Source organism: Pagrus pagrus (assembly GCF_965226575.1).
Source record: "Pagrus pagrus genome assembly, chromosome: 4".
In the NCBI taxonomy this organism is placed as follows: Eukaryota; Metazoa; Chordata; class Actinopteri; order Spariformes; family Sparidae; genus Pagrus; species Pagrus pagrus.
The window spans coordinates 21343264-21475910 of NC_140188.1; the positions used below are offsets into that span (position 1 = coordinate 21343264).

The 132647-nt window shown below is 41.5% G+C and overlaps 1 protein-coding gene across 1 annotated transcript; it reads right to left on the reverse strand.

The window, feature by feature from the left end:
- Positions 1 to 59323: 59323 nt before the first annotated feature.
- Positions 59324 to 117059, reverse strand: zbbx (zinc finger, B-box domain containing). The gene is made up of 21 exons (XM_084350112.1): positions 116867 to 117059; positions 114318 to 114462; positions 113712 to 113825; positions 105269 to 105359; positions 104612 to 104663; positions 103873 to 103982; positions 100133 to 100228; positions 91013 to 91258; positions 89040 to 89265; positions 86963 to 87116; positions 82900 to 83000; positions 78339 to 78460; positions 78119 to 78177; positions 77345 to 77547; positions 75959 to 76759; positions 72702 to 72886; positions 70360 to 70528; positions 66907 to 67071; positions 64376 to 64615; positions 64109 to 64187; positions 59324 to 59674 (listed from the first exon to the last, which is right to left on the reverse strand). The coding sequence occupies exons 2-21, from the start codon at positions 114380 to 114382 to the stop codon at positions 59596 to 59598; spliced, it is 3357 nt and encodes a 1118-aa protein (XP_084206238.1). The 5' UTR covers positions 114383 to 114462; positions 116867 to 117059; the 3' UTR covers positions 59324 to 59595.
- Positions 117060 to 132647: the final 15588 nt, after the last annotated feature.

Consider the following 132647-nt stretch of genomic DNA (forward strand, 5'->3'; position numbering starts at 1 on the left):
CTTTCTAAATATAGACCAGTAATTCCAAAAGTGTGGGTGGCGGCCCCCTGGTGGGCTGTGAAGGTAATGCAAGTAGGCTGTGAGGTCATTAACAATAAATAAACAATTTTAAATATTTACATTTAAAAAAAAGTCATCAGAACTGATAAAAGTTAAGTTAAGTTGTATGTTTTTTCTTCATGTATCCAACCTATTTTTATGCAGTGTCTGGCATCACAGGAAACTATTCTAACAGTAGGGAAACATTTTTTGACTACGACAGACTTTGGCAATCGGAACGTATCTTATATCCCGTCTACTATGGGGAATTGTGGTGACAGATATGGATGAATTACTTGTTTGTACTGCATTGCCTTGGGCCCCTGTACACGCAGAATTGTTCCTTTTGTCAAATGGAGAAAAACAAAATAGGGAAATACTTCATCTTAGTCTTGTGTGTTGATCAGAGTTGAGATTAAAATTTGGAAGGAGTCCTCCTAAAGGTCAGTTTTCAGCTACCTAAAATGTGGTTACGTGTGCATGAAAGGCCAAAACATGGAAAAGGTGACGTTTTAAGAAATATCTGTGGGCACATCGACAGAGCCAGGTGATCAAGACATTCAACTTTAGCTCCACTTAGAGCGACAGATTGAAATTAAACTCCTCCGACAATAATGTTTAGTCATTTAGAGAGCCTTAACCTTTCTTCGACTCTTTGACTTTGGAATCATTTGAGAAATATGAATGGACAAGACGGACGCTTCCTCTCCAATTATTGTTTCCTTGATATACAAGCTGGAAGACAGTTTTGACAATTTTTACTGCACACACACGAGGCCAGTCATTTCCATGACAGTAATGGCTTTCTACGAGCCAGATGACATGACCAAGATGCATCACGACGCACCCTCACAGTCAATACTGAACCTCGCTACCTCGCCTCTCTGTGTTATGTAATCCTGCCATTCGCCAAATCCATTTCAATCGACATACATTGTGATCTATTCATATTGCTATACAGTCAGCAGCTCAGGAAGTAATAGATATCCGGACGCAGGTGTCACGGCTCGGTGTAGTTCAACCTGGGTTTGGCTCTGAGGAAACGTCGTCTACCCCGCCACGTCCCAAAATAGGACTGCGACTGCTATCATCCCCAAGAGACCAGTGAAACCTATCAAAGCATATCAGAGTTAAAATGCTTCAAGTGTCCAAACTGTTTAATATCTAGGCAGGGCGTCAGTAGGCCATGCCAACAGTGCCTCTCAGCCGAGCCAGAATGGTGGAGATGAGAGATGGTGCAAGACTGCAGTTTCACTAAATGATTGAATTTTGAAGGCAGAGTGGTGACACTGTGGAGAGGGATGGCGCCGGTACAGCATCAGTCACAGCGCAGATGACAGAGTGGACGCTTGGTAAACAGCTAGACAGGGGCGGAGGAGTGGGGGACATATTGTCGGGAGAGAGGAAGGTGCAGAGGGGAGTCAAGGGGGGAGATGGATCGAGTAGAGAGGGAGGAAATCTAAAATCAGGGAATGCAGGGTGAAACTAGTGGGTGAAGAGAGTTTGGAGAAAGAAAGGATGATGAAGAAGTCACCAGAAGAAAGCAATGAAGTGAGGGAAATTGGTTGGGAGGATAAAAGGACAGAGAGCAAAGAGTAAGAACACATTCGGGCACCGAGCAGTGCGTTTGTCACAGTCTCAGTCGTCACGATCTCGCTCAAGTATGAATGTAAGTGTGGCCGTGGTGGAATGGGAGTAGAGACAAGCAGCTTGTCCCGAAAGTTGCAGTTGAGGCAAATGTAATATTGATGCACTCAGGGCATCTGGGGACATGCGAGCACAGTTTACTCCAGGAGAGAGGAAGTGGAGAATTCAACCACAGTTCTCACTACAGTTACTTGTCAGTTACTTTTTTCAGTGAAAGTTCAGTCCGAAAGACTTCATGCTCGGGCCTTTAGTTTATTTCTCACACCATCCAGTCATCCACTGCTCACACATACTCACAGCTGTCATTATCTGGGGCTGTCACATCTATCCAATTGCGCAGAGACACGCCTGCGCTGTTAGCCAATCATCTTGCTGCTGTTTTATACATGATTCTCTCTCTGCCTTAACATCATTCATGCTGCCGTTCTGGGTGCCCCCTCTACCTCCTCGTTACCAGTCTTCGCAGATTCACCAGCTTCGTCATCTCCATCAGCCTTTCAGTCTCAGAAGAGTCATCAGCCACCGCCACCACAACAGGGATTTTCTTGTTGCTGCTCAGGGGAGATGCCCCTCGATCACGAAATCTCCCTGTAGAGTGTAAGCACCAAGGACTGTCTGTCAAGACTCAATTATCACATCATCTGCTGTAGTAAACATCTTCTTTGCTTCACTCACTTGTCTCTCCTGGTTGAAATGGTGGAAAGATGCAAATTTCCTTAAGCAAATTTGGCATCAGGGGTGGATTTAGACATTTTGGGGCAAACACAGGCAGGGGGCCCTCCACATCCTTTGCGCTCCCCCTTTTTCAATCCTTATTAAGACCCAGTTGTAACGTTTTCTCTTCAAGTCACGGAGAGTGAATGCGGCACTTTCGGTATCGTCTCCAGTCGAAGCAGCAGCACCGCTAACGTTACCTGGGCTGGCACTGGCAGCAGTGGGCAGCACCTGCTTCATGCTGCTGTGTAGTAATGTTGTCATCAGTCGCGGCCACCGTGAATAAGGCAGTCACCTTTGGTAGTTTTGCCACAAACTTTCTGTTTTCCTCCTGCTTCCTCCGTTTTTCTGCGCCACTGGGGAAACTTGGCTTCATTGTCTTTTGTGCACCCCGCCAAGGAGTTTGTTTTGCTAGGGTCTTCCTGAATTATTTCCTCGAGACACTTCTTATGGATGAAGTATTGTGATGCCATTTTAGCGCATGGAGTTTTAGAAAACCTTCATAAATTAATAATTAATTATTAATAATAATTATTATTCATAATAATAATAATTTATAAATCTTATGTTTATTTGGTGTTTTATAAGGCCCTTGGTAGTATTTAGGTTGCTGACCTTTGCCTAATGGTAAGTCCACCTCTGTTTGTCATCCTCCTATGCTCCTATTGAGCGTCTAAATTTCCATGGCAACATAGCAAACTCAATCTGCTGATGAGGAGTTATATTAAAACTCAGAAACAAGTAGAAACCTGAGTTTAAAATATAACATGCTTCACCAGCGGAGGAACTTACCAGTTAACTTCAAATAGATTTTTGGATGAGGTTACTCTACTTCGTTTTTTCTATTTCCTTCTTTCCTTCATTTCCATCACACATTGTTTCCTTCCTCCTCCTCCCCTTGTTTTCCCCTTCAGCCCCGACTCTCAGCGTGCACCTACTGCTGTCGCGTCGGCACTGTACAACAACCTGACATCGCTTATACACAGTCATCCAAGCAGAGAAAATCCTATTGCCTCCTCAAGCGTTTGTCCCACAGCGCTCCACACTGTAGATAGCAGCAAACACAGATAGCAGCAATCTGCTGAAAGCCCACGGTTCCCCCCTCTACCTCTCTAATCCACAATCTGTCAATAAAAGGTTGATGTCTGACAAGATGTGGAGGAGAGAAATAGGAAGCCCATTGAAATGTTGCAAAGGTTTGATGTGCGATGTCAGGTACTCCCCTCCTTAAACATGACACCCTCTTCAGGCTCGGACTGCTGAGCGGAGAAATGCAATCTCTTATCTTGTCACTCTTATTGCAGAGAGAAGGGGGGGCTTGTCTAGAAAAAAGAAAGAGGGGCTGACAGAGAGGGAAAGAAGGAAAAGTCTAAAAATGGTGTGCTACGAGAGGAGAGAGATGCAAAGGTAAGGAGTAGGGATGAGTACTGGAGTGAATTTGGATGTCAGGATTTCGATGTATAGCGGAATATGTTTTATTGAATTATATTTTTTGGACAGGATGCAGTGATGTATCTGCTTTCTGTGAATATCTGCACAGATCCATACAGCATTCGTCCAGCGTCCAGTCAGACATCACTCGATCTAATGCTGCAGGTAAAATGGTGACCAGCAGGCATAAGAGTGATGTTTGGAAGTATTTAAACAAATTAGATGAATTACATGAATGAGTATGCGATGTAACGTTAAACATCTGAGACAGAATACAGGCAATCCCTCATCACCTCATCTGCTAACAGTGTTGGCACATTATTGATCCATGGAGAAGGTTAGCCAGCTCATCATAAAAATTGTGACTGGTGATATACTCCCATCAAGCTTTGTGGAAGGAGAAGGCTTCCTCAAGGCTAATCTCTACAATCTGTGCAGCCCAGAAACTATCAACGACACATTACAAGATCACACACTCGAGATATGACACAGCCATGAGAGGTCGAAATCAGGCCAAGTTATTTGTGTGCTGATTCATAGCGACCAAACAAGGATGAAAAAGAAAAGATTTTGGGTGCGAGGATAGTTAGGATGTGCAGTGTCTGCTCTCATTGGCTGTAGCTCGTTCTTGGTGCCCCAACCCATCGGCGACTTAACCATAAGCTGCTAGATAGCCAACAGGCATTGGCGACGTCTCGGCGAGCTCCTGGACTACGTTTTAGAAAACCGATGGCCGAACCAGCATGAGCTTTGTGATGACGTGATCTCCACCGTCAGCGAGTGGAGAACAGGGCTACAATCCCAAACCCCTCTACCTGCATTTTCACTTAGGTGTTGATTTTTGGACCCAATTCTTACATTTTCTCATGATTACAATTGTTTATATATCATTATGAAGTAAATGTTGATTGCACAAGGTAATGACTATAGAATAATGACACCATCTGCGTTTAGATTGGTTCCATAAAAGCTCACATTCATGATGCAATTTTGTCTGCCACAGGCACACAATCTTCTGGGAAAATTAAGGCTGACTGGAGATCCAGCCAGGCTGGCAGCCTGGCACGATTCCTGTCTGCTTTCATGTCTCCATTTTGGATTAAATGAATTAATAAACTCATGTTTTGTCCTGTGTTGTTGGTATTCGCGACAGAGGAAAAAAGAAACGATCCAGTTGTCTTTGCGACAATGGCGCCATCAATTATACCACTTGATAACACAAGGTGGGGCAGAAGTTGTCTGTTTCCAGGTTAAAATGCCCATCCCTGGTAAGGAGGATGGTGACGACAGGAGAGATGGAGTAGAGGAAGTAAAGAGGAGGGGTTTTTTTGTTAATACGTCAGAAGCCACAATCCCATTCTACACAGTTCAGAGTGAAAATCTAGAGTACTGGAGCAGAGAGAGATGGGAGGAAGGAGAGATTTATATAATATAGAAGGAGGAGAGGGGGATGGAGAGGAGGTGCAGTTTTGGAGACGGAGGCGAAAGCATTGAATGGAGGGCGATATGGACTGAGACGGGTAAGGAATGGAGGAAGAGAAAAGCGAGAGCTCGATGCACACAGATTTTTTCACCCTGGCTATCTTGTAGTGAGAGCTCCTCATCACAGGCGAGACCAGGCCTGCATCGTGTACAAAAAAGATAACACAGCAAATTTAATCCCAAACTGTGCTGTATCTCATAACTCATAATGTGCTACACACATTTAGCCGGTATCAGAGCGAGCCTGGCTGCTGCCGCTCCAGGTCTAGATCCAAAATGGGAAACAGGCAAGAAAAGCAATATGTTTTAATGAGCCCGGGTACCACAGAGAGACTAAATTTCTCTGAGTCCCAGGCTGAAAATATATATATAGCAGCCCTTGCTAACAGCCCTCGCCTGACACTTGTATTACACGGAGGCCTGAAAATGAATGTGCTAAACAAACACACACACACACACACGCACATACCCCATGTTACTGCCTTCTTAGTATTTCAATGGTGGGAAGCTGAGCTAACCGCAGCGTGAACAGAAAGCCCTTGGCAGGCCGCTCAGAATGATGTAGGGCCTTGTAATGAATTTGATTTCATCCTGCCATTTCAGGCAATAAACATACAAGCTTAAGATGCATGGGGTCGTAAATTTTCACCGACTCCCTCTTTTCAGCCGGGTGTGTGAATATTGGTTAGTGAGTGGCGTGACATCCACACAGGAGAAAGGTTGGACAAGAGGATTGTGTACGCATTTTTTTTTTTTTGTGTGCGGCGGGCTGCTAAGTGATGGGGTTTTGCTGCAGCACATGTCCTTCAAGGATACACAGGTTTTACCATATATCAATACGAGGCAATAAATATTTAATGATGTAAATATTGCCAACACTGGCAGCTGCACACCTTCTAAAAACTTTCAAACAACAGTTAAAGTGCCTTGGGAGCAGAATATTTCGGTAAAAGAAAAATCCTCAAGGCTGAATACAAGATTCTTGCTGTGCCGTGATACTGAAATTAAATTCTTTCTTTGTGAATAGGAGATTGGTGTGTAGGCATTATTAGTAAAGTGAAAAGGAGGATAAAAGACGAGGAAGTGGAGGAAGTAGTGTGTGAAGAAAAGTGGATTAATGGTGTCACCCATTAGAACAGATAAGTAAAGGGAGAGGAATGGAAGGTGTGTGTGTGTGTGTGTGTGTGTGTGTGTGTGTGTGTGTGTGTGTGTGTGTGTGTGTGTGTGTGTGTGTGTGTGTGTGTGTGTGTGTGCGCGCGCGCGTGCGGACATATTGAGCAGAGGCACCACGGCTCATCAATTATGAAATTAGCAGCACTATACTTGGTACACTTTACAGTTTAGGAGGATTCTCCAATCAAATTCAAGCATCTACGTCAAATAAAAAAAGGACTTTTTTATGCAGCATTTTATAACAGTGGTGGAAATTCCAGCTTCCATAAATAATTCACATGCAGCAGTTGCACTGAGCCTGACTGTTATGACTCCAATTCAAAAGAACTGCATATTAGTCTCACTGCACTGCACACATTCCTTTCTATTATAGTGAATAACCATAAAACAAAAGCCAAACCTAAATGGCTGCTGATCTCCGGTCTTGTTTCACTCTGCAGAATTTGAAATCACTTAGCAGGCATATTATAACCACTATTACATAAAAGCCCAGATGCTGTGTTGTATCTTTTCTGGTTTAGACGAGAGTAAACACGAGCAAAGTACCAACCAGAAATAAGCAGGGTATATTAAAAACAAGCCGAAAAAGGATGCCGAGGTTTGTGCAGATGAAAGGGTGATGCTTTAAAATCAATTGGAGGAAACGATAAAAAACATGATGCTTCACACAGATCTACCTACAAATTTCAAAATGGTGTGCGCAAACTGCCTGTTGTTGATTGATTGCTTTTAATGCAATGAAAATACTGTAAATACACACATTTAGGGTAGAGCATGCACGTGTAGCCTATCAGAAAAACAGCTGTATTCTCTACTTGTACAATGTAGTGTGACGTATATCCACTTTACAAACCGCGTGTCCTTTTTGTCTTCCTGTGCCAACTCTACAGTCTACGTCTACAGTGCTTTTTCATCCGCAACTTAGTTAAACTTTTCCCTTTTCACAGTTCATTTTGTATATATTGTTAATAGTTTACTGTCCGTTTTTGTGTATAGTGTCTTTAACATTTTCGATAGATAAATAACCCTTAGGGACGCTGGCTAGCCACATGCTTACGTTAGGTCGCTATGGCTTTTTTTTTACACAGGGTGCATGGGAGAGCTGTAAGTGACTGATGTACATTGTCTTGTGAAAGTGGTCAGTAAAGCCCCGACCTCATTGCTGGATGAGGGATTTAAATTGTATTTGCCCAGCTGTATCTGCAGTTACGAAAGCCTTTCTTTATTTCAGCAGCCAGCTAGGCTAGCTGAGAAGCTAACCTCGCCAGTTAAAAACCCCTATGTGATTTTCAAAATGATCAAAAATGCTAAAAGCACTGTATATACATACAACAAAAGTCTGAACTGTGACGAGTGAAGTATTTTAACAAGGTTAAGGATAAAAAAGCACTCAGATATCTTTAGATGTAGACTAAGCGGATATACATCACTACATTGTGTATTTTCACTGAAGGCTTCTTTCTTTAGCTCAACCTCTAAGTATCACTTACAGCTCCAGCCTTAAACTGTCTGGAACACTGAGTTCAATGACGCAGAGGCTAATGTGAGTTTTCCTCAGAAACAAGTGTATTAATGTGTGTTTATCTCCTTGTAATTGTCAATGAGTGGCAATGTGCATGTGGATTTGTAAGCCTCTCTGTGCTGTGTGTGTCCTCGTGTGTGTCTTTGTCATCGCTAATGTGTTTTAATTTGCGTCAGCCTGAGGCCCCTCTCTCTCTGGCTTTAAATGGCTGTCTTTTTAGTCCTTTAATGCTTCGCCTTGTGTCCGTTCACTTACATGCAATCACACACACAAACATGAAAGGGTTGCTGGCACTGACCGCATAATCAGATCTGGATGGAAAGACGTCAACAAATTAGCTATCACACATCAGCATAGAACCTCGAATATGCACATTCCCATGCTGAAACGCTCCTACAGATACTTATACATTCAAAATTACAAATCACCCACCCAGACAGAGCAAGCTAAGCCCAAAAGGAACTTGACTGTGTAATTTTGGCTGAATAGCAGAAAGCCTCTATGATATAATGGCCACAATCCGGCTGAAGGCTGTTTCATTTCAGTATCAAAGTGGCTGTAATGAAGGCTGAATGACACTGGGGAAGGGCACAATAGCTCAGATATTGCTTCTAATTAATGTAGCTGATGTTAGAAACATGAATTAGATCTTTTTCGAGCTGAGCAATAGATGTAATTAAGTCTAGTCAGTGCTACATACTGCATTTCTTCCCCTTTTTACCTTCCTCTTTTGCATATTTTTGTTTTGTGCCATCTCTCCTATTTCTCTGTCGTCTGTCCTCACCTATCACCCCACTCTTACATGCAAATATTACTATCCGTCTTTGTTGTTGTGAAGATTTTAATATTCCACTCATCTGCTTCAGTCTGTGCCTCCGTCTGACTGTCTGCATGCCTCTCTAACGATGATCCTAACTACCTGCCGGTCTGTCTGTCTGCCCCGTCTTTGCTCCCAGTGAGGATGTCAGTCTGTCCATCTCTCTCCCTCTAGCCTTTAGAAAATAAAAGCTGAGCCTTTTTGACACCAGCAGGATTACCTGAGCAGACGCGATTCTCTCACCTTTGTTCTCTGCTGTGCCAACACATCACATTTACATTCCAAAGGAGGTGGAAGAAGCCCTCTGACTGGTGAACCGGGGTGTGCGTAAACCAATTGAGCGTCCGACACAAATTAATGATGCCTGGCCGGACCACGATTCGAAATCGGAGAGCGACCGTGGTCAGGAGGCTAGTCCACACTCCTGCATATGAATTCATAGTGCGTGAGTTTCTGCCAATCATTCTCTGGTTTAAGTTGTTTTTGGAGAAGGTGATAAACATTTGACATATAATAATCTCTGATCAATAAATAAGTAAATGGTAGATCAATTGCATTTATACAGCAGTTTCTGATCTAAACAAGACAAAGCACTTTATATAACTTACTGTACACACAAACACAGCCATGACAGCCGAGCTGCTGTATGAGGTGCTGCCCTGCCTACTGTCTTGCTCAAGGACACTTCGATATGTGAACTACAGTAACAACCCAACAATTTACAACCTGCTCGACCACCTGAGCCATAGATACCCCAAAGTTGTTGTTTTTTTCTTTTTTCCTGTACAAAAAGGGTATTGGTCTTGAAAGAAGTGTGGAAGTCATGTGAAGGTAGTGGGAGCAGTATTTTATTCTTTTAAAAAGCCTTGAATACTGTACTCAATAAACTGAAGCATCTTATTTTTTTCAGTAGGCTGGATTTTACATGCTTTAGTGCTTAAAAACACATCAGTTTTCTCAACAGTGTTCCTCCTCAGGTTGAAACACTGTTTTAGCTCCTGTCTCTTTAAGACCACCCTTTTGATTACCCAGTCTGCTCTGATTGGTCAGCTCACACACGACTGACCCAGAACCACTGACAAGAAGACCAAAGCAGCTGTGCTAAATTAACTCCTTATGTGCCAAACTAGCCGCTAGGCGTACATTATGCAAATGTGTGACATGGTGATGATGGTGTGATGTCACAAAGTCACTAAATTAAAGGCAAGGCTACTGACGAGGCATTCACAAGCAGTGTTTTCTGTGGGAGAGAGGAACTTCTGTTGGTGTGACCATTTAACTTTTCAATACAGAAAAGGGATGTAGGAAATGAAAAAAAACTGAAAAGGCACCTTTAGGTCCCCTTTAATATTAATTATGTGAAATTCCACAAGGAACACCTTATTATTGGGCCCTTTGCTCCTCTATATGACATATGAATGATTATATATGAGATTGGGTGCCACGTGAATGCATATACTGGAGCATCATAATTTATGTAACAGCAGAAACTCCTCATCATGCTAAGAAGTTGATAACTAGGCAGCTGCTCTGTGTCACCCCATGGCTGCAGGATAACTGCAAAACAACAAAACAATTTCAATGTGTTTTTTACATAACAGAAAAGTGCATACAGTCAATACTGACCCAAAAGGAAATCGAGAAAGTAAGTAAATTTAAATATACAGGTGTCATGTATGATTCTCAACTCAAGTTTGATGCCCAAAGAAGCTTAAATATATATGCATGCCATGATTTTATCACATATCACAACATATGTCCTACTGAGTGATCATCACCAGTAGCCTTATAATGTTATTATAAATCTCAATTTTTCATGAAAACATCAGCCGTCAAAATGTCTTCCTATACTGGCTGAATGGGACACACCATTTTTTATTGTATTTTAGTGGAATTTCTTTTTTTCATGAATATTTTGAAGAAAAGTCACCATTTTTCATGAAAACATCAACCAGTTTTTTCAATAGCTTCCAGGTCATTTCACCCATTGACTCAAAATCAATGCCAAAATGTTGTATTATCATAATACTTGAAAAATATAATTTAAGTGATTTAAATCACAATCAGAAAAAAAGTTTAATTTTCATGTTTCAGTTCATTTTCTTATTGGGTGGGACTGCTCAAGTCATCCCAGAGCTCCCTAAACACATTGATAATTAGCCATATGTGGCATCTACCGAACTGTACATAGTCTGGCAAAAGGAGGCTAATTGGAGAGGCAAAGAATGTATCTAAGTGATTAGTAACGGGTATATACATGTTGGTTGGGTAATTAGCATTTCCATCATCATCGACACACAGTGTGCAATAGTGAACAAATAGGGCATTTACGCAGAAGGCCAAGAAAAGAAGGAAGTCATTTGATGCTGTTGATTCACATCATAATTGGATCATTATTACAGTTCATACCTTCAATTATTTGTTTCCTGCCAGGGATGCTAGTTTGTATGTACAGTATGGCTGCAGGGCTAAAGTCGTATACTCCAGTAAAAACCGATTCAATATTTTATTAAGCAATTGTGTATCTCGCTTGTGTTTAATGCATGAGCACAGCCTGGTTTGAAATCACATCCTGCTTAGTGAAAGAGCTGCTGGCTCCCAGGTGTCCTCCCACTTTTACACCAACACAGAAAAGCTCAGTGTTGAGGTCATTTTGATAGATGGCATAAATCATTTCTTTGATTAAAATGAAAACAGCGTATTTATTCACCTGGCAAGACATGACATGAACAATCACAACAGCAATGTTCTGAGAATTGACAGCGTAAAAGACCAACTTGTTTAAACCACATCATAAAATATGACAGCCTCACTGTGCAACACTGACTGTGAAAATATGGATGGTAGATGCATTTCTGTTGAACCCACACAAACATGAAACACAACTTTGACCCAGATATGTCAATTAATGATCACAAGACTGTATAAAAGTGAAATATATCAAATTAAATTGAAACTGATAAACAGATAAGTTTACACAGTAATACAAGATACAAATGACTCCTGAGACAACTGAGTGAAATTATTCTATTATTTTGACAAAGATGGCACATTCAGAAGAATATACTTTTACCTTTAAGTGATTTAAGGCAATTTCCCAACAACTCCTTTTACTGGTTTAGAAACATGACACAAAAATGGAAAATCTTCCCTCACTTTCTTACATTACAACTCTGCACTATATGGACAGACATATAGCCTGATATCTTTCCCAGCAGAAACATTGATTTATTTTCATGTTATTGTCAAAGCATCGACCCGCATGCTGTTTAAGTCCTTTAACCTGTAGGGAGCCATTTCTGTGTTTTTTTCGGTCAACCATATCATATCAGACCACAGTGTTACTAGCATACTAATTTGCAAGCTAAGATACAACCATGAAAGGAGTATTTGTTATGCAGTTTTACTTGATTGGGTAGTGTTCGTCATTAACCTTTCTACGTCAGAGATAGGGACTCGAGTTTGCGACTTGGACTCAAGTCGCACTTAAGTTGCACATTCAGTGACTTGAGACTTGATTTGGACTTGCGCATCAACAGCATGCGAGTGGTCAGAATTTCTTCACTAATTTAATCACTGAAAAATGTTAAGCATGAAAGGGCTGTGCTATCCAGCCAATAAGCAAATCACTAATAATTGATGCTGTATCGTAGGAAAGTAAACTGCAGTGTCTTTTTACATTTTAAATTGGTATAATTGTAAGTGACTTGAACCAATGCTGCTACACACGTTTAGTACAGTGTGCTACTTACATGTAAACCTAGAACTGATGGCAAGCAAAAAAATCTTAGAGAAACGCATGGTTTTAATGGGTTTTATTCCAAAACACAAACATTTTTCGGGAATAAAAGTCAGCTGATGTTCACTGTTAAACAACACAGACAATTGTATCCACAAAAATGTTCTGTCCTGTAAGAAAAGGACTTAAGATAGCCACGAATTCAATGATATTTCATGAATAGTTTTATGTTCATTCAAGGAATCGTTTTTGTCACACAAAGAAAGGTGCCTTTTTTTTTTTTTTTAGATATCTCATTTTGAACAAAACTGCTTAAGTGTTTTGCATTTACCTAATGTAGCTGTGTATTTATGTTGCAAAGCAAAATGCAGTTATTAATTTTAAAGGAAAGCTTTCATTGTGTGTGTTTTTCATATTGCCTTGCAAAAGCCTGTTTAAAGTGATCATATACCAAACAACTAATCAGTGCTGATAATACTCTATGCTAATAGATAAAGGAGTGATGATAATACAGTACGTGCTTTGAATTTCTTAGATATAACTATGCAGTGTTCTATGCAGACCGAATGGCATGCAACACTCATTACAACCATAAGAGATTGAGACTTGACTTGGACTTGCAAAATCTTTTCAACGTAAGTTTAAATTATCAATAAAGTGTCCACAAAACAGTTAAAAAACAAACAATTAGATATACCTATTCCGTTATTATCTATATTTGTGAATGCTATTAATGACAGCAGTGTTACAGCAGTGTTTCAGTATATTGTGAAATGTGATATACACTTTAATTCAATTGCTACAATGCAGGGATGATGAAACTGTGCTGTCAGACATCAGAGGGTGGATATCAGACCCAGCCCAACATTTGAAAAATGAAGGCGAAGGGGGTGCTATCAAGTAGAAATTGGAGAAGGTGCTGATGGTGTTTGTGAGAGGAGGAGGAAAAAGTCATGATGTATGCAAGCTGTGAGTCTGCTGTTTCACAAGCTCGTTTTTTTAACGAATAAAAAAATAAAGGCACGAAATGTCAACAAAGAACATATTCTTACATCTATTTTCCTTATTAAACAGGAGCATGCAGCTATCCAGTTGCCTCCATATACCACTTAGATATACCATGATGTAGATGACTGAGAATCTTCACCAGCATGCTTCTGAATTCAAGTTTTACTGAGCTAAGATGACCTTGATTGCCTTGTTAACCTACTGTAGAACACGCTTCATTCAGACTTGACAGACATAAAGGAAAACACCAAAACCATCTTAGTTTGTCTTTCCACAATCACCTCTGGTTCAGTCAAAATAAATCCTTAAAGGTCAACTTACTGGATGTAGACTGTTGGTATAAAGTATTTCATTGGGCACATAGTCCCCCATTCCTTACGCATGTAGATGCTGAAACTGGCAAGTAACTCTAACACTTACCTGGGATTTAACTATTTTAATGCCAGGGCTCGCCTCCCCACATCCAAACCAAGTTTTCCCTGATACTGGGGCCCTGTCGCTGCATCCTGGGTGAAGTGACGATTGTGATTGGTTTAAAGTGATGCAAAGAAGCCAGAGCGTTTTTTTCCCTCATACCAGACTATGAATTGGTGCAGCCAGACCTCTCTCCAGCACTGACACAGTGCTTTGGAAGTAGATCAGGCTCTGCAAACTATCATTTAACCAACAGCTGGTGGTTATTTAGTAGCTTTATCTAGCTTACTGTAGTCTGTAGATGTTAACATACCCATATCTCGCAAAGTCCGTGAAAAGTTGACGTTTCACAGCGTTGCCAGGTCCAAAAACTGAAGACACAACCCCAAAAAACAAACATGCGTTACATGTTCAGTGCAGCCAAAGCACAAGAGGTGAATGAAGGGAGGTCACTTAGAGAAACACACCGACACAAGGTGACTTTAGGAAAGTGGATGTCACATCCAGACCTACAGCAAGGAATTGGCAATCATCAGTGGGCCACGGCAAAGAATTATGGGATAGAAAATGCTGGCCCTAAGGGAGGTATGTTAGGCTGATGGATAGAGAGAGAGAGGGAGAGGGAGACAGGCCGACTTGCAGCACAGTCGTCAGTAAAGTGTGAATGACACTGCAGACAGCTGTGAAGAGCCAGATAAGAACGAAGCGAGGGAATGAAAACGGATGGAAACTGACGGAGAGAGGAAGAAAGTGACAGAGTTTGATAGAAAGGGTATCATAAAGAAGTAGATGGAGTGAGATTAGAAAATACGAGAGGAGACAGAGCGATGAGGAGAAAGACAATTGGGGCCGTAAAGTGGTGTGTGTGTGTGTGTGTGTGTGCGTATGTGTGTTATATTGACAAAATGTCTTCACAAGCATGGAAGGATGAAGAAAATATGCCAAAGCAGGAACAGTTTGTCAACTCTGACTGCCTTAAAGGATTATGTTGGGTTAGGGCCAGTGTTGAGTTTAGGTTGGAGTCAAAGTTAAGACTTGTTTTGAGAATGAATTTTAATTTTAATATCAGCAGTAAGAAAAGCAAAGTACCTGAACCTCTGAATCAAACCAAATCTGATTTGAACCTGTCCATTCTTCTCCTCCAGTCATCATTGTGATCGAGGGATAAAGTGAATCCATGTTCCATCGGCTCGATAAGAGAGACGTGATGATGAATCATTGAGGATTACTCAGATGTGAAATATAAGTTACTGTCCTGCCGGTAAATGGGGGGTAAAGAGGAACACTTTCAGTTCTTATTATGCAGGCGGGGGGCTAAGCCATCACAAGTGAGACAGATGAGTGTTGAAAGAAAGAATGAAATGGACTGAGTGGAGAGATAAGTGCAGAGAGATAGAGGTTACTCTTTTTAATCTTCTCTCCCTCATTTCATGGTCTTGGCTCTCTGTTTCTCTCCGTCTTGGCTTTGCAATAAGATGGTTTCCAGTCGCGCTGCCGTTTTTTTTTTATTTCTTTCCCCCAACAGACGATGGGATTCATTTATGAAACGCATGCAGAAACAGATTCAAACTTTGGGTACAAATACACGAGGAACATGCATTTGCAGGTTAAAATAAAGCAGTCTGGAGCATCTGTGAGCCAACACACATAAATCCATGTTATTATGCCTTATTATTAAATCTCTTATTATTATTATTATTATTGAGGTTCCAGGGGTAATAGGTTTGAACTCAAGACTGAAAATTGCAGCCCTAAGATATATGATTATTATAAATATATGATTATATATGATTTTAGAGAGAAAGAGGGCAACAGGTGTGTGAGTGTGTGTGTGTGTGTGTGTGTGTGTGTGTGTGTGTGTGTGTGTGTGTGTGTGTGTGTGTGTGTGTGAGAGAGAGAGAGAGAGAGAGAGAGAAGAAAATGTTAATAATAACAAAACTGATGGTCAAGCCAGGTCATTTTTCAGAGGCTGCATCTACTGTAATGCAAAGAGGTGTGTGATCTATGACTAATGCAATGATCACGATTATAATTCCTGGCCACACATACAGTGAAGACAAATAACGGAAATCCTGTAGAAAAGAAAAACGTGACCATCTCCCTGTGTGTGTGTGTGTGTGTGTGTGTGTGTGTGTGTGTGTGTGTGTGTGTGTGTGTGTCATGCTTCTTGACAGCTCGAGCAGCCTCTGGCCTTTTGGCTGACCACTGCAATCTGACCTCAGTGGCAGTTAATCAAAGTCATGTGTAAGCTACCATTTATCATGGTTTGGACACACTCACACTCACACACACACACACATGCACACGCACACATTATTCCACATGGATTGCATCCGCCACGTCATACGCATGAAAAGGCCAGACCCCGCGTCACACTAAGGAGATGCGTTACGTGAAGGTTTGGGCTCCATGTGAGTCGAGTCAGCACGTCTGTGTGTACGTGTTCCGATCCCATGACCAGCGTAAAAGTTGGCAGTGTATGTTTTTAGACCACAGATGTTGAAACTTTCCATCTCTTTATGTTAATAACTTTACGTTTCTTTAGGTTTTCTATTTTATGTATGACAATGATATGCTTGTGCTCTGGTTAGGTTAAGGCACAAAAACACTTGGTTAGGGTTGGGAGATGACAATGTTTTGGCATAAAAGAGGTGTTTTGGCAGCCACAAACACGGATGGAACTTCCTTTTTCTTTTTCTTTGTTTTTTGTTTCCACCAACACGGGTGGAAATTGTCCCAAGGTCGTCTTAAAACTATCCAGCAGTTTCCCGCTTACAACTGTTAAAACCCAGTCTTGAACAGCGGTCACTGGTCTGGTAGCCTTCTCGCCTGTGACACCACCACAAGTTCTCCACCTCCCAATATGAACTATGAAATGCAAATGTGAATGTCTAAGTGGTTTGCCAAACTGCCAACATTTGATCCTGTCGACTGGGTCCATGCTTTTGTTGCTCAGTTGTTGTAATCTAATCAACACAAACATATAGGGCAGTATGTAAAGTTTTACAGGAATAGGAGAAGATATTCTGACTTGTACTCCTTGTCTAATTGTCAATATGTGGTTGGCTGTGTCCTTGTTTGTGGTTTAGTTTGGAGGGTGGAACTGACAGCTCGTTGATAAGGGTGTCCACCTGGGTATGCTGCTCTCAGGACACAAGCTGAAACATCGTCTCACTTTCTTCTTCTGTGCCAATTGTCTTTGTTCAGTCTTTATTGTTCTTTTGTTTTTTTACATCCACAACAACCACACTCTGCATTCCACTTATACAGACACTGCTGAAATTAATGACTTGCCTTTAGTTACACCTTATTTTCAATTTTGTGTTCCATTCATTTCATTAAAACACATTATTTGGTATTTATGTAAGTTTATGTCTGGTCTGCCTCCTTTATGTCAACTGAAAAGGTACACCATTTAGTTTTTGCACTCCCAGAAAGTTGAAGGACTTTCAAGAGACAGATTGAAAAAAAAAATAGTTGAAAATCAATGCAGGCCAAGATTTCTTGACTTTTAGTCCCCAGTCAGCTTCAAAAGCACTGAATCCTACATTTCTCATCACGCAGCTCAATAGGTCTTTCATTAGACCTTCACAGAGGGGTAACTACACACGTCTCCGAGCCCAAAGTGAATTAAGTTTGATGACATCATACAGGTATTTTGACAGACTTCAGTCAATCACATTTACAACTTTTACCCCTACACCTTGTTTTTGAGTGCCCACTTACCCCTCAGAGCATAGTTACAAGGGATAGTAGTCTCAATCTCCCCTTACGATATGGGACAACCCTTTAAGACCCTCAGACATCATCTGTAGTCGTTGATAGTGTTTATGTAAACAGATTTCAAATATGCCTTCTTCAACTGGGGTGATTTCTTTTGAGTTACCATAGCGGTCTTGGTATTATCACAATGCCATGTGCTATGTATCTGATTCACAACTTTATGACATCAATCAAGCCATCAAATTACAAAGAACGCTGCTTCGGTACTGCTCACTTGCATAAACAGTGCTTTTGGGGCTAACATTAGCAACCCATGCTCCGTGCCATCGAACGGGGGATGCAACATTTAAATATGTCAAAATGCTGCACTGTCATGCACAAATCAGCAATAACAATGTAGCATTAGCTCGCTACCTATTTAGCTATCAAGACATCAGCAAAACAGTAGTGATTGTTTTATGCTTGTTACAAAGAAAAGGACAATAATACCAATGAGAATCGGGACACCCTACCCCTAGGCATTAACATGCTAAATGTGGGGGTAGGGGTCTGTACTGGGATTGGGCCAATGCTCCCATCAGACCCACAGGAAAAAAAAAATATATAAATATAATATACAACTGTATTGTTAGTAACTAAACTGATGTTCATGTATAAAATTGGTGGAGTAGCCCTCTCTTTATTGACTCCCTGCCTGTTAAACTGATGGCTGCATTTACAGGGGATGAGAGGAGCTCTTGTAATTATATTACTGAAGTCCACCTCAACTCCACCTGCTCTCACCGCATTCTTCTTATTAAGAACACTTTCTAATCATCGTGCTTCAGCCTCCTTCCAGTTTGTGCAACACTGTGCCAGGTTGAAGCTTAAGCCTCTGGTCATCGAAATTGCAAAAATTGGTTGGTCACACCCACTAAGCTCGCAACTCAGGTTTTGTGCTCGCAACGGCACTTAAATCCAGCTTCATTACATACTTGCGGATACAGCACATAGACACATACGCAGACACATACCGACACACACATTTACTTGCTCTCTTTAATCAGTGCTAAGCTATATTAGCAGAGTACCAGCTTTTCTTGCCTAAGGGCAAACTCTCTCTATTGACTGGCTCTAATTTAGACAGAAACCCCCAATGTCTTTTAAACAACTTGAGGTAAAAGAGACTGTGAGGCAAAGAGAATGAGACAAGTGAAACAGAAAGAGCGGATGTAAAGCTGCAGAGAAAAAGAAAGGAGAGGGGGAAGGAAGCGATAGGTGAGAAAGAGGAAGAAGAAAAGGGAGTTAATGATGCTTTCATTTTGTTTAAATTTTATTACTAAAACGAATAAAATGAAGTGGTAAGTTATGCAGCTGCTGAATTGTACTTGCAGAGACGGGAGGCATTATATTAAAAAGGTCAATTGATATACAACAAATTAAACAATGAATCTTTCAGAGTTTAATAAAGCTGGAAACAATCTAGAGATTTTGTCACATTAGTTGCTGATGTTATTTTCATACTTTCAATCCAAGTTTTGGTTTCAGCTTAAATGGCTTTCAGAGTCATTTTTGAGTCGAGCCAATGAACCCACAAAAAACAGTTAAAACAAACTGCACGGAAAGGCACTGCATTCATTATGACATTTCTGCTCCTCGTATCATTCTTTCTTGATTTTTCTGGTGGAACTTTAGCTTGAAGTGTTGAACACAGACCACAAGAGGATGTAGCTACACAATGCAGACGTCACCTGCTGAACCTACACTATAAAACAATGTTCAAAAACTTCAAAAATATGTTCAAAAAATATTGAACTCCTATGTTGTGTCCTGTAATGCACTGAAATGCTACTTTCTAGGCGATTTTCGATTATTTTTATTAATAATGAGATATTTTGACTCACACAAGAATTTGAGTTTTTGCACTGCATGTTGGGGTTCTGTGACCAGACAAAGGTCCAGTCCCAATACGCCCCTTGCTGCTATCACTTAGCCCTACCCCTCTGATTTGCACTGTCACGTCTAGGGGTAGAGTGTCCTGATTCTCATTTGGATAGAGGGGTACGCTTTAAAGCGAGGGTAATAACAACTGAGCAAGTTAGCTTGCTAAAGTTACATTGTTATTGCTGATTTGTGCATGACGCTCCCACATTTCGACGTATTTCAACTTTGCATCCAAACTTTGACGGCATGGAGCACGAGTTGCTAATGTTAGCATATAAAGCACCGCTAATGTTAGCAGGCGGTAACGAAGCAGTGTTCTTTGTAACATGAAGCTTGATTGATGTCATAAAGTAGTGAACGAATTGCAAGCGTCCATGCTTTTCTATCTATCTATCTATCTATCTATCTATCTATCTACAGTATCTATCTATCTATCTATCTATCTATCTACAGTATCTATCTATCTATCTATCTATCTATCTATCTATCTACAGTATCTATCTATCTATCTATCTATCAGATAAATGGCAAATGGCACTGTGATAATTACAGGACTTCCAGGAGAACTGACCACAGCGGAAGACGCCATGTGGGATATGGGCCAAAGCAGTTTGGAGTGGTAGAGCAGGAAGAGAAAGCATGATATGAAAACTGAGCAATGGTGCTGCATCAACCTAGTGAGGTTCTGCAAAGAATTGACTCAACCCTGTTATAGTCAGCCCAGGCAGTGCTGGGCTGAACGCCCAGAGTCATTTCCCATAGACTGTAAAACATTTACTGTCCTGACAGTGGGGTTCTCCCATTTGTATGCTTCATATTTTCTCCTTTATTCCCTCCTCTTTATTCTTTTACCAGCCTTTTTCCTCAGTCTTTATGCATCCCCTCATGCGCCTTCTCCCCATACTATCTTTTTCCCTTTCTCTCCCTCTCTCTGTCTAAATGTTTAGGAGAGTTGTTGTCCACTGATAAATGTATTAGATTTCACCGATCCCCATCTCTTCCTCTCTCTGTCTCTGTGTCTCTCCCAGCAGGAGAAGAGGGGCACTCTTCTTAATCAAAGCGCCTGCCCCAGAGCTAACCCAGCGCACTACAAAGTCTCATCATCATCATCGTCCATGGGAACCGATCAATAATTCAGCATGCTGCCCAATGCTTCACCATGCACACAGATATTTCTCCTCAGTCTTGTACAGTCGGAGAGCTCTTATACATGGGAAATGGAGCTATCCACTGAAGACCAATAACAAGGAGAAAATGGCAAATACAAGCCTATAATCCCCAGTTAGTGCGCAATAGTTCTAGCCCTAAGGCTTTAGGGGCTTGCAGAAGTAGTGTACTTTGTAGAGCAGCATTTGAAATGCAGACACAGTAATCGAGGGGATTTAAAAGAGCAATGGAGCAATCACAAAGGTTCTCCCCCACGGGGCACTAAGGATAATATGGGGGCATATCAAAATACTGTGAAGTGATTTCTTCCTCTTCTTGTTTTTCCTCGCCTTTGTCCCTGTTTTTTTTTTTTCTGGTCAGTGAAAGCCTCATATCTCTAAAAGACAATTTGTGTTATACTTTGACGCAGCCTTTGCTCTCTAGCAGAGCTGTTAAGTCTTGAGCACTCAACTTTGAACCTCCAAACAATGAAATTTGCATTTACATACTCAGTCAATCAGGATGAGTCCATTTATCTCTGTGAGTACAGGTCTTGTATAGGCTGTACTGCTAATCCCACACTTCATCCGCTTTTCTTAAGTGAAGGAACACAACAGAAAAACCCTGAGAGCTTTACCTAGAGACAATGTCAGATTCTGCCCCTTCTCACCACGGCTTGATCATTGCAGCTGCCAACAGTCAAGGTCCACTGCTTCTGACGATGATGATGATGGCGTAGACATGTTTCTGGGCAGGGAACAGGGGGCTCAGCTCTGTCCGCTCTTATCCTTTTTCTCTCCTGTCCTTATTAATGAGGCAGAACTTCTTGGAGGCTCTGCTGCTGGACAAACTGTATACGTCGTCTTATGGGACATCTTGACGTCAGGGGTAGCTTCTTTGAAAGAAAGACCCTTTGACCCGTCCTACTGTTGAGGGCTGCGGAAAAAATATGGTGTTGAGACAGGAAAAGGCTCTGTGCAATTGACATTCGGAGACTGCAAAGCACAGGGGCTGACATGATGTCCACAGGGATGTTGACATGGGCCCTGTTCAGACCTGGTATTAACATCCGTCCTGAGTGATCCAATCACAAGTAGACAGCTCTCAGTCTGTCGGTTCACACATGCCATAGGAATGCATCTCAACATGTGTCTCGAGTGACAGACACATTTTAGACACAAAAGTGGAAAAACTGGCAGAGCGATGCTGCAACAAACACTTTTTACGGAGAAAAAACAACTTCATGTATTGCACTTAATTCCAAATTTAGAAGAAGGTACACATTATTTAAAATGTAGACATTTTGCAACGTTTTTTAAGTTTCTGAAATCAGACAGTGTTGAATCCGTCCTTCAGCTTGGCCGAGGACACGTGCATACACACTGCTGGAATAACGTGGCCAAATGAGGAGTGATGGGATCTCAAATGCATCCTCGTCTTGGGGGCATTCAAACCCTTATGTGTAGCTGTCCACGTTTGATCAGATCACACAGGAATAAGGTAACACCAGGTCTGAACAGGGCCATGAAGTATCCACAAGTGGAAGTGGATCTGCTTGCCTCTAGGCGTGACACCCATTGTTGTTCTCTCTATCACCCAACAAATCCACCAAAGAGAGCTGGTGCAGTGATTTGCATCCTCGGGGCCTACTCCCAACTGTTAGGGAGTGCCGTCACAGGTTAAGAGCACAGCGAGAGCAAAGACCGGCCTGGAGCAGCCTCTCAAGGCTCTATCCTGATGAGGGACAGCAGGTCCAGTCTACTGTTGACCTCAGGCATCCTTTATTCCTAAGTACATCAAGAGATTTTTAGGTCTGGTTTAGCTGATTGCCTTTTGTGCTCCTAGCCTCAGGGATGCAAGGGAGGTGGAGTGGCCTTGTTTGCAGCCTTGAATTGTAACAGAGTTGAAAGTTAAAAATGTAAGAAAGAATGTTTTGCAAAGTGGAGCTCAGAAACCCTTACAGAGAGAAATCTCTGCATATTGTAAAAGCAGTGGAGAGGATTCAAGATGCATTTTGTCAATGGCAGGTGCATATGTCAAGGTAATATGTAGTGCACCATAAGATCACTCGATCACTTGATCCTTGAATCAACCAACCTCGATGAGTCTCCTCATTAAAAGCATAGCTCGTGACGTGCGACACTGATGAAATACGGAGGCAAGACCGTGTCAACACCAACACAACAACTTTTCATCATAGACATCTTAAATGCGACACTAAAGGGAAAGGATCAGCAGAGAGTGCTTTAAAGAGTGCATTCTGCGGAAAACACATAATTTGGAAAAACAAATGAGCAAAAAACTGTCTGGGATTTTTGAAGCAGCGCAAGGGAAGAGGAGTTGAGCTGCCCTAAACAGCTCAGTACTTTCTGTCATGCAACACTTCTCAGTCTGATCTAAAGTGCGATAAATATCGTCTGAAGTCTTGCCACACCTTTATCTGGAGGATGTGTTCAGCATTAAAGAGAATCGCAAAAACAAAAAAATCTATGGCTACGTACTTCTGTTTGAGCAAAATTCAGTTTTTATTTTTCATTTTGATTTAATTTGGATTTTTCTATAATCCTGCGGTGTCATCAATTATTGGGGTCGCACTGCCCCCCACAGGCCGGGGATGAAGCTACACATGACAGACTGGAGAACAGGGAAGCTACTTTCTGAACCTTTTGGGTATGATACAGAGGTATTTTTTTCAAGAGCATAAACTGTCCTTCAACTCTCTCTTTGCTGTGTCTCTCACTGCCTGCGTCTCAAACGCATGCCCATAAGACACGTGCACACGCCCGCACGCACACACATACACACACATGGGCCAAATTACTGTGCAACACGCATAGGCACGCTCAGAAACACCCCACACACAGGCACAAAAGAAGACACAAACACACTTAAACTCTCAATTCAGCAGGGACACATACCTCTGATATGATAAATGGAGTATGTGTTCCTCATCACAGTCACAAGCACAAGGATACACACACACACCCTCACAGCTGGACAGTGAGGAAAGTGTCAGGGGACCTAATTACGAACAGGGATGAGGGAGAGTACGAGGTGTAACATGAGGGTGAGGGAAGGGACAGCACAGACGTTGATGGAGTCAGAGGATGAATACAAAGGAAGTGATCCTCAGAAGAGATGTCATTTTTAAAACTCACCAAATGTCCATTTTTAAAGGGATGTCTACCCACAGCATCGCCTTTCAGTATGAGAACCTATGAGCTGTTGTATAGATAGATAGAGCTACATAATAGGAAAATACATGTATGTGACACATATGTACAGCATTTGCCATTGCTACTGTTACAAGTGAGTGAAAAAAGTAATCAAATTACTCATCATATGTTTCCCATCGAAAAATAATTGATGCCACTTTTTTACCTCCAGTATTCACTTACAGTATACAGTATTTTTTTTGCCATAAACAGCTAGCTTAATGTTAGCCCTGGGAACACACAGCGCTACAGAGGCAATTTTGAGGCCACAATCTCAGCACTCCCTTCAACTATGAACGAAACCAATACTGTAGACTCAATTGTGGCTAACATTATCAACCAGATATGAACACATACACTTTGAAATTACCCTGGGGAGTACATTTCTTGTTATCAATTCTGATTTTTTGGTAGAAGCTGAGCACGTCCTCCACCCTGTTAATGTCAGCCCTTGTGCCAATCTAACATATAGCCTGCTTGACCAGTCTCTCCAATGAACACAGAGAGACCACAGATACAATCCTTTTCGATGGCTCTTTGGTGGGAATGAAAGGAACCTAGTCATACATGGTTGGAGTCTTTTTTTTTTTTAATCATTTTACCCAAATTTCAGAACCGACACATGGTTTGTTACACAGAATCATCTGAGAAGTCGATCCCGGTAACTAACACTTGGTAGATGACTGCACAAACCATCTGTTTATCACCGTCCTTCAGTGCAGAACAGATCAACAAGTCATATGACGTGGTAAATGAAAAAAGCCTTGAGTGCTGTTATCTGCTCTTCTTTCAATGAAGAAATACTCATCAGTTCTGATATAACTGATGCTATAGCAGCATCTTTGCTAACCTCTTCAGAGGTTGCCACTGTTGTTTTGTTTATATTTTTGACATTGATCTTCATTTGTTAACAATGCAGACACACAAACATCGACATTAGGTCTGACAAAACTATCACAGTAATTTAATGCTGCTAAACCTAGTCCACACCACTGAAATGAATTTACTGTTTGTTAGCAGGAGTTTTAATCAGTACAGCAAATACCTCCGCCAAGGCCATACAGTCCCCTTCTAAATTCAGCCATAGATACCAACTGCCTTAATATTTTTCGACCAGATCCATGCGTTATTCACCAAGAAATTAACAAAAAAGGAGAAAAAATTCCTGCATCTGTCCCTTTATCCGGTTTCACACCAAAAGTTGATGGAGTCTTTTCTGGGCTTTGACCTGTCTTCCAACCAAGTTGAATACAATTCTGTCCAGTAGTTTTTGTGTAATCCTAGTGACAGACCAACCAATCAACCACAGGACACGGATGAAGACATAAAAAAAAAAGAAGAAAGAAAAAAAAAAGAACAGTGAGCTGATGTTTTAAATGGCTCTTGGAGAGGAACGGAGTCACAAGATCCGGATCCGTTCAAAGATCACTAACTGACAGTAAGACATCAAACAAGCTGATTTGCTAATTATTAGCCGTAATTCGTATCTCAAATCCTAATCACTTCCAGTGACATCACTCCTCACTGAAAAGTAATCGCACTCCTGTTGAGAAACATGGTATCATGTTACTGTCCAACACTGATGATGCCTAAAAATAGCATGTATCCACATGCTGCATTTGCATTTATAGCATGATCACTGTCTTGGGGCTCTGTGGGATTCATATTCAAAGACAACAGTTGTGTCTTCTTCTTTTGTAGTTTTCTCCCGAACAACAGCCCTTTTAATTGCCAACATCCAAACGCCTCTGTGAAGTTTATTGGAAAGAAGGAAATAAAGTTTAAATATGGGTTGGTGCCTTTTCTGTTATTGCAGTTCTGTGCACAACTCACAGCATGTTGAAGCAGAATGGAAAAAGTACTTAAATTTAGAGACTATCGCTCATGAGGAAGCTTCCTCGGCAGTCAGTGCTGATGCATTTACATGTGAGAAGGATGGAGAAAGTCCTACCAGTTTGAGTGTTATCACACTCCTTTTTACCTCAAAGCTCAAAGTATTTGTCCATCCACTCCACATAGCTACATAAAACTTCCTAATCCACCTGAATTCACCTGGACAGTCTACTTCACTGAGAGCAGGTGTTCCTACGTGGCTATTTTTCTTGCACCCGCTGTGTATTTTTCAGCATATCTGAGATTCTGTATGCAGGCTTATTATTCCAAACAAACCAACTCAGGTGAGCTTGTATCCCACACCACCACAGGCTCTGGCGCTGCTGATGCGCACACACACACGCATGCAGACACACACACACACACACACACACACACACACACACACACACACACACACACACTACCTCAAACAAATAGACTGTAATGCTGTTACCGCAGGCCCAAATATTGCCAGCTCACACAGCTGATGAAATATTCTCTGTTTACTCTCCTCCAAATGTCCTGCTAAATCCTGCGTGTGTGTTTGTGTGTAGAAAAGTGGATCCTGAAATAACACAACGTAGCGAAGGCCGCTACCCAGGGCAGAACAACATTTAGACTAACCCATACACAAACAAACACACACAGAGGGGAGACCATAACATGATTAATATGATCTTCCGTGCTATTGGCAGTTTCCCCCGTAAATATAAAACCAAGGACGCATTGCCTCATTGAAACCCAGGCTTGACTGATATTTCATGTTATTCCAGAATAATGCATCAAGGATACCGTCTCCTTCAAGTTTGCCAAGCACCTCAGGTCCAATCTAAATCAGAAGGTTTTTTTTTTAGAAAACTCTCTTTGAATGTGCTGAAAATGTGTAAAAGTCTCCTGATATGTATTTGAGAAAGCCATCGTTCATGTTCCATTATGCCAACTGCAGTTTCTTTATATAGAGAGAAACTTCAGGTGGCATAATGGAGCATTACATATAACATTGTAAAAGAAGCAGCTGTATGTATCAGAATTAAAATGTATTTAAAAAATGTATTATTATTATTACAGTATTGGTTTTCTGTGATTCATTTATCTTGTCTTCAACAATGGAACCAATCAGATTATCCCAAAAACTAAGCCTGCCAACCTTGTAGACAAACTAACCCCAGCAAATAATGTCATTGAAGGGACATGAATGCATCAGGGAGTGGACCTTACTGTACGTGCAAATTTCAGAAATTGGGTCTCATGCTGAGACTTATTAGCTCTTATTGTTGTTCTATACTTGAGAAATGTCTATACTGGAGCTTGCTATATTAAAAAATCAAATGAGAACCTCTGATTGATAGTTATATATTAGGTAATACTATTTCTTGATGTCTGAGGACACATTTCTGTTTATGAACTTGCATCAATTAGAGGCTGAACCAAGAGAGGAAAGGCCAGAAACCACAAGGAGCGATTTACTGAAATGATAATGATGCTCTTGGCAAATTAAGACAAAGCTAAAATAGATGGTGATTAACAGCTGAGTTCAGCTTTTTTTTTTACATTGTCTGACAATGCAGCAGTCCTAAAGTAGTGACAGTCCTGTTTTCGAATGATACAAGGCAGTGGCAGACTCAGGATGTTTGAGGGGCAGGGCACCAGCGCACAGAAAGTCATGGATGCACCTCTGTAATAAAACACATGAGATCTATTCACTATTTAACCATTTATTTCACACACATTAATCATGTTTTGCCCGCTGGAAGGGGACCTTACAGGGGACTTGTTCTATCTACCATAGGCGGCATCCAAGAGGGTACTTTCACAGCATTTTTTCAATCACAGGGGCACCAAGTGATATAAGGTAGGACTTGCTGGAAGGAGCTGTCAGCATTGCTAAAATTGCGCATTGTGCGAAATGCTAACATCAGCATGCTAACATGCCCATAATGCCAATTCTAAACTGATACCTAGGAGGTATAATGTTTAACTTACAATGTTCACCAGTGTGCTAACATGCTAATTAGCACTGTGAAAAACGTACGGTTGAGGAGAATGTCAATATTTTGTTCATTAAAACAGTGATTAAAGATTCTTACTGAGAGTGACATGAATGCACACAGTAAGTTTCATTGCAGTAAAATCAACAGCTGTTGAACCAATTCTCTTAAAACTACAAACGTCCGCCAAACGGTGAGGCCTGAGGTAAAGTTAGAGGATCAGTAACGTCACAACTTCTTGGAGGCTTCGATGCTTGCACAGCATATTATGTCAATCCGTCAAATTTTTTGAGATACGTCAGTCTGGACTGGTGGACCGACCAGTTGACAGGCCTTCAATTCCAACCCTGGAGCTACGCTGCTAGCGTGGCTAAAAATAGCAATGGGAAGGACCCGTTTTACCCATTACTGGAAAATTGCAAGCGCAATTATCAACCGACGACAATTATCATCCACTTACATTGAAGATATTGTCCCTCATCACGTTTCAATGAATGTGAGGATATTAGCTGAGAGATGTAGGATACCTCACAGGAATAAAACAACAATAAAGCTGACTCTAATGATCAAAAGCACAGCATTAGACTGCTGATGCAAATGGTAAGAAAAAGCCAGTTGGCGAATATAAATTTCTTGCCTTGGTTTCTAATTTCCTTTTCAATTTACCTGTTTATATTGCAACCTACTGTCTGCATTATCTGATCTTCCTGCTGAGTGATTTTGAAATGATTACTTGAAATGCTTCTAATACGGGCGCCTCATTACCAATTACCAAAGTTATTGCAGCTTTGTGAGTTTCCTGAATGGGATTCTTCAACCAAAGCAGGAAATGTGTCTGTAAACATGAAATTGGACTTTAATGATTTCAATTCCTCTGTGTTTTATCTGCATGAAACGTATCTTATTCTGAATACATTTACTACGTAGGTCTCTGTGAAGTTTTTCGAGGATGCTGCAGTTTTCGTCTCTGCTTCGTAGCATCCGGTACCGACTTGTTTTTAAATGAGCATGTGACAAAACTGAAGTTAAAAACAGTTGTCGAGCCAGACGTGGCCATAGAGTTAAAAGCCTGTGATGATGTTGGGTGTTAAGACTTCGAGGCCATTGAATGGTTCATGGACCGGGTAGGATGCTGATAGTGATCCTGATGCCATATTCCAACTCGTTTGTTTCCAGACCCATCAAGACTTCTCAGTTGAGAAATGACAGAGGCGGGGAGGCATTAGGAATCGATTCATGCACACTCGCACGCACGCGTACGCACATACACGGGCTCTCGCTGAAACCTCCTGCACAAACTCTTGCTCCCTCACACTCTGTGGGAATCAGTCAGCAAAGCCCATTGCTTTGACAGCAGACATATGAGCCGCAGACGCAGAGTGTGCCGGCTTATCAACCATTTAGCAGCCGATGACCTGTGGAGGGAATGGCCCTATTATGATAAAGTGTGTGAACCCTGCACATTCAATTACAGGTCAGAGGGCAGCGCGTACATCAGCATGCAGCATCCATCACCACTGCTATTGATCAGCCTGCGATAAGAGTGTATGTTGTGTGCGTGCATGTGTGTGTGCGGAGGGCATGTATGTGTGTTAATAAGTCTGTGATGGGGCGGGCATGCTGTCGGAGGCGGTGAGGGGTTGTGCTGCTTTAGTGGGCAGCATAATTCAACTTGAAAGGCACATTTTTTTTTCAGGCCTAACTTAAGCAAAAGCAAAAGAGGGGGAAAAAAAGGTTAAATGAAAGCAAATCTGGCACAAATGAAAGCAGCGAAACAGCACAATTAGATTTGGGAGAGACGGCCGGTGGCAGCCATTGTCGTGAGTGACCCGCCTGTGTTTTTAATTTCTGTAATCCGATTCAGGTCAGTCTGCGGTTGTCATCTTGGTTTTACGTGATTGCTTTTGTTTCGCCCCCAACTTCACTCAAGCTTCATTTCCTTGATCTGACCTGCACATACTTTTGTTATTTGTCTTTCCATGTCACATCATTCAGTTTTATCAGTGCAAATAAGCATCTAAATTGAACAATATCATCTGCGGCGACCCAGCTCTGGTGGAAAAGTCTGTAAAAGCCTGCAGGGAGCCAACATTCACTGGACAAACCGCACGCAGAACTTCAGTACTACACTGTAATACCAGAACAGTACATATCATTATAGTTGCAGCCCTGCACTACATCTTTACATATATGTTTCAATAGTTAATTCTCAGGTCTCAGGACCGTGATGCCTTTGAGCAATACTCTTTGCTCCATCCTATGCACGGCTTAGATATTTTACGTCAAATGTCTGATGTAATATGCATGTTAAAATTCTACTGAGCGCTGCTTTCACGTCATTCCCGCTCTCTTCATATCTGACAGCTGCACATCTTCAATTCAATTTCTCTCCAGAGTCATCCTCAAGTAATGAAAATCAGAGCCAAGCGTGGTGATAGCGTCTCCCCTTTTTGCGTGCCCACTAATCTCTTAGTGATCAGTCTACTGTCACACTGGCCTGCACATTATTATATGTGATCGATTTCATATTGTAAGCCACAATAGAGTTTTCAGCTCATTTACCGGTTATTGATCCCCTATTGTTATGAAGGTCGGGGATCCCAATTGCCCATCAGGCACTAATGAAGAAGTTACATAACTGCCTGACATCTCTTCGTCGCTGTAGAACAATTATTCAGCACACTTTACTTCACTCAGAGCCTTCGGTGGTGGAAGTTTTCATGTGCCGACAGTGAACTGAGTGAATCTGCCCTCAGATGTCCCGCACATATCAAATGGGGGCTCCGACATTTCATTAAGTCAGGCTGTTTCTGCAAGCTAAGATCTAAAGTTGCTCTTTAACTGGTATCTTTTTGCTGTGCTTTTGTTTTTGTCCATCACACAGGCATAAGCAAACCGTCTAAGCTCAGTACATCAATGAGCTGACAACTTGTGGCAAGCTCTCAAAGAGTACGAGCATCAACGAGGGCTTCGCTTGGAGAGCTAATCCAACCTTAAGAAACACATGGATGACCATTAAATCTAAATCCAAATGAAAAATATCAGAAGCTTATTGCATACGTTGGATGTTGAGGTGGTGGAGGAAGATGCAGCAGCAAACCCCATTGTCACGAGCCATCGGAGTAAAGTGACATTCACAAGAGCTCCGTGAGCGTCCGTCCATTTTCTCTTTACTGTTTTGTTTACCTTCATCCGGCATTTTGTTCACCATTGCACACCATTTCATTCAACAATAAACTATTGAAAAGAGAAAATAATGCTCCCAAAGTTAATGACCCTGCTAGTGGTCCTTCAGCAAACTAACAGTTAATTTGTTAGCTTCACTCGGCGCAAGGAGGCAACCGCAAGTAACTAATTTACAGGTGAACAAACTGAAAACAACTGGATGGAGGAGGGTGCGATAGAGAGGGAGATGTTGTTGAGAAGCGCTTATAAGTGCATATGTATGGATTTTGTCCATGTGGCAGTGAGCCCGTCAGCAGTTTTCCACATCGGCGAACTCCCTCTCCCGCTTCATAGCATGTGAATACGTCACTTCCAGCGACACGAAGGCTCGGACATTTCCTGCCTCATCAGCCCCCGTCCTCTCTCGATCACTGTCTCCCTCTCATTAAAAAGCACTCGCACTCAGCACGTTTGCATAAATACATAAATTCATGGCTCGCGAGATGTGAGGCTCTCAACATATCGCTGCTCTTCTAGACACGCACGCACACATAAACTCACATGTGCTTAAAATCTTCAAGGTTTAGTCCGAGGCATTCCTTCCAGGGAAAAAATATCAATACAAGTTGCGGTTTTCTCCTGATGTCAAGTCCCTCCCGCTCACTCTCCTCCGTGGCAATCAGTTCCAAAACGATGGTTGAGGAATCGCACATGCAGACATGTCTTTGGGTAGTGCAGAGCCAATCAATTTGCCAATGAATGCCGAGATGCAGAATCAGTGCGGATGAGGAGAAGCTAAAGAACGGAGGTGGTGTATTGCCAGAGGTTTGAAGTGATATGAAATGGAGTCAGAAAAAGCAGAAGAGGCGAGGAGCACGGTGTGTTTGAGCGATCGCTTTTGAGCCCATGTGCGTGTGTTTGTATGTACGTTTTTTTTGCACAGCGGCATCGCCTTAGCTCAGTAGCACTGGAGCATGCATTGTGATCAATAGCACTTCAGCCGGAGAGCAAATCAATGGAGGCTGCGCTGTAATGGAATGCATGGTCAAGGGAGACTGGATGGGTGAGCGGAGAGATAGAGAGCAAACACAAAAAGATGTGAATGTAGGCCAAGAGAGACCGAAGAGAGGTGGGAAAATGTAAAAAAAAATAAATTAAAAAAAGAACGAGGGGATAAAAAATATATTAGCTGAATTAAAGTAGAAAAAAACAGCAGAAAATAGAAGAATGTGTGCTCGTAGCAGCAGGTAAAAGGAGTAAATTTAGGCTTGATGAAAAAAAAAACAAAGACATTTATCAGCGTAGGCAAATTTCTGCATAATTGCGCTGCCTTAGTAAGCTTGTTCAAACCCCCTGTGATGCTTAAGAAAAGCAATACTGGGAAATTGGCTCCAATGAGAGGAAAATTAACGATAAAGAGAGGCAAAAACAGAGAAGAAACAAAGAAAGAAAACAGCATGGAGAGCTGGTACAGTCTGTTACGGGTCCGTGATTATTTGCATATAATAGAAATGTGTGTGTGTGTTTGTACAACCACATCCTCACTCTCAGGTACTTGGCTCAGCTGACCTGTGAACACAGCTGACAGCAATATGGTGCAGACATGACTCCTGCCCTCTCCATTATTGGAGTTTATTTGGGGTCTGGTGAACTTCAATAGACGCTGCCTTTATTTCCACAGGGACTTTAACGGCAGTTTCACTATTACAACAGCAGTAGGACAATGTGCTGTATTTTAAATTAATTAAACACCAGAGCGCTCTTACAGCCAACTTGTGTTTTCAAGTTTAATTGTACCGAGCAGGTTGTGAAGAAACCCATTGTGTGCGCTCTTCAAAAGACTTTCTAAGATAAATACAGGTACAGTCGCACAGCCCCACTTACAATGCAAATGTAGCAGAAGTGAAGTGACAGGCACTGATGTCTTGGAGACGTTGAGTAAGTGCAGATTATGTCGTATTGCTCAGTCTTGCTCACTAAAGTACGGTTACGGAAAACCCTCCTGCCACTCAAAACCACTCTCACACTTTGCTGACTAACTGCGTCTGACATCTTAACCAGCTGGGCGAAAACATGTCAAATGGCAGGCACAAGGCACAGAAAGCCTGGCTGGCCTGCAGCGTGTCTGTGTGTGCAGCGGTGGAGTAAACGACGCAGATCTTTTACTAATGTAAAAGTACAACTACGATGTAAAAAGAGACACCCCACCAGAAGTTAAAGTGCAGCTTTTAAAATTCAGCTCAAAGCTGCACTAATCAATATTTTATACACAATGTAAAAATGGTGACAAACTCGCAGAGAATTATCGCCCCACTCTACAGCTCTGCGGAGCGTTTTAGCTTCATTCATCTCATTTTGGTTTTACGACCCGCCACTTCACTGTGTGGCCACGGAGCTCTTCACCCCAGGCTACCCTCAACAGAAAAACGTCCATGTGGGTTAACTGTGCAAGCAGCTTATTACCACCCATATTTATGTTTATTGTTCAGCTGCAACCTCTAGTCTTAATTATGACGGGAGCAAAGGAGGAAGTCAGGTGACGCAGTATGAAGGGCGACAAAGACTGCATATAGACGAGGCTGGGGTGTCCCATGTGAAATCAAAAGTCAAAGCTCACATAGTTTTGCTGACAACACACTTAACTTACTGTATGTAACATGCATAATGTAAAAATAAGTTGTGTACGTACTTAATTTTACCCAAACCATTAACCCTTTAACTACATGAAGAGGAAGATCCAGTACGACGGCAGTCTGGTGACCACAGGGCACAATTGGAAGCAAGGTTGAGCGGCTCCATCCAACTCTTAGACCTTGATTCCACCGGTCACGTCTCTGTGTGAGACGTTTTGTTCTGTCCTCCATGCAGCTTCATACTCCACTGGGAGCGTTTCAGTGGCGGAGCGCAATGCTTGCCTGATGTTATTGAGTTGCTCAGATCAGGCTTGTTTTGTCACCTTTCCTTGATTTTGTGCTTCTACCTTGGGTGAGTATGCTACATAGTTAAATATTTAACTAGGTTGTGCACTAGGTCCGAGTCTGCGCAGGGTGTTTTATTTTGAAAACTGACCAGCGGTGCCCAGTGGAATCTGGGGGTTAGCTAACAGGTTAAGGTGATGATATGTTGATGTGTTTACAGCTTGTTGTGCTTCCCCCAAGTGGCTAAAAAATCAATTAAGGTAGGTTTAAGGAAAAACTATTGAAGTATCAACCATATGTACTAAAAGCACAAAAAGCAAAAGCACACATTGTTGATTAATTTACTGCTTAGTAGTAATAAAGAGATCTTATTTCATAGGGCGATCATATGTGTGTAAAATCTATAAAGTTAACAGTAACTACAGCAGATAAGTGTGTGTGTGTGTGTGTGTGTGTGTGTGTGTGTGTGTGTGTGTGTGTGTGTGTGTGCCTTCACCCACATAAAACCCACACAACTGGTGGAAGATAAACAGTCAGAAATAAAACAACACAACAATAAGTCACCGAAGTTAAAGAGCTTCCCCTTTATGGAACTGAACTAAAGTGTCTCAGACTGCATTAAACACTTATTATTTGTTTGCTGATAGATGGCTCTGTGTGTGTGTGTGTGTGTGTGTGTGTGTGTGTGTGTGTGTGTGTGTGTGTGTGTGTGCGTGTGTGTGTGCATGTGCGTGTGTGTGTGTGTAGCGGGAGAGAGTGGCGGCTTAATGGGGATTGATAATAATGCGTTTGTGAGTGTTTTTTGATGAGCTAGGAGATGAGAGGGTATCTCTCTCAGCTGCATACATATTAATAACAGTTGGGTTGTTTGGAGGGAATACTACTGCTCCACTATCACAGCTCGCATGCATGAATGCACACACACGCACGCGCGCACACATACGAGCGTGCACACACGGACACATACAAGGCCGAGCGCAGACGTAGAGTATTTGGTTCTTTTCTGTCTCTAGGACTCTCTCTTACACATGCATCCACCCTAGGATGCATAAACACAGCCAGGCTGGTACTTTCCCCCTCTCTCTCTCTCTCTCTCACACACACACACACACACACACATTTGGATATGCTCTCTCTGGGTCTGATAAACTTGCTTATGACAGCTAATAACTCCCCTATTCCCTCTGGTCTTAATTAGGGCCAGTTATTACAGAGTGTTTGATGCTCTCTCTCTCTCTTTCTCTGGCTCTTTTTCTCTCTCTCTCTTTCCTCTCTCCTTTTTTTCTCCCTCTCCCTCCTTCTCACACTGTTGCACAGCTTGATTCCTGCGTGTTGTCGAGAGTGAAATGCGGAGAGGAAGGGGGGAGGACGACTTCGAAAAACTTCTATCTGCCTCGCTGTTGGGGGTCCGTGCAACCAGTCTGCGCCCCACACACGCATACAAACACACACATAATTACTATTCCCTGCCTCTTCCTATTTTGCATTTAGGTGTCTTGGCTGCATTAAATTTGAAGTTTCACTTTTGGCAGTTGAAAGTTGAGAGCGGTATGATAGATGGAGGGTAGAAAGAGGGCATGAACCAGACTCAAACCCTCAACACGACTGATGTCAAGCACGCTTCTTCCTTCTCCAAAAACTTTTTTTCAGGAGGGTGTTTTGCCTCATTGACATTCATAAATGTTTTCAAATTATACAGCCCACTTTCAAAGTGTTTCACAGGCCCAGGGTCATAAAAGCTGTCTAAACACACAAAGGATGTGATTACCTTTAATTAAAACTATTTCAAATGGCTAAAGTTAGTAATGGAGATGCTGTGGCACATGCCTCATCCTAATTAACCAAGTAATTCTAAAAAATGGGTGAAATAATGCAAGTGATAGTCAACATGTTTACTCCTTAATAATGAGGTTTCTTATGCAGGATGCCACACTTTGGATTCACGTTACTATTATTAATATTCACCAGATAATTATTATTAAATCGCCTTGATAATACTAATTTAAAGGAGACATGTTGTGCTCATTTTGAGGTTTATCATTTTATTTTGGGTTAACACTGGAATAGGTTTACAAGCTTTAGTGCTCTGAGCCAGCACCGCTAACAACACCAAAGAAGCTGTGCTGAATGAATTCTTACGTGCCAAACTAGCCGCTTGGCATAAGTTATGCAAATGTGTGACATGGTGACATAGCCTGATGTCACAAAGTTATGGAGTTAAAGGGGGGACTACTGACGTGGCGTTTCAGGAGAAGTGTTTTCTGTGGGAGAGGGGAGCTTCTGTTGGTGCTGACTTTGGGCTTTTTAACTTTCGAGACCTTTTACATGCACAAGAAAAAAAAACACTGAAGAAAAGAGAAATAACAAAAAAGCATAACAGGTCTCTTACAAAATAAATAGAAAATAAATAGATAAGAGCTTTTTTCTGGGTTCCCCTATATCCACATATTGATATTTGATAAACAAACAAAACAACTTAAATGCCACATTATACTCATTGTTTGGTAAGGTATATATTTTAGCTTATTGATTTATATAATCTAATTATTTCTTATTTTCTTATTTCAGTATTCATACGCAATTGGTTAGCCATGTACTAATAAGAAAAGTAAAGCATGTAAAAATGAATAAATCAAATATATAAACACTGAAATAAAGTTTTAGACTGGAAATTCTTTTAGATGTTTAAAATGTATGTAAAACATAAAGTGGCCCGTTCTTTTCCCCTCTGTTTGGGCCCCCTAAAATGGCAATGAGGCCCCAGGCCTGTGCCCAGAATGTCTATGCCAAGATCCTGCCCAGCTACTGGTGTCTTGTCCTAAAATGAGATATCCACAACACTATCTTTTTTAATATACTGACAGTATATCTCTAGTGTCATCCAAGGATAGTTATTGAATTACATTCGAGTGAAAAATGTTTTTGCTGTTTGAAAAAAAAAAAAATCGAAAAGGTAACGAAAAAGAAATAAAAAATTCATAATTTTCTTTTCAAATGATAAAAATCTGGTAAAAAATGTTTTACATGGGGCATTTTTATGAGGCTTAGGTTTTTTCCTCTTCCCTCTCCAGAAGTCTCCAACTTGTTTTTTTTATCGATACCACTCAATATTTGATGCAATGCCCCCAGTGTATGGCACATTAAAAAAAAAAAAAAAACAGAATACAGAAGAAAGAAAAGGGATGAAAATCTTAAGGCGCAAGGAAAAAGTACTCAGGACAAGGTTTTGAATCATTGGTGGTTTGATTTGATGGGCGAGTGACCTCATGTATTATGCAGAAATTATCTCTGGTCCCAACATGATGTCATGATCTGAGAGAGGAGCATGTAGTGAGACTCTACACATCAAATATTCATCACACTCACAGACATATTCACACACATCTTACAGCATGTTAATTGGCTGTTTTGATTGCAGTGGTCTTGAGTTGGACAGATGACTCAGATTCCAATACACAGCTGAACATCAATTACTAAAATAGTTACTTTCTTATGCCTTTTGTCACCAGGGCTATAACCTTTAAGGCCAAGCCCAGTAGCCAAATGTATCTAAAAGTCATGTACGCATCCAAATTAAGCACGGAATAAAACATACAAAGGGAATAGATAACACACTTTGAATCTTGGTTAGCCACGTTGCGTCAATATCTGAATGAAAGGATAATGAATCCGCTGAAGAGTGTACGCGTCTCTCAGTCTCAAATTGTCTGAGACATGCTTGAGAAAGACAGCTACCTTGAGAAAATTGTTGAAGTTTTCTTTTTCTCCTCAAAATAACTTAATGACCTTCGCTCAAGTGTCCTCACCCTTTATTTTTTAAAGGTGGTTCAGCCGCTCGTCTTTAGACACTTTGTTGATCTTTCTCTTTGAAAAGCTTTGCTGGAATACAGGAGAACTTTTGTTTCATTTCTTTCAGTCCAACTTGTGCCTATTTTTATGATGGATGAAGCATGCACTCCTCAGTTTTTAATAAGTCCGAATGGCTTCACAGTCCACCCAGCAAACTTCATCCAAGAGTGCAACCTGTCTGCTAACTCAGTGAACGTACAAATTTGAGTCATGTTTATCTGAGCTGACAAGGAAGCTCGGCTCTCTAAAGCTTTGGTAGGAGAAAGTAAAATCTATACAGTACTCAAGGCTGCCACGTTTGCCAATCCAGTGGTTTTAATTATTTCAGGTTAAAGTTAAAAGTGTCAATTAGAGTGTCAGGGGATATCATTAGTGCTCGCTCAGTCTTTTCCGTAGTTGCAGGGTAAATTGAATGTGTTGTAATTGCATGCCATGGCAGTCGATGGGGTTGTGAGCTGTGATCCAGACTGATCATGGCACAGTAGGTAATAGAAAACGTTAAAGGATAAGTTCACCGAAAAGGGAAATTCAAACTTTTTGATCTACATGGAGGTTGAAAGTTTTGTAGTCGACAAAACACAAAGAAAAACACATAAAATGGCTCCATAGAGCTCATCAAGCATGATCCAAGTCTCCAGAAGCCATCAGACGAAACACAAGTGCAGAAAGGGAACTGCTAATCAAGGAAAAAACACTAGGAACTGGGCAGGGCTAACAAGGCAGATGAAAGAGAGCTGTGGATGGAAAATAGGCTGGGGAGGAACACTGGTGAGCAGGGAAAAGGGCGGGAAAAGAGAAGAAGACAGGAAGTGGAAAGTAACACATGACACGAGAGGATATAATCTACATATCTATCTACGTATCTGCTTTGTTATGGAAAATATGACAACATTTTTATCACTTGTACAGGTCCGTAAATTTCATGGTAAGAAGGTGTTAATTAACAAGTTACGTATTTAAAATTTCTTTCCAACTAGATTCTGTCTAACTTCCCCTCACCAGTCCACTAAACTGAAGTCGGTTGTTGCAGCTTAATTTCCAAATGGTTTCTGCCCAGCTTCACAGGTTTGTAAATCAAAGTACATTTTCTAACCACTTACATTTTCACATCACATTTTAAATAATATTGGACTCATTTTGGATGCATTTTGAGGTAATTATTGTATGTTCCTTGGTAATAACCACCTACTCACCATAACATGTCTGTACCTGTAAAATGGAGTGAGTGAAAATATGAAGAAAATATCTGCATATTTTATCCAAATGGCTGAAGCGGCAGGCTACACAGGCCGTAGGGAAGTAATTACAGCTAATACTCGTATCGCCATGCTCTCATGTTGAAACTGCCCATATGTTTTAAAGAATCAATGCACACTATACTTTATAGGCAGTGGAAAGGTAATTATGGTAATACTTAAGGTAATTATCCTTTCCAGCCGATTGGCACAACCTTTCCCAGAGAGATTAAGCATCATGATGGCCGAGTAGCTGGAGCACACTCACTGATCCCCTGTCTTATAAATGGGAACCACCACCAATCAGTCCACAGGCACTGTCATCCACCTCCGAGTAACATTGAGGTCTGAGCCTTCACCATACGTTCAACGTAGGGTGTGTCAGTCAGGTGAGGTTCAGGTGTTCCTCAGTGTTCCCTCCACCTCCCGAAAATATCCTCAGTCCAGTACCCAGTTTGTCAGTGTTCTGTGTTTTTCTGTGCATACAACTTGTTGTGTAACAGTTTTATTTGCACAGTGATCATAATAACGCAGTAATCTATTGGTGAGGCGTATGATAAGCTGTCATTGTTTGGGTTTAATATAAGACACGTGCTGCTCGGTTAGTCTAATAGATGGAGTGTGACCTTATGGTACAGTACTGTATGCTAATCGCCATAAACATTAATTCACAGTACTTTCACTCAGCACTGGGCGACTGTCTGTTACCATAACTTTCACTGACAGCAAACACACACACACACAACCTCACGCTCATGAATCTCTCACAGACTTAAGCTTGGATGGCTCATTGACTTGCCATTAAAAGAAAGAGCATTCATTAGTTAGGGTGTTCTTCCTAAAAGGACGCCGGCTGTGCATATTTATGTGTGTGTGCGTGTGTGTATCAGAGTGTGTTGTCTCAGACGTATGCATCTAACCCACTCAACTGGTCCTCAGCACAACACGCACCCACTAAGGCGTATTCATTAGCAGGAGGGGTGCCATTCCCTGGCACTTGGAAACCCAGCGGAGCGTTCACGGCTGTGGCTGGATGTAGAAAATCAAAACATATTGGGAGAGATTCAGACGAACAAAATGGAAGAATGCAAGCGGAACATTAAAGAGCATCCCAGAACAGAGCGTTAGCAGGAGACAATCAGCTCCGGTCAGGGACAAACAGGATCAGAAACGAATTCAGGCAGAAAGCTGAGACATTTTCCAGGCTAGAAATTTTACAACAGGAAGGACGAATAATGACAGAAATTATGTTCAGTGGCTTGGACATAATAACATGGTAAGTAGGCTTCCATGCAAAGGAGTGATCCTCTTTCACGGCTTGTGCTGTCAGATTTGAGAACTGTGGACATCAGTCATCAGTTTCATATGTATTGTCTTGTAGTAGCTGAAATATATTTAAATGAGTCTCGCCTGTTTTTCATGATGAAGAAACAAAAGCACCACCAAATGAAAATACTGTAAAAAAAAAGTTTTGACAAATCTGACTTGGGACTCTAGGATATGGAAGTGCCCGGTAATCAGGCTGAATTCCCATTTCATTGTGCGTCTTTTAGTCAGCCTGACATTGTCTTGTCGTATGATTTCTCGTTGGTGAATATTTGATTTTACACTAACCAATCATAGGAGCAGCTCACAGATTTTTTTCAGTGAGCTCCCCCCTCAAGCGTAGTAGTATAACGAGCAAGAAAGTCCAAGTCTGAGGGGTGGTCGGGTGGGTCTTAGGAATGACTTTTCAGCAAAATTAGACAGCTGCATATTTGAATAGTGTTCAGAAAAATAGGTGCCAGACACAAAGGGCTAGATAAAGAAAGAAAAAATACATTAACAATCACAAAACAAGGTTACTGTGATGGCACTGAAGATCAGGATTGGCCAAGAGGACGGTATTTTCAATGCATCACTGTGACTTTTGTTCAGAAGCACTTTATCATGACGATAAGTGGATCATAGCAGTGGCAGATGTTATAGCATGAGTACCGGCATGTGCTACCGATGTGAATGATGATCAGGTTACATTAAATATGAAAAATCCATATTGTGACGCTAATGTTGTTATACAGACACCTGTGCCATGTTGATGCTTCACTTGAGTCGATGTCAAGATGTGCTTTCGGGCTAACATGCTTTCATTCTCAGTGATTTGATTGTTGTGACACGATCACCCCAGCATTGAATTATCATAGGCCGGAGGAGCAATGCCACTGAGTTCCTCTGAGGTGCAGCCAACTTTATACTGATGTCATATTGAATGCTACAGACAATTATTAATAGATTAGAGGCAATTACTAATAAAAAGGCTGGAAACAGTAAGGAAAAGGAAAGATTTATATCATTAGCTAGCCACCTATGTGACATCCATCGATCTGAGCAATAACACGCAATGATGTTGCTATTTTTTCTGCAACGTTTTGGAGGAAAATGAAATTCCCCGTTAACGGATTCACAACCATGTTGACACACAACAACATGCAGTCAAATCTTTCTAGAGCACTTGTCCTGAACATGTTGGGCGATTAGTTTTGAGATAATTAAAAGGCAGTTTGACACTAAGCTACTGGAGCTATTGTGAGTAATGAAGTGGTAACAGCCAGTGGTTAAACATATACTTGTACTGTGTGTCTACACAAACAAAAACATTATAAATGCACAGCCCTACCATTTCACACACAAGCACAGGGGGACAGAGTAAAACTCAACAAACCTTGAAAGATATGAAAGGTAATATTGCCTTGAACATGAAGAACATGACTTCAAACTACAAGACAAAAGGCTTCTTCACACAAAACACTCTTAATGTGAAAATTAAAGTGCCTCTCCTTTTCACAAACCAGTTCTCAGGTCATCCTGACACTGCCACAAATTGTTAGGTAGAAGACTTTGGCTGTTTGATCATGACTTGTACCTAGCAATGCCGACAACTAACAGTGACAATGTTTAGTATAGAACAGATTGACCAGGTGAATGCAGGTGGGTCCCTTTTTGTTCTACAATTGAATCGACTTTGATAATTAAGGGGAGGTGTGGGTAAAAGTAAAAGGAGACAGGATAAATACGGATTAAGGCTACAAAGACATGGATTGTGCACAAGTCAGTATTAGGGAAAGGGTTCAGAAAAATGTTCACATCAATATCAAGTCCCTCCATCTGGGCATGTAGCCAGCGTTACAGCTGCAGAAATCACTGCACTTTAACAGAGTGTCTGGCCTAAACAACAAACAGCGCTTATTGTTTTGGCCTCATAACTGGAAAGATGTACATGTACAGTATATACGCGTCTACCTTGTGTAAGTGTGCACAAACCTTTTATTCATTTATTTCACCTGAAGAGTCAATGCATATTTTTTTTACTATAGGTTACAGATACATTGTATGGCTAAAAGTCAGTGGACACCCCTACAAATGATTAATTCACCTTCATCGCTAACAAAGGCATAATATCCAGCATGCGCCATGAAATCTCCATACACAAACATCTCAAATCTAGAATGGTTTGTATGTTGTGCTCAGTGCCTTGAACACGGCACAGTCATAGGTTGCCACTTTTGCCACAACTTTCCCAACATGATCTGCTCAGTTAAACTGTAGATGCTATGATAGCGAAGCAGAAGCACCAAGGACAAACAACAGCTCAGCCACCAATTGGTAGACCACGCAAACTCACAGAGCAGGACCAACAAGTGCTGAAGTGTATAAAAGGTAAAAATCATAACTGAGTATTTGAGGAATTTGAACACTGATCTGGAGCCAGACTTTCTCATCAAACATCAGATTCTGAACTCACAAATGTTTGGTGTCGTTCCATCAAGTTTAATTGAAGCAAGTATAATTCTCCACTATTTACGACTTTAGTCTTTCAAGGCAACCCGATCTCAGCGGGGACCGGTGCTCGAAAAAAATCTAAGCTCAACTCGCACATGAGTTGTAGCACCTAGTGACTTCTTGATGCAGTAATTTACCCACTCATACATATCACTCACACCAGATAAAAGAAGTCTGTGTTTCTCCATATATGATTGAAATGTAGCGTGATGCAGTAGCATCCCCAAGAAACCGGGGTTGAGCCGGTTGAAAGAATAAATGTTCCTTATCACATGCTGCCGTGCATGTCATCCATCTCATTATCGTTTGCGTTTTCTCTGGGTTTGAGCTCGCTCCTTCTCCAAATGGGCTCCATGCTGAGCAGGTGGATGGGCCTCGGGAATCTGCTCTTAAAACGCTATCAGAGTGCTCCTTGAGTATTCCTGCTGCAGCCTCTATAATTCTCCACTCATAAGAGGCGGGTAAGGGTATAAAAACTTAACCTCAGAAATAGAAGTTGTCGGATGACTTGCATGTTTGGGGAAATTTTTATTTCACAGATTACAGATAAAACAGGTTTGCTCCCTTATTTGCTCCCTTGCAGAGCATTAGATGAAAAGATCAATTCCAGTCTCACGTCTGTGCATTAGCTATGGCTCCAGAGCTAGGAGCTGATTAGCTTAGCTAAGCATATAAAACTGCAAGCAGGGGCAAAAAAAGCTAGCCTGGCTCCGACCAGAACCTCTTAGTCTCAACAATTAACACATTTTTTTTCTTGTTGGTTTAATCTGTAAACCAACAGAAATATTAAAAAGACAAGTTGGTATTTTATGTGGAGCTCTGTGCTGTTAGTGTTTAGATATGAGAGTGGTATCAAGCTTCTTCTATAACTTTCAGCAAGAAAGTGAGGCATATTTCTTGAAGAACACAGATGACCTATGGAGCAATTTGCACATTGGTAACTAACAATGGTAGCTAATATGCTACCAAGTGCGTATGGTCTGTCTGAGGTCAGCTGCAAATATTTCAGTTTCTTACTCGAGGCATATTCTGGACCAAAACAAAAGGGAAGGAGCAGGTGAATGGCTTGCCGGTTGACTCACATATGTGCACAGAGCTATGTGAAAGTAAGACTTCACTGTCATCAAGCATCAGCCCACCGTGATGTCATCCACTGGTTTTTGGACAACCATTTGGAAACCTAGAGTTTGGCGTTATGGCCATCGCCATCTTCTTTTTTGAAGGCAGGAAGTGATCTTATTTGGATGAGACGGTGGAGCTGGGGAGGACCTGAGGACACACTTGTCACTCACAAAGTTGCCACTCTGCTTTTTGGTCTATATTACTCTAAATGTCATAATTTACTAAATGAACATCATGCTGTGTTGTAAAAGACTTGAAACTGGCAATTAAGACCATGAACTCATTAGGAAACTGTTTACTGAGGTAATAAATCAAGTGAGAAGATTAGATAATTTTCCTCATAAGCTTACATGCAATCAGATGTCATTCATGAAGTTAGTTGAGTTGCCTCCTGCTGGCCATTAAGAAGAATGCAGGTTTAAAGCACTTCTACATTGGCTTTGCTTTTCAGACCTGGAAGCTCTGTCCATGTTTTATACAGTCAATAACTGATATTCAAAAGGTGTCGATAACTCATTATTACATATTAAAAGCTGTGCAATCGGAGGAGTGACAATTAAGTGTTAAAAAGTCTTCTGATTCTCAACTTGAGGTATGTTGTCATTATCCAGCTAGCCTTGCTGTAGCTCCTGCAGCTCATCTAACAACCCCCGAGAGCATTATTTCTTGTTCCCTCTGCTTTTAGCAACAGCGTGCAAGCACATTTTACCTTGCCAATTTGGCCAGGGACTCTGAAGCCTGCGGAGCGCATCGTTTTGAACACACAGCATTCAGCAAGGCATTAATCCCTATTGATGGGTTTCTGTGTATGTGTGTGTGCGCATATAGTACATATGAGGACAGTTTGACCTTTGTAATTGTGGTGTGGGGGAGATGGATGAGCGGATGAATAATAGATAGAGAGCAAATCGAAGATGTGCCAGCAATCATGTGTTCAGAAATGACCTATTCCCCGACTACGCACACACAAGACCCCTCGTGCGGTGTTCAGATGAGGAGGATGTGATCACCATGCTTTCTTTCCTTGCCTGTCCTCTTTGTCCCCGCTCATTCCCAGTATATGAGTTTCAATCATGCCAGCGTTTCAATTTGTTTAGTATCATTCTGTCATCCCTAGGAGGTAGATGCACCACTATGTCTCTTCCTGCTCTAATCCCCCCAATGGGTTGTGCAGTTCATCTCCTTGTAAATTTAGATCAAGAATTCTATCCTCTCCCTTTGTGCATTAGCAAATCCGCAGGCAAAGTGGGTTACTGTGGGCACCAACGGAAAAGTTTACTTCAAATGTACCATTGCATGAACCTGTCCGCTGCTCTCTATGCTGGGTGACTCACAGCACGCCTGTGGAAAAAGAAACAATTCATCCATAACATGCACTCTAAATGAACCTGTCTCTCTGAGCACAAACATTTCCCCTCTTTTGATGACACTAAATGGGCAAATGAGACGACTGCGGGGACAAGAACTGTCAGGGAAAAAAATGGCACCAGAGAGGATACGCTCACATTTGAAGGCACGAGAAATCTTTCTTTCATCTCATTTTGGATAAAAAAAAAAAAAATTACAGTAATGCTGGACTTCTAAATAGATGACATCATAGCTCATCGCCTTGGTTACTCGTTTGCCCCGTTTCCATGGAGTCTCATGGGGTAGCGGTTTCAAAAGCAGATTTGATTTGTCGCTGCGGCTGCTTCCCTCTGTGCCGCTAATTAGCAGTCTCATGGCTTCCCTCAGGTCTGTAGTGAAGTTGGTGGGACAACAGGCTTTCATGCTGAAATACACACACAGAAACAAAGCATGCACGCAAAAACACAAACACACACGTTCTCCACCAGTGTGCTGCTGGTGTGTGTGTGTGGCGTTGTCAGCGGGACAGCTACACTTCTGTGCTTTCATCGTACGGGTTCAACTTGAACACATCTCACTCCCTCTCTGTAGTTTGTGTGTGGTGTTTTTCTCCCTTTGTGTGGCATCACTTCCACCCCCGCCCCCACTCTGCCTTGTGCATGGTGCACATGAGAGGATTTTAGATTTAAGAACGGATTTTAAAAACATGGGGGAGCACAGACACTACGACAGATTGAACTGATTTTTTGTACGTCAGTCGCAAGAACACACACAATGGACGATCAGTGAAGTAGTAGGACCATAAACTTGGTACAAAACGATTTCAGAGTAATAATTCCACACTTGGGATCTCAGAGAATCTCACGTGATCAAATGTGACTGACATGGAGGCGTGGTGTTGTTGACATTGAGACATTGAACAAGCACTCAAACTGTTGCCATTGTTGGCAGGAGGGCGAGGTATCAGTATAAAATACCTTTAAGGTAACGACTGAAATAACCTTGTATCAAGTGGTATCAAGACTTCTGTGGGAAGTCCAGCATTCAATCCCTTTTTATTCCAAGATCTAGAGAAATCTGACAATGTTTTTACTGCAGTTGCTGTAGTTTCTGTTCAGAGGAACAGGACGTGTTAAACAGTCACCTTCAGTTTAAGTTTAAGTTTAAGTTTAGAGTAAATAAAGTACTGCACTGAGTGCAGTTTGGAGGGTACATCGGTGTACATCTTATCAAACAGAGATGAAAGCAATGATCTGTATCAGCCGATTCTGCTTTAGGCAATTGGTGATCAGCCCCAAGAATCCTGATTGGAGCACCTTTATATTCCATCATTGTTTCACACGAAAGGATTTCAAGTTAATCTTGCTATCAGGAATCAATCATTATTTATATTAACTTTCCAAAATCAAGGAGACTCTGATCCAGTCGGTAAGATGTTACGTTGGTAAACCTGTCACACCTGACGATCATGTGGGCAGATAATCTCTTCAAACCAGCCTTGAATCAGTGTACTATGATTGCTGTGAGGGCATATCGGACCCAAAATCTGCCCAATTATGCTTTGGTGTGGATCCAGCATTAATGATGTATTCAGAGAAACCAGATAACACAGAGAAAAAAGCAGGAAGACAGTCAACTCCCATTGCAAATGAACTGAAACTGAATATCGCACAATAATGAAATCCTGGAAAATAAAAGTCACGCTCCCTTCCACAGCTTTACTCTGTATGATAGCCGCAACCTGCTTTTCTTCATCTGCCTGTATTTCCCATGTAACCCGCCTTCTCTCTCTCACAACTCCCTGTTCACCTTCCTCTTTCCATCACTCTCCTCTTCGCTGCCTCTTCTGTACTCTGATTCTCTTTGTATCCACCTGAGGACTGAATAGGTAAATAGCTTTAACCCCAGAGCGTCTTTTTTCCCCCTTCTTATTCTACTGTGGGCTAAATTAAATCATATTACAGTACTCTGGTGACAGAAACCTGTGCAGTATGTGTAGGTAACATTAATAAGCGTTGGGAAATATGTGTACGATGCAGTCATGTGTGAATGCTGCACTGAGGCTCAAGTTTTGTAATCAATACACACACTTGCTGGAATACTTGGCATTTTAAGGAGCATAACATAAATATAAAAATATGCTGTAATACAGTTTCTATAAGTTTCACACTTTGGGAAATGTACTCACTAGTATTCACTTTCCTTTCCTTTCCAAAATTAACTAAGATAAATACTAATTTTATATCTGTACGGTAAACATCTTCTTGGTTTAGCTTAGCAGGAAAGAAAAAAGCAGGAGGAGGGGAGCGCTCTGTTTGCGAAGGACACAAAATCCATCTGGGGTGGCAGAATATTTTTTCGCCTGGCGCAGTCACTTCGTCAAGTCTTTTTTGTCAGTGGAGATTTCAGGGAGTGACTGCAAAGCCATTGGGCCTCTTAAAAACCCAACTGATCAGTTAACTTAGCTTTTTTAACTTAGCTTTTACTTCCAGCAACTAACCAGTTGAGTCAGCAGGTGTAAGGTAAGGCCTTTAACATAGTGAATAAATGAACATTAGCAGGTCTTATAAGCTAGATAAACTGTAGTACTTTACCGTGTTACTAATAACATGAATGAAGCTCAAGCTTTCACAAACTGACTGCAGAATTGTAGTTTTCACACTGTGGGCAGGTGCCAAGTCCTGCTGGAAAAGGAAATCAGCACCTCCATACTGTATGGAGATGCTGATTTCCTTTTTCCAGCAGGACTAATCTGGTTGGCTGCGCTTGATTGGCCAGTATTGTCTAGAGGAAGATGAGAGACACCAGACCCAACAACACAGAAGAGCTGAAGGCCGCTATCAAAGCAACCTGGGCTTCCATAACACCTCAGCAGCGCCACAGGCTGATCGCCTCAATGCCACGGCGCATTGATGCAGTAATTCGTGCAAAAAGAACCCCAACTAAGTATTGAGTTTATAAATGAACATACTTTTCAGAAGGTCAACATTTCTGTGTTATAAATCCTTTTTTTGATTTTCTTATGTAATTTTCCAATATTTTGATATGCTGGATTTTTTTTTCATGAGCTGTAAGTCATAATGATCCAAATTAAAGCAAGAAAAGGCTTGAAACATTTCACTTTATGTGTAATAAATGTAGAATATATGAAAGTTTCACTCTTTAAATTAAATTACGGGAAAAAATGAACTTTTCCGTGATACTCTAGTGCGCCTGCATGTCAAGAATATCACGCACATTATAACCCTATGTCTGTTAAGTGCTCTTAAATGCCAAGTGTATCTTAAATATGTAAGATCCTCCTCTGATACCTTCATTAGCATCCATTAGTGTCAGTTCGATGCAGCGGTGGATCTCCGTGTCCGACATTAAAGGCAGAGCTCAATCTAACAAACAAGATCTCAGAAGCTTTTTTTCCCCCTCTGATGCACTGCCTTGCATCATGCCCTCCTTCAAACCAGTGTTTATAAGGATCATATAAAAAATAAACTGCCATTCTCTGAGGTCGTACATGATGAAAGATATCATTGTCAGATGTGATGGGATTCATATTCCGAATCAATAAGTGCTTATACATCACGGCTCAACAGCTTCCAACGCTTGAAAATCTGTATTCTGCAGGCGGTGCATTCAAGGCCCTGACTTTTTTTTTTTTTGTCAAACGGAAAGAAATTGGGAAGGTTATGTGAGGGGAGAGTGGTGTGAGTCTGAGGTGAAATTTGAAATGCAGTTTAAGACATGGGAGTGGGAGAGAAAATTGGGGATGGGAGATGTTAAAAAGAAGGCGGAGAGCGGCATAATTTTGAGCCGGCGAGAGATAATGTTCACAGGTTGTACAAACATATGGATGGGGGCCAGACAAAGGGGCTAAGAGAAAGCGAGATCCGGAGAGGCGGACAGACAGACGGTATGAGATATACAGCAGGTTAGGGAGATAATAAAGACGTGAGAAAAAGTGAGACAGCGAAAAGGACGGAGGCAAGGAGAGGGATGTTTATCCTCCCCATGATCATGTAGCCGTCTGTCTCTCATTTAGCCCAAGGTTCTGATTAAGTCGTTTGTGTTTAAAGAGGAGGAAGCCTCTAATTCCCCTCCTTTCATCTAATTTAATTATGTGCTGACATTCTCCCTTTCTTCCTTAGAAGGATAAAAGCAGCTTAAGCTTTTATGTGGAGCTTTAATGACAGCGGCGAGGAAACTTTACTCGCTGATTGCTTAGCCTTAAGTGTGTTTAGCCTTAACACAGTTGTATATGCGCTCTCGCAGACACACACCCCGTATTCCACGGGGTTGTCCCGATTAGGCACACAGCAGCTTGCACACAGGTTTTCACGCACCTACGCACACACACACACACACACACACACACACACACACTTACACATACACGGGGGAAACACTGGAAGTCTTTTAATGTTTAACTAGAATTCAGCCAGGGAGCCAGAAACATAGTGCTCTTCTGTTTAACATGGAGCTGTGTTGCTGCCTTCAGGTGCATTCTCACTGTTATGTTTTGAAGTTTTGCCATGTTTGCCCAACAGGAATCAGGCTTTCTGGGGCTTCTCTGTGATGTGTTTGCATGTTTTTCATGTGCTTTTATGGATTTCTTCCCGCAGTCTACAAAAATTGAGGTTAAGTAAATTGAAAAGTGCAAATTACAGAGAGATGTGAGTGCTTTTATATGGCTGCGTGTTAGAAGCGTGGATATTTGATAATTCTGGAAAAAACCCTGAATACGTTCAATTACACTTTTTTCTCACTTTCTCCAACATTTGTGCACGACATAATATGTCATGGTTAAAGGAGACATGCATTTTTATTTCAGGCGTCTACTTGAAAAGGTTTAAATGCTTGTATGTTTAGGAAACACATTATTACTCTCATACTGTCCATTCACCCTCTGTCTGAAACATTTTGAAGCCCCGTGTTCCTTAAGGCGCCCCTCCCAAAAACACTTCTCTGATTGGTCAGCATTCACTCCTCTGTCAACTATGCTGGTGTTTTTAGCACATACAGGTAAGGAGACACTGCATTGGCTGCTCCGGCTCGTTGCTGTGATAGGTCAACGTGTCCGCTATATTGGACAGGGAAAGTCTGGCTTGTAAAAAAAAAGCAAGTGATCAGGGCAGCTGCTGCTTTTATGGATAAAAAGTACTATAATGCTTCCATTTTTTAACCTATTTCAATGAGTCGGTCTTACACTCAAGGGTTTTTGATCTACGTGGTGTAGGAAAAAAGTTTTGTCTGTAGATTCTTAAAATCTCCATAATTAGGCTGCGAGACGGAAATGTTTTAAGGGGCTCTGCGGGACTTTTGGGTCATAATGGAAGCGGGTCGTTAGCCTATGATAATGGACTCCATTTCTAAACTAACGTTAGCTACTGTTGCTCGCAGAGCAGAGAGAAGCACTGGGACAAGGCACTTGAAAACGTGCACAAAGTCACATCCTTTGGACTGTCGCATAAAATCCAACCCAAGTCCTTCACAAATAAATCAACAGTCCAGCAGCTTTAAACAATGTAACCAAATCATCCCCAAGGCTTGTATAGTGAACCAAGAGAGACAGGGAAGGTCTCATTTTTCATGTCACATTAAAATCTGCTCACATATGGCCAACAAGAAAAGTGACTTATGTATGTAAAGTGCAACAAATTGTTACATTGAGCATCTTTAATAAGGAATTGTTAAACCCATTTATGTCAATCATGATTTTTTTCCACATAGCTGCACTGTTGTCCATCAGGTAAATTAGCACACTGCACTAACACACACACATACTGGTGTGGATCCCGGAGCAAGACAGGCTTTGTAGAACAAGTATTAAAAAGCAACATGAAAAAATTGTTACCGGCATTCAATCTATTCATCGTTATTTAGCCCAGCAACATGCTTACGCCTAATTCAACAAAACCTACAAACCTGACCTACAAAATAAACCTAAAACATGTCACAACTTACAGCTTCCATGGTGGAAGTCAGTCACAGACGGACAGTATCGATAAAGTCATCCTGAAATAAAAGCCTGTCTCAAATACTCTTTTCACTGGAGGTAAATTTTATAAAAAATCCCCGGCCACTCAACAGTCCAGCCAATCTCACATACAAAAACACTGCAGTTTTTTCAGAGTGCACCCTGCCTCTCACCCAGTACATACTGGGAGAGACCCCAGGTGCAGGATAAGTGCTTTAAAAGGGTTTAGGGAGAAAAACATTTCAGTCAGCTCACTATGGAGTTGACATGGAGAGATAAGCTTTGTAAGCTTTTTATAATGCTGCACAGCCGAAAATTAAAAACTTGAATAAATGCTGTGCAGCGCTTTCCCAGTCGGATCCGATATATATCTTAGATCTTCAGTTCTACACATGTGGAAGAGTTAATACTTGTTCTGGTGTGGGGCACATTGATCAGCTGTCTTATTTGCTGTTGTTTCCTGAAAAGTTTACTTAAGTCTAGGTAAGTAGACAAGGAAAACATAATCTAACTATCCCCGAGATCCAAGATAATTAGGACGACAAAGAATTTATGTCTAAACACGTAAACTGGCTAAGCACATACACACACGCACATTCACAGGGAGCTTCTTTAATACCATGTTCACACTTCACAAAAAATAATCATCCCATCCCCATCAAAAAGTAAGCTTAGAGAAATTCATCAAACTACTGTAGAGCATCGGTTTACAGCCCTCAGCAAGAAATGTATTGTAAGAATCAGCTGTGTAAACAACGCTACACGGGTGGGGCCCCGCCAAATCAGCAGAAATATCTTTAATTAGGATGAGGGGTACAGTCACACAGACAAACAAACAAGCCATTAATCACCTCATTGGCAGTCTTATGCACACATATTTTCAAGAGGCAGACTAGGTGTGTCTGTGTGCGCGAGGACAAAGTCGGAAAGACGAAAGAGCAACGTGAGAGGAACTTTGATAAAGAGGGCTGAATTACAGAAAAAGAACACATTTAACAAGGCCGCGAACAAGAGATGGATAATGAGACGGACCGTAAAAAGGCAGAGTGTTAGAACGACAAAGACGAGGGAGAGAGACAGCGAAGGGGAGGGCGGGTAAAATAATGAACAAAAGTGCGAGAGAGAAATGTACAAATGTAACGTATAGCGTCTTAATGGAAGACATGGTTTGGTATCAAGCTGCTGCATTCGTTCATATTTTATATAGGCCAGCAGTCATCATCATCATGAGGAAAGTTAATGAACCCCTTTGGCTTAGGAGCAGGATCCCTATCCGTCTAAATGGAACATTATGCTCCCTATAGCACTCACTCACACGTACTCTGTTTCTGTCGCTGTAACACACTCAGAGTGAAACACACTTTCATGCATATACGCTCCAATATTCTGTATTTAAAATGTGAAGAAAAAGAATACAAGACTTCATAGTTACACAAGCAGCAGGCCAACGTTTTGGAGGTAACTAACAACACCAGACAGGTAGATTAATGTGTGCCTCGGTGACCACTGACAGCTCTACAAATACAAATTTACAGTAGAAAGTGGGTAAAACAACTTTAAATTATTATATTAATGTGGTTGCTGAAGAACAGACTGAAAGGCGGATGTCACGCACAGCCTTGAAATTATATCCGGGGTGTAATGTCTGTAAATTTGAGTGAAATACAGACTTTGCTTGTCTCCTGTGAATGCGCAGCACGAAACACAGACATGGGGTAGTAATTTCTAAATTACACGAGGTCCCCTGGTAATACTAGTCTCATGTGAATACGGCTTAAGAGGAGGCAACATGTGAATACAGCTCCATTCAGATGGTATTAATGTTACAGTGGAGGTTGGGAATTAATGTTCACTGTGCTCGTCTGCTATTTAATTCATTGTGAATCACAGGATAACATCTGTAACAGAAGTGAACAGTCTGCAGGACAAACCAAAAGCCTCTACAGGGGAGACGAGCGAGACAAAGATACTTGATGATAGATGAGTTGAGTTTGAGTCAAAAAACATCGCTCTTCTCTGAGTCATAATTCAGTCAAAGCTCACAGACACAAAGACATAAAATACATCGATATCAATCAGTGTGACTAACACTGCACCGGTTCAGCGGTGAATACTTCTGTGTTGTCAGACAGCAGCATTATGTCGGCCTTCAAACCGAACTATATCTTACTGTGGGCTTGTTAATATGAAGCCATAACATTGTTAGGGAAGGTTGATAAGTTAAGCTTTAGATCAACACAATTATTATTACAGAGAAACTGAATATGTGAGCTGTGTATATTTTTCTGCCTGCTTTCTGTGTTCACTGTGTTTCCCGTGTCTTCATGGTTTGTCCTCTATTTTTGTATTTCTTAGATTCTCCTTGTTGCCAGCTTTTTCTGTTTTCTTGTTTGCATTTTATATTTTGTACTTGAGCTTTGTTGCTGAAGCGCACTTTTTTCAACCTGTCTGCTGCTGTGTTTCTTGCGTCTGGGTCCCTTTTTGACTCCGGCAAGATCAAGGTCTTTATGACCGGAGGCGGCGATGCTCATTTGTACACAGGGGGCGCCAGAATCACCACAAAATGAAAATCCTTGAAGCTGCTTTAAGAATCATAAAATGTAGCTTTCTTCAGTGTCAAAAGTAACTTTACTGATAGTTGTCTGTACGTCACTACTAATTGCTGATCCAACATACTTTTAAAGTTTTTGCCAAATGTAAACAAATAGAAGCCTAAAAACACATACAGTACTGTAGGTCTGTAGTTCGGTGTTAGCATGGTTTCATCTGTTAGGTTAGCAAAAATTTTTTTGACTTATCCAAGTTTCACACGTCAAATTTCACATTGAGCATTCTGAAGATCGCAAAATCCTCTTTTTTTTAACGTATATATAATTGAACCAAAGATACCACGCTGTACAGAGGAGAGGGACTAATAGTCTGATGGGACGAGAACAGGGGATGCCTAACGAGGAGCTCTAACAGGTGTTTCTCATTAAATCCAGAATATCTAGTGCAGAGAGAGAAAGAGAGGGAGTGTGAAGAGCGACGAGGAGAGAGGCAGCAAACGATGAGCTGATATATTCCCGTGTTATTCATTAGTGTCTTACAGTCTGCTGATGCTAATGATTCACTGTCCATAAGATTCCCCATCCTTAACGCAAACACACACACTAACACACACGCAGAAAAACAAGCTCGACAAACACATACTATTTCACCCTCTACCTATCCCTCTCCTCTCGTCCGCTCTCTGGCCTTCTGGAAGACAGGTTTGTCTTTTAATCTCGGCTGCCTCAGCTTTTTTCTTATTTCGCCTCATATTCCCTTTTTGAAATTCTGCTGCTGCCTCTTTTTACGGTTCACTCTTGCTTAATGTTGTTCCTGCCATCTGTGCGTGAAGTGTGCGTGCGCCTGCAGGTGTTGGTCAAAGGTAGAACAGACTGTAATTGGTGAAGCAACAGGTTACCACGATCGTGTCGTCAAGGGAGGAAGAGAAGCTGTGAGCAACTAAAAGCACATATAAGTACACACACACACACCTACTTCCTATGTTTTCTCCCAAAAGCCAGACGCTTTTTTTTACATCCAGCCTTTACCTGTCCTAATTAACCAGCTGGACTGATCCCTCACCTCGGGAACTGCTCCGATTAACCCTCAACCCACCAAACTTGCCTTCCTTCCCCCAAACCCCTTCACCTGCCTCACCCTTCCCTCACCCACCACCTGCAGCACTTCGCTGCACATGGATGCCTCCGCTCCATTTACCACGAAACTGGCCAGCGCCGGAGCCCACGTGCAAAGAGGTGTAGGAGGAGGAGGAGGATGGGGAGGAGGAGGATGGGGGGCTCTCATTAAACACTTTGAGCCCCGACAGAATCAATTACAGTGATGTATCGATTTGTCAGCGGGTCCTGGGGGCTTAGCCGGGGGACCAGGACCTGCTGCCGAACAGGGAGGGAGCCGGGGACAAATGGAAGGATTGAAGGAGGGAGGAAAGGACAGCAGCGGAGGAAGACATAAGGAAAGGAGAGGTGGAAACAGGAAGGGAGTGTTCGCAAGGAAGGGAAGAAAGTGTGGAGGTCTAAAAAAAGTGAAGTTAAAAAGGAAGGGTTGAAGGAAAGGGGAGAAAACGCGTGGAAAATAAATGTCCTTGTCAAACTCGATGGCATCCTCCCCTCCTTGTGCTGCCCCATTTCTTTCATGTCCTTTGTTCACTTTTCTTCAATTTCTTTTCTCCAACTCCTCCACCTCTCTGTTCATTGTACTTTCTCACTTCATCTCCCTCTCCCTCTTCCCCTCCATTATAACTTCCTCCACCTGAACTTTCTGTCCAGGGCATACTGTACTACTTCCCTCTCCAGCGTATGGGGTCATTCAAGTGCAGACGAGGCTATAACCTTGGAAGCAATATCCAGCCCGCAACTCAGTTGAAGCAGGGTGGTCTGTAACATGTGAGGACGCTGCAGGGGGGATGGTAAGGGACACATAATAATACTGTGTGTCCAAGAAACGGGGATTTGTGTTTATCAAAATAAGAGTAATATGGAATCCTTTGGGCTCTAGAGTAATAAAACGGTATAGCTGGCTTGAGACAATTTAATCCATCTATCCATCTATACTATAGGATAACTGAGCTTGTGCTTGCGGCGCATATATGTGGGGTTCACACACGCACAAACAAGATATCCCATTATTATCTCTCGCTATTTGCCAAAGACATCCCACACCTGTGTTACACTTTGCTGCTATTCAGAGCCGGGGAATAATAGGATAGACACATACAGCAGCCCGCATCGGCTAAGTAGCTACAAGGCTTTTTATGTTTCACAGATGACAGACAACACGTATTCTCCTTCTCCTGTAATGAGGCGGCAGGGCTCCAACAGACAACATGGGAGGTGATTAGATGGCACATCCAGGGCAAATATGCCTCCAACCTGACAACCACAGAGAGACAGAAGCAAGTCATTCATACAACGGTGTAGATGGTGTTCTTGAAGAGGCAAACAGGTGCAATACAAATAGACTGAATGGGTATGCTTCAGTCCTGGTATGTTGTCAGGGTCAAGGGTCCCTTCATGTATGTATGAACATACACTGACATAATACGAGTATTGAGTGATCCATTGAACAGAGAGATTCAATAGCCTCTGTCATCATAATATCACGTATTCCTTATCTTTAATACAGATCCGGGTGTTTCATGGCTTTTCAAAGTCCGTCCGAATTACTGTTTGTCTGCTAGAGAATACCGGCTCTATGTACCACAGGTCCTGTGAGAAAAAATGTAAACGGAGACTTTTTGTCATATTTTTTTGTTTCATTAGGGCACCATTAGATAGTCGAAGCTGTTGGTTCTCCATCTACGTAGGTGGAGAGCTTGTTTCCATATAACCAACCAAGTCTTACATAAAGAAGCAGCATGTATTTAGGCAGAGCAGAGAAGAACCACACACTCTGTACAACAAAAACAACAAAAGGTGCACAGCTAATGTTAGTTTGCAAGCTAGTTAGCACGTTAGCCAATTAGCTGCTCAGCTGCAGCACATTAAACAGCATGTAAACTTACCTGCTAAGGTCAGCTCAGTCCATTTAAATGCTTGTGTTGTGAGGTCCACCATAGCAGGGCTGATATTGTTTTCACCTTGTGAGTGAAAAGGAGCATTTCGGATATTTCCTTAAAGATGATTTTTTTTTCTTCCTTTTTTTATTAATACAAACTACTGATTAAAAAAAAATGACTGAAAATGTGATTTCCGTATGACTACAAAAAAGTCATGTCGATAAAGACAGAATTATATCGGCCATTAATTGGCCATAATTATATGCCAATATCAGCCAAAACTACAGAAAATCTGTCCCCTAAAGATTACTTGAAGCTTGAGACAGGCTGTGTTTTTTTTTCAATATTTAACCAAAACCATGATCTTTCCCTCACCTTAACGAAGAAATACAGCAGCCTTAACCTCACACACCTGGAATGCAACAAGTCAAAGTCCTGCACTTAGTATGCTCATGGTCCACCCTGTCTGCCTCCCTCAGATGGCTGTACCGTACGAGAATGCAACACTTCCTGGGCAGGAAACTGTGAGCAGAATTTAGGCAGCAGTTTCCTCCCAACAGGTATTTGACAAACCCATTTGGTAGTAAACAAACGTACTGTAATTTTTCTGTGACGGGGAAAAAAATATAATACAGACGATCCCTGTAAGAGTTCATAGTGAAGAACAAGAAGGGAAAACAGCCCCTTTTCTACATTAGAGGTGTCATTTTGTCAATTTTACCCATTTCACAGTTTATTTGTGCACAAAAATGGTCACACATGGATGCAACTGCTGTCCTTTGCAGCTCACTGCAGGTGACTTGTGAGACTGTGAACAAGAGAGTCCTTTCAGGGCATCCCTGGGCAAAAAGATCAAATGGATTTTCATCAGAAAAAACTAGTAGACAGGCAGCCAGAGGCAGAACAAAGTGTGTCCACCGTGCTACTTCCTGTCAGAAAAAAAAAGGCAAAACCTACAAAAACCACAAAAGCTAGCATGGTGAAAAATCACAGCAACTCTTGAGGGGACAGACAGAGGAAAAGGGGAACAGCATTCTTCTATTCGATGGCTACTCTGATATGTTTAAAAATGAAAAAGGTACAAGAGTTCTATTAAAAACATTGTGAGAAAGTTTCAGAAATCTGCCCCTGAGGAAAAAAAAAAAAAAGTTAGTTTCATAACGCAGCATATTTGTCCGTCTGCTTTTTTGCAACACACCCGGTCTGAACTCCAGTTCCGGAGAAGGGTCAGTTAATATAGTGGAGTTAAATGTCAGCTCCTCCAGTTTCACTGTCTTTCTGACAGCATCAACATCACAGACAACTCCAAATCTAACAAAGGTCAGCTCACTTTTTCCGTTCCTTGTCCCTGTTTGTATGCACGAGTGTGTGAGAGTGAGAGAGAACGAGCTCTGGAGAGACACAGAGAGAGAGAGAGAGAGAGAGAGAGATCTCAGAGTTGTTTAAACCCACCCCAGCGGTTCGATATCCATCAGATTTATGTCTCTGTTATTTTCCTCTCCTAAACACTAAGTGATAAACTCAGTGAAGGACACAATAACAAAGATCTACCTTTTCACCTCTCTCTCTACTCGTCTGTCTCTTGGTCTCTCGCCCTTTCTCTCGCTTTCTCTTCGCTATCAATCAGTCTTGCGGTGATTGCTGTTGGATTACGGGGCTTTTGCTGTCCGCTTTCACACGATTAAAGTCAGGACCAATAAAATGCCCTTATATCCCTCCACGGTGACTGAAGTACACACCCACATGCAGCGCACAAATGAACCTTAATCTTAATTTCCATTACAAAGTTGCCGTCTTTGACATTCATTCTTATCTGAGTTTCTCTTTGTGTTTGGTCGTGTAATGCAGGCGTGATTTTCTCCTGTTTGTCCTTATTTGGTCCTCACACGCACATCGGCTGGAGATGAAGCAGTCGATGGTGAGTTGTGAACTCTGATGAGGACAGTGGCAGCTACGAGAGATTAAGGCTGGCTGTGAGGAGTAATGCCAGATGAGAAGAGAGAAACACACACAGCAACAGTACATGTACACGTTCACCACAGAGATGACAAACCAGTTCCAGTGCCTGCTGTTTACGTTCCCTCCACTCCTGCACACACACACGCAGACAGATGGCAGCAGCGGCCATTGGCACAGTTCCTTATTCCCACCCTTACAAACATAATTAATCACCTGCATCAGCCTCTTCAGTGTGTGTGTGTGTGTGTGTTGACAGTCTGACCTGATCCAGTACCACCATAACCTTATTAAGAAAGGAACTGCTCACAACAGAGAAAAATGTCACGCTATCAACCCCTGGAGGTAAAATTGGCACAGTAGCCAACTGTCCCTTTAACACCTGTCGCTTAACACAAACTGATACACACACTGACAAACACACAAGCAGACTCCTTCCCTTCACCTCGCTTTCTGTCCTCATCCTCTGCCTGTCTCATCATTTGTTTTATGCCTTCAACAAGCATGTATCTGACAGCACAGAAAACATGGACACAGAACTCAAATCAAAACAACACGTTATAAATTTATCCAGCAATGTATTTTCAAAGCATTACATTTTCATGTTCATGTATTTACACAAGTGCTCCCTGCAGATTTAGCCTTGGGGGCATCTGTACCAGCCTTTACCACATGCTGTGAACACAATCTACATATATTGTGTGTTTTGGCTTGCTTTATTCTCTCATGAACACATATCTATAAGTGTGTGTCTTCTGATTTGTGCTTATTGAACAAAGAAGTGTGTGAGTTTATATTCATGTGTGAGAATCTCAGGGCAGTAGGAGGACACTCTGCTCGTCTCTCTGCACAGCCTCGTCCTCCTCCTTTTGTTCCTCGCTGACTCTGCCCCTGCAAGACAAAATCCACCAATCAAAGACAGATCATCCCATAATAACAGCACTTAAATACCTGCCTGTGAGTGACGGACAGATGTGGTAAGCCTTTTGCAACTAATTTCAGATGCATCATGGATTTTGCTCCATAAACATTTGCGATGTATTCATATATTTTGTGTGAAATTTCTCTATCTCTAACAGGAGGATGAAAGTAGAGAATTATAAATTAAGCTCTGACCAATAAAAATACTCACATAGGGAGGTACAGTTAACAGCATCACTGGGCTTCCATACTTTTTTATTTAGACATTTAGCAGAAGCCTCTCCCCCATTTTGCATTCGACTATGACAAGGCCAAATTAACTTTGGATTCTATAAAGACAGCGGGCCTATCAACGCCATCCACACACCGCCCACCTGAACTGACACCGGTGTCAACTCAGCCTGCAGTGATCCTCCAACAGATGCGCTGGTGGTTTTATTAGACTACTTTGTCTTTATAAATCTTCTCATGTCATCAAGCAGCCCCTCATTCTCCTCATATATTTGATGACATTCAATTATTATTGTGTTAGATGTTCAAACAGGTTTTGTCACTTTGATCCAAAGTGTTGCTTGTTGTTAAAACTTCAATAATCATCAATCTTTGAAAGCATGACCACATTTTCCTTTTCTTTCCTCTTCTGAGCTGGTTGACAGCTGCACCTCTGATATAGTCCACGACTGACCTCAGTCTTTTTAAGGTCTACTTGACTTGCAAATTCCACAAGTAAATATTGTATTATGTCCTGCGGCAACAGTAAATAATTAAATTAATGCCAATGTTATCCTCACTAAAAAAAACCTCCAGGCTACAAATTGTGCTGCTTGTAGTATGTATGGACTCAGTGTCTACCAAGAGAGCAGAAGCTGACATTCAGATTTAACAAGAAGTCAGTCCAAAAAGTCATGAATGACCAATTACAGTGCATGTTTTTCAGCTAAATGTCAATATATACATGTGTTTAAATCCCATTCAGAATATTACACTATCATGCAAGCATACACCGATAAGTGTAAAAGTACTAGACGTCCAACTTGAGCTTTTTATACAATGAAAAGCTTCTTGTTAAGTTACTCTAAATCTTCCAGTGGATTAACTATACATCAGACAATTTCAAAATATGTTCACTTTCCAAGTATTAATGTGATACTGCTGTGCGAGTACACACTGACTGAAGGTTACATCAAAGACAGCCAATAGACTGAGGCAACATTAAAGCACAGCCGGGCAGCTGGAAGCAGTTGAGTCAGAGCATAGATGGATGATGAATAGTTGTCTGGGTGAGAGGTAAACATAGGCTAGGTCATAGCAGATGCACACATCAACTCACTTACTATACTGTGGCACGACAATCTCTTGTGTGTTGTGTGGGTGTACTTTAGAGTGTACATGTAGTATTACTGTTATAGTCACTGCAATGAATGCATATTTCATAGGTTTAATACAAGACTAAATTATAAAGCCACTCATGTTTGCCTGATTACACTGTTATTCTATATGATGGTGGGCAGCAGAGACCACTCTACAGTAGAACTCCATTATCATTACCAGTCATAGTCCCACCACTCAACAGAGTCTAAAAGAACAGTTATCTTGTAAAATAATAATTGTGCCTCTGTGAGTAGCTGGCAGCTGAGAGGAGCATTAAACTGAAAGCTCCTGTGGGGATGGTAACATAAAACCTGTATTAAAGGGGCAGTTTTTGTGTTAAACTCTTTGCAATTTAACCATACAAACTGCATTTAGAGAGGAAAAGAGAAAAGAATTAAGGCCTGTTCAGACCAAGTCGAGGTGAAACCTGTAACCACTTGAATGTGCCTGTCTGCATTGTCCTGAAAACCTGTAAGTTTACACCAATGCCATGAGGCGCGATGGTGTATCATCTCTTTAGCAATGAGTCTTTACTTCCGATCTAACAGCCTGCTTTTTGGGCTTTTTTAAAAATGCCTGGACATAATTTGTAGCACCTTAAAATAGAAATTGGTGAGTGGGTGAGCGAGAGCAAGTGAATGGTCGAGAGTGGCTGTGAATGCAAGCAGAGCAGAAGAAAAGCAGTGAAGATGTCAGTTTAACAGTAGGCTGAATTTGAACTTAAAGATCTGTGTCATACAGTTACAGCTGTTACTCAGACAAATTAATGAGGTGATCATCTCTTTAGTCAGTCCAAAACTGCCATTTCGACCTGTAACTGACAGTTTTTAACTGACTAACCAGCTGACTTCGCTACGAGGCGCTGATTGCATTACGTGCGTTACGTTATAAAACCAGCCGCCAGGAACTTGATAAGCTGAGGTAACATCATCGGGCCGCCTGAGTCGAGCTGAGACGGGTCAGTTCACACTGCTGCGACTTTCCCCTCTAAAGTTCTAAAAGAAAAAAACTCCTCGCAAATCTTTCTTCTGCACTGGGCTTTAGATGTACATACACGTAAAATACTTTTGTTTAAATAAGCTAATGATGTTAAAGCTGGGAAGCAACTAATTAATTGCTCTGATCTGAAACACCCTTTGAATTGAACACTGACCGACAACATGTGTGCATATCTGAGTGTGTGTGTGTGCATGTTTCAAAGATGTAAGGAGCTGATTTTGGGAGCCCTCTCTGTAGTATGTGTTAATCCGGTTATTACACTTCTCAATGTGATATTCACAGTACTCTGCTCAGCATAAGGCCTCTAGCGCAGATTATGCCCACTGCACACACACGCACAAAAACATAAACAACGTACAGACACACACACACCCACACACAGTTTCAGAAATGCAAGAAAAAATACTCCAACGCTCTCTCTCTGTCTCATATACATGCACACATTAAGCAGCACATTAAGGCCTGATACCCAACATGCTGTCAAAGCTAAAGTCGTTCTGCTGGCTAACGATCCATTACACACTCCACACATCCGACAGAGAGAGGGATTGACGGAGCACAAAAAAAGGGATGGGATTACCCCCCATCGCGACCACTGGAACAGCGGAGGAGTGTGGGGAAGTGTAGAGGGCGAGAAGGCGATGGATTACATGGCGATCATGGTGAAAAGAGACAGACAACAGTATGAAAACAGGAAGAAGTTACAAGGCCCCACTCAGATTCTCAAAGGAGAAAAAAAAGCACTTTTGCCTTTCAGGATATCAAGCGGGAATGGGAATTTTAACAGCTACCAAAGCTGCAGCTTCTACTTTTAAGTTCTAGAGGGCATGCAAATATCTTAAAAGGGTGGAACGTGATATATTAACTGTTTCAGGTTCAATAACAATAACATACAAGTCTCTACACTCATGAAACTGGTGGCGTGGCCAAAGGCAGCTTTGGTAATTTTGCAGCCATGCTTGGCTGGTGCATGTTGGGTGCTTGAACACAGAGAGCAACCTCATCATATATTATGGTTGGTTGGTTCGAGGCTGCGACAATCACAAGCACCACTTTCATCCCCTTTAAACACAGAGCTCATCATTGACAGTTTGGGAGTTGTCCTTAGAAGAAACGTATTGTTGTTGGACATGTTGAACATCTGATGCTCCTGTTTTTTGTGCATCAGTGTGCTTGTTTTATTTGTCATCAAAACAATCCCTACAATAACTATCTGCATTACAAAATACCACTGTAGTGCCAAAAAACTAAATGTAAAAGGAGTCTATTTTTGCACGTTTTGTTTTCTTTTATGTTTTAAATTTACGCAGATTAGTTCACATTTTACACGCAAAAAAAAATATTGCTGACAATCTGGGGAACAAAAAGGCTGCTTAACCAGAACAATCTCCGTCACGTCTACTGTTTTGTAATTTAAAAATGCGACTCTCAGGCAGTACTTTGACCAGAATCTTTATAAGGAAGGAGACGTGCACTGCCGTTTCTCCAGTTATCTGGTATTTGGATGAAAACTGCAGTACAATCTGTGGAATAATTATAACTACAAGTTTGATGTGCACATGAGTATGAAGGTTTCTGTAGTTATTCTACAACTATCTGGTGCTCGTTGCACAGAATTTAACCAGCAGATCTGCTGCGCATAATTGTGTCTTGTCAGTTACAACATCACTCCAATTAGACTGCAGATGAAACGGACACCTGCTGCCAGTCAGCAGAGTCAAGGAAAGGCCTTCAGTATAGCCTACTAACTGTCACGGACTGCAGAGCTGATAAGAATCATTAATCTTTATTCAGCCTCGTTGGTATTAATGAGTAATGGGAATACAATTTTTTTCTCTCGGTGTGATCACATGCCAGCTGGTTGAAAAGCATAGAGTGAAATTGGAGAAGGAGCAAAACCTAAATGAAAGGTTTTCTGTGTGTGTCTTCAACAAATAACGTCGCCCAGGGCAAAAGTGTGTCGAGCTGTTTACCTGCGCAGAGTCGACAGGCAGTGGAGCATGTGGGATTCTTGTGTGTTTGTGTGTTACCCACCGTGTGAAGTGATGATTTCCATGCTGATATTGACTTCCACTGTTTTCTGCCCCGATTACTGAGGCTTCCATCCCTGTTTCTGAAGTAAATATTGGGGGGGGGGTTAATAGTTATGGCCTTATTTCAAAGCCATCAATACCACAGTAACTTGTTATTTATCAGACATGAATATGATTAACATCAATGCACTCTTGATTTTTTATTAATATCATGGTGGTCATACCATAATGCATGACGTCTGAATGTACTGTATGTGTTTTTCTGTACCCTTGCTCATGAGCCTGAGTTCCTCCTCCAGTTTGTGGAGCGTGTGCGCGGTCGTGTCCGTGTCCAGGTCAGGGTCCTCACAGCCTGTCTGGTCCACACTGCAGATCTCCATGATCGCCTGGGCTGCCCGGGACAACGGACGAAACACTGGACCCAATTCTGAGCAAGAAGCAGGACGGGACAGGCAACAGGTAGCAGAGGCCTGAGACACAGTTGGTGTGCACCGGTTAGATCCGGACCCTGAATAAGAAAGAAAGAGAGATGTGGTATGATTAATGTGCAGAAGGATCAATGGATGGATGTAGCGATGGATATAAGGTCATCCGGTCAGGTTATCTTACAAAAACAGCAACATAAAGTATGAGTGCAAGAAAGAGATAAGAGGAGATGCGAAGGAAGAAAGAAGAAAGTAAGAGGAAGGCACACAGCTCGGGATTCAGGGAAAGAGGTTGAGAGACAGAGAAACGATCACAACAGTCAGTGGAATGAGTGGTGTCTCATCCCACTCCACTGCGAGCCACATCAAATTGAATCAGATTGAACATCCATCCCCACCTGCTCACTGTAAATTACATCGAGGCCCCCATTGAGAAGCTATGATGGTGTGGGTGTGTGTGCAGCACACTGATTCCTCATGCTGCGTGCTGTCTAACCAGCTCCAGTGTTAAGTCTTTCATTCTTTCAATCTTACATTGTCTCCTTAACACACCCTCCCTCACCCATCCCTCCCTCCTCCCCCCTTCAGTGCCTGACTCTGTCTTTCAACTGGCACAGAACCTCTACTTACTGCTTCACAACCACCTGCACTGTCAAACCAAGCAGCATGGGAGGACTGATGCATGCAGTACAGTGTTGCTAACATGTGTGCACTCACACATAACACCTGTAGACTCAATTTACTTCCATTTCAAAGCAGATAGGACATATTTCTAGATTTTACTTACTGATAAAGCTCCGTGCTCCATTTAAAATGTATTCAGTGTAAATTGAGTGAGAAATTAAGATCTGATCTCACTAAATGACCTCCTACAAGAGTTCCTCAGGAACAGATTTCAGATACACAGAGGATATATGCAGCAGTGGCAGACTCAGGATATTTGAGGGGCAGAGAATAAAAAGGGCACCAGCTGGATTACAAAGCTTCTGTAAAGAATACAATCACACACAAGCCAACATTGGAGCAATAAAAGTAAGTTTCCCATGCAGCCTTCCAGAGATACTTAATGTAAGTAACATTATGTAATATGACTTAATTCCTCATTTATCCCAGAGTTCAGTTATATAGTGTGGAGTTTAAAGTTTCAGTTCTGTTAAATGCTTGGTTGCTATTGACATATGCATATGTTTTTTTACCTAGCTAATAAAAATGTCAGGAATAACTGAAGTCTATGCTAACATACAGTACATACAGCTATAATGTATAATGAAGCCTGCCAAACACAAAATGTTAACCCAGATGCTGTGAACTTGAAAAGGTATTCTCACACACAAAAATGCTCAGGAGCATGAAACTATTTCGAGACTTCGACATTCTTTAATGGCACAAGGGAGCCAAAACACAGATGTTTCGACGAGAAGCCCTCCTCAGCGAGCTGTCAGACAGCACACTGGAGCGTCACGCAGACAAGAGTGAGGCAACTTGCCGAAACGTCTGTGCTTCAGTTCCCTTGTGGAATTAAAAAATATTAGAAACGTGGAGAACTAAAGAGTCTTTCCGATTCTATAATTAAACATGTTGAAGAGGCTTTAAGCTCTTTAGTGTCCTTACTAATGCGAACCTCTGTTCAAGGTATTGAACTTTACGACACCGTAGGGCAAGTGAGCACAATGTGGGCCTCAGTGCCTCAAAGTTCTTGCTTTAGAGGTCAAACTGCAAATAAATAGAGGAAGGACAGAAATAAAAAATAAAAAAGGATAATGGAATTCCACAAACGCATACAAATTTGAGGGCAAGATACATGAAGAAAACAAAGGACAGCAGGACTGAAAGGCTTGACAGTGTAGAAAGAAGAGAAACGGAAGGGATTCTCGTGAACTGATTAGCAGTGGGGGGCATTAGATATATCACTGAGTAGAACAGATTATCTTCTCGTCTCTCAGGTGTCCTTATTTGTGTAAATGCAAACGTGTGTGTCTCAGAATAAACAGATTACTGCAGTGTTTCTGGGATCTGAGCGAGAGAATTGATGAGCAGACATATTCCTGGACTGAGTCCCAATCCTGCCTGTGTGTGTGTGTGTGTGTGTGTGTGTGTGTGTGTGTGTGTGTGTGTGTGTGTGTGTGTGTGTGTGTGTGTGTGTGTGTACACAGTATGTGTGTGCATAACACGTGCCTGTTTGCATCTGAGAGTGATACAGTATAATCTCTTGAAGAAACCTGCGTACTCTGTGCCAAGAAAGTGTGACTATATGCAGAAATGAGCTATATTAATTGTGTATGAAATGGAGTTCTGGTTGTATGAAAGGAAATAAGAACCCTGACAGCGTTCACACAAACAAAGTACAAACATGCACACACGTACATACACTTACCAGATGTTCCTGGTTCATTTGCTGATATTTCTCCTCTCCTGGTGGGTGTGGCTGAGTGAATTTGAATTCCAGTTGACTGCGTGTCGTTGTCCTTCATCATTTCGAAAACCAGGTGTTCCTCAGTGTAGGAACTGAGGCTGCTGCTTGGCCAATAACCCTGTGACCCTTAAAGAGTGAGAGAAAAGTAAGAGAGGGAGCATACCAAATCTGACTTAAGAAAAAAGAACAGCCATACTTAAAGGGTAACTTCAACAATCGTACACATTAAAGTGTGTACAGGTCTTGAGGAGTACTACAGCATGTGTAAAAGCAGTAAAAAGCCTTTTGTGGCTCCAGAGGAAGCTGCATGTTAGCTGATACAGTAAATGGCCTCCAGTGATGTCACTCCGCAGCTAAGTTGCATTGTGGGTAATGTAGGCACCAGGTTTGAAAAGGAAGAAGAATGTGGCAATCAAAAAAAGCAATTTTTGATCATTTGTTTTTGAACTGTCCATATCGAGTCCAACAGTGTTATAGGAGTGCAATGACCCATGGACACTTTTCAAAACCTGGTGCCTACATTACCCAGAATGCTCCTTCAGATCACACGCAGCTGTCTCTGGAGCCACAAAAGGCTTTATGCTACTTTTTCACATATGCAGTAGTACTCTCCAAGACCTGTAAACACACTTGAATGTGTAAAATTGCTTGAGCTATCCTTTAAAGACCTAGAAACATAAAATGTCTCAAAAAATGCAGAGTACTGTTTTATATCCCACATACGCCTCTGCTCACTCTGTTTAGAAAGCATCCCATCACTCAATCCACTTTCACATGTTTTACTGCCTTCTGGATGCTCTAAAATACATCTGGAATATGTGGATACAAGATGAATGAAATGCCAAGACACATCATGTAATGTCACACTGCTGTCAGTTAGATGTATGGCTAGCAAATGGAAATAGCAATGCATTTTCTTTGCTATCTAACTCCAACAGTGTGTGATTTTGTATAGATTCAATGCATGGAATAACTTCTTGGCTATGACAGTGCACCGATGCTACAAAGAATACAAAGCAGCTGCGTGAATAATAGAATATGGATATTCCTTTTTAATGGCTGTTCATTGATTTAAAAAGTAAAACTAAAAGATTGCTGTCATCTCTTTTTTGAAGTGTTCCACTTAGTCTCAATAGTCAGAGTTTCAAATTCCACACACAGAACTTTGAGGAGATCACAACACATCCATTACATTTGATACAATCATCCACTCAGCAGCAGCATCTGTACCAAACCAATATTGCTTAACAAGCCCATTCAGCCAATCCTGACAGCTGCAATGCAATTACTGCAGTTTTCTTCTTTGTCTCCAGTGGTTAGGCAATCAATTAATACTATTGGCTGGATGGAAAAGCTACTAACCAGTCTAAATCAGCTGCAAATGAAAAGAGGAAATTAGGAGAGGAGTCAGACAGCTTCTAAACTCACACAAAGAAAATTGAGAGGGTTGAAGCTCTTTTGGGAAGAAAGAAAAAAAGATTTACAAATGCATCAAAAGATACCACTTGAAATTCTATCTTTATGCCCGTTTCTTCATCTACTTGTCTGCTGGTCTTTGATTTCCCTACTGCTTGTCTATCAAATTTTACTGCTAGGGCCTCCTATATCTCTTCTTTCTCTCTTTCTATTGAGGTTTGATCATTGTCCTGCCTGTCTGTCTGTCTGTCTGTCTGTCTGTCTCCCTCTTTCTTCCTGTTCGACTGGATGCACATGAGGCAGAAGCTGCACACTAACAACCTCATTTTCTGACTGACCGGGTGACAGGGAGTAAGAGCGGAAAGGAGAGAGAGGTGGGAAAGGTAGAGCAGGAGCCATATAAAACCTGTTGGATCTCAGCCCTGCCTGGAGAAAAAAAAATACAGGAGACAGATGGAGGGATGGAGGGACATAAATGAGTGCAGAGTGTTGTCAAGGTGATATTCCTCCTCTCTAACCTTTCTCTCTCATTAACTTTGGAGCTTTAACGATGGTGGCAGAGACAGCGCGGGGTTTGACGAGCGGCTGGCTGCATGGTGCGAGGAGGGTAGTGGTGTCCTTGTGGGAGACTCTCACTGTCAACCTCATTCATTTAATGCAGGCTTGACAATGAAACAGTGAAAAGGTGGGCTTTGAGACTCGATGAAGGAAAAGGCTGATGGGATCACTTTGGCCCGTAGCAGGTTTGTTGAGCCAACAAGGTATGAATTAGAAATCCTTGCTCAATCAAACAGTTAGTGCTGTTTGAAATGCATGAAATTCAACAGCCTTGGACAGGAGTATAAGGTGTAATGAGCACCATGATAAATTATAGCGTTTGATTCGATCCAAATATTATTACTTAAACTCTGATGCAATTTGGAGGTGCAGACTCGACTTCCAACAGCCTTGTTGGGCAGTCAGAGCACCTCACAGACATGGCTAGTTTACAAATCGCAGGTAGAAGAAAGAAGAAACCAATTTTCAAAACCCAGACACAGTTGATGTCTAAAGTTTTGAAAACCATCTTTGTTAGCCATGTTTGTTTGTTATAGTTCAAAGTGAGAGAAGCAATGAAAGAAAGGGGATAGAAAACCCAAAACAATGGAATGAAATGTCCATGCCTGAAAGGGTAGTGATGGGTCATAAAAAAGAAAACAAAAGCAACATAAAAAACTTCAATACAAACAAAACTCCCTGCATTTTTCCTGCATTTTCTGGGCAGCAATGATTAAACAATATGTTTTCAGCTGCGTTGTCCAAGAAAGATGACATTGCATCGACAACTATGCCTTTCAACGTTTCGCAGAAAGGTAAAGTCAAAGTAAACTTTATATGTCATGTGAAGGACACATGCATTATTATCTACAGTTTACAGCTGCGAAAGAAACAAGAAAAGCCTGTGATGTCTCTGAGTGTGTCAAGTTTCTAGGAGTTAGGTGTATGTGTGCCCGTGTTCACCAACAGTTAAAGAAAATTGAGGTAGAAAATATAAGTACGAAAAAAGCATGCAGGCTTAGACATGCACACATACACACTCAAAATAAAAAGGCGTCTCAGGAAAGATCCCTTCGGACCCACCAGTAGTAAATTATCGGTGTTGTCCCCCATCCCTCGTTTTCCACCAAGCAGCCAGCGGTCCTCTGGGTTTAAAACTCATTTTCATCTCTCTTGTAAGCTCTACGTTTTTACATATTTGTTCTAAATCCTATTATGAGGCCTTTGTGATATGAATAACGCTTGCAAATTGGAAAGTATCTCCAGGCAAAAGTTGGACACAGAGGTAATCTTCACAATCTAATCTTTTAAAGCACAAAAACAGCAACTACACTTTCTGATGTAGTTTATAGGAAAACATGAGCCAGTTTAAAGAGAAAAAAAAATCTCAATAGCACAGGAGAATAAAAATCCAGGCACACACATACCTACAGCTAAAAATACTTCTGTTCTTTAACCTACCTTTTGGCTCTGAATCATACGGTGAAGTCTGGCCTGCGTGCTGTGAGTCCCAGTGTGTGTGTTTTGGTGTGTCGGAGTGACCACAATTCACATCTAAACCCAGAGGCAGAAACACATCCAGATCAGAGAAATGCTCTGATCCAGACCCAGCGCTCTGCTTGTGCATCACCTGAGGGGACAAGGAAACAGACGGATGGATGCGGGAGAAGGAGGAATGGAGGGAAAGTGGTATAAAAGGGAGGGAGTGAGGCAGAAAAAGAGATCACGTGAGGATGAGATGGAGAGATGATACACAGAGGGAGATAGAGGGGAAGGGAGGAAGGGAAAGAAAAGATAGATAATGGAGGAAGTTGAGGAGGGGTTTATTGGTGGGTGAAGAGAGGGACATGGAGTGAGGAGAGTACAAGGGAATAAGGAATTAAAAGTGTGCTCTTACAGCTTGAGTTTAATTTCTATCCTAACCAAATCAGTTCAAAGGACAAACTGAAATTCAATATCAATTTAACTTTTATTAAGATAGGTAAGAGTGTTAAAATTTGTATTTTCCATTTTCTCCAGTGCAAATGCATATTAATAAGCCTGTGTCTTTCACTAGAGATTATTCCCCTCTCTCCCTGTTTCCTTTGTTTCCACTTGATGAATTGATTTTTAATTAACCCCTGGAGCTGCTGAGAGCATCTCACAACCGTGTAGTGGGTGAGCTGTTCCTCCCGCGCAAGTGTCCTCCTGTGAGACGGGGGTAAAATGAGGAAGCTGTTTAGTTAAGATTAGATCTGATGCATTAGCATGCTAGCCGTAGCACTGCGAGACACCGCAGATGGGCCGGGAGAAAATAGGAGGGAAGGCATGTGGGAATAGTGTTGCTAAGAGCGAGGAAGGAGCGAGGATGGAGAATGACAAGAGGAAGACAGGCCGAAAAGAAAGAGGAAAGGCATAACAATGAAACGGCAAGAGACCAGACACAATGATACTGTGTAGAGGGAAAAATTGGAGTTGTCGTTGTGCAGACCAATGGCTCCTCATACCAGAAAATGACGTAGGTAAAACGAAGAGGAGAAAGAGCAAAAGTAAAGGGGAAAGAGAATAGGTCGAGACAAAAAGATGGACCAAAGGAAGGGAGAGAAAGTGTGAGAAATACATGAAGGACAAGAGAGGAGAGGAGACCGGGTCCAAACAGAGAGAGAGAGAAAAAAAATGACTATCTAATCATTTTAGGAGCAGTTTGATTCAGCTCCAGAGGCCACAGATAACCACCGTCTTCACAATCATGAACCTCATTTTGCTCCAGCTTTTTAATAAAGCACCCCCACCTCCCACCCACCCTTATTTTTTTCATCCCTCTGTCACAGTATAAAGGATTCATACCATAAATGGCTGATAGGTCATTTGGGACCATTCAAACAGTGTCTTTTTAATCCACTCCGTTTCTCTCTTCTTCCCTCAGTGGTGTGCACCTTTAACACCACTGCCTTAGGTGTCTCTGAGCAATGGCTGAATAATGTAAAGTAATTAGTCTGATACAAATGTTATCTAATAGATCAGGTCAGCTACAATAAGAACCTCTAACTTTATGTTGCTGAAGTCTTCTCACTCTATGGAGCGATTATGTCCGGTGTATTGATGTGCTTCTCTCAAACTTCTAAAACTTCCTCATTTACTCATTTTATTACACAGTTTGAGATCATTCAAAGACAAACTTTAGTGTATTGTCATATAACTATTGCAGCCTATTTGGTAATTCTTTCATTCTTTGTTAGCAGTCCAACATGTTTCATCACATATCAATGAGAACTTTTATCAAGTGATGGATCTTGCTACATGCATTTGATTTTTACGTCATTAAAAATGTGCCTGTGCCTATAAATGTAGAGGTGCACAATGACGTGCACCTCTGCATCAAAAACAGTGGGTGTGCTGGCTTTAATGGGGTGGCTGTGGGTGGAAAATGTTTTATTGAAAGTAATGAATTGGTGGAGTATTATTGAACAAGTCACACAGGAAAAATGATTGTATGCCTTCTATTATTTTACCTGAGCTATATTTTCTTTTGGCATTTTCTTTTAAAGTGGTTACCAATGGCTGCAAATGGAATAAATTATGGATTCAATTTAATAGGCTTGTTAGTTACACTGGTTCAACGTGAAACTCTTTTGTATCGATGCCTGATTGACAGCTTGGCAACCACTTATAAAGTATAGTCACAGCTGAACTCTGTGAATGAATAATATTCCTTTACTAACATGAGGCTTGTGCTCCCCAGAAAATGGTGCTATGGTAACTCTACAGCCCAAGGATTTTCCTTCAAGAAGCAGAAAGCATGTGGGAATATTGAAACATGTTACCATGACTGGTTCTGACAGCTGTTCTTCCTCATCAGACCGAAAATCCTTTTCTCCCTCTGCACGTATGGCAGGATTCTCTTGCTCTTCTTCTCTGGATCTCCCTCTGGTTGAACGTCCTTCGTCTGCAGAGTCTTCCTCATGTGAAGCCACACCCAAGCTATCACTGGACATTTCATCTCCACTGTCTTTATGAAAAATACAGACAAATATTTTTAGGGGATTAAAGTTTACTTTGAATTATGACTCAAGATGTACAACTATTTTTGGACTAAGATTTAAAAAAAACATTTTCTGTGTATGGCTCAAACACTTTCAAGGTGAATAGTGAGACCACGTTGACCATCCTTGACTTTTCCTGCTTTAAATCACTGAAGGTGCATTTTGATCTCCAACATCCAACGAAAACTCTAACACGTGATCTAAGTGTCCTTGACACTGCCACAAACACATCAAGCTCTTATAAGCCGATAAAGCAGGCGTCAGTGTCAGACTGGTCAAAGAGCTGTAGGAAGATGCAAAGGATGAGGAAAAAAACAGAGATGATGGATGAATAGAGGAAGAGAAGAAGATGCCTGAAGTCAGGATGTGGGACTAAGTGAAGCAAAAGCAATCCTTAAGAGACAGCACCCTATACACACACATTCATACATTCAGAATGAGTGCACACACAGACACAAACGCAGACACACACACAGGCCAACATATAACATAATTCTGAGAATCACAGAAAAACAATTATAAACAGATTGCATTTACAAGTGTATCTAAACTACTTCAGTGTGAATACATGTAAGTGTGTGTGTGGGTACACCTGCACACATGAGAAAGAAATGTGTTTTTGCATCAGTGGATCTTGATGTGAGCGTGTGTGCGTGCATGTGTGTGTGCTGTATACTAAGGGAATTGAGGGCCATTCTTTATAGTGTAATTACCTTCCTGTCTGTAGTAGCATTTTGTCAAGTATTTACTTAAAACCCTAATCGATATTAAAAAAAAATAAAGAACACTTTTTATGGTTGGATCTAAATTGGCTCTGACAGCCCCATGGAATAAGAGGAAGCCATTACTGGCGAGATCCACAAGCAGTTTATTCATATAAACTGCTTGGGCTTTGAGAATTGTGTTCAGGTAAAATGTAGCCCTGCAGTAAAGTGTTCTATCAGGAATCACTTTACCGCGAAGACCTGTGCTTCCCCATCCATAAATATGAATTCGTTTTTTCTTTTTCTGGTCCCCTGAAATTGTTGTCTGGTCTCTGGAAATCTCACTGAAACATACTGTCTTGAACGCAAAACGTATCAAATCCACATATGAGATACTTCCACAAACTGGCCATATGATGGAGGCGTTCTGTGTGTAGAAATAATAGAAGTGCAGTGGAAAGATAGGATGTTTAGCAGGGTAGCAATAAAATAAGGGTTGCTGTTGTGAACATAGATTTGTTAGAACATTCATTTTCTACATGACATCACATTAAATAAGTCCTCGTTCAAAGCATGCTGTTCGGAGCAGATTATCTGGTAATGTGAGGATTTTACAGATCCGGTCGTAAACCTCCTGAACTGCTCACAGTCTCAATGGGGCTGTCATGATAATATCAAACATGTTTAACATTTTCTGATTTAAATTTTATAACTAAAATGCGGTAGTTGTGAATGCCATATACAGTACATACACCTTCAAGCTCCAGCTGCAGCATTTAGTTACATCTAACACTAACTTTTGACTTTAACTGGTTTAAAAAGTTTGTTTTGAACCCTTCATTAACCTGGCTGCTTGTAAAATAATGAATGCCTCTTTAGAGATGACCCTGATGAGGGCCTAAAAGATAAAAAAAAAAAATACACACAGTGACAAATAAAACAGACATGAGGATAAATTACTATAATGCTGACTCACTGTTATGCCTTTGAGTATAGTGTGGGTGGCTATTGAATTCGATGTTTGTGACGGCAGGAGTGTTGAAGGTCAAAATTCTCAGCACTTGTAGTACTAAAGAGGAGCAATGTAACTCTGAAATTCAGTCAAGTGTCAAGCTGCTCGTCAGCCTTTGGGTTCAAGTCGTGTTTGTCCTTATTCACCTGTGACCTTCATCAGGGTAATCACAAACTTTGTTTAGGCATTACATCTAGTGTTTATTTTTTTTAAAGAATTTCATTGATGAAGCTCAGCCAAACAGGAGGCCTTGAAAATAAAGTTGTTCTTGATAAGTTGTTCAAGAACAATTTCACGATCTATGCTACGAGAAATGTTCCTAAACTGCTGTGTAGAGGTGGAAATGCTCTTTCCAAATCACATGATCTTAGTTGGAGCTGTTTATTATATGAGGTGTAAACTGGCAAATGCTTTTTGAATAATGAGGAATCTTTCATGGAGAAATGAATCTCCAGAGAGACCATCCGAGCACAGAACTGTATCGTTGGCAGACACATCAATGTGGGAGGACTGATTTCTGATTACATGTGTTGTTATTTATGTAGGTAGTGAGGAGTTTTGTTTGTCTTCGTGGTGACAGAGCAGAGGCGTGGCACCTGATGTTCCAGTTGTAGTCATTGCCCCAATTAGAAACAGACTTCAATATCTATAGTTGAAGTCCAAACGACAAGACCATCGAGTAGCGGTGCATCCTACAGCTATACAGCTATAACAAGAACAAATACCTGACTGATGAAAGACAGATTAAAGGGAAATGTAATTTTGATTTTGGGGTGACCTGTCCCATAAGCTTGGGACAAATCTGAAGACCAGCTGAATCTTACAAAGACCGGACAAACCATGCATAAAGATTGATTCCACCAACTAGCTCGGATTTCATAAAACAAAGGCCAGACAAAGCTGTTTATGTACAGGTTTGTCTCCCCAGGGCCACACATAAGTGTTGCATCAGTTGCCAATGTCAGTCGCAAAATATCAAACATGTTTATGAGAATGACATTATATGATCTCATCTTCCGACTGTCAACACCAGATAACCCATACTAGGACAGATCCGGTCTAACTAGGTCGATCAGTCATCACGGCAAAATCATATTCATAATCAGCTCAGTAGCTGTAATGAGTGTCCCTGCCTTTACCAAACTCTAAGAACTCTCCTATAAATACTATTAATAGTAAACTTACTAACCATTAGCAAAAATGTAACTAAAAAAAAAGGAAACTGTGTGTGTCTAATTGGTGCTCTTGTCACCATCTCAACACCATCCAGTCACACACAAACACATACAGATGAAGAGAGGAAATTATTACAATTCACTTACCTATTGATAGTTCCTCTTCCTCCTCCATTTTTACGGCTGAATGAGGACTATGGATGACATTTAAGGGATGTGATGGGTTAAACTGTGCATCCTGAAGTGACAGAGTTGATTCTTGGTCTGGAGCATCCTCATTTGTTGGAGTTGACCTCTGTCTAGAATATGCATCTGGAGGAGAATCATTAAATAGAGATACACGGAATAGGGATCTTAGTGGACATGGAGATTTTCTTGCTGGGTTTGGACTGGAAGTCACAGGTGACAGGGGAGGCTGGAGTTGATTATCTGATAGGAGAGACTCTGGGTCACAGAGGGGATGTTGGGATTGCCTTGAGGACTCCAGATTGCTTGGAGGGGATTGGGACAGCTTCGGTGATGAGATTGGTTCTGGGAATAACTGGGAAGATTGGGCTTGTTCTGGTAACAGTGATGAGTATGAGCCTTTATGAAATGGGTTTGATTGGTCAACTTTGGGCAATACGATTGACTCAGTGGAGCCTGATGGTGAGAGTGTGAAGGTAGACCTGAGGGAATGATGCACTTCTGGGTTTGATGGACTGGCACCAGCCAAAGAAGAAACATCAGGTGGAAAAGCGTGTGAGGATTTAGGGATCTCAGTTTGGTAATGTGGTAAAGAGGGAGAGGACGAAAATCTTGTTGATCCATGGTCAGGTTTTGATTTATGAACAGTGGGGGAGCAATTTGGCTTTTGTGACGTTGAGGTTGGTGTCTTGATTAATGTCTTTGAAGTCCTTGGAGTCTCAGCGGTGGGGCGTGCTGATGGCTTACTTTTAGAGGACGAAGCTGTGCAAAAGATAACACAAATAACAATAAGGATATTAGTTGCTCTTGCAGGCTTCTGGTCCCATAATATTTTTTATTAAAAAAAGCATACACAAGGGAGTTTTTCACAAGTATAGTGACTACTATACAATGTTTGTCTTTGACTAGAGCTCAGTACTGATTTACCACTAACATTCAAATGTTTAATTATATTTTTCAGTTGTTATACGGCCATAGACAGTTATTTTATTTCTTCAGATTCCTTACAGTTAATAATTCTATTTCTGTATATAATATATTGACATTGCAGCCAGCCATATACCTCTTTCAGCCATCTATTTTTAATAGGCTTTCAAACATGTTTATGCCATTATTATTTTTTTTCTGTCACACCACTTAACAAATACATCACTGTCATCCATCTCTCCTACTGTTCCAGTGCAGAGTCATGACAAATGTGCCAAAAAAGTGGCATGAATCTTGATGCGATTGTTCACGTCATATTTATACATAATAGACTGGAGAATACGTTAAAACAGTGTGTTTTTCTCCAGTAAAATAACCAGAGAAAGCATTTCCCTTATACTCACAAAAAAACACACTTACATTTCATTGAGTGTTCTGCTCCTGCAGTCTTGGATAGATGGAGCTTCTGAGCAGCGTTGGGTTGCGCTGGTGATCTAGACTGCCTGGATGTTTGTGTTGGACTGGGAGAAGAGCGGCTGACCCTTGAGGACCCACCACTAGTTGAGGCTGTTTGGGGCACTGGTGTTCTGACCTGACTGAGGACCTTTTGAATAGAGCGAACCCTGTGTGGAAAAAAGAGGTCTTTGTGAGAGAGACCTGTTGATGACTACAAAACTTTCCTGACAGTGCTATGCTGCTTTTGTTTTTCTATTTTGCTAGTCTATTCATTCTGTTTTGACCTGATATTTTGGCACAGTTGCAGCCACTGATTAGGCTACACTAGTATCTCACACGCCTCTACTAGTACACTAGTTTCCAAAAACTCCAGAGTGCTGAAAACTGCAAAAGTCAAAAAATAATTGAGAAAGACAGATGTAATCATCATGTTCTTATCTCACAAAATCCTTTGTTTCAATAATCTTTGTTGGCGTTCAGCCTTTCAAAAACAAGTACATGCATTTATGATGCCAAAACTGACGAGTAACATTGACTAAAGAGGATTGATCTAATAAAAAATGGTGACCTGTTTAATCTGATGAATTACTTTCCCCTGCAGATGAAAAGCCTTGATCTCTCTTACAGTCCAGACACATGTAGCCAGTCAAACTTTTTCCACACAGGCCGGTGTGAATGTAGTTGTGACGTCACAGTGCAGAATTGTCTCTTTTTTTTTTTTGATTGATTGAGGCTCACTTTCTGTTGTTGTCTGCCCTCTGCTCAGCAACAGCATCTCCATCTACGTCTCTGTCTCTCTGTAGAAAACAAAAGAGAACACTGTCGTCACATATGGATGAGAAAGAGAGCGAGAAATGGAAAGAAAGAATAAGCTGGTGTCTGTGAAGTGCATGTTTACTGTGTGTGTTCATGAAGGTGAAAGACTTTTGTTAAAATAAAATGCTTCAGTCATTTTTACCTCATCCAGGACTTCTATGGTGAGGCACGATTCAGATGTAGTAATCTCAGGCTCAGTCCTGCCGCTGCTGACAGGTACAGCAAACAATGACGCACAGTAGCGACGAAAATCCTCCTCCTGAGCTATAACATAATACACACACACAAATCACAGCAGGAAGAGAGAAAGGCGGTAATGAAATGTGTCAGGGCATTTATTTTGTTTGTTTGTTTGTTTGTTTGTTTGTTTGTGTGGTTGGTTTTTGTGGCTGCTACCATTTGTTTTCCAGAATTAAATCCTTTTAGACTCAGAGAAATGATTTGAAGTCTAGGTTAATTTGTTCTTTACTGATACAATCATAGTTGATTCAAGAAATCATTCGACATTTGCAGGGACAGGCCTCATCAAGTACAAACTGGAATCGCCAATGATGGACACATAATGGAAGATCCACCTCCAAGGTCCACCTCCAAGCTGTCAGAGAGGTATGCACTGTTGCTTTTAAAATCAAAAAACGCCCAGGTAATTAGAGCCAGTCATTGTGATTGTTGATAACTGCATAAATCAAGTTCAATAATTATTGTTTCAAGAAAAAAATCAAAAGAAAGATTATTCTGTTATTAATTAAAGTTATTCTGAGTGTATTTTCAGGTGATTGTTTCCAGTACCTCTTATCACTTATCTACCTGAAAAATGCCAGTGGACATGCTGTGATACTTGATACCGACAGGGAAATGTAATTCTCTTATACCCTCCTCCTCCTCCTCCTCCTCCTCCAGAGGACAGGGTCATACAGAGCTGCACACTGGGGTCTGTATTAATCTAATATGTTGTTTCAGCTGAAAGGTGTTGCCAACACAGCAGGGGATGACTACCCCACCACTCAAAGGACAGCAGACATGTGTGTCAATCTACAGTACATGTACTTCTATATGGTTACTTGTGTGTATGTGTTTAATATCAAACAAAATCAAAAGACAATTTCAGCTCATATGGTTATATTTATGCAGCTATCGGACAACATGCAGAAGCCCATAACGACCGTAGGTTAAATCTTTTTTTGATGCTGCTGTCGCAAGATTACGAAGCAATTACTATCTCGAGCCGTAAGTACTGTGCAGCAGAAATAGTCGTCTGCGGTTTTGTCTACGGGTAAAGATATGAGGCGACAAGATAAGTTATCCTGCCTTATCTTTTTGGAAATATACATGTAGTAATTCAAAATTCATTAGGGCACTTGACTGCTTTCCATAGAGAAAAATATTTAGAATTAGAAACCTGCAAAGTAACAACAGAACTTAATGTTGTCAGAAAATTTCAGAAAATCTTAAGAGGAATGTTGCTTTGGTGCACATTGTCTACCCATATAACTTTGCTTGGTCACATTCAAAATACAATTGAAATAAACAAAACAATAATAATGATCTGACATAAAAAAAATTTAAACCAACTATATGAAAATATAGAAATAAAAAAATGAAATAAAAAAAAAAATCTCTTCTTTAGATCCTCTTATGGCCTTTTCCTGGAGCTTTCAACCGCATCTCACAGTCTTTAACAGTTGATCAAAGTAAGATATCAAAACGAAATTTTAAAAAACAGAGCAATAAATTGTAAAAAAAAAAAAAAAACTCTTTGACTTGGATGTTAAATATGTAACTTCTGCCATTAAGGGGCTCTCTTTCAAAATAAATCAAAAGTTGTTTGCAGAGTGTTGCATAGAGGGGCGGGCTGAATGTGGGGCAAGAACCACTGCTCAGCTGCTTAAAGCTGGCTAGAGATTTTGGATTAGAAACAGACCAAAAGAATAAACAACTAGAGTCACTTCGGACTCTGCTCTGATCTGGAACCGTTTGCCGATGGGAGGAGGGCTCAGAGATTACTTCTGAACTCTTGGGATTAAAAAGTGTATTTATCTTTACTCTTGTTTATCAACCTGGGTGAAGCCGAGCTGACCTCCGTTTTCGGGTGTATGTTCCGAAATGTTGACTGCCGGCTGGAGCTGGTGGGAAAATGTACTTTACTTCAAGAACAACATTACGGAGAAGACAGAAGAAAAGAAGACAGAGAAGCAGAGTCTCTGGTGAGCACCAGAATTCACCAACAGTTGCCCTGAAGTTATCTACACAGACATACACACCCTCGGTGTGCCATTGCTCGCTAATGATAGCTTACATAGTGTACAGTAAAGTAAGATGGCTGTTTAAGGGCAGAAAAACACGGCATGAGTTACACAAATACACACTAAAATGCTCCTGCAGTCAAACTCGCTTCACTGTTGATGTATACACCATTAAAGAACCACCACTGCTGATGACAATATACTGTATCTGACATGACTCAGGCACAACTGTTCACAGATGAGGTAATGTTTCAAGTTTTATTCACCTTAAATTAAGTTTAATTTGTGACTTCCCCATCCCGGAAGTAGTGGCTGTGGCCTAATGAAACGCACCATTACCTTCAGTAAACTTGCGGATTTCTCTAGGCTTGAACATTGTTGGAAACATTTGGGAGAATGTAGGTGCAACTCATCAACATATATAGCAAAGGTCTAGTCGTATTTTGACATTTTGATGCCAAATTAATACATATTATTTCTATATTATAGAAATATGAATATATATGAATGAATATTATAATTCATATTAAGTCTTTGTCTTTCTGTCATTGTTACCCGTCTGTGCCGCCTCCTTATCTTTCCCCTGCTCTCTCTCATGCTAACAATCCTTCTATCACATCACCACATGGGTCTGACAGCTCAGGAAAATGAGAATTTAAAACAAGGGGGAGCTCCCCACATGATGCCAGAAAATGCCTTTTATTATTCATGGACACACACATATCCCACCCTTTCATATTCAAAGAGGAGGAGGAACTCTGCACCTCACCTGTTGTAATTGGCATGTGCTAGAAAAGTTTGAAGCAGGTGGAAGGAATAGTTTATCAGCTGCTGAACAGCGCTACATTTCCCAAAGACACTTCTGTCTTCCTCACATCTGCACATCACTGAAACAATGGAATATCAATTATTAAAGCATGAGCAGACAGAAATGAAATTCATGACGTGAATTACTGTGTTTTCAGGAGACGATGATGGGTATATTTAAGAGCTGAAGTAAAATACCCATTTTAACTATGAATGGCTTGAGAGAGATGAGCGTGAGCAATGACTAGTGTTTCTCTCTAACTTGCTTCAAGCATATGGTACAAGTTTTGAGTAAAGTTGCCTAAGTTTACTTTTTCCCCAAAGATGTGTGCAGATCTGCCAGTTTGCCTTTATGGGAAATCCTTAACTTAAAAACAAAATAGAGTTCACATATAATGTTTTGTTTGAGGTCATTGCTCACCAAAAGCTTGTTTCACGAATCAACCAAAAAGTGGGAAGAGTGATTTGTATGTTTGGAATGGGATTTATAAAAGTGCAAACAGCGATCGAATGGCTGGCATTATTAAAGATGCTGGGGCAGGGAGAATAAGAAGTGAAAAACTACAAAGCTGCCCATCCATAAAAGTTTTAATACTGAGGAGACAGGAGCTGTTTAAGGCTGTATAGTGTTACTGTTTACATTGTTGGTAAGGCATCTCTGATTTATTAGGTCTGGCAAGTGGAGAGCTACAACAGATATTGTTAATTTATAATATGCACCATAGTCCTTTAAGGGCACTCCAGTTACTGAGAAATATTAGTCAAAACTCTGTCCCTTTGGTTGCCTTGCCACATCTTAACCATGTCTTTAAGGAGCACAGGGAACCATTTTGACCTCGTGGATTTTCAAAGAAACAACTATTTGAGATAGACAGCTATGGGGAAGGGGGCAAGCAAGGACTTGCAGATCCTAACAAGGTCGAGATTGGAGTGAATCTTGATTGATGTGATGAGAGGCAGTTGACAGCCCCAGGGTCCAGAGGTTTGGAAGGGGAGAGATAACCGTAGTCTACCCGTCTCCTGACAGCCTCGGCTGGGGGCCAGACAGCCAGGACACTCCCCTGACTGATGAGCTCCAGGCCTCGAGCTTCAGACTTACAGGCCAACCCCCACCCACCCCCCTCGCCCTGCCCCATTCCTTACCCAGGCAGAGTGCAACCTGTCAGGCATGAGCCGCCTCTAACGGCCCTCTGCCCACACAATCACAGGCAGTGATTACCCGTCACACCGCCACGGATGGATGGGCAGGCACTGATACGTCTGACCCGCTGAGAGGGAGAGGTTTTTTACTTTACAAGCGTGTGTTTATGTGAGAGTGTGTGTGTGTGTGTGTGTGTGTGTGCGTGTGTGTGTGTGTGTGTGTGAGAGAGAGAGTGTGTGCATGCGTGCAGGTCATCTGTCAAACTATTCCGTCCTTAGCTGCATCTTTGCTCAGTCTGAGAGCCTGTTTGAGTATGTACATCAGTAAAATGTGCACACAACTGTCATACTGGCGGTATGTCAACATCCTATTTTAGTGTCAAAGGGTGCTCATGGACATAGAGACGTGTGTGTGTGTGTGTGTGTGTGTGTGTGTGTGTGTGTGTGTGTGTGTGTGTGTGTGTGTGTGTGTGTGTGTGTGTGTGTGTGTGTGTGTGTGCGCATATGTGTTACCTGTTAGGCTGCTTACAGTATCCTCCTCTGTGTTTTTGTTAGGTAGTGAGTTTAAATCTGCGCCAAAGGCCAACGGTGGATGATACGTTTCGATCGGTGTTCTGCAAACAAAACAACAAAAGAGAAAAATTCATTTATATACATACAGATATATGTGTATATATATATAAAGTTTTTGATTTTATTCTCTTATCTGATCAATCCACTGTAGCGCCACCTAAACAGCACACACCTGTGTCCTTCACGCTGTCCCTATTTCACCCCCTCACCATTATTCATTCGGTCAAATCTGGCCAAAGCGCAAGGCCAGTGAGAGAGACTCTGTGAGAAGCTCCAGGCTGCCCATAAGGGCTGACTAGGGAAGTTACTTGTAGTTTATATCTTTTCCTCTTACTTAATCCATTTCCTCAAACCTGGCCATGTTTATCTTTTCTCTGTCTATTTAATGTACTCTGAGGGTTATATTTAATCCTGTCCCTCACATCCCATTTCCTATCCCTTTGCTCCATCCATCCATCTCTTTTCTCCCTGCATACAGTACTTTACATGCAGTAGCCTTGCTAGCCTTAGGCTGTTTGCATTTAGGCTTTTGTAGGGGAAAAAAAATCATATTGCTCCTCCTGGTGTCCTCTGGCCTTGCATTTTCACGTTACTCTGGAGATACACGATTGAATCAATCCAATCACAGAATATATGTTATACATAATATTGAATTAGACAGAAAAACAAGATGGAGTGCAGAGTAAAAATACCTTTAATCAACTGAACATGATTTAAGAATCCACAGCGCTCAAAACCAACCCTGAAGAAGTGTTTTTGAGGAAGGATTATGAATCACTACCGATTGACCCTATACCCTGTAAGGAAGGGCTAGGAGAGTTTCCCTACAGTACAATTTATTTTAAATCTCTCTAAAATGGACAAAGTCAGATACAGTATAACTATAACTAGATTCTAGACAAATAATAGAACTGTAGTTTTGCATGAACGGGAGTTGCTACACTGCTAAGTGATGTATAATGCATGCTTTCTCAGCTTGTCAGTTTTATTGATGATACAAACAATATTTCAGTTCATTTAATCATTATCTAAGCAACTCTCAGACTAATGGAAATACCCTTGTTTGATGCCCCTACAATAAAGTAAAAGCAAGAGGGATTTGGCAGAGATGAGCCCTTCAGTAGGACCATCATTGCTGCTATATTTGCCCAGCGGACAGAGGGTAAGTTCAATCAAATCTGACATTTGTGCCATAAGTGCTTTATGGAAGTCACCACATCTATCAGAGGCAATATTTTCACCATTACTTCAACTATTCAAGATTCTATTCATGTACTCAAAGCTAAAACTCTGACTAAGTGACTCTGTGGTGCAGGTCAAATTAACTGCTTCAGATCAGGCAGAGCTGTCTGTACTTATAACGCAATAGAGAGTTGCAGGGATGACACACCCTGGTTCGCTTGACAAAAAACCTGGGTTTTTCAAATGGATTTTAGATTTTTGCAGAAAATAGATCTGTGGCAAACAAAAGTTTATATTAACATGCATGCGTTGTTCAGCAAGTTAATCTTCACTAATGAACAACACTCTTGGGAGCTTCCTACTACACTATACTATACACACTTTAAATTGATCATTAATAACTTGGGAAGTTTGATGGTGGTGTTTGGTTACAGAACTCAATTGAGGCATCTAACCCAACAACCATCCAAAAAAATCCATATTACAGTCAAATGAGATTAAAAAACATTCCAGTGGACTTACATTTTGTTATTAGAGTTGTTTAGAGGCAGTCTGGCATTTATGTGTGCTGAAGCGTAATATTTCATAATGCTTTGTTCTCTTTTTCACCAATGTAATGGCCTTTATTCTTTTTTTACACAGACATGGAGAAGCATCATCATATTATTGGAGCCATGTTCACTAAGCAAATAATGGCACTATGGCTTTTATAAAATATCCGTGTTTTGTGCAGGCAAGCCACAGGCAGGTGTCTTTTTGTGTGTAGGCACATGTCGGCTCCCAGATCTGCTATTTTCTACTTCAAGAAATCTGTTTTTATTGATCTAAAAGTAAGTATATATGCCTTGTAGATGACCTATACTTTGAAGTGATTTCAAAAGTAATCATGTCTTTTTCCTTCGACAAGAAATAACTCAATTATATATCGTTTCATTAAGCCAAGGTTGGGTTTTTAAAATTTTCAGTACAAAGTCGGACGCAGTCAGGTCAGGACTTACAGATGCGGGCAAGGGCTAGTTCAGATCTCAATTCTATTCCTGTGCAGACTTTTATTTCAGGGTTCAGTGCCTTGATCACAGATACAGTACTTTGACTCTGGCAGTTGATGGAAAGGCGAGCATTCACTTACCCCACCCACACTGCCCAGCCAGCCCAGGAAATCAGATTGATGCCCCCCGTGGTCGCAAGCTTTCTTTCTGTAACCTGCAGGCTATCCACAAATCTAACAAGGTGATAGAGTTTATGACTCTAATATAGCTGAACACTTTTAGCAAATTCTTTAAAACTCTTTCCTCCTGCATGCTCCCTCCTTCCTTCACTCTCTTTTCCATTATTACAAAAGCTTGTTAAAATTCAGCCTCCCACTCTTTCTTTCTGCAAGCCAGCCAGTCTCTCTGTCTCTCCATTAAGCTCTGCCACCATCACCGCTGCAGGCTTATTGCACTCTAGATTGGCTCTCTAGTCTATTCCACAGTTAAAGGCTGCTACAGCTGGGGACTTGCTCACTACCTGAGCATTCTAGCTCAGACAGTCAGCGAGCCTAAAACTGCACTCTGCTCTCCTCTCCTCTGGCCTGCTCTCCAGTGGGCTACTCAGCCCAAAAGGAGCCGCTTAAATAAAGGGCTATAATAATGGGACCTGCTGAAGCCCGGCCCTCAGGCAGTCTACTGCACAATAAGTGCTGAGAAACTGCTTTGTACACTGGTGGCTTATGTAGGTTGACTAGAGAGAGTCAGGAGAGGCATGCGAGATAAGGTGTGTGTGATGGGAAAATTGTGTTTGCACACATGGGTGTATTTGTGTCCTTGTAATGGAAGTGGCAAAAAAGATGTGTTCCCAGTTGACCAGTTTGAGACCTCAACCAATCACTATGTGACACTTGTTTGTTAAAGGGTTCGCATGTATACTGTAATTATCTGATGTCCATGGACACTTGGAGACAAAAAAGTGAGGGGGAAAAAAAAGAAACAAAATAAGAAATAAAAAAGGACCAACCTAAAATTCCCAATATGTTTAGGGAAAATGTGTCTGCTGCTATGACCCACAACATGCTAACAATTACACTTAATTAACCACACCTCTAGCTCCTGGCTCATTTGTCATATTGAGTCAAATGGAAAGACTTCATGTGTAATATCCACTGCACTCCTCAACAATACATCACAGTCAGAACTTGCCATTCTCTATAGAACTCACTCAACTTCAGTCCGACTAATGCATGAATACAGTAAGTCCATTACCTCTAAGCCCTCAAAGAAAAACAAGTCCATACTAGAAGACTTGGAAATGATCCCATTTTGTAAAGAAGCAATTGCAACTGCTTAGAAACATCAGCTGGCACCAGGAGAGGAACAGGAGGAAATCAAGGTAATAAAGGGAGCAGGGAGACACTGAGAGGTTACATAATTTTCCCCCACAGGGATCAGTAAAGTATTTCTGATTCTAATTCTGAGTTGTTCATGACATTTTCCTAAAATATCAATTAATGTTGTTATCTGTTTATGAGTAGACACGGCCTGAATCGATCCAGTTTAGATACTCTGTTGTCAGTGCATATTCCATACTGAGTACTACTTGTATGTAGTGGAAAAAGTGAGATAATCATCATGTACATTGCTCATTATTAAAGGAATAGTGTAAAGGTGCAAATGCAAGTTAGCTATGTTTTATAAAGCATGATTTTGAAAGAGAAAAAAAGATTAGCGGTCAGGCATAATGAAGATGGGAGAAGCACAGCTTTTCATGGAGCCTACTGCCACTACATGATTTAGAATATATGTGTGGTGCATGCACTCTGTTTTCTGTTTGTCTGTGTGTGTACCTGCGGTGCTTCTTGAGAAGCAATCTGTCCAAGTAGGTAAGGCTGTTTTCTGTGAACTCCACCCTGACAGGTACCCTCCCTTCTCCACCTCCTCTTCCTCGTCTTTCAGCTCTTCTGTCTGAAGCGAGGTCAGCCTGGGTCGCCATGGCTGACACTGATACGGGGGAAATATGGGGAGGGGAGATCACACAAAAATAAAGTTAAGGTAAGACAGTGAGGAGGAGGAAAACATAGCCGAAAGGAAAGAGTCAGACAAAGGAAAAGAAAAAGAGCAGGAAAACATTATTGCCAGCTTCTCAACACCTTCCTCAAAACACCTACCTCAAGAAGTGAGAAAACACCTTGTCACCACACCAACAGTGCCAAAACACAAACAGACAGGAGAGAGCCCCCTGGGAATAAGAAAAAGATGTACACAGTACAAGAGATACATAGTAAGTGCATTATAGAAAGGGAACGATGGCTGTAAGAAAGAGAAATGTTATGATTGTACTCCAGACACTTTGGCAGTCCACAGTGGTGGCTTTAAATTGGGCCTGGGTGCCATTGGCTTGACAGAAATAATTAGGGCTGGAGGGGCTAGCAGCAATTTGCAGAGCAGAGCGAAGGGAGAGAGGAGCAGAGTCTGTCCAAGCAGTAAAGCAGAGAAAATAGGAGGCCTAATAAAAAGCACAAACACCTAGACACAAACACACACAACCTGGAATGATAGCACTAATAACACACACCCACATCAACCTGGACACACAAACACTGTTGCACATGCGCACGTGTAGAAACACAGTATGTTTGAAAAGGCATAAAAATTGCCTGACGCAGTGGAGCTTGTACACATTCGCATGCACACAGCTGAGGCGATTAGTGCTGTGGTGTGGAGTAGGGCCACCCCAAACACTCTTCTCATTATCTCAATATGCAACAGCCATGGATTACCCTCCTACTGCAGTGGTAAGCACTTTCTATAAGGCCCTAACAGATCATTGCACAGACAGAGAGAGGGGGAGCTGGGAAGCTGAGAATATGGTGAAAATGAAAGGCAAGGAGGAGAACGGGAGAGAAAAAGTCCTATGGTGAGAGAGATGTAGTGAAAGAAGTACTACTGTAAATACATATAATACACAAGTTTGAGGTACCTGCACTTGACTTGATTATGGAATTGTCTAAATTCTACTCATGTATATTCAACTGATAGTCATAGTTACAGTACTTCGTAGAATTAGTTTTTACATGCAAAACAAAAGAAATGCTGCTAAATATGAAAGTCTATATATACATGATTTGGTTAAGCAGCACTTGAACAATCTACAACTTACCATATCAAGTGTGCAAAACATCTTAATGGGACCACTCTTCAGTGTAAGTACTGCATTTTGCTTCTTTTTTTTTTCCCACTTAAAGTTCCACCTAGGATGTAACGATATGCTACTGTCAGGGTCACTCATTCTCCAGAGCAGCTCTTCGCTGCAAGACTGTCTCTAGGCTCATTGGGTGGAGCTTTTTCTTTGTTTTTTTTTTATATTGTGATAAATATTGTATCGTGGACTATTTATTGTGATGATATCGCACCGAGAGTTTTTGGTATTGTTGCATCCCTAAGTTCCACTAATCAATATTTTATACAACTATTTGATTAAACAACTATGTGTACTAAGTCATCACCCATATCTGCCTTTTCAGAGCTTTCCAGCCTGGTAAGAGATTGACAAGAGTAGAAGATGAATATTGGGCTGACTCATTTTTTATTATTGTGTTGCATTGGATTAGACTGCACAGGTGCTCAGAAAATTCTGTCGACCCCTAATAAAGAGAAAGAGAAGGGTGGAGTGAGAGACAAAGAGGATGAAAAGAGATGTCAATGAGAAAAAGTAATATGAATATAAAAGACAGGGCTCATAACCTCATCATTCTCATCCAAAATACTGGTTAAATTTATATGAAGTGGCACTGTGGATGTTTGTAGAAGAAAGGATTAAACCTGGTTCCTCCAACTGATGGATGGTCTTTCTACCCATTAGGTCATCCTGCTATTTGTGTGTGTATATGTCTGTGTGCCTGCAACCATGTCTATGTAGTTCACCTGGTAGGACAGGTATCCACATTGCCTCCCCACTCATGGGTTCCCCTGCTCCATCACTCTTCTCTCCTCTCCACTGTCTGAGAGCCTCCTGGAAAGATCTCGCAGACTCTTCCTCATTGTACTCTCCTCTGAGAAGATCAGTGGGAACTCCCCTTTCATCGTCCCTGTTCAGCCCCTCTTCAGTCATTTCCACCTTTTTTTCCTTTCCTTGATTCACAGCCAACACCTGCAACAAAACAAATATCTCCTGATTTTAAGTTAAAGTAATGGATGGCCAAGATTCACTGTAAGGCGAAGAAGCTTCCCTGCTGTATATCTACATCATTACTAAAGGTAAGCGATACCATGAATCAAATGCTGGCCAGAAAAATTGTGTTTTCTGCAAACAGAGAAACATCTAATTTGTATTCCTGTGTGCATTACTGAATATGTATTGGTTGATGAGTGCAAAATAACGTAAAGGGCAAATAAGGAGATTTTCAACGCTGCTGGCACACTATAGTCTCTTGATTCTGCAGACAAAGACAAGGACAAACATGTCCCTAAAGTTTGCCCACATGCAAGTTGTATTCACATTGTGAAGAAATCATATCAAATGAGGTGAAGGTGCTCAATGCTTTGTAATTCTTAAGAATGGGGGTCTATTTTTCAGAATAGTTTAATACATTAAATCCATAAGTTTCATGCTGAACAAATAAAACATCAGTTGGCATTTGGCAGCAGTTGAATTTTCTCATGTCAAGCTTCAGGAAATCACGGTGAAAAAATTAACACAGTCTGCTCAAAACACGACTATACAGCATAACTTTTAAACCTTAGATCCACAGTGATGAGACAGGTGGACAGTTTCTCCTCCTGGGCCCTCCTTTATAATATATGAGAAGTTTTCTTTAAACTTTCAAATGTTAAATGGGAAATTGTGTGCAATGTAGACCCATTAATATATTTGAAAAAAAAAATCTAAAGAATCTTGAGCGGTAAACTGTACAGTGAGTTCATATTTCTACATACTCAGCCTGTTAACGCTAATGATCAGGATTTAAAACGTATTCATTTTTCCTGTTAAGTCAGGCAGTTGTAGTTGTTGCTTTTCAGGTTGGTGGCATTTTGATAGGTCTTCGCTCTAACTGAGGACTGGACATATAAGGTAAACACTAGATTGATATATACAGTATACCGATCTTCTCAGTACCTTCTGACCCCAGCTGTTTGAAATGACTGCTGTGTGAATAAGGTCAACTGAGCTCTGTGGTGTAAAGAGTCTGAAATGTCAATCTAACTGTTTTTGCCAGACTTAGACTGTTGGGGGGTATTTTTTAGTCGAAAGGTACAAGCAGTTCAAAAGCCTGCCTGTAGATACAGCCTGTGGATATGGCGTCAATTAGGTTTTTGTTTGAAGTCTTTTCAATTGACTCACAGGGTGCAGAGGTAAAGCACACACAGTGCACAGGCTTGTTTGACATGTTTCTGCTGTTTTGTCGCAGCAAGGGAACTACATATGGAGAGAAATTTCACTCATGGGTCGATAACCATTTGGGAAAAATGACACCTATTTTTACAAAGCAATTGCCGGTAAAAGTAAAGCACATATTTTTATGGAATCTCCTAAAAGTTTTGAAAAAAACAAAAACTTAACTGTTACACAGGAGCAAAATCAGTGAAGGGCTCGTCGTGCTGGTTCCTACAATGTTGTGTCATGTATTAAGTGATGGTAGGTGTATGGATGTGCCTGTATATTTTTGTATGTATGTTGCTTGTAAGTTGATGAACTGTGTGTATAAATACAGTACAATACTAAATGTATGTAAATGTATCTCCTTGCAATTGTATTTTTTATCCTCAACTCAGCCCTTGATCACATACAGTATACAGTATACGTGTATTTCTGTAACATTGTGTGTGCGTGCATGCATGTGTGCGTGTGTGTGCGTGTGTGCGACTAAATAAGTAACAGTAACAAAATTACCACCTACCTGGCTGGGATAAGAATGCAACTGCATAGGTTTTGCCACAGCCTCTGTTCCTTCTTCTGGCCTCCCATCTCCTTGTCCGGTAGTTGCATTGGACTTGATGGTGTGACTGGGACTCGGACTGGGTTTGGAACTGGAACTGGAACTGGGATTAAGGCTTGTAAAGGTACCGGGATCAGGGCTAGGATCAATCTGTTTCTGAAAGCAGTTGACAACATCTCGAGTGCTCACATGGGTCTGTAGGTCTGTCTGTAAAAGGAGGCCATAGTGTATGAGATATACATTTTATTATGTTGCATCGTCAACATTATTGTTACTGAACAAAATGGTGGCAGCTGGCACCTGAGAGAGATATCACACATTTTATATAAAAAACTAAATAATAAAGCAGGGAAATTACCTGAATCAGAATCAAATGAGAAAATATTTGTATACGTTTGTGTTTTAAGTTTAAGAGGTTGAAATTATTAAGCTTATTCCTCTGAAATGTTTCATCACATACATCAGGCCCTTATAGGATTGCTCAACCCCCTGTTGAATGTTTACTAGAAGAAGAACCTGTTCTATCCGTCTATCAGTAAAAATAGTCTCGGAAAAATCGTTTCGGAGAGGCAATGTTTTGCTTTCTGAGAAAAATATAGCCCCAAGACTGAAAAAGTACACTTTTCATCAGCATTACTGTTGTTGTCCCCACTGTCTACAACTTGTGATCAACAACAACAACAACAGCGCATCAGAACTGTCGAACTGCAGACAAGAGATGAATCGATTACAACTTTTCCACAGATTTTCATATAATTAAGTACATTACCAAGGAAGTTCTACTTCAGGTGCTCTAACGACATGAGGGCAATGAGATGAGGCCACTAGAGACAGCTGCCATGAGCCCCATTTAGAGGGTACAACCTAATCATTTTAAGTGCTCCTATCTACATCACTACCATAACCTTGAAAGTCATGATGAACTCCACTTAATAGAGTTAGCTTATGCACCTTTATTTTATGTAAATGAAACCACAAAGAGTCCGTGCAGGATGACACGGGTAATGCACATCACATGACCAATCTGGTGACAGGTTTTGTATATTGGCTATACATTACATCCAATTTAAACCACAAAGCAATATGGATCTATTGACAAACTCCACCCAATTACACATCACGCATATGTCAATTCTCCTCTTACCTAGAAAAAATTCATTAACAAAGAGTGTGATCAGATATCTCCACAGTTATAGACAAGAGAAAAATGGGAAGCACAATCCATTAGAGCTTTTTGCTTTCCTCTATACCACAGGCTGAACTCATTACTCTATTCCATTAATCACCACAGACCAGTAGGGCTGCTGAGGTTAACCCGTCCTCACACTGTTATCCTGTCCTTGAAGGTGTCAGCCAGAAACACACAAACAAACGTGGAGTTGGGAAAATGTGGAAGAACTGAGACACTTGAGAAAGACAGATGCAGAATTCAGGCAAATAAGCTACAATAAAAGTTCTGTAACTTTATGATACATTTTATTGCTGGTTTTCAGTTCTGACACCTTGACATTGGGACTATAGCACCTTCACGGAGATTGACGTTGTGTGACAAGACTTAGCCAGGTTCTGCAGGACATAAGTAATCTATTGAGTACTGAGGAAAGTTATAGGATCACTTTAATCCTCACAAAATTACTCTTATGAGCCACTTCAGCCCAGGGACCTTTGTGGTGACTTTGGCAGTTTCACTCATGAAACTTTCAGATCCCTTCTTTTGGCAACACTAGACAGTTTCCACTCTAGGCCAGAAGCACAATCATATGTTTGAAGTCTCCTGGTCAGAAGCTCTTTGTTTACGCCTTTGATAGATCCTGCATCTGGTCCTGAACAGTTGCACGCGGTAATAAAGTCATTATGGGTGGATGAATCTGTACACGCCCAATCTGGCAAAGACAGACATTTGTTCTTGGTCTGAAATATCTCTGGTCTCATCAGTGATGAAAGCAGAGTGCAGCTCATTCTGTGACACTCTATCCATGTGTTGAATTAGTTCACTCAGCATCTCGTGGGAGGGAACTTGCTCATGGCCATGAAATCTTTAAGAATCAAATCTTTGTCTGCAAACAATCCAACAAGCCTGGGGACACTACTTTCCTCATCTTAACTCTCTCTGAAAGAAAATCTTTGCATTGCAAGACGTTTCAAACCGTGCGATACCCTTCTAGCTGTTTTCCTTTCTCTTTATACTCACCAGCCAACTGTGCTTACAGGTGCACATCAATGGACACTTGAGGCCTTGGTATGCTTCAAATTAAGAGCTTCTCAGATCATCACAAAGCATCTGAAACCCACTCTCTGACGGCATAAACGAAAGGGGCTCAGTCCAATCTGTAACTTTCCCAAACATTCAACCCAAGAATCGCATCAACTTCACACAATGGCCTGGTGTGTGGAGATGTAAGAGTAGGCACTGCTTTGGACTTTTCTCTCAAGCTCCCTTTTTTTATTCTTCAGACAACTCCTGTCACTTTTTGTGTGTACAACCAATTGCAACACAATGAATGCCTACAAAGAAACACATGCCAGTATCACCACCATGTTCAGACTGTGTTAAAACAGTACTTTGGGTCTTTCGCAGGTATTTTTGCACAAAATGATTGTCTTTCAGTCAGGGCAACCTACTGTAGGGTTCAAGCCACCATTCTGCCACACATGAGTATCAAACGAAAGAAGTATCAACCACATCTATATGGGCCAACCCCTAATTCGTCTGATACTCATGTTTGGCAATATGGTGGCTTGAACACAAGATCACATCATCTAGCTGTGGGCATGGTTTAGGTGTGACGGCCAGCGAGAGAAGCGACTGATGATTTTGAATACAATGATAGCTGTTGCTAAAGGGGTTAGCATTGATGCTGTATAGCATCAGTTATTTCAGAACTGGAGAGTGTATTTCATTGAAAGCAGGGAAGGCTTTTCTCAACGGAAAAGATGATTTCGCTCTCTTCCGACTGGCTTCAGCAAGAGATTGATTTACCAGCTGGCTCATGGTTCATTGCTCTGATTGGCTGATCAATTGGGTCGTCCAATCACCTGCCAAGTATTTTCTTTTTTTTTTTTAAAGTGCCTGCCCTTTCCGGAACAGTTTCTGTGGACGACTTCCCAAATGGTTGTGGGTAACAAACTAAAAGCGCGTCAGGTTACGAACCAGTAGCTATGACTTGCCTTTCTTAGGACTAAGGGGAAAATAGATTTACCCTTTGCATTTCCACAGCATGCAAGTGAAAGTGAGAGAGAGATGGGCAGGCGGTTAGCAACAAGGCAATTAGCTCAATTAAGTCTGCTCATCTACTGCTGTATAACTAAGAATTACCTGACATCAGAATTGTTATGATGCAGCACACCACACCTATCTGATACTACACAGAGGTGAGGCTAAATAAAATACCAAAACTGCTCTCTAAACATTAATTGAACCAGGTATGTGTGTGTGAGGCTGGAAACGGGAGCTAATGAGGCACTGACAAAAAGCACAAACACGGTGTTCTGATGAAATTAATATTATTTCTCTGACTCTAACTCTCATTCTCTCTCCCTCCCTCATTTTTTCCATGGCAAATGGAACAGGATTAACAGAGGAGAGAAAGAGATGCCTGCGTCAGCTGCATGTGTATAATCCACAGTCTTTATGTCCTGCCAAAATACACAGTTTTCCATGTGTGATTGTATAAGGCTATGCATGTGTACTGTATGTGTTTGAAACTGACTGAAGTGAGGAGAGAAACGGAGATGAAGAGATATAGAGAGAGGTAGAGTTGTCCTGTGTGGTTTCACAGAGCTGTTTCTATATGTGTACTTTTTGTCTCTGTCAGTGAGTATGGCTTTGTTCCACCATGGAGGCTACCCAGTAATATATGAGTGTGTTGACCCAACCAGCACTCAGGTAGCACATGAGCACTGAATAAAGAGATGGCTACATAAGCTGAGCTACACTGCATAAGGGCTGGTTAATAGTGTGCTGTTTTATACATAAACACAAACCAACACACAGGCATATATAAAGTCATATACACGTATAGAAACACCAGACAGACAGACAAATCACAGGATGTACAGGAACTGTACACAGCAATATCCATGCACACTCACAAAGCACACATCATAGCGCAGTAAATCTCCTTGTGAGTATTTCTAGATGAAAATAATAGCACCCAAGAAAACCATCTCATGAAAAGAAGCTGCTGAAATCTCACACATCCTGGGAGCAAAAAACAGTACAGCTAGCAGAAAACTGAAGATGCACATAAACCAACCGAACCTGGAGTAACTAGATAAAACTGGATACCAGCACATGCACACACAAAGACAGGTCAGTGGCCATGAAGGAACACTGTTAAAGAAAACAAAAACATCCCTTCAGAACAAAATAAGAGCAGAGTAAGAACAAGTAATGAGCTACTGAAGTTCCCTGGCTGAAAATGGAAAGAAAGGGTGCTTTTTCTTTCATCACCTTGATGACCACAACCCATAAATTTAGCTTGGTTAATAATGAAAACCCGCCTTCGACTTGATACCAAGTAGGGCCGTAACATTATGAGTGGCTGCAGTAATATGCAGCATCAGACCTGATAACAGTCACAGTGCTTCTTAAGCACTTAAAAGCAAAAATAAAGGTTAGTGACTCACTTGTCCTACCCCAAATCATTGATAATTTGAAGAGAGAGTTCATCTGAGAAGCAGCTGATTCAAGCAAAGCCTATTTAAGGCAGCAAATTAGTGCATTTTGATATCAACAATGCACCAGGATGTTTACTAGTGGGTTAAACATATCTATATCTAGTGACAAACACAAAGAAAAAGATATCTGCTTAAGATCCGATATTGAGCAGTTTAAATATGACATGATTTAAAACATCAAAGGTAATTATTTAAAAATCCATATAGATAAAGGGTTTTTGCACAATATAGCATACTCTTATAATGGCTATTTGTTCTAGCTTTGGAATAATGAGGTGCCCCTAATAAAAATGCTTTCCACACAGATTTGGTTTAATGGGCCATTGCTTGATAAATACAACCCATTGTTTGAGTGTGCGTGTGTGTGTGTGTGTGTGTGTGTGTGTGTGTGTGTGTGCGCGCGCGTGTGCGTGTGTGTGTGTGTGTGTGTGTAAACACAGGAACCTCAGAAACAGTTGTAAATTCTGACTTATATTTAGACTGCTTCTCTCCCATTGACCTCCACCAACTAACTTCGATGGTTTCTTCATCTAGACCAACAACTTGTCTCCTAGACCCCATCCCAACTAGGTTGCTGAAAGAAACTTTACCTTTAATTAGCACATCTTTACTAGAAATGATCAACCTGTCTCTATTAACAGGATACGTACCACAATCCTTTAAACTAGCTGTAATTAGACCGCTCCTTAAAAAGCCTAATCTTGATCCAGAAGCTTTAGCCAACTATAGACCTATATCCAACCTCCCTTTCCTCTCCAAGATCCTTGAGAAAGCAGTCGCCAACCAGCTATGTGACTTTCTTCATAAAAATAGTTTATATGAGGATTTTCAATCAGGTTTTAGAGCACATCATAGCACAGAGACGGCACTGGTGAAAGTTACAAATGACCTCCTAATCGCTTCTGACAAAGGACTTGTCTCTGTCCTGGTCTTACTAGATCTTAGTGCTGCATTTGATACCATTGATCATCACATTCTACTACAGAGACTGGAACACTTAATTGGCATTAAAGGACCCGCATTAAACTGGTTTAAGTCCTATTTATCGGATCGATTTCAGTTTGTACATGTTAATGATGAGTCATCCCTGTATACCAAGGTTAGTCATGGTGTTCCTCAAGGCTCCGTGCTTGGACCCATACTATTCACCTTATATATGCTCCCTCTAGGAAATATAATTCGGAAACACTCCATAAACTTTCATTGTTATGCAGATGATACACAGTTATACCTATCAATAAAGCCAAATGAAACTAATCAGCTTACTAAACTCCATGCATGTCTCAAGGACATTAAGACCTGGATGACCTGCAATTTTCTGCTGTTAAACTCAGATAAAACCGAAGTTATAGTACTTGGTCCTAAACACCTTAGAGATGCATTATCTAATGATATAGCGAGTTTGGATGGCATTAACTTGGCCTCCAGCACCACCGTCAGGAATCTGGGAGTTATCTTTGATCAAGATATGTCCTTCAACTCCCACATAAAACAAATTTCAAGGTCTGCATTTTTTCATCTACGTAACATTGCAAAAATCAGGCCCATCCTGTCTCAAAAAGACGCAGAAAAGCTAGTCCATGCATTTGTCACTTCCAGACTGGACTATTGTAATTCTCTATTATCAGGCTGCCCCCACAAGTCTCTAAAGAGTCTCCAGCTGGTCCAGAATGCTGCAGCACGTGTACTGACAGGAACTAAGAAAAGAGATCATATTACTCCTGTACTGGCCTCTCTGCACTGGCTCCCTGTAAAATCAAGAATAGAGTTTAAAATCCTTCTCCTCACTTACAAAGCTGTCAATGGTCAGGCACCATCATATCTCCAGGAGCTCATATTACCCTATCACCCAACTAGAGCATTACGCTCCCAGAACGCAGGATTACTTGTAGTTCCTAAAGTCTCCAAAAGTAGAATGGGAGCCAGAGCCTTCAGTTATCAAGCTCCTCTTCTGTGGAACCATCTTCCTGTTTTGGTCCGGGAGGCGGACACCCTCTCTACCTTTAAGAGTAGACTTAAGACCTTCCTCTTCGATAGAGCTTATAGTTAGGGCTGGTCCAGGACAGGCCCAGGCCTGTCCTGGACCAGCTCTTAGTTATGCTGCTATAGGCCTAGTCCGGGGGACAATGACACACTGAGCTTCTCTCTCGTCCCCTCTCCTCTCCTCTCCATCTGTATACATTATGCCTGTATACATGCCCCATCTCTGCATGTCACTGACTTACTTCTTCCCCGGAGTCCTTGTGCTTTCTAGTCCTACAGGCTCCCTTGGATCCTGGCCGCGCCCGGGTCGTGGATCATGGATGCGCCCACTGCTATGGCCCTGCCTGATCGTGGATGCGCCCACTGCTATGGCCCTGCCTGATCGTGGATGCGCCCACTGCTATGGCCCTGCCTGATCGTGGATGCGCCTACTGCTATGGCCCTGCCTGATCGTGGATGCACCTACTGCCATGACCCTGCCTGACACCCACCACTACTGTCGCTAATATTAGTCACATCTCTGTTACATACGTTCCACTACTATTATCGTACTGCATTGCTACATACCATCCTTGCCATTGATCACTACTACTGTTATCACTAGTAATCACATTTCCATGTGCATTTCATCATTATTGCTGTAATACATCTTTGTGTACTTTCACTCCTGTCAACCATCGCTTATAATTGAATACATTGTGATCTCGTTGATCTGCTCTGTACATGCGACATCTATTGCACGTCTGTCCGTCCTGGGAGAGGGATCCCTCCTCTGTGGCTCTCCCTGAGGTTTCTTCCGCATTTTTTTTCCCCTGTTAAAAGGGCTTTTTTTTTTTTTTTTGGGGCAAGTTTTTCCTCACTCGAATCGAGGGTCGAAGGACAGAGGGTGTCGTCTCTGTACAGATTGTAAAGCCCTCTGAGGCAAACTGTGATTTGTGAATTTGGGCTATACAAATAAAATTTGATTTGATTTGATTTGTGTGTGTGTGCGTGCGTGCATGTGAGTGTACTTTGCACAGGTGGTTACAGCTGCCCTGTACTTTACTCTTGGTGCAGTGTCCATTTTAGGTATACATATCTGTGTGTGTTCATGTATACGTGTCTACATACATAGATTTGTATCTGCAGACTAATCAGAATTGTCAGACATGTCTTCGAATGTAATACACACAAAAATTATACATTAATTATCGTAATATCTTTGCATAGTAAAATCAAGTAACAATATATAGTCCCAAAAAGGTCAAACACCATACTAACATCTAATTCAAACAGATGAACAAACTGCCTGCTTCTATTTACACACAAGTGTGTTGGCTCAAAGGGTAACTCAGTTTTATACGTTAAAGTGTGTTTACAGGTTTTTCAGAAGTACTACTCCATATGTGAAAAATGCAAAGCCCTTTGTGGCTCCAGAGAAAGCTAGATGTAATCTGATAAATTGCCCCCAGTGATGTCACACAGTGGTAAGTTGCATTTTGGATAATGTAGGGAGAATATGTGTGGAACTTAGAAAAAAATGTGGTATCTCTTGTTCTGCTATATCAGTTTTGATCATTTGTTTTTAAAACGTCCATCATGAGTCCAACAGTGTTACAGGAGTGCAATGCTAGACCAGTGGACTGCTTTTCAACACCTGGCACCTACATTACCCACAATGCAACTTAGCCGCTGAGTGACAACACTGGTGGCAATTTATCAGAGGACATGCAGCTTCCTCTGAAGCCACAAAAGGCTTTATACTACTTTTTTCACATATTCTGTAGTAGTCCCCGAGACCTGTAAACACACTTTTTTATTTGTAAAATTGGTGGAGTTTCCCTTTAATTAAACTCAATGCAGTTGACCTGCTGTCTTGTCTCTCTGTTCCATCTTTGACTGCAGTTGCTGGTCTTGGGTTGACTGCTGCCCGAGGCCTGCCCTCAATGTGAGTGTGATAATGTTTTAGTTTGCGTGTGTGTGTGTGTGTGTGTGTGTGTGTGTGTGTGTGTGCGTGTGCATTTGAGTGGGTACATATGAGTGACCAGAATGAGCTTTTGTGATAAAGGCATTTGCTAATGAGGAACATCCATTTTGTTGTCCACTACTAGGACACTGCAAACCTGCAACTGCACAATACAAATGAAGACAAACACATACACAGCCAGTGCAGACATACATTCCAGTTAATATTTTGTGTGTATGAGTGTGTGCACATACAAAAGTGAGGGCGCAAAGGGGGGGAGGGGAAAAAAGAACAAGAGTTTGATACTGTAGTAAAGAAAAGAAAGAATGAGTGGAGCTGAAGGAGAATGGGATCAGGACAGATATTACTGAAAGTATCTGTGAAAGAGAAAGAGAGACAGAGAGAGACAGACAGAGAGACGCAGGCACAGAGAGGAGAGGAGATAGATCAGATGCACGTGGGACCATGCTCACCTGGATGGGGATGATCCTGTGGAGCTTCAGTGCCCCCTTCTGGTGGAATTTGGCAAAGCAGCCAATGCAGTAGTCCTCTGTGCATTCAGCACACATCTACAATACAGAGACACGCAGTAAAGTCAGTGTGTGTGTGTGTGTGTGTGTGTGTGTGTGTGTGAATATGTGATAGAGATGGACATGATGATTTGTGTACTTATGTGTCTTAGGGAAGCAGAAAATTAAAAAAAAGAGTGGCTCTGTATGTGCATGTGCAGTATGTGCATGTGCACATACATATACCTAAATGCACTGACAGGCAGAAGCTTAAGTAATATTTGTTCAAGATTGAAACCTAAAGCCGGATATCTTTTCCTTTCCTCTCACCTCAACCTTGCCAAACAAACTTTGACAGGAGAGATGAATATTGAAATAGATTCTCTGGCAGGATGTTGCAAAGTGTGTGTGCGCCTCTGTGTGTGTTTGAGAGTGTATTAGTGTGTGTGTATGCATGCAGCCTGTGTGTACATGTGCTAAGTGTGTGTGTACATGTGCTAAGAGTGTGTGTGTGTGTGTGTGTGTGTGTGTGTGTGTGTGTGTGTGTGTGTGTGTGTGTGTGTGTGTGTGTGTGTGTGTGTGTGTGTGTGTGTGTGTGTGTTATGTGTGTGTATGTGTGTGTGAATGCATCTTAAGGGAGGTCATTATCATATCTATCTGTGAGAATCCGGTCTTATTAGTGGGGAAAAGTCCTTGCATCAGCAGGTTGGGGAGATAGGCCTAGACCGGGTGGACGGAGCACATGGACGAGGACAGGAGGAGCGGAGAAATCCAATGAAGAGGGAGGATTTGTGAAAGGGAAGGTGGGAGGGAGAAAAGGACAGAGGCTTCTTAAAATTCACTAAACAACAAACTGTAAACAAACAGCCACCGTTTGTTAGGATCCCTTCGTTTGACATGCAGGTATATTTTTCGTTATGGCGAGCAGTTTCATCATCAATCATCAATACCATGTCAAATTCAGAGAGTATAGTTAAGTGCACTCCCTTGGGGAATAGTATGAATTCAACTCCTCTGCAATGGGGCTTTCACTATTTTAGTGTGACACTGTTCTGGATCTAATGACTTAGAACATTCCTTCTTGCCACTTCTGTACCCATTGCTTATTCTAATAGAAAATGGAGCTAAACAAGGCAATATAAATGTATTGTGGATCAACGGATGTCTTACGTTCCAAATGTCTACCAGCAGATTCCGTCCCCTTTCTTTTAACTCTTTCATCTCATCTTCTCGACCTTTAAATTCTTTATCATTACTTAATGTTTTTATTTGTATTTTTATGTGATCGTCTGTGTGCGTGCACATCCAAGCCGCGACAGCAGCGACATTGCCCTTTAATGGTCCCTTAAAGCAGAGCCTAATTTCCCTTCTCAGACCTGAGGAGAAATTACAGCCACTCCCAAGAGACTAGGCATCCCTATCAGGCTGTAAGCGGCATATCACTGCGCTCTCCTGTGCTATGCAGAAGGAAATGAGCTCCCTTTCTTGCCTGGATGACTCTGGAATACAGTACAAGGCAAGGTGCTCAGTGTGTGTGTGTGTGTGTGTGTGTGTGTGTGCACATGTGATTTTGGTAGTCTGCGCCAGTATGTGTGAGTCATAGCTTACAACAAGCCCAGATGTCTATATGATTGTGTGTGTGCGTGTGTGCGTGTGTGCCTGTGTGTGTGCATTTGTGTGCTTAAGTGCAGTTCCAGACAGAATGGCAGAGACAGAGTCATAACGCTCCCCATTATTGCCATCATTATAGGGCACCCGGGCTATCGAAAACGCGCGTGTATGTGTGCGCGCGTGTGAGTGGATCGTGTGTATCTGTGTGTGTTTAGTCTATGTGCTTTCCCAGACTACTATAAGCGCTGCCATTACACCCATCACTATGGGGCACTGGGGGCATTGGGCCCTTCATTGGACAATTCAGCGCCATCATCATCAAATGCGCTATCAAGCAAATTACCACATTACATTTTAACGCAATGTGTGTGCTGCACTTAAAATAATGTATTCCACAACAAAAGGGGCAGAAAAATGGTGGCTGTCAGCTCAATCAGTTCGACCCCTCCCTCTCCTTCATTCCCTCTATCAATCTCTCTCGGTCCCTCATTGCTCTCGTTCTCCCTTTCAGAAGCATCAGTTATTCAATACTAAACCCGGCTGGCTTCGCCATCAGACAAAGGATAGGAATTACACATGAGTAGCTGAGGATCTAGAGGGCGGGGATGTGCGAGCGACTGGTCATCAAGCATGTGTTACTCAGCTCAGTTTGTCACAGTCCATTATACACACACATGCACCACAAATACACACACGCACAGTAGGGCTTTTCATTCATTTCTGCCTCTCTCCCTCTGGTTCACACATACAGTTGCAGGCAGCGGTCCCTCCTCCTGAGCAGTAGTGGATGAAGAGCGAGAAAGAATAAACAATGGTGCCCTCAGAGGTCTCGAGTATCGATGAACAGATCCGGCTAAACTGTTATCAGTGCAAACACAAACACACAGATAGACCAACAGATAGGACAGCAGAGGAACAGCGAGAGAGAAAGAGAGAAAGAAAGCAAGAGAGAGGCAGGGAAAGGAGAGAAAAAGACAGATAAACATGATGGATGGGGTCGCGACAGACAGACAGAAACAGGCAGAGATGGAGAATAGGAGGAGGACAGACAAGGATATGTGCAGAAGAGTGAGAAATAAAGAAAGGAAATGCATTATAAAAGGAGTAAGAGGGAAGCAGGTTGGTAGATAACAGGCACCTGGATGGCAGACGAAGATAATAGCCAATGCAGGAGGAAAAGAAAGAACAGAAACATAGAAAGAGACAGAGGGGACAGTACAGCACCAGAAACAATTGAATAGATAGATGGAGGTTGATGGACAGGTATAAAAAAAGAGAGGAGGAGGGAGAGAGCTATGAGTGTAGATCAAGTTACTTGACACCTGGGGCCAGATGCATAAAACTCCTCACGTACGCTTGGTTCTGTTTTATGACTCTGAGCCATTGTGGGACCGGGCGCACGTGCCAAGCCTCATTTCCACCGCCACAGGTTCTCCAACAGCACCAAAATGGTCTTTACAACCATTACACACAGCCGTGGCTATTTATAGAGGCCATACCATTAATGCATCGCATGTCCCTGTAAACCATCTTTGCCGTCATATCTCGATGATCGTTATCAAACATCAGAAGGATGTGCAATGATTAATTTATAGCACACAATGAAACAGACTTTACAAAGTGCTTCAGAACTCAGGATCAAATAAGAAGATCAGTAACGGGGACACATCGGCATGAATTAAGTAAAATTAAATTATTGCTTCGGAATGATTTTTTAAAACTGTGTGTCCATCTGGTCTGAAGTATGTGTGAGGTGCACATTCTCAGTGCACATTCTTCATTTATAAATGTATGTATATTTCGAAAAATGGTGTATGCATGGTTTTCTGTGTACATATTTTATTATAGATACTGTATATCTGACGCCTGGTTATTTTTACTACCTGTATATGTGTGTAACTATTAGTGGGGTCGTGCTTGTTTGTTTGTTTATTTTTGTCAGGTGAATGTTTGCTGAGAGCTACAGAGCTTCAATCCAAAGAGGAAATTCTGTATCTGCCCAACACAAAGTTAGTTACAAAATGTTCAGTTTTCTCTTTCACTTATGGCCATCTTTTTTGCATGTCAATGTCTGTTTGTGTGTGCACACATACCAGTCCAGCAGTCTTGACTTCACACTGTCCACAGTATCTTCCTCTCAGCCTATTTTTTCTTGTCGCCCGAAGACCAGCGTTAGTGGGTGGAGGTGGAGGCTGAGGTGGGGCTGAACAAGGAAGGGTAGTATTGTTAACACTTGGCAAGGGGATGTTTGACGTTTAAATGACTCCCTGTCTAGTCCAACAGCGTGTCAAACATACAGTAAATTATATACACAAAAAATCATAAGGAAAGTTAATATACTTATGTGTGAAATGTATCATGCAGTAAATAACAGCACAAAACAAAGGATATAACTCATTACAATAATTGTACACACTAAAGATTAACCAAATGAAGTTGCATTAACTGCTGCTGTATACATTCAACACACGCATGTGTAATGTTTTGAAACAGTCAGAGGTCAGGGTGGGATTTTGTGCCTCAGGCATTTTCAAAACATTAATAAATCCGCCAAGGTTGGCTACTGGTTACAGAGATCGATCTTTAACAAGCGAACTCCACAGTCCAGCGCCTGTGATGGCAAGCATCCACATCACAGAAGTAACCGTGAGCAAGACACTGAACCTTTACCGGTTCCCAGGGCATTGCTCTGGACTGTAGCTGCTCTTGAATGCTAACTTCTATGTGGTGGGTAGAAAGGATTTCACTACAGGTCAGTGTATCAAAGGTGTCGAGTCTACCTGGTGAAGCAACCCACAGCTGAAGCTCAGGCTGGATCTGTAAACTACTCACCTGTCAGCGGTTCATCCTTCAGCACTCGGAGCTTCACCTTGCCTGCTGACAGCTGTGGAGGAGACAGAGAGCGACAAATCAGTGGCGACAGTTTGTGTAAGCTCTCAGCTTCCTAACACTCCTTTTTGTTTATGCGTGTATACATACTGTAGGCACATTTGTATGTATGAAATACTCTGTGATCATATTCTTGTTTGCACTTTTACATGCATGTTTTAATCTGCAAACCGTTTAATAAATAAACAAAAACTTTCTACACATTGTGTACTTCAATATATTTTCAGTCTCTCATAAAATGACTTAATTTTTTTGACAACAATACTACCACCACCTTTTACAAAGAGCATTTAACAGCAGGGTCTGTCCTCTGCTGAAATTGAAATACTGAGAATTCAATCATTCTTGTTCTTTTTGCTCTCAGGCAGTCGTAACCTTTCGAAAAGGAGTTACTTCTTCCTAGTGCAAACTCAAAGACATTAGCGTGCCTCCCCTAAGATCCAGGGCACAAACTTCTCAAATCAAGGGGCAGGGTGGGAAGTGCACATGTACAAAAGGCCGTGGACTTTTTTGACGGATGCAGGCACATCGACATCTACATAGTGCATGGAAACAGAAATTACCAAATGATACACACATACAGATTAATGCATTTGGTACCTTTTGGAGCATGATCTCCTTGTTCTTCTTGCTGTTTGTTAGAGCATTACTGATTAAAGCATCACATTGTCCAGACTTCCATCCAGAATGCCTAAACAAAGAGAGAGAGAGATAAAGGGGGAGCTTTTCTTTGGCAATTATGAAACAGCAATCTTAAAAACAACCTCTTAGAATTAGACATGCGTAACTCATCTACAGTATCTTAGCTACGATCTAAAAAAACAGAAAGTGATGAAATCTGTTTCAGTCCTTGATTTGATTTTCTCATGCTTCTTTTTTTCATGAAGACACATATTCGAAAACAGTCACTCTAATGTTCATTCTACTTCAGGAGATCTGGGTATGGAGCTTAAAACACAACAATCAAGATCCTTCACTGACACACACACATTGAAAAACACAGAGCAGATGTTTTTTGTTTTGTTTTTCTAGGACAATTTCCCATTATGTTTGAGCACTTTGGTTTAACTGTTCACATAGTATACAGTATGAACCAATACAGCATAATGAATGGATAGATTCCTTATGAGCTAACATAACTGTAAAAAAAAAAATGTATTAGACCTGGGATTTAGCATAAACTGCATTGCAAACACCTTGGTATTCTTGTATTTTCAAGTGGGTAAAGTGACGGCAGGATAGATGTGACAAAACTCAGAGTTAATGCATTTTAATCCACTGAAGTACTCGAAGAGACTGAAGCATTTTAATAACAGTGTCAGGCTTAAGAAGAAGAGAAGGAACTGATGTCAAGAAAAAGAAAATAATATCAGCATGAAAAAGGCGTAACAGCACCACATAACTAAATCCTAAGTCCTTCAGACTAAATCCATGAAAAAAAAAAGAAATTTGGAAAATCACTTTGTTCCATTAGACAGAAAAGAGTGTTTAATTTATCAGTCAGTCCTTGTGTTGTTGTTAAGAGGACTTACTGTTGAACAGCAAGGAAAAGCACTTTACCACACGCCTTTACATACACACAAGAATTTGGCCTTGCCAACATAAATTCTGCACACGTACAAAGTCACAGGGGCCTAAATTTTCACACTGCGTACTTCAGTCTAAGACCAAAAGGATTGTTTTTCATTTTGTTGCAGACAACAGAGGTCTATTGAACTTCACACATAAAAACAGAAGAAATATGATTATACTGACTCCAACATTAACACACACACAGACACAGATGCAAATACAAGAACATGAATGCAAATGTGCACACGTGTGCATACACACGCACACTCATGCAGGATGATCCTGTCAGTTGCAGAAAGTTGAGAAATGGAGAGGGATCCTCATTTAGACGGGAGTTATTCATGCTCATGTTGTTGAATTATTTATGCTATTTATGCTATTGTGATGTCTGGCTGTCTTTGAAAGAAGTTTATTTTGGATTGAGCTGGCAGCCTGTCAAGGCACAGGAAGTCTGACTCTATTTGCGTGTATGAGAGAGTGTCTCTTTCTATCTGTGTGTGTTGCGTGCGTGTGTGTGTGTGATGGCAAGAGTTGCCAACAGCCCTGACGCCGTTGCTGTGCTGCGCTGACACTGAGGGTGGGCGTCAGGTAATCGCCCTGGCCACATCACCTTGGCAACTGGACTGTCGCTAGGGGAGACAGTTGAGGCACACCCCTGTCGGTGAGAGATGACAGGGTGTCCCCTCAGGACAGGCAGCCTGGAGAGATAAAGTGTAGGTGCGTGCTTGAGTGTATCTCTGCGGACTCTGCATTAGCAAAGATCTCATTATCTAATCCACACAGAAACACACTCAATTACACCCACATATACACATACTGTATGAGTCAACACGCACTTCACAATAATAATGGCTTAATATTGTTTTTAGAAGCATACGGATGCACACATATTCCCACAGCTGATGTTTCTCCGTCTTACAAACACACAAATATACAAACACACACTTCTCAACAATCTCAACCTATTGTATCAGTGCAGCTGACAGACCTCTCCAAACTGTAAAGTTTAATCAGCATGACCAAAGTTCAAACACTTTTAACCAAGCATAACAGCGCGTGTGTCTATACATGTGTGAGAGAGCGAGAGAGACAGCAAGAGAGAAATGCAGTGACCTGACTACACCTGTTACACAAAGAGAGAAAAACACACGCGTTCACACACTACTATCACACATTGCACCTTTCACTGTCTAGTGGGTGGATAGCAGATGACAACCTCCGAGTCACAGCTTGCATATTGGAAACAAACATCAAACGAGACACCTAATACCACCTCATCAAAAAACATTTCTTCATCAAAAGCAAAGCAGAAGAAGCACGGTGAGGAGAACACTTTCACATTAGCTCAGAGGAAGCTCATAATTCGTAATGATAAAAAAGATATATTGAAATGAAAGGAGAGGAGACGCCAAAAGATTCAATTCAACCCGAGGCAAACACCACCTGTCGTAGTTGGACACACTCATGTCTGACACAAGGACATGCACACAGACGTATACACGGCTATCACCTTTAACTGACCCGTCTCACCCAAAGGGAGAACTGACAACATCTGCGTCCCGCAAGCACACACACATGCAAACGCACACACTTTGAAGTCTAATGCCAAAGTAATCGTGTCCTCTCTCGATTCCCTCTCTCCCAGGGTGAGACGAGAGGACAGGGCGAACTCAGAGACGGATTAGACGGGAGAGATACTTACTAGAGACAAGAACAATTCAGACATAGAATCCTACGAACACATTTTAGTCCACACACACAGACAGACACAGCACATATTAGGGCTTGAGAAACTATTATTTTTATTCTCAATAAACGGCAGACTTTCAAGATTAAATCGATTGTTTTGTCTTTAATATGTGAGATTGTTGTGCTCATCACAATTTCCCAGAGACTAAAGTGACGCCTTCACATTGTTTCTTTTCTCCAAAAAACAGCCAATTAACCAGCAAATGTTTTACATTTTTGCTTGAGAAATGACTTAAACAATTGGTCGATTATCTAAATGATTTTCTTTCATCAACAAAATAAACTGCTGCAGCTCTAACACATACAGACTGAAACAGGTACCTGAAGGAAATGAGACGACAACAACACATGTTGGCCAAAAACAGAAGAAAGAATAGATGAAGGCTGAAATAAAGAGGGAGTAAAAGAGCCAGTAGAAAGAAAAGCACAGCACAGAGACGGCAAAGAAAGCAGGGGAAAAGGGGGGTTCCTCAACTGTACTTTTAGATAAGGCAAGAGCTAGTGTCTGTAAGCTGTGTAGGGCTAAAGACAAAGCTACATTAAATCTGCGATCCGGGCAGGCCAAAGCAGAGAATGATGTACTGCATTTGCCCCAAGCCGCTGCTCTGGCTTTATTATCGCCTGTGTACTCTTCACAAAGTGATTATACCGCACCTCCTCTCAGCAAACTGAATTTGTTCGCTTATTCTTTGGCTGGGTACGAGAGGGGGAGAGACTCTGTGCGTGTGTGTGTGTGCGTGTGTGTGTGTGTGTGTGTGTGTGTAGCCCGACTAAGACAGAGATGAACAATTCATTGACTCCGGGAGCTCTGCGATCTAAGAGAGGAGCAGATAGAGAGAAAAACAGAGTGGTGCATAACACAGACACACAGTACACTACACAGCCTGAGCATAAATCACAGCTTGAAGATCTCCAGTACAGACTTGTCAAAGATACACTCACATGTAAGGGAGGGAGCTTAGAGAAAATCCAGGTAACCTACACATCTGAGCACCTGATTAACCGCCAAACTCCCCATCCTTCCTGCTCTCTCCCATGTCAATCAGAGAGAAGCTGATGAGAAGTTGTTTCCTCTTTTTCATTAGAGGCGTACCAATTAATTGATTCAAACTGTTAAGCCGAGTTTCACATCTGAGGGACTGCTGCATCGCTACACACAGCTTTCAGATAAAAGGAAGGAGGGAACTGCAGGAACATTAATGTGGCGCTCAATTGTAAAAGCCTGACAGGACATGTGCATCTGTTTTATTTTAGTGCCTAATAAGGTAATTTCCTCCCTGACTGCTCCTCTTCAATGCCAGTTCATTTGTTTTAAGCTTCATCACATCTTCTACAAATTTGTCTTCTACCTTCCTTCTGCTCACTGTGTCAAATGTATATTCAAGAATGTCGACCAACAGACAGCAAATAAAAAACACAAACTGTGTTTGGAAGTAACTTTGGGGCAGTAGTTAAATATAAAAAGCTAATCTTCTGACCCATCTCAACTGGCACAAAGGACTTGCTATGACTCCCTGCTTCCCGTCTTCTGCTGGAGCAGCAGTAGCCCGAGAAATGAAAAAGCGTGTTGAAGTGTTCTCCTTGACAACAGCTCTGAACAGTCAAGACTGATTAGTTAATTGCATATGAAAAAACAAACCAGCAGAGCATTATTTATCAAGAATGGCCTGTCTGAAAAGAAAAGTTGGCTTGTTTTCTATATAAACAATGAACATGAAGTAAAAATTTGAAGAAAAAAAAAAAAAGAATAATTCTAAATATGATGTTATCATTTCATCAGTTACCTTTCAGCCACTTCACATCCAGAGTGCACTATTTCATCTACTGACATACAGCCAGCTGAGCCTCTTCTCCTGCCTTCACACACTACCTTGAACACATACACAAACTTTCTCTGTATCTTTCCGCCTTCTTTCAAGCTGGCTCACACACACTAAAATCTTTTTCGGGCTAGTGATATTTCAGAGATATACTGCAGGGTTTTAGCAGGAGTCCTGTCCTGTAGCGGTCGAGAGGAGTTGATTAAGGAGGACAAGACATACAGATCTAAAAAAAATGTAGTACTCTCTGTAACGGGCAAAGTGTTAAAAAAAATACACAAACAACAAAGTGCCATTATTTATGGAGGGCTAGTATCAAGTGACACACACAGGCAGCCACGCACACACCTTGTCGTATCTTGGGGCTGGTGGAGCGGTAAATGTTGCAGTATTTCAGTGTGACAGGAAACACTGTGTTTATGTGCTTATCGTTGGTGCAGCCTGGACAAGATGGCCCTCTCCCCATACTGATGTATGGCTTCTTAATTAGAGCTAGACCTCCACTGAGAAACAAAGTAGTATTTATACAGGCGCGCACACACACACACACACACACTTACACACACACACCTCCTAAAACAATAAGTACATTAACCTACAATTATAATCTACAATATGCATTTCCTTGTTTGTTCATGATGTATGAATATAAACCAAAGGAAATACATCATGTGGAACGAGTGCCTCTCAGCATACCTCTGCTCTAAATCACTGATATTGTAATTAGCTGTGCTGGCTGTAAATGTGTGTATGTGTGTGTAGATAACCTTTCTGTGGCTGTTACATTTTGCAGGATTCTGTGTGTAATATATGTACTCTGCCTCTCCCTAAAACTGTGTCTAAGTTATGTGCTCATATATTGTGATATACACCTCTATTAAGATGTTCTCCATAACTTCACATTGGGTAACGCATCTCCACACTTATCAATGAAATTAGGTGAGCTGGGAACAGAGAATCAAACAATCACGTTAATAACCAGTGTTTGTTTTCATTCTGCAAATTAATTTCTTGTTCACACCGGCTGGGGTGCCCCTCAATCTGAATTTGTTGGATGATAGTCACAGTAATGGGCAAGGTACATACTCTATAATGAAACATGGAGCAAAAATAAATGATTTTTTGTTTGTGAGAGTCCATTAAAGAAGGGCACCTACGATTTTTATATTTTAAGCGTCACACAAACACTTACACACATACTAATGAGCCACTAGAAAACAGAAAAACATACTGGAGACAAAATTACAACTGATGTTCAGCTGATTGTATATGATGACTGTCATGATGACACCGATCATGATAGAAAGTTTCCATTGCTTATGATCAGTTTGCACACTGACTCAGGCAATTTCATTACATGCAGGCCTAGCCCTTACAAGAGAGAAATACAGTTAATCTGCCTCAAAGAGAACACGATCACAACGTGTTCCTACTGCAGGCAAGTTAAGAGTAGACTTGTGTTAATATGATGTTGTGGATTTGGGAGACAAGACATGTCTGTACTTGTGTTGTCGTGGATGTGTGAAATGTCAGCAGTCACAGCCAAATTACTGGTCCAATTCAAAGTCCATATCTAAGTAAGTACAGTCCAAATAATTGCTGTTCAAACTTGCAGTTCTCAGTAATGAGAAAGGCCTTCACCCACATAGGTGCAAAACCTCAAAGATACTGTGTTAATTCTTAATCTATAAAGTTAATACTGTACTCTTAATACTGTCACAAGAGCACCCTTTGTTTTTATTCTTTGTTTTTTCAGATGAAAGACTATCAACTGAAGGACAGCGTCTGGGCTCTAAATGCTCGCTGAACAGTATCATGGGAATAACATGTGGTTCCATTGTGCTGAACTTAAACTTTCAAAGATAATGAAACTTTCTTTTCACCTTTTTTGTAATTCTCGCCTTTCATCATTGCCTTCGCCTCTCAAAATTAAACAAATATGGGAGAGATATTTACAGAAATAAATACAAGCATTTGCTGGGCACCAGTGCACATGTTGTACCAGTAAACATTTAAGCCTCTGTAGATCCTGTGCAATTACTCTGGAGTTAGGAGTTATGACAGTTAATATATTGCATGCTATAAACAAATTTAATCCTTATTGGGAATATAGTGGAAATTACAGGGGCAAAACAAAAAGAATGTCAAGCAGAATACAGTGCAGACTGGTACAATCATGACTTGTAGTTTTGATTATGAGAGGGAAAAGTAAGAAAAGAAAAACTAATATGAATGGAGTACTTGGGTCAGTACTTGTCTCTATGATCTTCCAGTTTAGTCTTCCTTCTTCAGTTTACTGTTGCTTATTCTTGCGTCCTCTGTTTGTGCTAAGTGTGCCGTCCTTTTAACGCGACATGAGGGGAATATTGTTGGCCATCGATTCCAGTGAGGGAGGCTGCATTAGAGCACTGACCTTTAGAAGAGTCCACTACATTTATGAGCATGAACCTACTTCATCTATAAGTGGCCTTTTTCAATTCTCTGACCGTTCCTTTTTTCCTTTCATGGGATCCTTTTTTTGACCTTTATAGGGAGAGAAGTCATCGACCTCCCCCTCGCTTTCATTTAGTCTCCTCCTCCATCCATCTCTATTACTCAGTGTCTCAGCTTTCTTGTTGCTTGCTCTTTTACAGCTGTTGGAGTCTTTTTCACCACCTTACCGTACCTGCTTAACCGACTCCTGTCTCTCCATTTGTCACCTGCTCTGTTCTCTATGTGTTTAGCTGTGACAGTCTGGACTTAATTTTATCCAGCATCTATACATTAAGCCACTTAACTACCAATTCGCTGAATTAAATCCTCTGTCCCTCGACTTTCTCTGAGCAGTGCCCTTTACTGTCTGGTTCCCCCTCTTCCTTCTCTGTCTTCTCTGGTTCCTGTCTTTTCCTGTCTCTTTCCTCCCCATCTGTCCACAGATGGTAGTTTTATCATTTTTAAGCTCACACTGGCAGTTACTGTAACCAAGATAATGGTACAATTTCAGTATCAGAGCATGCCAAATCAAATACTGTATATATTCCAGTATTCGAGAAAATCAGGCATGTAGCTGTTGAGATATCCTGCATTGTGTTAAAGTGTTGGACAGTCACAGGCAGACAGATGGAGGGCTTCATTCTTAGAGACCTGTTGCTCGTGGGTAGGGCTGAGCAACAGGTCGAAAAATCATTATTGTGATATGATACTATATATCTTAGGTCTTAGAATTTGGCTCTGTATTGTGAAATGGCATGAGTGTTGTCTTTTCCTGGTGTTAAAGTAATAACATAACGTAGTTGGTTGGCCAGAGAGGGTAGGTGGTTCGCATGCGACATATCAGTTTTGTTTGTCCCGGTCACTAGCGTTGGGAGTAAACAGTGAACATTAGTGTTCACGGTCATGGCTGAACAAACAAAGAAAAGACTGTGACACAACAATGAATAAATATGTAAATAACGGTACTTTTATAGCAACCATTTTTTAGTGTTATAATTACCGTCTCAGAAGACAACATTCACTTTTCGCCCTCATGTGGTGCTGTTATGGAGGCATGGCAAAGCTGCCAACTGCCAACTGACTGACATCACACGGGCGACACTGGATCTCTGGGAAGCAGTGAGGTCCAAAAATACACCTGCAATTGCCGCTTCCGGAAATCTATGAGTTTTTACAGACCGTTTTACTTGTTCTGATACTTGCCTTCAGGAATTTAAATCTACCTTAGTTCTGTTTCCTCTTACAGCTACTGCAGCCCATCCTGCACATACTTCACTACCCTGTGTCCCCTCTCTCACTCACCCTATCTCCTACTTCTGCTTTCTACTATCTTACTTCCATTCTCACCTCCCCACTAAGGTCTGCCCCTCTCTCCTCCTCTGTCTGTCTCTCCCTCTCCTTTCTTTTCTCACTGCTACACTAATACTCACCCTCTCTCCTTCTTCTCTTTACTCATGCTCTCTTTCAGCTGTTGCAGTTTCTCCTCCATCTCTTGTCCCTCTTGGCCCAGAGTCACCGTCTTCAACTGCAGCTCTTGCATGTTCCTATGGCAACATAAACACACACACACACACACACACACACACTCACATTTATGCAATCAATCAATAACAATCTATCATACAAATGACCTACTTTGTCAGATTGGGCAGCCAGGCTTTCATCAATATGTTCAATTCATCTGCTGCACTAGCAGATCCCCATTGCCATGACTGATCAATACTTTAATCAATTAGTCACTGGATCAGGGTGCCGCCAAGGCAGACATCAATTAAGTCAATTACCTGTTGGAAATGAGAAACTACATAGGAGACTGGGCTCAATTTTGCATTGCCCAATAGGAAGAAAACAAATACACTGCTCTGAATCAGAATCCAGGTCACATGATTAACTCGCCTGAAACTCCATTTTGTCAAATGCTCATTCTCCGGGCAGAATTTTAATAGGAACAGATGGAAACAGTATGGCAGCCAAGTAACCCTAATGGGCTTCTACCTAATGCCTCAAATGACATAATTGATCTTATCTCATCTTACCTGGCTTTGAGCTTGACGGATTTGGCCTTGTTGTTAGGAAGCACCACAAAGCCATTTGAATTCATGCCTCTTCTTTCTGGAGGCTCAGGTATTCCTCCTGTGTCCTTCGTTTGGCTATTTTTTTTCTCTCTCCGAAGAGTCTCTTCTGCAATAAAAACCAACAGTAATAGCATAAAACTGGCTATCCCACTGAGCCCAGGCTAAATCACGCACTGCCATACATGAACGCTGCTGCAGTAAAACGAGCAAAATAGCAGGCACGGATTTTGCTCTAATGTATAAGAGGCAGCTAAAACAGGCGATCCAGTGTGTTTAAATTGTATCTAGCAGACTTACTGTATTGACGAATGACTGGCAACTCTTTCCACCAGTAAAAGCCAATTAGCCAGTAAGGTAGATATTATATATAGTTAGAGCAGGAGAGCAAGGCAGCCACACCTGCTAGCCTGCTCAGCTTATTGCAAAGTGACATTAGGTGGAGGTGATTATTAGCTACAGTGAGTTTCGCTCACTGTGGGTAACCTCAAAGACCCTGACATTTCACTTATTGTTACCTTGTATGAAACTTCCACCCACCAGACGAAAACAACAGTACAGTATAGCAGACTGAAATCAGAACCTTAATAGAAGGTCAGCTTCAATGATAGCTATCTTACAGACCTTTTCCACAGAGGGCATTTTTACTTGACTACTCTACTATCTACTACCCTTCAAGTAAAAGTAAAAGATTTAAACCTTTTTTATGCACACACAAGAATTATATTGCTCAGATTTTGAGCACAATTTTGTCAGTGAGCACTTCTAATTTGCCAAGAAAATCCATCCACCAAACAGGTGTAGTATATCAAGATGCTGATTAAACAGTACGATTAGTGCACAGGTGTTCTTTTGAAAATACAATAGCTTATGTTACAGTATAAATGATGGACTCACTTTGCTGTTAAACTGTTAAGTTACATGTTAGCTGTATCTGTTGTATTTAGCTCAATGTTGAAAAGGGTACATTTTATCATTTTCTTCAATCATAATTATTAGAACTCCAAAAACATATTGGAGGTCTGCCAAGTTAACAGCAGACCTCCACTGTATTTTGAGCAAGGGAAAACCCTGACACTGTCTTCCCAATACAGTGAAAACCAGGATTCATCCAGGAAACACTTACAAACTGCCAGATGACATCAAAGGTGAGCATTTGCCCATGCAAGTCAGGTCAAGACCCTGGTGAGGATGACGAGCATGCAGATGAGCTTCCCTGAGAAAGTTTCTGACAGTTTGTGCAGAATTTCTTCAGTTGTGCAAACCATCTCTGGGTGGCTGGTCTCAGACAATCATGCAGGTGATGAAGCGGGGGTGTGGAGGTCCTGGGCTGGTGTGGTGTCGGCCTGCGGCTGAGCTCTGGTGCACATCCCTGCAGTCAGCATGCCAATTGCATGCTCCCTCAAAACTTGCAACATTTGTGGCACTGTGTTGTATGGGCGGCTGTGGCTCAGGAGATACACGTAGAGCAGGTCGTCCAGTAACAGGTCGCTGGTTTGACTTACCAGCTCCCCTGGCTGCACGTCAAAGTGCCATTGAGCAAGATATTGAACCGTAAATTGCTCCTGATGAGCAGGTTGGCACCTTGCATGGCAGCCTCTGCCATCAGTGTATGACTGTGTGTGTGAATGGATGAATGTGACAAGTGTTGTAAAGCGTTTTCAGCTATTGGGACCAGTTCAAAGAGCACCTGTGCATTAATAATGTTTTTTAATCAGCATTTTGATATGCTACACCTGTCAGGTGGATAGATTTTATTGGCAAAGGAGAAGTGCTCACTATCACTAACAATTTTGTTCTCAAAATCTGTGATATAATTCTTTTGTGGGCATAAAAAAGTCTTCAATCTTTTACTTCAACTTGTAATATCATTAACAATGGCCCTTGAAGCTATACCAGCAACCTAATATGTAGCTGCCTCGATTAACATTATCAACACCTGTGTTATAGCTATGCTTAGGTGAAGATGGTCTTTTGTAGGCAGACTGAAGCCTGTAGTTCTTCTTGACAACAGCAGCTGTCAAAGCTACACCTTCATTACAGAAGCATTCAGGTGACACTCACAGTGGACATCTTTGTTTTTTTGGCAAAAATGGCTGAAAGCGTATCATTATAAGTTAGTTCAGTTGTCTTGGTCCAAGCCAAAATTGTCTTTGCTAAAGTTTCTATCCTATTATAACTAATATAGCTAAGTATTTGCCCATGACTAGCATACAACAAGAGTCAAATGGGGAAATGTGGCTACATTTAGCTGACCCTCGCGTTAGGTAGACTAACGACAGTTTTCCTGCGCAACAGTTACCAGGAAGGAGTCTGTGTAAAGAGGCATTTGACTAAAGCTAAAGTGACCAGTGACTCACCTAAAAAGCCCTAAGCAACTGTCGTGCAAAGGTGACAGACACGATAACTGAGAGTGAGTCAAGCTAACCAGGCCTCATAACTCTACGTTAACTTTAACGTAACTTGAAGGACATTAACTTAATTCACACAGCTGCTGAAAATACTCGACTTACCTTGTGCTCTGTGACTGTCCTCGGTCTACCCGCTCATGCCAATATAATCAGTCTTTCACCTTTACATTCAGCCTGCTTTATTGTCATTTAATTGAGCCCAATGTTTAAATAATTCACGGTTTTTATTTCAATATTTCAGCTTTTCGCCGGCGGCATGCTCCAGCCTCTGTGCTCAGGGCGTTTGTGTCGGGCTGGCGTTACTGTGGCAACCAGCGCCCCTCTCGCGATAGCTCCGCAGCTGGTGAGCGCCGCTCCACTGACAGTTATTATGTAACCTGTCCTCGGTTTTACCGGAGGTTGTTTAGTTTCCCCATGTGTCTGCTGTTATGAACTTTTCCCTGTCTGAATTTGTTAGCTAAAGTTCAACTTTTTAAAGGAATTAATATAGCATGCTTTTATTTGTTCAGGGAATAAACATCGGATTCAAAGACATAAAGTCCCATATTGCCTCAGTAATCATGGGCAGCGGGAATTCCCTTCTAATTAAAATACTCACGGCACCAAGATAAATGTTATAGCTCTGATTGGAGCTTTGAACCCTTGTGTTTTGTTTTTTTTTCTTCAGCAGACTTCAGAGTTGTCTTTAGTCCTCAAAGATGATCTTGTTAAGATCTTTCATGTTGACAATCATTAGAGATCAGAAGCAAAATAATTTCTCATTCATCCCATAAGAGAAATGTGCTAGAATGAATTTGATAACGCCGAACTGATGGATACAGTGTGCATGTGTGTCAGCAAGAGTGCTTATGTTTGTTTGTCTGCAGGAAAACTGAGCCACCATGTGTCTGTTTATTAGATAAAAGTCTACAGTGTATATACAAGCGGAGATAAATCTTAATTATTCAAAAGTCGACAGGCCACAGAGAATAAAACAAGACTTGACAAGATAGTTAACTATTTACACTGCAATACAATCCGGTCAATAAAAAGGATAAAGGTTTTGTTTTCATGTTTAATTTTACATCGCTTTAACATTAAACATTTAGGAAAGCATTAATTAAGCATGGAATTTGCCCATTTTGCTTCATTAATATGATATTTCCCAAGGAAAATAAAGCTCTGAATTACAAAATAACTTTTTAATGTGTCATATAAATAAAACAGAGCACAAAAAGTCCTGCTGCAGCAGTACCGAGTGTTTGTATCAGAACATAGAATATTCTATCGAAATATACTAAAAGATTAAATAGCATATGCTTTCCTTGACCATTCTTTAAAAATTACAAATGTAATCCATACTAACTTTACCTTTAAAAGTACATTCTCACAGGATCAATATTTGTGTTTCCATATTTTATATGATCCTTCCTTGATCTTGTTTTTAATGAAGCTCTATCACAAATCTATCAGGCTTTTTGTGATTGTATTTCAGAAGTAAAAGCAAGAGAAACAAGTGTTCGAGGTCGTCTCTGATAAGGGTTTTTTTTTTTCATAATGTTAATTTCACCCTAAATAAACTCATTTAAATCAATACAAAGGCTTATGCCACCATAATTTCAAAAAATCCCCCTCAAGTCAAAACTGTGTTTTTTCTTGTCTTCTTGTTCCTATAGTTGAATGTTTGAGTTTGACCCTTAACATTCATCTACTGAGAGTGTAAAATGTATCTGTGCTTGTTGAAAGTTAGATTTTAAGAGGTAGGACGACGAGCGTGACTTGTGCCATCACAAATGGTTTGGAAGCAAATCCCTGTCCAACATACACTACACACAACTGTCATGTGGAAACTTGAAGCCTCCACTGCACAACACTGAGAATGGACTTTACAGTGAAGTAGGAGACATCTTGTGTCCAACAGTTAAAGGCAGATCGAGTAGGTGCCCATTTTTTTTCTGCAAAACCCATGTCAGACACACATTAGAGAACTTTGCCTTAACACATGTATGAAGGGGATCTTTAAAAGCAACAAGACACAATTGGAAACCACATACTCAATGGCAATGGCTTTAAGTCTACAATAATGAAAGTGTTGCTTATTATTATATATTTTGTTTGTGATGTTCTTGCATACTCATCTGTGTGCCTCACGGAGGAAACTCAGACAGACCCCGAGGCTGTGTTTGTGCATACATGAGTCTATCCGTCTGTCTGTCCCGTAACAGTGCAGCCAGGCAGTCATCCATCCAGCCCTCATCTGTATTCCAGGACAAAAGAAACTTTCTGACTCTGTTACAAAACCTCTCCTCTCCTGCAGGCCATGCCCCTTCCACTGCTAGTTTTCTCTATGTCTCCATCCTTCCTCGCCAGCCTCCCTGCCAAACCACCGGACAATTATGGCCCAGCAAGCACCGAACACACCTCCACCTCATCCCTAAATCCTGCTTTCTCATTCTCTCCCTCCCTCTCCTTTTGTCTCTCCCTCTCTCTTCCTACATTGTTGGCGAATGACCTATCGCTCCTGCCATCAGGGAAGTGCGGGTGTATGACTTATTGAACGTGCCCGTGTGTGTGTGAGCGTGGACGGTCATTTAGGGTCGTGACCCTCCAGCTGGATTCTGTCTCTGCTGCTAAACAGTGACTCTCGCCCTCCAAACCCTCTTTCCCTCCCTCCTCCCTCCCTCTCTCTCTCTCTCAGCTCTGCCTGCATAGACAGCTGGGCGTGCAGTAGCATACCGATGAGAGTGAGAAGAAGCGAGGGAAGGAGTAAGAGGGAGGGAGAGAGGGATATAGAAATGAGGTAGGGTAATGGAGGGGGGGTGCAAGAGGCCAGAAGGCACCTGGAACACTGCAAGAGAAAGAATAAGAACAAGAGAGCGACAGAATGCATGAAAGGAGGGATACAACAGCCGAGCAGTTGCAGGAAAAGGACAAGCACGCTGTGAAATGTCAAGGCTATTTAATTCATTAGGAGGCGATGATTATGGCGCTGTACTGAATGTCATCTGCTGGGTTAAACCTTCCTCGGCGGCCTCACGCTGGATATATATTGACTGTTTGGCAATGGTTGGAAACCTTTTAGCAATGACAGAGCAGCAGCAACAGGGACAGAGAGAAAGGACGGAGAGAGAAAGTAGTCAGCCTGCCAGAGTCAACGCCGTTTTTGTGACTCCTGGTATGCACAGGGGGGTTGTAGATAATCCTCGGAGTCTACTGACGAAATAATGGGGAAATTGTTAAATAACCTTGAAGAAGGAGGTAGGGAGCTTTCACACATCCATCTTGTATATCTACTTATTCCTGCTCAGAGTCACAGGGGGGAGGAGACTATCCCTGCATGCACAAATCGCAGGGAAGCAGGTCACCAGTCCATCATCGGATTAACATCAGGCAAATGCTTTTATACAGGCAATTTTAATCTGCTAGTTCACCTGATCTGCAGGTCTTTGGACTGTGTGAGGAAACCAGAGCAGGCAACAGAAAGACATTCACACACGGCAGTGGGCGCATGATCCAGGACCATCTTGCTTTGACTGTCAAGGCTACAGCATTAACCACCAGGCCACTGTGTAGCTCCTGACTGAAAATGAATGGTAGGGGAATCTTTAAGTTTCATACTAATTGGATCCTGACCTGAAATTATCCCACCAAATCAAACTAAAGTGGTCCAAATCAAAAAGAATATGTGATGTATAAATTAAAGTCAATCAGTGATGCTGGCGAGTCACATCATTACACCAGCTGAAAGAGCAAGAAGAAAAGACAGAGAAGAAAGAGACAGATGCAAAAAGATCAAAAACAAAGAACAGTACTAATCTTGTTTCATGCTTCAAGACAACTAAATGGCCAACTACTTTATGAGCAGCCAAGGAATAAGAAGTCTCTGAACAGCCGCAGCTCACACGTTGCAAAACAGCAACAGCAACTATTTGAAGAAAACTGTGATATCTGAGCAAGAGAGGAAATGTGTATGCAAATGTGTAATTCACATTTAAGAAAAAAACTGAATACATGTGTTTAGATGTGGTACCTGATGAAGCAGAGGGGTGTTAGCATAGCCCATGCATAAAACTGGACTGTCTGTGCAGTAGAAAGACACAAATAGTTTTGAAATTGGTGCTTCATGACCAGAGAAAACAGAGACAAATGGTTGTGATATTCCCTTTTGCTCGAAAGGTAGATAACCACAATGCACTGCACTGACCAATAAACACTCTGAGCCATTGATGGGTGACATATCGCTAGTTGGATGGTGCTTGTATCTGGCTCAGAAACAGAAAGGCTGCCAGCTAGTAACAAACATTATTGTATCTCAGCACTCGACATGTTTTTGAAAAATTCTAGCCAAAAAACAGGCAGTGTAGTACAATAAAAAATCTTGGTTTATAGTTCATCAGCACTGCCAACTTCAGAGTATATACTATTGTGTCACAAAATAAGGATGTTTTTTTTATGTAAGAAGTAACTTTAAGTGTAAAAAAATATATACAGCCATTGGAGTATGACGTAGCAAAAATTGGAAATACATAAAGTATTTCAAAATTGTACTTAAGTACAGTACTTGAGTAGATTACTTACCACTAATGCCATCGTGGCTTAGTACGGCATCCTCAAAGATGTATCAGTCAACAGTAACATGCATCCCAGCATACACCTCTTTACGCCGAACCTTTCTAACAAAGCAATGATATTAATTTTTAATAAAAAGAATCCATCTTTGAGATTTCTGCCTCCTCTGCAGTACAGGAGTCTCTTCCCACAGCAGACATTTTGACATGTCACCGTGGGGAGAAGAACAGGTGTAATTAATAATATTAATGATGGCTGAATTACATTTAGATGTGTCAGTGGCAGGGTCCAGATATTGCTCATACACTCACTTACTTACTGAGGCACTTAAATGGAACAGAGCCATCATTAACAGAAACTCCACTTCTTCTACTATGACGAGTCAAAATGTGTGCTCTGAAAATGCCCTATGAAGGTGACTGGAGTTTTATTTGAGGTGCTCACAGCATTGAAGAATTTACATATAAAATATTTAACACCACAACAATGTCCCATAATCCACTCTGAAAAGCTTTTATTTAAACTTTCTACCGAAGACATATTACCCAAGAACGCTGCTGACAGTAAGCTGTATGGACAATCCAGAGTAATGGCAACAATGATTCTGCAAAAAGATGGGGCTGATGAATTGTCCTATTCCAGGTATCTCAAAACCCACACAGGTGTTTTCATGTTTTCAATTATTCTGGTTAATTACACTTCAGGTTGAAGTCGGTGCGAAGCTATGCGGGAAATTAAGTGAGGTCACCAAAGCCAACGTACCAATGAGAATGATAAGGGTAACAAGTAATGATCAGCCAAAATAAGTGACACACCTGTGTGGGTAAACAGCGGATATGCACGGCCTTCATACAACCACAGGCCTCTTTTCACAGCGGACAGTTTGACTAGTGAAGTTCCCGTCCTAATGAAGCACACATTCAAGTTGGCCATATTTCCATGAGGTTCAAATTTACAGTTAGTATATAAGGGGTTCATTTTAGTAATTGCAATAATAGGAAATTTGACTGAATGACACTAACACCTTGATTGTCAAATGTTAGTGTTCAATTTTACAGAGTTAACCACGTTTCAACATTAACCAATGTCAGCCCAAGTCGATTTGAATTTAATTTGATTTTTTTTTACAGTTTTCAGCAGTGATGCAGAATGAAGCTCTGCAGAATTCAGCAGAATGTTTCTTTACTTGTAGATTGATAGACAATATTCATTTTAGATGACAAAGGTTGTTTATGAGCAAAAATAAGCAAACATAATACATTAAAACACCCTAAAATGATCTCAAGCTGGTTGATATAAATATTCAGTATTGAGTTCCTCAGCAGTAAATTCATTTTTTAACATACTGTCAAACTGCACCACATCTTAACACCAACTGAAGGCGACTGTGCCACACATGCACAAGGGGATGGAGACGTGTTAACGTTCTGAGTTTTACAAGCAGAAACTTGTTTAAAATCTGCGGGAAAAATCTGTGGAGTCGTCGTTGAAATTTTTGCTGCCACAGATTCCATGTGGGCCTGCATCAGGGACCGGGGGCATCTGTTTAATGATAAAAACTCTGCTCATGGCTGCTGTCGTTGCTGTGCACTAAAAGCCCGCAGCCACCGCAGAGCTCCTTCGTTAAAAACCGAGATAACTTCTCACAGAAGATGATTCGACGGCTACAACACTAATTTGCCCTCAGTGGTGTTATGTGCGGAACATCCAACAGCAGATCCCATCCACTGAAAATAATGAGAGATGAGATTCCTTCCCACTGAGGATCTCGTCAGGAAAACTCTCTCTCAGGCCATGACTGTGAAGAGACGTACTTAGTGGACAGTCTGAAGATGTGAGCTACATGATTAGGAGGTAGAGAGGCGAGACCAGGGAGCAGCATCACTATGGGCCACAGTGGGACGAGGACATGAACAGAAGTCCTTGACATCGTGAAGACAGTCCAACATACTGACGCTTCTAATGATGTCTTCATTCTCCTCTGACTTCCCGCTGAAGGTCCCACAAGGTGTGTGATTAGCTGATGTAGTGTGTGTGTGTGTGTGTGTGTGTGTGTGTGTGTGTGTGTGTGTGTGTGTGTGTGTGTGTGTGTGCGTGCGCGTGTGTGTGTGTTTTCTGCCTTTAGATAGAATAAAACATAAAACAAGAGAAAAAATGAAATGAATAAATATGGATGCCGCCTTTCGGAAAAAGGAAATATGGTAAAATATATGACATTTGCTGTAGACTTGCTGATGTGCTGTATATATCTAAGCACCATAAACATGACTCACATTGACATTTGATACATAAGAGACGGGAATATGACAGAATATGCAGACAGTAGCAGAAATGGAAAGAAAGGATGAGGATAAGACTATATGACAGAGAACCTGACCAACAGATAGTGAGATAGTGTGTATATGGATTAAAAGGCAGATAGGAAATTAGAGAGAAAGAGCAAAAGTCAATGAGAAGGATTAAGTCGTAAAGACAGTTGCAGCAGAGCAACAGAGGAACAGGAGAATATCGAGGTGTCAGGAAGTGACAGCCAGCCTGTCATCGGATGTCACAGAGACAGAGAGGTAATGAGAGCTCTGGTGGACGGGACAGAGGCCAGAGGGCTGGACGCAAAGGCCAACCGAGAAATTGAGAGGTTGAGGGACGGAGGAAGAAATGGATGAGTGTGAGAGATGAAGGAGGAAGATGAGGGTGGGGGGGGTGTTCACTGGAGGAAAGCACATGAGCGGCCCTTCATCATATGGAGTAGCTCAAGCTGATGGCTCTGTCACACCCTCAGGCACTTAAACACACACAAAGCACATACATAAGGATTGCATACATCAGTCAAAGCTCAGATGAGAGTCTGACAGTTAGTGGGGCTTAAGACTGGTTGATGGCATTCTACTGATGACTCCGATGATCAGCTGATGATATACAAGACAGACGGATAAGGAGGTGGTGACGTCAAAGAAAGAAAGAAAGAAAGAAAGACAGAGCAATTAGATGAGAGCAGTCAGGAAAAAGTGAGAAAGGGCGAGGAAGGTGTGCAGAGAGACTAGTTGGAGGACAGTAAACCACAATCCTCCGTTGAACGATGATGAATTGCTAATTTTGGCTTAGGGTGCAAGGTTTGACAGCAACACTGACTGCCTTGTTAAAGCTGCGGCGAAATAAAATTACGTGTCACTCCTTTTTTATTTATTTTTTCATTTTACCCCATTCTATTATATCCAACTCTAGGAAAGGTAGCGAGTGTGACAGTAACTGCTGCGTAGGAATCTGGGTCAGACATGACGTTTAATAACCAGGGAACAAGCTGATACTGTTTGATCACATCAGCCTATTGTTCTGCCATGGATTATAGAGACAAATGGTGGCACGAAACAAGATTTAGAATAGACAATTTTCCCTCCAATGTCTGTAAAACAATGTGCGTGGGAGCACAGGTAAAATAAAACTCCAATACCTTTCACTGCTGGAATCTTTTTTTTTTTTTTTTCTCTGCTTGATCACTCTAGCGCACCCTCTCTCCCTCACTCTGTCTCACTCACACAAACACAAACAGATTTTTGCAGGTGCGCACACACACCTGCACACAGCCACACAGTCACAGTAGTCCGTGAGTGAGCCGCACCTCTACTGCCATCCACAGGTTGCAGGTGGAACATGCTCTGGATTGATTACAACACAGTGATGAGAGCTACGGGCTGATGAATGACTGTTGCCTCTGGAGCTATCATTGTGATTTCCTGCGTACAGGGTGGGGAGGGGAGTGGTCACCATGTTCAGGAAACGCTCAAGTACTTCTGGGAACGTGATCAGCACGATATATCACAAATGACATGTCATTTGTTTCCCGCTTGTGAAAACATATTTAGAAAATGCGTAGCCTATTCAGTGTGGTGAGCATGTATTTAATGGTATAAAATCACAAAATGCATGCATGATGAGTTAGACAACAATTTATATCAATCATGCCTGTTTCGTCTGATGGTGTGCACATACACCTGTGTGCAGACCGAGCTCCATGTACGTAGCAACAGAATCTGACTAATGCCTGTGTTTGTGTAACTGAGTCTGGTATGACTGTTTGTACTTGTCAGAGTGTGTTCTCCGTGGGTACAGCAGTTTGTACAGTTCGTGGCTGTGTGCTGGGATGGGTTTTGTAAACAGGATCCTGTAAGCATGCCACAGTAGGATACATACTATAGACAGGGAGAGATATTCAGATTGTGGATGCACATAGAGAAGCAAAGAAAACCCCCCTACCTGTGCCAGGGTCGAAGCTAGGATACCAAAATATGGACCCAACATGCCACATGACCTCTTTCTAGCCAATCATGCTTGAGGATTATTTTAAATACATGTAAAATCACACATTTATGACTACATGTTCACATGGTTTTGACTTGCATACAATAATTACCTCCAAAACAGATCAATTTTAAGCTTCTGGTACGATAAATCTGGCAACGCTGTTGAGTTTACACTTGTTTGCTTTCCTGTCAAGAGTTAGAGAAGCAGACCAATGCCACTCTCATGGTGTTTAGTTTAGCTTAGCTTGGCTTAGCATAGAGAATGGAGGGAAATAGCTTGCCTGATTATGAGCAAAGTGAAGAAATCTACCTAAAAGCCTCTAGCTCACTATTACCTGCAGTTCAAGATAACTGGGAACCTTCTTTTTTGCATTTCTGTTTTTTTGCTTGTTAATAAAATAACACAAACAATATACGTGTTAATTAGTGAACACTAGAGGTGCAAGAGTGTGAGATTTCTTAAGCTATTTTTACCCCAGCTAGCTTCTTCCAATCTCTGATCTTCATGCTAAGCTAAGCTAATCACCGCCCGACTCCAGCTCCATACTAAACTCCTACTTGTGGTATTCATCTTCTCATCTAACTCTCAGCAAGAAAGTCTAGCGCAGTTCAAATTATTCAAGAATTCATTTGAAACTTTGTAAAATTACAAAAAAGCAGCAACACAGTCATTTTAACCAAACAGGCCACAAAATTAAAAATGAGAGGAACTGCTCTGCACAAAAAAGTGATCCATTTTCCCCCTTCTTTGTCCTCCCTCTCTCCCTGGCTGTCAGTCAAGGCCTTTGAATTGCCGCACTCTAATTTCCACCACCCGACAATTTCGTGACCGAGAAATTGTTGGGGTCCCTTGGAAGGTTTGTAAAGGATTTTTTAAGGGTATATATTTGCCTCTGTATTGGGAAATGAACACATTCCCTCGGCATACCATTTGGAAACCACTGGTTTAGCGTAAGCAACAACAAAATCAGAGTTTCTAAGGAGCAGTCGGTGGGAGGTTCAGAGGCTTCAATCATGCCTTCCCTTTCCCCACCTCCGCCATAACCACTATTTTGTGGTGGCAAATGGTATTTAATTAGCTGTGTTGATCTGTGTTCATTTATCCAGCCCCCAACAGTAAACAATCCAGATTCTTAGTTAATCATCACAGTATCAGGCCACACCACCTGCTAATACTGCTTATCTTTGGATTAATGGCCGTCTAAACACTTTCACCACCCATGCACATGAAAAAAACACACACGGGGGGATTCAGGAACATGCATCTTTGTGCATTTTTCACTTCATCGTATGTATATGGAATTATAATCATGAACACACACACATATACAGTACATACATGCACACAGCACTCAGGATGGACAGTTTCTGTCATCGCAGCACTTTCCCAAACAGGCTCTGATTAAACAGCAGCTTAGAGCGCTTTAATTTCATGGAAGAACAGACAGCGAGAGAGGGAGCGACGGAGAGAGAGAAGGTGTGAGGGAGAAAGAGAGAGACGGACGGATGAGTGAGGGAGGGGGCTGATAGGAACAGAGAGACTGAAACAAGCAGCAGTCAGAGAGCAAAGATTGAAAGGACGGATGGAAGATGAGAGAGAACGGGTGAGACACAGTAAAGAGGGAGATTACTTGAGCCAAGGAGGGCGGCAGTGATAGACAGGATACTGGGGAGAGAACGGGGGACACGGAGGAGTGTAAAGGGCACAGGAGGAAGGAGATAAGAAAGAAAGAAAGTGAGAGAGATATATAAAGAGAGAGATCTGAAGGCTTGTCCAGAATTTAAAAAACCTTGAACAGGAGGTGAGGAGAGGTTGGAAAAGATACACGCTTGCAGGCAGGTGGAGGGCTTCAATATTTCAGTCGCATCAAATATTTAAATACCCGGCTGAAAATCTGTGAATACTGCGTATTTGTGATTTGTCTCATGTGCCGTCACACAACGCGCCTTCTCCTCTTATCTCCATCTCTACACACACATCCTAGAATACTTTAAGGACACACACATGCATCCAGTAAGCGGTCGAATGGAAACGGGAGGGAGATTATTAGGGGATATCAGCCACAGGGATGTGACCACGGGGCCAAACTGTCACACCGCGTTCTGAGCCAACACACGTGTGAGCGGGCGTGTGCGCTGACAGCCTATAGCAAATGAAAGGAGTTAAGCCAGCAGCCTGGAGCAGTCTGTGTGGATCATTCCTGCACTTTCAGATGCAATATTCTATAGATTTGCACACTAAAGTGGTTCGGTTAAAGGGTTTTGAGCATTCAGAAAAGACAATGTGGACTATGCGAGTGCACACACACACACACACATAGACATAACAGGCTTTTTAAAATGCAGGGCTTTATAATATATGTTAAAGTACTCAGAAATCCATTTCCTTTGAAGAGCTCACTGTGGCCTTAAGGAGAACGCTGCAGTAGCGAGCTATGGTTCCAGAATAGTAATAATATATGAATATTTATGCCACATTCTCCATTCTGAACTGCCTATAGATGGCACGGGACCTTTATTGCTGGATGTCTGGAGTGCAGAGTACTTATATGTGTGGAGTGGCGGGATTGTGCACAGCATGCAGAGCTCCCGTGCACGCACACGCAGCACTTTACCTTCACATCCTGAGAGTTGACAGAATTAAAGTTACATAGACGTTTCAGCGATCTGAGGATAGACATCAAACGCCATAGCTCCCAGGCTATCGAACTGTTGAGTTTTTGTAACTTTGAATCTTTTATAGTTTTGATCTTCCCAAAACTGTTGGGGCCAATTTGGCGATCGCAACCAAACGGAACGATGTTTGAGAAGTGTTACTGCGTGTTGGATCAGGAGCTCAGAAATGTTTCCACATGGAATAAGGGTTAAAATAAAAAAAATAAAATAAAAGAGAGTAAAAACTCATAAATGCAGATTGATGCTGAGGTCATTAGCCCAGCTTGAAACATGAAATATGATGTGGAGGAACACTCACACATTCACGTCTTCTTCGTTAAAGGGGCACTATGTAGTTTTGGAGAAGAAATTCAAACTCGGAATTGTTGTGTTTACAATATTAACGAGGTAATAATACAAACTTGTTTATTTTTCCATAACTGAATAAACAAGCTGTTCTCAGAGGAAAATAAGGTCCAGAACATTGTTTCAAGCTAGAAAGGTGGCAGGGTCCGCCACATATAAGGTAAACAGTATGAAACTGTGTTGTCCTTTAAGGTCAGTTTGTTTATTCAGTTTATTTAGTCATGAAAACAAAGAGTGAAGATGTTTCTCTTCTGATTAAAATTTCTTCCAGTGCACCTTTAAACTGAGGAAATCACACATCACACACACACACTAATGAGCATCTCCCTACATCTCCTTGACTCTTCTATCCACTGTTGTCTCTCTTTCCATCCTCTCCTCACCTCACGTACTGTATATCTTTCTTGCTGTTTATCTACAATTTCTCTTTTGCCTCCCTGGCCTCGACACTCTCACATCTCCTTTACGTCTCCGTTTCCTCCCATTTCTCTCCGCCAGTCACCTCCCCTCTCTCAATCTCCCCATTCTGCCCTCTTCTTTTCATCTTCTCTCTGCTTCCTCTCATCTTCGCCCTCTTGTTTCCTCCCTCATCGGCTATTCCCTCACTTGATTCTCTCTCCACACTTCCCTTCATCTTACATATATCCTCTCCCTCTGGCCTCTCCTCTCCCCCCTGCCTCCCTCCCTCCCTCTCTCCTCCACACTTGGACGGACTAGGGTAGATAAAGTGGAAAAGAAACCTGTTTTGACTAGTGAGGGCATCAGTATTTACAACCAAAGAGTGTGTGTACCTGCTGATCAGTAGCAGCCTTACCCCAGGGAAGCAGCGCACAGTGTCAAAGGGAATTTATTGCCCTACACTTTCTCAATATTAAGACTGTTTAAAACCGCTGCTTAGCATTCTGGTAGCATGCATCTTCCTGCTCTAAGTCAAATATCCCTCCTGTGCTGATTCAATCCAGATATACACACAAACATACACACAGAGAAAACTTTCAAGTGCATGTTAAAATGTAGTCAGGCTCTCTTGTGCACACACATTGGGTAGAAGTAAAGTTTTCTAGGTTTTTATCCAAATCTTTTACACACACACACATTCCTTCTCTCAGGGGGACAATAACAAAGCAAACAGGCCTAATTTGAGTGGCATTTTTCCTGTCGATAACATGCCGGAGTGGGTTGAACAGCCTGTAACGTGGTCAAAATGTCCCCTCTCTCACAATCCCTTCTCATGAAAAGATATAATATCCTGTCATTTCTGTCTTTACATGTACAAGTGCAGCAGGAATCATTTTGAATGAACAAGCCAAAAAGCTAAAACAAAATTTAGTTGCTTTCCATCAATTATAGATATGGTGTCAGCTAACGTTACCCTGAGGTGCAAACCAAAACCCTGATTTCCAAAAAAGTTGTCACGCTGTGTAAAAACAACAAATAAAACAGAATGTGATCACTCGTTGATCGTGTTTCGACATATACTCAATTGGAAACGGTACAAAGACAATATATTTAATGGTTTACCTCATCAACTTCATTGATTTTTTGTAAATATCTGCTTCTTCTGAATTTGTTACCAGCAAAGTGTTTCAAATACGTTGGGACAGGGGCAACAAAAGACTGGGAACTTTGTGAAATGCTCCAAAAACACCTGTCCACACCTTGAACATTCCACAGGTAAACAGGTTCGTAGGTAACAGGTGATAGTATCATGATTGGGTATGAAAGGGGGCAAACCATGGCTGCTTGTTTGTTGGTTGGTTGTTGGTTTGTCAGTAGGATTAAACAATAACAACTGAATAGATTTCCATGACACTTGGATGGGGGATCGGCCTCAACCCATACTAGACCCCATTAAAGGGTAACTCCTCCAATTTACAGGTCTTGGGCTCTGTCTTTTGTGGCTCCAGAGGAAGCTGCATGTAATCTGATTAATTGTCCCCTGTGATGTCACTCAGTGGCAAGGCTGCATTGTGGGGAATGTAGGTGACGGGTTTTAAAAAGCAGTCCACTGGTCTAGCATTGCATTCCTACTGTATAACACCACTGGGCTCATGATTGACAGTTTGAAAACAAATGATCAAAATCGATACAGCAGAACCAGAAATATCAGATTTTTTAATTCTGCTCATTCTTCTGTCTTTTAAAAGCCTGGCGCCTGCATCACTCACAATGCAACTTAGCCACTGAGTGAAATAAGTGGAGGCTATTGATCAGCTTACATGCAGCTTCCTCTGGAGCCATAGCCCACAGTGTTTCAGTCACCTAGGAGGCTCAAGAAAGATTTATTTTTATATAATACCCCTGTATTATTAGTTAGTAATCCCTGTCATCTAATTCTGTCCTGGTTTTATCCGTCACAACATGGACTCTTCTTGTTATCAACAGGAGCCAAGAGAGTTCAAAAATATGAGATGTGAAAACACAACATAACTGCTTTGTTAACATAAGACTTGTTTGGAGGAATACCTAACTTTAGCTCCAACAGTTTGATCGATCAGTTCTTCTCTCTGCACTACAAAAACCACATGAAGTGTTTGTTTTCTATCACCGACACACCACGCTGCCCAAAAGACTTGCTGTTTGCGCTCTTTAGATACCTAAAATAAGTCAATCAAAGCAAACATCGGGAAAGAAAATGATCACAAAGTGTCTTCCTTTAGTTTGTTGTTATATTTGTTTCACAAAGGCGGAAGTTATTTAAGGATGATGTTTATTTGTGGATTCATCCAACTGGCTCCCACCAGCTTTATTTTTGGCTGCGGTTCTCTGGTTTTGGCTCCGAGTGCACGTCTGTTGTCGCGGTGAGGAAGCACGGGAGGATTCGGATACATACAAGTCCAAGTCCTTCCTGAACGTTCTGCACATACAGTAGTGCATTCGGTCGTGTAAAATCAAAGTTTTATAACTCTGTGTGGACATGTGTTTGAAACATTTCAAACCAAACACAAACATGGGAGCGCTTTCGGCTTGGAAGTTGTGTTGTGACATCTGTCCCGTGGATGAGTCCTCGCGGTGCATCCCAACCATCTCACATGTCTGAGTCACAACGCCCGCTCTCAGTAAATTGGCCTGGTAATCACGCTAGAGAGAAAGCTGTGGGGAGAAATACTGTATCTGAAGTGTCAGATGTTCACACACAGTCGTGGTATTATGATAGCTCCCTTGAGACATGCGTAGGGGGTGGTGTGTGTGTGTGTGTGTGTGTTCCAGTTATTAATCTGTATGACAATAAATCTTATTTGCGGTGGACGCTCAAATTAACCAGGCAATACCAAGATGAGAACTAAATTACATGACAAATGTAAATTTGATTTATGGTAATTACGCTGCAATAAGGCAAGCAGAGCTGCAACGTGCATGCACACACAGACGACTTCACCTGCCACCAAACTCATACATACAAATGAAGCTATCTTAGAAACACAGTTTAAGAGCAGAGAGATTTATGCACCATTCAAACAGATAAGGCAATAATAGAAGCCTGGGCGCTTCTAGCCAATTATGTGTTTGAACATGCATGCACACACGATATACTGTATATCCGCAATTACCATAACCTCAATTATGAGTTAAAATCACCGATAAGTGAACCTCATTCTCTGAAGGAAATAAGCACTGGAACTCAAACTGTGGAATTGCAATTTAATGGTATCACAAATGATGCGAACATGTGTGTAAAGTACGGTCACACGCTTATAACCGTTAAGATTCACGCACGTGCCATAGGAATGTGTATGAGTGTGAGATATACTCAACTTGAATGTCACCTTAAAAACTGTGCAAAACGACAGACACAGCTAAATTAGAATAAACCATGGCTGAAAGGCATGCAAATTATGTGAACACACACACACACACACACACACACACACACACACACACACACACACACACACACACAAGATAAGTATACTGCACCAAGAGGCCCATATAGCGGTGCACTTTAATCACAGAGTTCATTTCATTTCCTCTCCTCTCTCCTTTATCACTGGCTCGGTTCTTATTCATCTTCATAA

What these genes read in the sequence shown, in the direction of transcription:
- zbbx (XM_084350112.1), bottom strand. Translation starts at nt 114,382, where the DNA reads ATGAATTCAAATGGCTTTGTGGTGCTTCCTAACAACAAGGCCAAATCC. An exon ending in GAAGGATGAACCGCTGACAG is followed by an intron (nt 103,983 to 104,611) that starts GTGAGTAGTTTA and finishes TTCCTTGTTCAG; the next exon opens with CCCCACCTCAGCCTCCACCT. An exon ending in AGCTGTCAGAACCAGTCATG is followed by an intron (nt 70,529 to 72,701) that starts GTAACATGTTTC and finishes TTGTCCCCTCAG; the next exon opens with GTGATGCACAAGCAGAGCGC.